Source organism: Prionailurus bengalensis, chromosome B3, assembly GCF_016509475.1.
Source record: "Prionailurus bengalensis isolate Pbe53 chromosome B3, Fcat_Pben_1.1_paternal_pri, whole genome shotgun sequence".
NCBI lineage: Eukaryota > Metazoa > Chordata > Mammalia > Carnivora > Felidae > Prionailurus > Prionailurus bengalensis.
Window position 1 is genome coordinate 139992951 of NC_057355.1, and position 143450 is coordinate 140136400.

Here is a 143450-nt window from a genome sequence, read left to right on the forward strand (position 1 = left end):
GCAGGAGAGGAATAACCAAACCACAGAAGTGCGAAAGAGCCTTGGGGGCCCCCGGGGGGGGCGGTGTCCTGACTGGCTTGCCATGGCTGGAGCACAGGATGTGGAAGGGGGGCCAGGGAAAGGGCAGGTGACTAGGCAGGGCTTCAGATGTCAGATGACGGTGTTTTCCTTTTATCAGGAGCATGCAGAGGAAATGAATGCCTAACTGTACATTTTCGTGGCTTTATATGCAAGACCCTTGGGGGAAGGGGCAGAGCCTGGCTTGTTGCTCACCAGCTGAATCTCGTGTCCTCCTGGGCACACAGCGAACCACATGTCCCAGGCTCCCCTGCGGTTAGGTGACCGTGTGAATTCTGGCCGGGGGGAAAAGGGAAGCAACCTGTGCCACTTCTGGACCTGGCCACGGAAATCGGCCACGCAACCCTGCCTGCTCGCTCCTTTCCCTGACGTGCCCACCAGCCGCAGATGGGATAGTGGGGGGCTCTGAGCCCACACAGAAGGGCCTGGGAGTGTCAATGAATGCACAGAGCCAAGTTCCCCGTGAACCTGTGTGGGGCTGCATTGTGTGGGAAGCCACGGAGATCTGGGAGTTTATAACTTCTAACGGTTGCCAGGGCAGGGTCCCCTACAGACAATCAAGGCCCGCGAAGCCAAGTCTGTGGGACTGAAGAACGGGGGCCAGAGGGAAGGCTGGCCTGGTTAGTAACGCAGCTTGGGACTATGAGAAGGTGTCGGGACTCAGTATGGGAGCCAACCCCATGGCGGGACCCGCTTGCTGCTAGGTGAGGGCGGCTGTGTGGCGAGAAGGTGTGCGGGGAGTCCTAACACAGGATTGAACTAGCAACAAGCCCTTCCGGAGGCAGCAGCTGTCTTCCATTCATTCATTCATTCACTCATTCATTCATTCATTCAGCCAGGGGGAGCCTCTAACACTCCCGGCCCCGGCCTCTGAGCCATCGCCAGTGTGCGGACAGAGGGCGGCGATGGGAGTGGAGGAGTCTCTAGGCGACGTCTGTCCAGAACCCCGAGGCAAGGTGGTTCTGATCACAGCCCTGACGTGGACCCCTCCCTCACCTCCAGAATGACTCAGAGGGCGCTCTCCAGCTGCAAAACTGTGCTCCACTGATTTACCGGTGACGGCCACCTCTGTCCCTCTTCCTTGGGTAGGACTGTGTCGTGGTCTGGTCCCTTTGTGCTCAGGGGCCAGCAGGCTCTCGGTGGATGTGAAATGCAATAATACCCGATTATTTTAGCGGCGTCTGTGTTGGTGCCCACTGGTAGCTCGAGGACACACATATGCACACACACACACACACGCACACACACACACACAGCCCATGGGGTCTGGCAGATGCAATTAGCCTCTGGGTCCTTCAGAATTAGATGCAGGTGGCTAATTGTCCATGCCAGGAGGCAACTGTGGGCACATTAGTCACGTCTCTCCCCCCACTCGGGGCTAATAATGGGTGGGGAATCTGAGGTGGGGGAGGGAGAAAATCCGATGGGGCTCCGTCTCTCCCTTAGCCCTGGGCTCTGATGGGCAGCTTTGGTGGGAGTGCCTGTCCTCTGGGCCCGGGGAGGGTTTCCGGGGCAGGGGAGGGGGAGGGGGACAGCTCTTCTGAGGATGCTCGGGCTCCTCTCCTCCCCTTCTCCGCACCCCCCCCCCGGGCACACTGGAGTCCCCGCATCCCAGTCTACTAATGATGCCAACCCCCTGCTTTTGCGTAGCTTGTTAAGGTTCTCAAAGCCCCTTTGCTGACATCATTGCCTCCAACAGCCCTGCTGGGAGGGGCTGTGGTTCTCACACCTCACTTTCCGGATGAGGAAGTGAAGGTCCACCTGACCATGAGCCCAGGCCTGGGACTCCCGGCCTTTGTCCTTCGTCTCCTTTTTCCCCTTGCCATGGGCAGAGTGGCAGCCCTCCCCCCACCCCACCCCACCCCGCCCCCGGCAGGGGCCAGAGAGAGCTGCTTAGAGCCAAGCAGGTTGGGGAAATTCCTGATGCAAAGTTTACCTCTGCAACTTTTAAACACTTATTTAATGAAGCATCGAGGGTCTTCCCTGTCCAAGACCTGTTCAAGGAGCCCTGGGAGTCTGGAGATGGAGTGGGTGCCATCGCGCCTTCTAAGGAGTTTACGGTCCGGTAGAGAAAATAAGACACGAACATAACATCCATCCTCCCAGCCAGAATGCCTCCCTCGTGATCCTCCTAAACTATGGGGCGACTTTGGTCATTTCTCCTTGTCTCTCTGGGCCTCAGTTTCCCGAGCTGCGAAAGTAGGGTGTTGAGCTTCACCACGTCTCAGGCTCTGACCACTTCTTCCAACGGATTTCCAACAGTGCAACGGAATCAAGAAACACATAATTCCTATGACTGGGGAGGAGGAACCGAGGAAGGGGGTGTACCAGGAAGCGTATCTGATTTGGTTTTGGCAGGTAGGATTTCAGCAGAGGAGAGGGCAGAGCAGGCCTGTATTCTCTAGGCTCTGCTCAAACTTGCTTTTGGTTGCAAATAGTGGAAACCTAACTCTGAGGGCATCAAAAGGAATATATTGGCTAGCATATCGTGGTAGCCTATCTCTAAAAATGCGCTTCTTAGCAAATCAAGCCTCTCGGTACACATGCCTTGTATAGGCGCCTCCCCCTTGAATCTGAGTTGACCCGGAAGCTTGCTTGTAACCTGAAGTGGCAGAAATGATGCTTCCAGGCTTCTGAGACAGAAGTGTTATAGACTCCACCTTCTCTTGGAACGACTCATCCCAAGGGAAGCCAGACATCGTATGAAGTTCAACTCTGCTGAGACCTCCAGGCTGTGAGGAAATCCAAACGAGCCATGTGGAGAGGCAGCATAGAGAGAGATGCCTGGCCAGCCCCCAGGTGGTCCACCTACACTAACCTAGTCAACCAGACGCGTTAGGGAAGATGCCACTTTGCACATTGTTTGACATCTGAATACCACGACGTGAACAACCCCAAGTCGGAACCATCTAGCTGACTCCATGAACCCACGGAACCATGACAACAGTGATACGTTACTGTCTGAAGCCACTCAATTTTGAGATGGTTTGCTATATACAGCAATAGATGACCAGAACACGTATATGATGCAAAAGTCCAAGGAGGTCTATAGGTGTGGCTGGATCCAGAAGCTCAAATAATATTGCCGGATCTTGTTTTTCTCTCTTTTTCATGTTTTGTTGTCTTCTGTACTGGCTTCTTCCCAAACCACCTCTCTCCACTGATATTCCCCAGAACTTCCAGACTTGTATCACCCCTGCTACCAGCAAGACCAGGAACACGCCTGCTCCGTCTCAGTAGGTACACAAAATTCTCAAAATACGTTCCATTAGCCTAGTCACGTGATCTTCCTTCACGTTAAGGGTGCGGAAGGAGTGTTCTCCACCCCTAGAAGCAGGGCTAGGTATCAGTCCGAGCCAAACAATGGCTTCAGCATGGGGTCTTTAAGGGGGCTTTTACCAAAGGGGTTGGGGAAACGGACCCTGGAGAGGCACAAAATAGACACTCATTCCGGTCACCTTGTGTGAGATAACGTAACTTCCCTAAATCTTTGTTTCCTTCTGGTTTTAGCAAAATTCAGGAAATAACCCCTGTCCTGCTCAACCCATCGTGAGGCTCAGGGTTGAGAACCACAAGGTGGGGAGACTGTGAGAGCTGTCCGCGGAAGCCATCTGGAAGAGGCGATCATCAGCGCTCGTGGCAACGTAAGGATACCTTAAAGGCTGAATAAAGCAGGACAAGACGTGGCTCTCCCAAACCCAAATCCTATTTCCAGATCAGTAGGCAGAAGGTTGTGTCCCCAGACACGCTGCTCTGTAGGAGTCCTTTCCCCTGCTTTAATTGGGTCCTGCATTTCCATGCCCTAGCCGAGCCTGGATCATCTAAGGATTTCCTGAAATTGAGATCCCAGCTTGAAGTAGGGGTGAGGTGAAGCACCATTTACTGGAAGGAGGAGTTCAGGTTTTCCCTGAATCTGCAGAGGCACCAGGGACACGGCACAGGAGGCCCCAATCCCGGATGATCCATCTTACTTGAGGGCATATATGTAATTTTCTCTCTGGCCATTGCTATCAAGAGGCCCCGAACGTATCTAAAGAAAAGGGACTTTTCCATTAGTCAAAGGCACAGGGCAAAAACACAAAGCAATATAAAAAATAAAAAAGACTCAACGCTGGAAGTAAGAAAAACAACACTTTTTCTATTGCGAAAGCAATTCAGTTCTTAAAATCTAGTGTGGCACTGACATAGTATCATTCATTCATCCGTTCACTTATTCATTCGCCTAGCCGTCCACCCACCGACCTTTTCACGCAGCTAACTGTGTACCTGGTCATACCCATCCATACCAGCCTGAGTCAGAGAAAAGGTCCAATGCCTGGTAGAGACCTAGAGAGAAATTCTTAGAGCAGAGAAACAGTTAAAATAAGTCAAAATAAAATCGGAGTTGGCTGTGATGCTTATTCTTAATGACACACAAGAAACTATAAACCAGCCAGGCTACATAATTGACCACTGAGGATTTTTTCGCTCTCAGTCAGTTTGAGATGTACCGAATCCAATATCATATCAGTGATTTGATTTGTTAATAATCAAATTGCAAATACCTTTTCATTTGGCTTCAAAAAGCAAACAGCCATTCGGAATAATTTTTATGGGTCTTGGAAAGCAATATAAACTTAAAATATTGTGTTTGCAAGTCCTATCGGCATGACCATATTATAATTTATATTGGCCTATTTTGATGTACAGTGGCATAATGAAACTTTAAAAAATATATTCTGCAAAGCTGCATCTAAGCCCACGCCGGCAGCACAGATTAATGTAAGAACATCATGGGGATTCTTTGCATATTTTCTTAAGGAGATTTCTAGAGCATGATTGTTCCACTCACCAAAACTTTAACTGAAGCAGGGCTTGCCAAGTCTTGCAGAGTTTTGCCTCCTGTCACCTTTGCAGACCCCCGGTCTGCCACCCCTCCTCCTGCTCCCACGCACCCCCACCCCTGCCCTACTGCTTACAGTGTTCCAGACACCTTGCGTATGTTCGTTTCTGTATTCAGCGTCCTATTGCTTCTATGTGGAATGTCCGTCCTCTCTTCCCTGCTTGGGGACTATCTCATAGACATTCTGCAGCTCCTGGCTAAAATGTCATCCCTGCTGGGAACTCTCTCTCGCACTCCCCGCACTTATTACTTCCCTTCTCCCACAGCAATTTGAAGGGGACTCTCTTACAGCACTTGTCACAGTGTGTTATTGTTATATGTTTACACACAGGAGTGTCTCGACCAAGATATGTTCAATTTGAAAGCCCCAATGCCTACCACTGTGGCGCATAATACATGCTCAATAAGTGTTTGTGGAATGGACGGATGGGGGTGTGGATGGATGAATGGGTGGGTGGATGGATTGAAGGCACAGATCCTCCTAGAAGATAATATTTTCTTTGGCTTTGAGAGCATTCAGGCACAGGCTGTAGAGAGCCTTCAGGAACTAGATAGGTTGTCAGACAAACTAATCTGTTGGATTTTTTCCAACCAGAGAGCCCCTGATTTCATTATACTCCTGTAGGGTTTTGTCTCAGCACAGAAATGCAGTGGAGACTGATTTTACTTTCAGAACTTTAGAAAAGAAATCTTTTGTCTCTTGTAATAGATAGATGTGTGAGGTTCCCAATTACAGATGAATGAGAAAGAAGGGAAGGAATAGTATTTACTGAATGCCTACTATATACCAAGCATGGAGTTAGGCATTTTCCAATCATTTTCTCATTTAATCTTCATGACAATCCTATGAAGAAGTGTTATTTTCATTTTGTAAACAAGGCTGCGGGTCCTCACCACTCCAGGGACTATCCAAAATGACCAAACGGAAGAATTCCCCTCAGAAGAATCTCCAGGAAATAACAACAGCTAATGAACTGATCATTTTGTAAACAAGGAACTGAGTCTCCAAATCTTTTGTATTTTAGCCACTTTATTGAAATCTCATACCATTTCTAGTAATTTTTAGCAGGAAAGCAGATAATATTGCCTACACATGATGGAAATTTTAATTTTCCTTTCTAATATTTATTTTTATTTTATTTTTGAGAGAGCGCGCACGCACAAGCTGGGGGGGAGGGGCAGGAGGAGAGAGAGGATCTTAAGCAGGTTCCACACTATGCATAGACCCTATTGGAGGGCCCAATCCCAAGACCCTGGGATCCATGACCCGAGCCAAAAGCGAGAGTCAGATGCTCAACCAATTGGGCCACCCAGGCGGCCCTCTAATATTTATTATTTTATTTTCACCTAATTGCTAGGACATCCAGCAAAATGTTGAACAATAAAGAAGACTGCAGGTATCCTTTCCTTGTTTCTGATTTTAATGGGGAATGCTTTTATGATTCATGATTGGAAATTATGTTTGTCACGATTTATGCATTCACGTACTAGTTAGGGCATTGGCTAAATGGTACAACAAAGAGAGTCTAGAATGCTGTGGCTTAAGTGAGATAGAAGCTAATTTCTCTCTCACATAAGAGTTCACAGCGATAGTCCAGGGCTGGTTTTGCCAGTCTCCTTAGGTAGCTTCCACACGTCCGCCAGTCATTGCCATTTTCCATCCAGCTGGAAGGGGAAAGGGAAGTCAAAGGAAAACTGTTCTCTTTTTAGCAATTGTAGGTATCATTTCCACTCACATCCCATTGGCTCAAACTTTATCACCTGATCACACCCAACTGCAAGGAATGCTGGGAAATGTAGTCTCTGGCTCAGTGGCCTTATTGCCCTGCCAAAACTGGGGGTTGGGTACAATGGGAGGGGAAGAGAGAATGGATGGTGGGGGACTAGCACAATCTTTGCCACCATACTCTTTTATCTACTTAAATAAATCCCCTTCTATTTCTAGCTAACAAGCGGTTTGTTTTATTTTTATTATTATTTTTAAATGTTTTATTTTATTTTTGAGACAGAGAGAGACAGAGCATGAACAGGGGAGGGTCGGAGAGAGAGGGAGACACAGAAGCCCAAGCAGGCTCCAGGCTCTGAGCCATCAGCACAGAGCCCGACGCAGGGTTCAAACTCACAGACCCTGCGTGAGATCATGACCTGAGCCAAAGTTGGAAGCTCAACCGACTGAGCCACCTAGGCGCCCCTGTTTTATTTTTAAATCTAGGCTTAGATACTTGGTTTCACCAGATTATTTTTCAGTAACTTTTGAGGTGACCATATGATTTTCTCCTTTAATCTGTTAGTGTGGTAAACTTCCTAATGTTGAACCACATTTATATTTCTGGCATTTGAATCTACTCAATTGAGTTGCATCATTCTCTTAACAGACCATTGGGCATGTTTTATTAGGATTTGCTCCCATATTTATAAATGATATTGACCTATAGTGTTTATGTGTGCACTATTCTTGTTTTTAGTATCGGGACCATTCCAACTGGAAAGGATGAACAAGGAAATTTTCTGTCCTTTCCCATGCTCAATAACAGAGGATGTAACCTGAAACTCTCTATTTCTTGAAGATTTGGGATAATTTGTTCTTAAAACCACCCGGCATGGTGGGTTTTTTGTTTTTGTTTTCGTTTTTAGAGATAGATCTACAGCTACTTAGCACAGACTGCTGGCTGTCCACAATATCTGTTCTCTCATTTTTCAGTTTTTAGCTGGGTATAAATGCCTGGAATGAGACACCTTTCCCTAGCTTCTCTTGTGCCTGGATGTGACCAGGTACCAAAGTTCAGGTTATGCAAGATTTCAGAGTTCAGGTTGTAAAGGAAGTGATGCTTGTGTGTAACCCCTGGCACATGCCTTTATATGTGGGAGAGCTCCCCTTCCTCCTTCAATGTGATGTCTGGAAGAGACGCCTAGAGGTGAGTCCAGTGACAACAGGCTGACATCAATAAAGCAGAAGGAGCTTGAGTCGATACCTTCGTGCTATGAGAAAGTTGACTTCTCTTTTTAAGCTACTTATTTTGAGGATTATTATTATTATTTTGCTACAACCACTGATCCCACATCTAATTAACATAAGCTACATTTTCAATAACTTATTTTTTTTAAAACAACTCATCTATCTATACTTACGCCTCTTTATTGTGTATTTGTTCTCTTCCCTCCGCTCTCCACCAGCACCTTTCTTGCCTCCTTTGCAAACCTACCAGGCATGCTCCTGCCTCAGGGTAATTGCACTCACCCTTCCCTCTGCCACAATACTCTTCTCCAGGTATCTGCATGTCTTTATCCCCTCCCTCCCCTTGATCTTCTCCCAAACATGCCTTCTCAGTGAGGTCCGACCATCGTCTTTATAACAGCAAACCTACCCAATCTCAGGCTCTGTATCTCTCTTCCATGCTTTTTTCCTCTCTAGAACACTCCTCCTCATCAGACGTTTTTAGATTCACTTGTTTATTAATTTATTGTCTCCTCACGTCCACCAGAGTGCAGCTCCACAATGGCAGGGATCTTTGCTCTGTCCACTCCCTTTTCTAGGGTCTAGAACAGCACCTGGCCTGTCATACCTGCTCTGAAAATTTTCAGTGAGTCGCTGATGAAACCTACATGCCAAAAGAATGTCTGTTTCATCCGTCTCTCCAAGAGCATGGTTTTGTTTTTACGGGCTGTTTTGTTTTCCCCCACCGGTTTCCTTTTTAATTTATTTCTGCTTTTGTGTTTATGAATTTCTTCCTTCTACCATGTTTAGGTTGATTTTCTTGTTCTTCTTACCTCTTCCATTTCCTGAGTTAAATGTTTAGTTCATTTATTTTCAATCTTTCTGCTTTTCACATAGAAATTTGGGGCTATAAGTTTTCCTCTGAGTATTAAGTTGGCTGCAATCCATGGGTTTTCACATGGGCTGTTCTCATTATTGCTCATGTTTGAACAGTTGTTAATTTTGGTTTGCTTTTCTCTTTCACTCAAGAGTTATTAAAAATGGCATTTTAACATTTTGACACAGGTTGACTCTATTTAGCTGCCTTTGTTGCTGTCATTAATTTCTAATATTATTGAATTGTGGTCAGAAATGTGTTTGAGTCATTTCTCCTCTTTAAAAAAAAAAAGACTTTCTATATGGCCTACTGTATGATCAGGTTTTATGAGCATTCCTTGAAGAGAATATGGATTCTCTGCCTGTTGGATTCAAAATTCTGTTTCTCTTATATCAAGCTTATTAATTGTGTTATTTAATTCTTCTACATGTTTCTTTCTTTGTTTGATCCCTTCATTTTTGAGAAATGTATGTTAAAGACAATACGATTTTATAGGAGTAAATTTCCTGCTCTGTTTCAGTCTCTTTTTTTATGCTTATTTATTTTTGAGAGAGAGAGAGAGAGAGAGACAGACAGACAGAGCATGAGTGGGGGCAGAAAGAGAGGGAGACAGAGAATCCCAAGCAGGCTCCAGGCTCTGAGCTGTCAGCACGGAGCCCGACGTGGGGCTTGAACTCATAAACTGTAAGATCATGACCTGAGCTGAAGTCGGATGCTTAACCGACTGAGCCACCCAGGCACCCCTGTTTCTGATTTTTAAACTAAGATTTAAAAATAATGTTGTCAGGAACTAAAATGTCATAACTATTATATTTTCTTGTAAATTACACTTTTTTATTAATATGAAATATTATTTTTGGCTTGTATTCAGTGCAGTCTTACATTAACGTTACCACATGGCCTTCTTTTTTTGACTTGCTACTTAGCTCGTCTTTATTTTATGTCTTTGTGTGTCATTTTTTAGTTGTGCCTCCTATTTTTTTAAAGAGAGAATCTTAATTTTTTTTAATGTTTATTTATTTTTGACAGAGAGAGAGAGACAGAACATGAGCAGGGGAGAGGCAGAGAGAGAGGGAGACACAGAATCCGAAACAGGCTCCAGGCTCTGAGCTGTCAGCACAGAGCCTGACGTGGGGCTCGAACTCACAGGCTGCAAGATCATGACCTGAGCTGAAGTCGGATGCTCAACCGACTGAGCCACCCAGGCGCCCCAGTTGTGCCTCCTATTACTGATAGGTATTTGCATCAAAGCAACTCACTCTGATGGTGTGCCTGGGTGGCTCAGTCGGTTGGGCATCCGACTTTAGCTCAGGTCATGATCTCACTGCTCATGAGTTCGAACCCTGCATCGGGCTCTGTGCTAACAGCTTGGAGCCTGGAGCCTGCTTCAGATTCTGTCTCCATCTCTCCGCCCCTCCCCTGCTCGTGCTTTCTCTCTCTCTCTCTCTCTCTCTCTCTCTCTCTCTCTCTCTCTTTCAAATATAAAGAAAAAAACCTTGAAAAAAGGAACTCACCCTGAGCTTCTGACTTTTAATGTAAGAATTTAATGCATTTACATTTTTTTCCACTGATAGGATTTTATGTTTTCGAATGACCATGCTCCCCTCCCCCTCTTTTCAGACTTTTACTGAAAAAAAATTGAGTTTTCTTTGCTCCATTGCTTTCTCTTTTCTAAGGATTTGGAAGTTACATGTCTCATTCATATTCATTAGCTGTTACCCTTTAATTATCAGCACGTATATTTTAGCATATAGTCCTAGCATCAACTAGAATGGATATTCCCCTGCATAAGATAAGAACTGCTATGGATTTGAGGTGTATCCCTGCAGAGTCTCTTCTGGGCATTTATACGCATGTGGATGTTCTACAAGGTAGAAGTCTAATTATGACAACTGAAGACCCATGCCCTGCATGCTCCCTCTGGAATGTGGATTAAACCCAATATGGTAAGCTATCACTCCCATGACTATGTTATCTTATATGACAAAGGGAGGTTATCAGGGTGGGGTCTAACTCCAGGCAAGGACCAGAGAGCAGCAGAAATGAGTTGGTGTTACCCCCAGTCCATAGACAATAAGGAAAGGGGGCCTTGGACTTATGATCACAAGGAACTGAATTCTGCCAATAACGGGAACAGCTTGGAAGAGGACCTGAGCTCCAGAGAAGCCAGCAGGCCAACACCTTCATTTCAGACACGTGAGACCCTGAGCAGAGAGCCCAGCCACACCATGTGTGACATCTGACCTACAAAGCTAACTTCTTCCTTCCTTCCTTATTCCTTCCTTTCTTCCCTCCCTTCCTTCCCTCCTTCCTTCCTTCCTTCTCCTTCCTATCCCTCCTTCCCACCCTCCTTTTTCCCAGGTCACATTACATTGAGACACCATGCTAGACCCCAGGTTGCTATTAAAATGATCAGAGCTCAGGGAGGGAGGCCGCAGAAGACACCCTTAGGTGCCTGCATTGAATGGTACAAGACAACATCCTCCAACTTCAAAGCAGGTCGGCCTTGACCAACCAGGAATGGAGGGGCAGTGGGGAATGAAGATCCTGGTCAATTCAGTGACCGGCCTTCCTGGGTGTACCCATCCGGTATGGCTACCCTAACAAAGTACCCCACACTGGCGGCTTAAGCCACAGAAATGATGGCTTCCCAGCTCTGCAGGGCAGGAGTCCGAGATTAAGGTGTCATCACCAGGGAGGTCTGGGCTGCCCTGGCCTTGCTGACAGGGGGCTTTCCAGGGTGGGCATTCAATGCTGTGCAAAGCTGTCGCCTCAGTCACACTGCTGACCCATTTGAGCCTCTGTCCTGGACCCCCGGGGATTTACTTTGGAGCGACTTTTTGCCCCCTTCTGTTGATCAAACGCACCGAATGTTATGTTTTTGATAAAGATGCTTCTAGAGAAAAGGTTTGAGTAAGGACACATTCTCTTCAGATCTGAGCTCCCTCCTTTCCTTGTTAACCTCAGCTCTTCAAGTAGCTGGATAAAGGGGGTTCTTCTGCAAGAACAGAACTCTGCGTGGAAACACAAAGTCACTCTTGGAACCATTGTTTGAGGATTTGCCTGGAGCTTCTAATACTCACTGTTGGAGACAAAGACAAAGTCCTGTCTTGACGTGAACAGCTAGGTGTGGGTGAGGGAGAGGGCGGTCACAGCCAGCCCACCTGGAAAAGTCAGAAGTCGAAATGTCACAGTTTTCTCAGACACATGTTGTACTTTTGTGTTATACACGCACAAACTGATATACAGCAAGGGACTAATAAGGAAAATGAGGCAGATTAACATAAAAGCGCGATTCATAATAGGCCTCCATTTCACAATAATGTCTACGCACAAAGGCCCCAGGTTAGAGCATTCATTTTGAATTTGTTACTCAATAAGAATAACACGGACGAGGCTTGAATAATTGAAAATTCCCAATTACAGTTGCGACGAGTGGGGTTTTCCAGCCTCGCGTGAGTGATGTGTGAGACAGTCTCGCTAAACCCAGTCATAACGTGAGAGGGAGATGCTATCCGCCCTACCTTTCTTCCCCCGAACAAAAGCCGTGACGGCTTTGTCAGGCCCCATTTGGAAACACAATATCAATCTTGCCTTATCCATGTTATTGATGGGTTGTGGGTATTCTACTGTAATTATGTCAAAAATGAAATATTTCAAAATGTGATTGGCAGGCTGATTACAATAATGCGTGTGATTAAAGTCAGGGCTTGCTTGTGTAACCAAAGGGAGAATGTCAGTGGCAATTAACTGTATTTTCTTTAAAGTTTGCCAAGATTTCTCTTGTTTTCCATTCCATAACCCACCGAGGCACCTGGCAGTAGGCGTCCTCGGTATTCTTCCTCAGAAGGGCCGATGGGATTGGAGGCAGGGAGAAAAGGACCCCTTAGCTCTTGTCTGTATCAGGCAAGCTTTGACAGCCTCAGGAAGGGGCTAGAACCAGGGACAAAGACCATTCACATTCTCTTTCCATCTCTCTCTCTCTCTCTTTCTCTAGGTCTTCATTTCTGTCTCAGGCTCTCTTGGTGTCCATCTGTCTCTTTTGTTGTCTCTTTTTCCCACCTCTTCAATTCAAAATCCTTGGAAAAGGTGCTTATTGGGTGGGTCAGATGCCCAAATGGCTGCCATTCCGTATGATGCCCCCCCCCCACCTCTCACCCATTGCATCGGTCACAGATGGGTAAACTCGTTGAGTAGGTCCATTGCCAGATGGAAGGCGCAGGTGGTCACAGTGGTCTACATGAGCTGTGCAAACACTCCAAGGCCCCTTGAAGCCTGATGACCCCAGGAATAGGTTGGGCTGAAGTTCAGTTCTGCTCTCATTTCAGTTCAATGAACACCTTCAGAGAACCTACCAGGAGCTGGGCTCTGATCTGGATCCTGTCGAGGTTTAGAGTCCATGCAATACAAATCTTCCCTGTCCCATGGAGCTCATAGGGAATTGTGAAGTCACTCACTGCCCTTCCCCATGCCTCCAGCTGCCTCTCTGCTAACAAGAACCCCTACGTGGAGAAAGGATGCTTGTCTTGGGCCACACCTGGCCATTGGGGGTTTTATCTTTAGATAGAAAAGCCTGAGAGAAGGGCCAGAGTCCTCCAGGTGAACCGTGACAGTGGCACTCATCAAAAGGGCACCTGTTCCCCCAGCCTGAAATCTTAGATGTCCCTTCCTCTCAGAGCCTTCCCCAACTCTCTGGGCCGGGGTAGGTACATCTTCTCTGCACTTTTGCACCGCCATTGTTTTGAACTTAGCACATGGCTCTGGGGTGAGTTTTTCTCTTCGGAAGGCCCTTAAGTGCAGGGAAGAGTCGTGTCTTGGTCATCTCGGTCTATGAGGCCATAGAAAAAGCTGGATGAACGCAACTTTGTTAAACAAATGATCCCTCATATTCGTTTCCTATGGCTGCCATAACCAAGTACCATGCACTGAGCGGCATACAACAACAGAAACTTGTTTTCACACTTCTGGAGGCTGGGAATCCGAGGTCAAGGTGCCTTCAGGGTCATGTTCCCTCTGAAGGCACTACAGAAAGGTGTGTTCCACGCCTCTCTCCTGGCTTCTAGTAGCTCCTTGGCTTCTGGCAGCTTAACTCCACTCTTTACGTGGCACTCTCCGTATGTGTCTGTGTGTCCACATTTCCCCCTTCTGTAAGGACGCCAGTCACAATGGATCAGGGGCCCACCCTGCTCCAGTATGACCTGATCTTAACATAACCAATTACCTCTACAACAACCCTGTTTCTGAAAAAGATCACCTTTCTAGGTACTGGGAGTTAGGACTTTAATATACAAATTTTGGGAAGATGCATTCAACCCGTAACAACCCTTTAGAAAGCTGGTCTCAAGGCTCCTTCTCCGGGACGTAACAGACAGGTTACAAGTTCGCCTTACTTGTGTCCCCACAATACTCCCCAAAACAGATAAACAGCTGTTACATGACAGAGACTCCTGGATGCAGAACCAGAATCAGAGCACAGGTCTCTTAACGGCAGAGCAGGGCCAGGGCCTCCCTAGGAATGGTCTGATGAGGATGCTCTCTGCAGGGTCCTCCCGGACCATGCTTCTCCCTCCTGCAGAGCGGCCTCCCCTCCCCAAGGCCTCCCTCAGCGCTTCCAGCCCAGAAAGCAAAGGGGAAGCTGAGTTTTGCCTTTGGCTACGCTAGGCAGACTTTGAGCCTTGGGAGGAGATGAACGGCCTGAAATTCCCCCAAATGCCTTCCTTGAAGGGAGGTTTTTGCTGGCTTTGCACTGAGGTCTTGGATTCGACCCAGAGACATAACAAATTGCTGCAGAGGTGATCTTGCCGTGGGAATGAAATGCCGACTGACACGGTGTTCTTGCTTCGCTCCCAGAATTGCACTCAATTCTTATCAACAAAACCCACCTGCTGATAATGCCCGCCATATTTACGTCGTGCTCTTTATCAAATGGGCCACTGTCCTTCCACCTTCAGAATTGTGGCCACGAAGTGACTCAGGCTGGAGTAGAGGTCAGAGTGGGAATGCATTATGAAACAGGTGTGTCTGAGAAGCGTGAGAGTGTAGGCGTGCGTGTGTGCGTGCACGCACACGCTACTTCCTGTCTGTCCCCAGGATGTTTTGTACTAGATTTGATGCTTTGAGCTTGTCCAGGGTTCTGTTTATCTGCGGCTGCGCTCAAAGCACCCCAAAATGTAGGGGCCTAAGACAAGAGCCATTTCATCCTATGCACAAATGTGTTAGGAATTGGGGCACAGAGGCCCGCAGGACTGCCGGGCTCTGCTCCTCCAGAGGCTTGGCCACAGCTCAGGCGGCTTGAGAAACTGGAGGCTGCTGGGCCGCTGGACTGGGGCTGCGGTGCTCAGCCTTGGTCCTGGCTGCTGGCTGGGTTCCTTTGATTCTTCACGTTGTGTTTGCTTGGGCTGGATTATCCAAGGGGGCATCTGTACCCGCGTGTCTGATGACTTGGGCTGGGGCGACTGGAACAGCTGGGGTGGCCGGGCATCGTGCTCTCAATACCCAGCTCTCCATGTGGCTACCTTGGGCCTCCTTACGGCATGGTGGTCCCAGGGGAACTGGACAGCCTGTCTCTCAACAGTGTGCGTGTTCCAACACGGCTGAGTGGAATTACCAAGGCTTCTAACGACCTGGACTTAGAATTCACACACTGGCCCTTCTTCCACATTCTGTTGGCCAGCAAGTCACTACGGACAGTCCTGATTCAGGAGGAGGGGGGAATACACTCCACCTCTGGGTCAGAGGATTGATCAAGAATTGCACACCTCCCCCCCACCCCCCGTCTTTAAGCTTCAAAGCACACCCTGCCTGCCGGCCGTCATCCGATGCTGCAGGTGTCTCTCAGAACTATCGTTCCTAACTGCAGAGCTAACCACGTTGTTCCCCTGTCCTCAGCCCTCACGTAGGCGCATGCGCGCACGCGCACACACGCTCAGAAACCTGCCGCCCTTTGGTTCCTCGGAAGGGTTCCGTGGCTCCGTGGCTCCCTGGCCCGCACAGCTCAGTAAATTCTCCCTGGCCTGCCCCCTCCTTACTTTTCTATTCCTCTCCCCTCGCCCCCTATTCTCCATCCTAATTTTATTACTTGTAATTCCTGAAATCTCTTTATCTTCCTTCTGGGCCTTTGCACGCGCTGCCTTTGCAGCATTCCTGCCTCCTTCGACTGTTTCCTCGGGCGGCAACTCATCTTTCAAACAAGCCTTTGCTGACACCCGCCCCACCCCCTCCCACCCCACAAGGTGCACATTTATCTTAGGGGCCTTGTCGCTTTGCATGTAATTATCTGTTCAGGTGTCTGTCTTCCATTTTAGACAATGAGATCCTTGCAGCCAGGAGCTGTATTTTTTGAGGGGGGTGGCTTTGCCTAGGAGAGGGCTTGGGAAGCAGAGCACACACCCCGAGAATAGGGGACACACGCACGAATGAATGCCCTGGGAATAGGCAGATGGAGTGGCCCAAGGGATGGCTTCTGGAATACCTGAATGAAAGCATATGAAGTGTTGGAAGGAAGCTCACAGCTACAAAATAGCTGGAAAATTCCGTTTCAGCTCCTGGAATCTCGGAGCCTGGCTCCCCAAGCATACTCTGCCCTCTGTGAACGCTGTGGACCAGTGAGAGATGTTCTGTGGTGGAATTTGGGGAGCCCCAAGTTAAACAAAAGCATCCCCCCGCTTTGACCTTAGAAGTTCAATATGCTTATGGGGGTGCAAACCTCACAGGAAGTATAGAATGCTGTGTTTCCCAGGTTTCCATCACCCTGGAGGTCTGGTGGGGCCACTGGACTGTGCTGCACTCTCTGGGAAATGTTCCATTGCTGCTCTGCCCTCAACCCCTTTCAGGGAATACTCCTGCCTTTAGCTGCTGACGGCCAGGGAGTGAACCCCACACGTCCCTGGTGCTCAGCTATTGGCAAAAGGGTGGATCAATGACCAAGAGGTGCCGATCGTAATCCTCTTTTCCGTGGTAGGTGCCCGAGATGACGGGTCTCACAAAATCGGGGTTGGAAGTAACCATATGAGTCCATGCACAACATGAGTGATCATAACAGTTCTGTGACATATTCATTTTTTTGTATTAAATATAATTTATTGTCAAATTGGTTTCCATACAACACCCGGTGCTCTTCCCAACAAGTGCTCTCCTCCATGCCCGTCACCCACTTTCCCCTCCCTCCCACCCCCCATCCACCCTCAGTTTATTCTCAGTTTTTAAGAGTCTCTTATGGTTTGCCTCCCTCCCTTTCTGTAACTTTTTTTCTCGTTTCCCTCCCCCATGATCTTCTGTTAAGTTTCTCAAGGTCCACATTTGAGTGAAAACATATGGCATCTGTCTTTCTCTGCCTGATTTATTTCACTCAGCATAATACCCTCCAGTTCCATCCACGTTGCTGCAAATAGTGAGATTTCATGCTTGCTCATTGCCACGTAGTATTCCATTGTGTATATAAACCACATCTTCTTTATCCATTTGTCAGTTGATGGACATTTAGGCTCTTTCTGTCATTTGGCTATTGTTGAAAGTGCTGCTATAAACACTGGGGTACAAGTGCCCCTCTGCATCAGCACTCCTCGATCCTTTGGGTAGATTCCTAGCAGTGCTATTCCTGGGTCATAGGGTAGATCTATTTTTAATTTTTTGAGGCACCTCCACACTGTGACATATTCAAATGCCCCTTTACAACGAGGCAGTGGAGGATTAGAGAAATAAGTCAGTCGGAGAAAGACAAATATCATATGATTTCACTCATATGTGGAATTTAAGAAACAAAACAGATGAATGTAGGGGAAGGGAAGGAAAAATAAGGTAAAAACAGAGAGGGAGACAAACCGTAAGAGACTCTTAAATACAGAGAACAAACTGAGGGTTGCTGGAGGTGGTGGGGGGGGGGTGGGCCAGATGGGGGATGGGCATTAAGAAGGACGCTTGCTGGATGAGCACTGGGTGTTGTATGTGAGTGATGACACACTGAATTCTACTCCTGAATCACTATTACACGATATGTTACCTAACTTGAATTTATTTTTTTTTTAATTAAAAAAATTTTTTTTCAACGTTTATTTACTTTTGGGACAGAGAGAGACAGAGCATGAACAGGGGAGGGGCAGAGAGAGAGGGAGACACAGAATCGGAAACAGGCTCCAGGCTCTGAGCCATCAGCCCAGAGCCTGACATGGGGCTCGAACCCACGGACCGCGAGATCGTGACCTGGCTGAAGTCGGACGCTCAACCGACTGCGCCACCCAGGCGCCCCACCTAACTTGAATTTAAATAAAATTAAAAAAAAAACCCGATTAACTCAAAAAATAAATTATTAGTTCTAACAATGAAAACAAAGAAGGCAGTAGAGGCTTAGAGAAGTGAATGGCCTCTCCAGGGTAAAGCCAAGAGATCGGTGGGCTCTGGGCTCTGAGTGGGGGGTTCTTTCCACTACACCAGTGCTCTCAGTAGGACCCCAATTCCTCAGTTACTGCAGAATTGCATCCACCAGGGACAGGGACCCGCATTCACAGATCACCTATATGTGATCACCTATAGTAACTCGTCACAAGAACACCGGGAGCTGGTATTCCTGAGCTTCTTTTGTAGATGAAGTGACCCAACGGACACACTGGCGGTTAAGGGGACGGGGACTTAAGCTCCATGGGCATTCTGCGTGGCCGGATGTTTTCGCCTGAGGAGGTGGTGCAGAATGCCTTCAGCGTCTGCAAATGGGCGCACGGCAAGCGGGTCTCGCTCGCTAGCTGGTGTCCGGCCTCGCCATGGGATTTGCTTCCAGAGCAGTCTTCTGGGGGCGAGAGGATCAATGGCAAAATGGGTGGATCCAGCAAGGCTTTCGCAATAAAAGCTCTTTATGCCTCTTGTTCAAAGCATTTAAGTGCCTTTTAGATCACAGATTGAACCATCGGCATTATAAAGTGGAGCCTTTTAATACCAAAATACACTTCCAGAGTGAAATTCCATTATGGGAAAAAGCATTTCACGGCACCGGGCTAGATAATAATTCTCTCACGTGTAATAGGATGTATGAAATGTTTGATGATAAACAGAGTTTCTCAGCATTGTAATAAGACGACTCACACAGCCGTGTGTGTGTGTGTGTGTGCGTGTGTGTGCGTGTGTGTGTGTGTGTGTGTGTTGTATACACATAATAAGACACGTCTCATTCCGCATACCAGTTTCTTGGTCTGTAAACAGTGGGAATTGGGCTTGATGGGCTCTGAGGTGCTTCCTCCTGTCTGATCACATGGAAAAGCCACTTTTTCACTCTCAGTTTCCATTTCCTCGTCCTTAAAAGGAAGGCTTTTGTAACAAGAAGTGTAGTTGCAGTGGTGACTTAAAGTGGCTTAGGACAAACAGTGGGGCCTAGGTATTCTTTTAACTACCAACTTTGGAAGTGTTTCCGGTTCAGGCAAGCGTGCGAGGGTTATCTGGACTTGCTTTCCCTGTCTCAGCTCCTCAGACTGACCTTGTGTGCTGTCCCCCCACCCCGCCCTCCCCGGTCACCCCAGGGTCACATCCTCCCAGCAGGCAACACCAGCAGAGGGAGAACTTCTCTCTCCCAATATTTTCTTTCTTTCTTTCTTTCTTTCTTTCTTTCTTTCTTTCTTTTCTTCTTTCTTCTTTCTTTCTTTCTTTCTTTCTTTTTTTCTTTCTCTTTCTTCTTTCTTTTCCTTCTTTCTTTCTTTCTTTCTTCTTTCCTCTCTTTCTTCTTTCTTCTTTCTTCTTTCTTTCTTTCTTTTTTTCTTTCTTTGTCTCTTCTTTCTTTCTTTCTTTCTTCTTTCCTCTCTTTCTTCTTTCTTCTTTCTTTCTTTCTTTTTTTCTTTCTTTGTCTCTTCTTTCTTTCTTTCTTTTTTCTTTCTTTGTCTCTTCTTTCTTTCTTTCTTTCTTTCTTTTTCTTCCTTCCTTTCTTCTTTCTTTCTTTCTTCTTTCCTCTCTTTCTTCTTTCTTTTTTTCTTTCTCTTTCTTCTTTCTTTTCTTTCTTTCTTTCTTTCTTTCTTTCTTTCTTTCTTTCTTTCTTCTTTCTTTCTTTCTCTTTCTTCTTTCTCTTCCTTCCTTCCTTCCTTCCTTCCTTCCTTCTTTCTTTCTTCTTTCCTCTCTTTCTTCTTTCTTTCTTTCTTTCTTTCTTCTTTCCTCTCTTCTTTCTTCTTTCTTTCTTTCTTTCTCTTTCTTCTTTCTTTTCTTTCTTTCTTTCTTTCTTTCTTTCTTTCTTCTTTCCTTTCTTTCTTTCTTCTTTCTTTCTTTCTCTTTCTTCTTTCTTTTCCTTCCTTCCTTCCTCTCTTTCTTCTTTCTTTCTTTCTTTCTTTCTTCTTTCCTCTCTTTCTTCTTTCTTTCTTTTTTTTCTTTCTCTTTCTTCTTTCTTTTCCTTCCTTCCTTCCTTTCTTCTTTCTTTCTTTCCTTCTTTCTTCTTTCCTCTCTTTCTTCTTTCTTCTTTCTTTCTTTCTTTTTTTCTTTCTCTTTCTTCTTTCTTTTCCTTCCTTCCTTCCTTCCTTTCATCTTTCTTTCTTTCCTTCTTTCTTCTTTCCTCTCTTCTTTCTTTCTTTCTTTTTTTCTCTTTCTTCTTTCTTTTCCTTCCTTCCTTCCTTCCTTCCTTCCTTCCTTTCTTCTTTCTTCTTTCTTTCTTTTTTTCTTTCTCTTTCTCCTTTCTTTTCTTTCTTTCTTTCTTTCTTTCTTTCTTCTTTCCTTTCTTTCTTCTTTCTTTCTTTCTCTTTCTTCTTTCTTTTTCTTCCTTCCTTCCTTCCTTCTTTCTTTCTTCTTTCCTCTCTTTCTTCTTCCTTCCTTCCTTCTTTCTTTCTTCTTTCCTCTCTTCTTTCTTCTTTCTTTCTTTCTTTCTCTTTCTTCTTTCTTTTCTTTCTTTCTTTCTTTCTTTCTTTCTTCTTTCCTTTCTTTCTTTCTTCTTTCTTTCTTTCTCTTTCTTCTTTCTTTTCCTTCCTTCCTTCCTCTCTTTCTTCTTTCTTTCTTTCTTTCTTTCTTTCTTTCTTCTTTCCTCTCTTTCTTCTTTCTTCTTTCTTTCTTTTTTTCTTTCTCTTTCTTCTTTCTTTTCCTTCCTTCCTTCCTTTCTTCTTTCTTTCTTTCCTTCTTTCTTCTTTCCTCTCTTTCTTCTTTCTTCTTTCTTTCTTTCTTTTTTTCTTTCTCTTTCTTCTTTCTTTTCCTTCCTTCCTTCCTTCCTTTCATCTTTCTTTCTTTCCTTCTTTCTTCTTTCCTCTCTTCTTTCTTTCTTTCTTTCTTTCTTTCTCTTTCTTCTTTCTTTTCCTTCCTTCCTTCCTTCCTTCCTTCCTTTCTTCTTTCTTCTTTCTTTCTTTTTTTCTTTCTCTTTCTTCTTTCTTTTCCTTCTTTCTTTCTTTCTTTCTTTCTTCTTTCCTTTCTTTCTTCTTTCTTTCTTTCTTTCTTTCTCTTTCTTCTTTCTTTTCCTTCCTTCCTTCCTTTCTTCTTTCTTTCTTTCTTTCTTTCTTTCTTTCTTTCTTTCTTCTTTTCTTTCTTTCTTTCTTTCTTTCTTTCTTTCTTTCTTAATGCTTATTTATTTTTGAGACAGAGAGTGTGGGGAGGGAAGGGCAGAGAGAGAGGGAGACAGAGGATCCAAAGTGGGCTCCGTGCTGACAGCAGAGAGCCCGATGAACTGTGAGAGATCCTGACCCGAGCCAAAGCTGGACGCTTAACTGACCGAACCACCCAGGTGCCCCTCTCCCAATATTTCCAATAAAAGCCCCAGGATTGGATCTCACTGGCTCAGATGGAACCACGCGTCTATCCCCGAACTAGTCACCGTTTTCAGGGTGCTCACTGCCCTGACTGGCCAGACCTGGGTCACAGGCCCACTCCAGGGCAGAAGTGGGAATGGGGTCAGCCCCTCCCAGCTATGAAGTAAACGTTCCAGAGGGTGGTTCCCCCTTGGAACAGAGAGAGGCCGCTCTCAGTGGGAGGGGGAAAGGACGCCAGAGAAAGCAGACACCGGACACGCATTGGGGGGTGTGAATTGGGTCTGGCTACCCCGGAGGCTTGTACAAGCTCTAGAGGCTGATGCACAAGTATGTAGCACTAGAGGCAACAAGGAGATGATCCAATTCAATCTTTTTGCTTTAAGTTGAGGAGACTGGGGCTTGAGGGGAAGAAGTGACTTGCCCAAGGTCACTTGAGTTTTTAGCAGCAGGCCTACCACCAGAACTCGGGTCTCTAACCCTCAGCTCCCTGCTCGTTACTTCTCCTGTCTGAACTATGCAGGGAGGGGGGCCTCGTGGGAAGGGTTCGCCCAACAGAGCCTCTTGGCAGAGTCCATCGAGGCCTTCGCTATTTCGATTCCATTCTGCTGACAGCAACCCTTTGGCATAGGCAGCAAAGGATATTTCGAAGTAGCTGACGCCTTCCGAGTCTCCCTGTGCAGAACCAGCACTCCCGGCTGTGATTTCTGGTTGTGCTTCTTCTTTGCTGTGTACTCTGGGTCAAGTCGCCTGACGTCTCTGGGCCTCAGTTTCTCAATTTGCGAACTTACCCTCCTCCTTACTGCCTCTCTCCCCACACGTGTACCCATGGGATCTCTTGTGTTCTAGAAGAGGGTGGTCTAATACAGTCCGCTACAACCTGGGTTTCCACGAAGGCTTGGGTAACCTCTCTCAGGAAGTGTTCGCATTTTAACAAAGGTGTTTAAAGAATACGGTGACTCTCTAATAATGGGAGTGTTTCTGGGAGAGTGGGATGGCCACATCGCTGGCTTTGGAGAAGACGCAGCTAAGATCAAACCTTGACGCCTCCATGTGTGTGAGCTTGAGCCTCTGACTTAACCCTTTTTTTTGGCCTCTGTTCCTCTCTGGAGAGCAGGGACCTTGTAGAGTGGTGAAACTTGGGCCAGAGCAGCTCCAACCTGGGGAGGATACATAGGAGCAGGAGACATGCCCAACAGCACCTGGGGTCAGTGGGAAATTGTCAGCACAGTCTCTTCTCTTGATTTCCTGAAAGGGCACGATGGCAGTTACATTGGCCATAGCTGTCACGGTGGGTTCAGTAGCATCCTCCCCAAAGATATGTCCACGTCTCAAGCCCTGTACCTGTGAGTATGACCTTATTTGAAAATGGGGTCTTTGCAAATGTAATCAAGTTAGAGATTTCGAGATCATCCTGGATTTAGGGTGGCCCTAGATCCAATGACTGGTGTCCTCAAAACAAAGGGAGAGCGAGATTTTATACACACAGAGAAGGTGGTCATGAAGACAGAGGCAGAGACTGCGGTTATGCAGCCCACAAGCCAAGACATGTCTGGGGCACCAGGAGCTTGTAGAGAGAGGCAGGGAAGGATTCTCCTCTGAAGCCTCTGGAGGGAGCATGACCCTGCTGACACTTTGACTTTGGACTTCTGGCTATTAAGGCTGTGTGAGAATAAATGTCTCTTAAGTCACCAAGTTTGTGGTCACTGTGGCAGCCACAGGAAACTAAACAGCTGCCAATCTGTTCATGATAAAACAGGAACTTTATATAAGTTCTGTAGCGTTGGCTCAAACTGCCTTTCTGACTACAAAAAAAATTTCTTATCTCTGTCTTCCTCTTTCCCCCACCCCTCTCCCCCCAATCTCAGTCTCCCTCCAATCTCAGTCTCCCCCCATCTCAGCATGCCCAATCTTTATGTTCAGTCTGATTACCCATGGAGATTTTCCCTACTGAGCTGATTAATCAAAATACTGAGTCATTCATATTAAGCTTAGAAATTCCTGATCATGCTTAAAAACAGTCAGCAACAGATATGTACAAATAAACCTGGCTACCAACCAGAGTGATTATTGGTGATTTAATTCACTCCAGGATCATAAGGAGGTGTGTGAAATTATATGACAGGAAGGCATTTTTAATCATATGTCTTCACTAATAAAAAATATATTAAGACATTACACACACACAAGCTTTGGTGACTCGGCCATCCCCAACTACTCATTTATTCATTTAATAGATATTTATTGGGCTGTTGTCAGTCATCGTGCAAGCCCTCTGCCCTTATGGACCTTCAGTCTAGTGCCAGAGACGAATTGAATTTGGTGATGAGTGCTTTAGAGGAAGGATGTGGGGTGCTTGGGTTGAGGGTTGAGCATGTGGTTGAGGTTGAGGGCTTGAGTGCTACGGCTGGGCCCTCGGGTTTGAATCCCAGCCCTGCCTACACAAGCTACTGACATGGTGGGGCCTCCAATTCTTAGCTCCCAGGTCCTTAGACCTAGTTTTTCCTCTTAAGTCAGGGTCTTTGGCGGGTTTCGGCAGAGATAGCCTGATACGTTCGTCAAGCTCCGCCAACTTGGTAGGGCTCGAGCTCCTGACTCAGCCTCCCATGTGGTGGGCAGCAGCTGAAATTTCTGTCTGCTCTTTCAGCCTTCCAAACATTCCTCCCTTGGGCTTCTTGGAGTCTTGCTCATGGGGGCGCAGTTCATTAAAGAGCCAAAGATTTCACCGGGGGGGGGGGGTAAACATTGATCTTCCTCTTCTTTCAAGGATCGAATCCCCTTCGGTTTCCACCCCCTTTCGGCCGCCATCCCACGGGAGGCTAACGCGCTATAAACAATTCCACCATTACCAGCGGAACGGTCGGATTCCTTTTTTCAGTCTACACTCACTCCTTCGGTTAGTTCCTCCATTCTCATATATAGCCCCTCCTCATTTCTAACAAGCCAACTATGTGCTGATGACCCCCCCAAGGGATTATCTGCACCCTCTGAAATCTGTGTGGATTTGGACAGAGACAGAGAGAAAAAGGTGTTGAAGATTCAGAAGTTGGAGCCAGAGAAGTGCTAACAAAAGCACAGGGAAAAAAAAAAGTTTTCAGAAAAGGAAACAGGAAACTACCGCAGAGGTGTGTTGCAAGGTCCAAGAGGAGAAAGTGCCTTAAGAAGATGATGGCGGGGGGCGGGGGGCGGGGGGCGGGACACCTGGGTGGCTCAGTTGGTTAAGTGTCCCACTTTGGCTTGGGTCATGATCTCCTGGTTTGTGAGATCAAAGCCCCGCATGGGGCTCTGCACTGACAAGGTGGAACCTGCTTGGGATTCTCTCTCTCTCTCTCTCTCTCTCTGCCCCTCCCCACTCTCAAAATAAATAAATTAAAAAAAAGATGAGAGTGGTGAGAGTGTGTATTACTGTAAGGAGGCCCTGGGCAAGGGTCATTGTAATTATTAACGTGTTCATTAGTGACCATTGTGACAATGCTTTTGGTAGCATGAAGGAGGCTGGAGGGGATCCGAGAGAGGGCCAGGCAGGAGCTGAAGGAACAAAGACATAGATGCAGAGAGAGGGCCACAGCCAAGGAAGGTGTAGCCCATGGAGTGTCACAAGACAAGTACCTTTTTGCAGTTTCTAAAAGCACCAAGCCTCTTTCATTCTTCCGGGCCTTTGCCTACGCCTTTCCCTCTGCCAGGAATGCCCTTCCCATCCCTGTCTGTTTAATTCACATCTACTCTTCCTTCGGAACTTCACTCGAGGGCCCAGCCTCACCTACCGGTCCACTCCCCCTGCTAGAGTAGATACGCTCCTCATTTATTCATTCATTCATTCCTTCGCTCATTCATTCATTCATTTTTATTCTCCTTTATATCCTCCTGCTTACCTCTGGTCACAGCTATTGGAGTTCAGGACTCCAATGAACTAACTCCCATCTCCTTTCCTCTGAAATAAATTGAAATGTAGACATAGAATCCGACGAGTATCAGAATGCCATCTCTACAAGTGGTAAAGCTTCACTGGAGAATGTGGCTTCACCTGTGGACTTGTGGACTTCCTTGAGACTCTGGCCCCTAATCTAAACCTTAGAGCACCCCTCCCCCCGCCCCAAGTCGAGCCATAAGCAGCCAGATGCAATGATATTCTCTGCCCCACACCTGTGAGCCTCCACAGAGAGGCGTTTGCTTCCAGAACCGAGTCAGGAAGGCAGAACCGGTCGGGACTGGAGCTTTCTTACCCCTTGGAGGCAGGAGCAGGCAGATCGGAGAGGAAGGCCCTCCGCGCCATGCCTTAGTTCCCTCTCACAGGCTACCCATCTGACAAGTCACTTCGTATTTGGGGGCAGTGAGTGGAGAGGGCTGAAATTGCTTTCTAATGCCGCTTTCCCTGGGTCGCAGGATGGAATTTTCCTCGTGGGAACTTGAGGGGGGGAACAGCAATCCCCTCTCATAATGTAGCCATCACTGTCCTGTGACTGTCGCTTTGTGTCCATCTGCCCCAGCAGAGCGTGGCCTCTTAGAGACAGCAGTGTTGTCTCGTCTCCCCACCCCCCCATCCTGAGAACGAGCACTGCACCTGGGGCATCGTAGGTGCTCAGTAAACCTTTGTACAACGGTACATGTATAACGTGCGGGTTAAAGAGGTAGGTTTCTCAAAACATCCATTGCAAGTGGATGCAATGTGTCTCAAATCCTCTTAAAGCTGCTTGACAAAGTTTTAAAACACCTGAGGCCTGTTGCTCTGCCCACCTAAGACCAATGACTGTCGGGGGAAAGAAGGATCAAGTTCACAAATTATCCTTTGGCGCGTATTTTAATTCCCAAAGCTAAATGCTGCCTGAGTTAAATCATGCCTTCTGCCTCTATTACAGGTGTTAGCCTGTGAAAATCCTGGCTGAGTTCAGCTCCCCGGTGTGAAATGCAAATCCTGGGGACATTCAAACATACTGGTGAATTGCAGCCCGAGTTCCTTTTACCGACGGTCACGAATGGCGTGCGCTCAAGCCACATCCACAGAGGCAACACAGCAATTGGCTCGTTTGCTTGAAGGGAGTGTAATCCATCAGCTTGCTGGTTATTCATTCTGTCTCACGGCTTTAGCCGGAGCCATTTATGCAGAAATAGAGAAGGAAGGACGTCCACTTATCTAGTTTTAGTGGGCAGTGTGGGGCTATCATAGCTCTGGGGTCAGACCGTCCTGAGCAGGAAGCCCCATTCTGTTACTAACTAGCCACAACCGCTGTCCAAGGTTCTGTTTCTCACGGGCTGGGGAATGTAATCGGACCTGCCCTTCCGGTTGGTTAAAAGGATTAAATAGGTCAATACCCTCTCAAAGCCTCCCCTAACACACGTGCAGCGTATGTCCGTTCGCGTCCCCTTCTGCTGTGTTCCTGGCATCGTGGCAATCTAGCATCTAGCTTGCCTCGAAAGCGCACATCTGGCAGTTTCTCTCCATCAGTCCACACTTTTGGCCTCGCAGAAGTTTCCCTCCAAACAGGGTGACGGACAAAGAAAGGGCGCCTGGCCTGGCGCACAGCCGGGTGGCCGCACCTGCGGGTGCCCGGCGGAGATGGCCCTCGGGAGCGAGCAGGGGGAGCAGACCGGCAGGGTGGGATGGCCCCACGTGCACAGCCGCGCAGGTCTGAAGCTCCAGGCTTTGGTCACATATGCCTGAGGGGCCCTAACAGAACACCGCAGACCGGCTGCAACAGAAGATGTGTATTTTCTCGCAAAGTCCCAAGGCAAAGTGGTGGCAAGACTGCTTTCTTCTGAGGCCTGTCTCCTGGGCTTGGAGGCGACCCGTTCTCCCCATGACGTCACGTGGTTGTCCCTCTGTGCTTGTCTGCCTCCTAATCTCCTCTTCTTTTAAGGACACCAGTCATATTGGGTCAGGGCCCACCCATATGACCTCATTTTAACTTAATCACCTCTTTAAAGACCTATCTTTAATGTTTGTGATACAGAGGCATATTCTAAAATACAGAGGCATATTCTGAGACACAGGGGTTAAGACTTGCACATATGAACTTTGGGGAGACACCATTCTTCCCGTAGCACCGTGGAAGCCGTGGCCAAGGCCCAGGTAGCAGCCCAGAGTCTGGGAGACAAGGCAAGACCCTCTGCCCTGGGGCACAGCAGATGTGTCCCACGTGGGGTTCTAGCCCGTGTGGGGTTCTGTCTGGGATCAGTCTTGGAAGAGACAGGACACACACAGTGCGGTTCTCAGGGACACCTTGGCACCTCAGCCTTTCGCCTCCCTCTTCCTTCTCCCCTTCCTCCGCCCTTAGTGCTGCTCTGCTGAAACTTCCCTGTGCTCTGGCCTTACCTCCAAGGCCTTGACCTTGGACACTTAAGCCCAACCTTTTGAAACTCACAAATCTTCTCTGAATTATATCGCTTCTGCCAGGAATTTCAAAAGTATATTTTAAAATTAAAAAGCTGAGAAGGCGCCTGGGTGGCTCAGTCAGTTAAGTGTCCAACTTCAGCTCAGGTCATGATCTCACAGTTCGTGTGTTCGAGCCCCGCATCGGGCTCCGTGCTGGCAGCTCAGAGCCTGGAGCCTGCTTCAGATTCTGTGTCTCCCTCTGTCTCTGCTCCTGCCCCACTCATGCTGTGGGTAACAAACATTAAAATGAATTTAAAAATTAAATTAAAAGCTGAGAATTGCCATCTCTGTTCTCTGGGCTCTCTTCCTTGTGGCTTTCTTTCTCTGAGGCACAGGACTGGAGTGTCCTTATTGCCTAAGCTGGGGAGAAACCACAGGGTATAGAGAAATTGATGGGAGGAGAGGAGGGTAAAGGAATTCATATAACAAAATGTAGCCCACTGCACTCTGTCTTCTCAAGGAGCCCTGGCCCACTCAGCGTTCTCCTGCAGCTGACCTTGACACTTATCTCGATGACCAGATCCCAGATTTCTGACAGTCAGGGGCCATCTGCCAGTCTACACTGTGAAATTCCACATTCCCTTTGACATACAGGAAGAGTATAATCATAGAGATTGTACAGCTGAATTCAAATCTGCCTCCACCACTTACTGGCTGTAGGACTTTGGGCAAGTTGCCCAAGTTTTCCAAGACTCAATTTTTTTGCCTGTAAAGTAGGCTAATAATGGCACCTACCTCACAGAAGGTAGTCCTGGGAAGACCAAATGAGATGTAGATATAATGTACTTAGGACCATGTCTGACACCCAGTAACTGCTAAAATATTTCAGTTATTATTATTGAAAAATGTTTGCCTATAGATTAATTGACAGGCTATGGGTTTGGTTAAAGCAAGGTGGTGGTGATGGTGATGACGTGTGGAAAAATGGGGAAAATGCCTTCTCCACGCTGTGATTATATTGGGCAACAAGTCTCTCCAATTCTCTTGTGATAGAACGGTTTTGTTTTGCTCAGAGCCCCTTTGAGTCTCATAACAATGCTCACATATAATGCTTCTCGTCCTGGAATCTTGGACATAGTAAACACAATATGAGTTGGAGGGTTGAAAAGAAAACCAACAGTTTTCTTTTGTTTTGGAAGACCCCTCCTTCCTTTCCTAGTCTGCAGCCTGGCAAGAGGATGTGAACATGTATATGTATTTGACCTGAGTCTATGGCTAGCCACTGGCAATCAATGATTGCAGCTGCTTGCAGCTGGGCTCCTGGAGGTGGAGCGATGTGAGAAGTGGACCTCATGATGTTTAGAGGGAGGGAAGTAAGAGAGGGATGAACAGAAGGAGGAAACCAACTTTTACTGAGTGGTCAAGGGGGCAAGAATTTTGTACACACTGTCTCACTTAACAACTACTAGCAGTTACAGGTGAGGGAAGAGGCTCAGTGAGGTTAATAATTTCTACAAGGTCACACAGCAATTAAGTGGCAGAGGGAGGTCCCAAACTCCAGTCTGTCTCATTCACAAAACCCATGCTGCTATCATATTACTACACTGTTCTCTCTCTAAGGACATTTGTCTCCACTTCCAAGAAGTGTGGAGTAGGACAAAGGAGGAATGCTCATGCCCCTGGGAGCTTGGGAGTGTCAGATCCAGTGTGCCATGTGGGAAGTGCAGTGAATAGGAGAGATCATCTGGAGAGAATTCTAATGAGGCAAGTACCAGGTACCCTGGAATTTATTGAAATCCACCAATCATAATGTACCCCATTATTTTCCGTGCTACTGATAAAGAAAGAATGAAATCACTGCCAATCACAATTGGCATTGATTGCAAGACATACCCTGGTTTTAGCGACATTAAAGTGTGAAAAGCTTGCATGTCAGAATCGATACAAGATGTCATTTATCAGAGCCAGCTCCTGCCCTGGATTAAAGTTTAACACAGGACACAATAACCATTCCAGGTATTTTAAGCACAAAGGGATTTAATACAGGGAGTTAGTGCTTTATAAACTCGCTGAAGGGCGGGACTAGCAGTTCTAGCTGGAACTCTGCAGAACTGCCTTGCCAGAGAAGCTGTTTGCTCTGCCACAGTCAAAAAAGGGGAAGGATGAGGAGGCTGCCAACTAGGACTTGTGAGTTAAGATAATGCTGTGACAATTCTAGCCAATTGATGGTATACTCATGGGTAGGGGTTATTGCAGAGAAAGGATACAGATTAAAATTGCCAAGGGAACAAGCAGAGCCCAGGAGGATTCCAAATGTAGAGCTTCTGTGGTCCTCCTCCCGTAAGGTTTAGGACAGTGTTACTTCCCAGTATCCATGTGACAATACCATCAGGATTCCCAACAAGACACCCAAGCCTCAGTGTCCAGAGTTCTTATTGGGGCTCTACCACAAAGGTGTGATTGATTGCCCACATGGCTGATCTCAGTCTCTCGTCCCTCTGGAGGCTGACTGATTCAGTGTGACCCAAAGCACCCACCAGAAATCGCATTGTTGGTTCTTCTGGCATGGCCAATCCCCACCCTAAATCTTATTGTTGGACCATCTGGTGACCCAAGGCTCCCAGGCAAATAGAGACACTCCAATCAAGCATGACATTTCAAGATCTTAGAAATCACCTCCCCCAAACCCAGGTGAAGGTCCTAATTCTTTTTGGGCAAGGTTAGATTCTCTACTACACAAACTCACAACTGTACCTGCCACCCAGGGATCAGGAAGCTGCTTCTGCCACCAGATCGGCTGCCTTCTGACAGTTATGAAATAAGGCACATGGCATTGGAACACTGTGGCAAAAAATCCTAAGACTCCATGACTGTGTTGATGCCTCACTTCTGCTCTCCAAATTCCTTGAGGAATCTCACTGGTGGAGCCTCATTTACATGTAGAGTCCTCAGGGTGTTTGGGAAATGCATGTTTTAGATTTGCAGCCTCTGCAGTAGGAAGGGGCAGTGGAAGATGGTAGAAATGTGTGCTGAGTGTCAGTAGATAATATCTGCCACTCATCTCAAGTAGGCAGAGAGCAACCTATCCACCAGCATCTTCGGCTGAGAGCATTTCACCAGCACGCTGCAAAACAATGCAGTCATTCTTGGAGGTGCACACATTAAATTTTATTGTACCATTAATCTCTCAAAACTCGGGGAAGACAAACAGCAATGGCATCTTGAAAACCAGCTCAGGGGATAGAAACACATGAAATGATGAACGGTTGGTGCACTGCATGGGGAGTGGTGAAACATTCCATCTTCTGAGTTGGTTGAAACCTTGGCTTACAGTCCAGCTGCATCACTTACTAGCTGTGTGACTTTGAGCCAGTTCCTTGCCTTCTCTGAGCTTTAGTTTCCTTGTCTCTGCAGTGGGGGAAAGGGTGTATAATACTAACCTAAAAGATTGTGACGATTTCTTGAAGTTTTGTTTGTAAAGGATTAGCACAATTCCTGGAAAATGCTTAAAACAATGAAGGGAAGCTGTTGCCACCACCTCCATCATCACCACCACCACCATCGGCATCACCATCATCTTCATCATCATCATCTTCATCATTATCACCACCACCATCATCTTCATCATCATCACCATCATCATCTTCTTCATCATCATCTTCATCATTATCACCACGATCATCATCATCATCACCTTCATCATTATCACCACCATCATCTTCTTCTTCATCATCGTCACCATCTTCTTCAACATCTTCATCATTATCACTATCATCATCATCTTCATCATCATCATCATCACCACCACCATTATCTTCATCATCATCACCATCATCTTCATCATCTTCATCATCATCATCACCATCATCTTCATCATCATCACAATCTTCTTCATCATCTTCATCATCATCACCATCTTCTTCATCATCATCACCATCTTCTTCATCTTCATCATCACCATCACCATCATCATCTTCATCATCATCACCATCACCATCATCATCTTCATCATCATCATCACCATCATCATCTTCATCATCATCAGCATCATCATCTTCATCATCATCATCACCATCATCATCTTCATCATCATCATCACCATCATCATCTTCATCATCATCATCGCCATCATCTTCATCATCTTCATCATCACCATCATCTTCATCTTCATCATCATTATCATCAATATCATTTTCAAGATGAAGAAAAGAGGAAGGAGGAGACATTTTCCTAGGCCTTTAAAATTCCATCCACTTCTGACCTCAGAATAATCTATAATCATCAATCACTCTGTCATTACATCTAAAAGGACCTGTCTCTACTATTTTGGGACTCACCAGATTAGTTCAGTAGAGTAACTAGATCAATGTCTGTCCCCTTGTCTATGAAGCCTGGCAGAGCAACTTGCTCTTCTTTCTGTATTCTCACTGCACAGAGTACCCCTGTGCCAGCGGTCAGCCCTTACATTGTTCATCGTCCACTATGAGCAGCTGTAATTGATAGCAGGCTGAGTATGGAATCAAGGAGTTCTATTAGTCACCAGCAGTGACCTTGAACAAATCACTTCATTTCTCTGGGGCTTTGTCTCCTCACCTGGACACTGGGGATCATATTATTCACCTCTCAGGGTTAGTGGGGGTAGTTTTCCCAGCACATAGTAAGTGCTCATAAAGATCATAGCTACTAGAATTTGTAGACATGTCTGGGTTCCCCACTAGATTATAAATTTAGTAAGGACACTGCCTGGCACATGGTAGATGCTCAAAAGTCCTTGCTAAAATAGAAACAATGGCTATGGGCACCTGGAATGAAATAAGGCATCAAAACCAGGGGCAAGGTAGTCAGAAGACTGTTGTACACATTCTACTCTTCCCTACTCTCCCTTTTTCTTCCTCCCAGGAGGTAATATTTCCTTGGATTGTTGTTAGGTTGCCTACATTGAGTAATGACACCCTAGCAGCTTTGTTCTAGCTAGATCAAAGCCCTCTTAGACATTACCTTGTCTCCTTCCCAACAGCCTAAGAAGGCAGAGAACTGGTTGGTCCAGGGTGATTATTCCCATTCTGTGGATGAAAACAACAAGGACTAGGACTCATGAACTGACTGATGAGCAGAACCAGCGAGTGCTGGGCAGCCTGCCAGGGCAATGTTGCCTCTTGGTGATTATTATATTTGTTTGAACTTCACAGACCTTTTCCACCATGGTGTAGCCAATACCAACATTCTCTGTATTCCTCCAAGTGCCCTATTCTATTGTTACTGTGCCTTTGTGCTAGGGTTACCAGAGCTGGGGGGGCTCCTGGAAGTAAAAAAGGGCGATCTGGGGCCTGACTATCTGGCAAATCAATACTGATCCAATGCATAGATTTTTGGCTGGTCTGCCCTTGCTAGAAAGTTGGAAAATTTTTATTCATTGAGCTGAACCCACTCATGGGTCACCCTGCTTTATCTGTGATGTTCTGCTAGCCAGGAATCCCATTAGCTGACTATGATAGCCTCTTGTACTCTACTCCTGAACTGAAAATATTTCTTTATTAGAAGTTTCCTAATGTTCTGGGCCTATGCATAAAGGGGCAGTCAAAACAGTACTTAGTAGATTCAGGGGGCCTGGAATAAGTTAAACTCTTTGAGATATTTTTTTCCTCATTAAGAATTGAAATAATGTACGTGAAAAAGCACAGTGCCTAATACATGATAGAGGCTCCTTAAGCATTAATTAAACCAGAATCCCCAGAGTTCCCAGAGGTTAGCTTATTTATTCCCTGACTCAGAGTAAGTGCTCAGTAAACATTTGTTTGAACTGTAGGTGTTTTTGCATATATGGCAGGGCTATATTCATGGACCTTTCCTGTCTAGTTCAATTCTTTTTAAAATCTTTAAAAAAATATTTATTTATGTTTTGGGGAGAGCACAAGTGGGGGAGGAGGAGCAGACAGAGGGGGATAGAAGATCTGGAGTGGGACCTGTGCTGACAGGTGGACAGTAGCAAGCCCGATGTAGGGCTCGAACTCATGAACTGTGAAAACATGACCTGAGCTGAAGTCGGATGCTCAACAGACTGAGCCACCCAGGTGCCCCCTCTCTACTTCAGTTCTTAAGTTTTAAAACCTGGTCATAGCAATTTCTCACTGGTCAACTTTCTACACATCCCTGATCTTTTTTTTTAATTTTTATGTTTTATTTTATATTTGAGAGAGAGAGAGAGAGAGAGAGAGAGAGAGAGAGAGAGAGAAAGCACAAGCAGGGGAGGGGCAGAGAGACAGAGACAGAATCTGAAGCAGACTCCAGGCTCTGAGCTGTCAGCACAGAGCCTGACGCGGGGCTTGAACTCACGAACCATGAGATCATCACCTGAACCCAAGTCCGATGTTTAATTGGCTGAGCCACCCAGACACCCCTGATCTTAATACCAAGCTATCAACTCATCAAATTCATTGAGAGTCTCCTATGTCCCAGGGGTGTATTCCCATCTACAACATTTCACAGAGACATGCTGTCTCTGTGACGGCAGCTTGGACTGGTCTCCTGCCATGCTCTCCATTGGTAGGACATCTCAGCATGTGTGGACGGTGTGGGAGGTTTGGCAACTGCCTTGGAACACAGCTACATTTAAGTAGCATTTAACAGTAAGCCACCCAACTGAGGGTGATGTAACCATGAGCTCAAGAATAAATATATTCCATTCTCACCTTGGAATCCTCCATGCACTGCTGCTGACTTAATTGTGCTTTAAGGCCAGCCGATTGTCAACCCAGTAGGGACAGTTCTTCCATACACGTATAGTAAGGTTGGGGAAACACAGTCACCATGTGACAGTTAAATCCTGTTCCAAGTCCTCTTTGTGCACGTGTGAGTGCGCGTGCCTGTGTGTGTGCAGAGTGTCTTTTTCTCAATGGATTCTGGACACGTTGTCTTGCTGGCGAATTCCACACCCATGAGACGTGTGAATCATGAGACCTCTTTGCTGACAAATGTTCATCGTGGTGTTATTATTTGCAGATCTGAGGCACAAAGGGAACGAGCTATCTTTGCAAGTTGGAGGGGAGGGCCAGAGAGCAGTGACCTTCAGCTGAGGGACCCAGTTTACTGGAGGTGACCTTGCCAAGAAGGATCCAGGGGAATACCTATCTTCACTAACGACCCTCCTCACCAATACCCGTCTGCCTATGGCTTTGGTGATTTTGAGCTAGAACATTGTTTCAGTCGGCAGTAAGCTTACAGCCCCAGGGGTGATGGAGGCTTAGACAATTTACTGTGAATACAAAGGAAACCATGGCATAAGAGAATTATAGAGGAGACGCTACAGAGGTTGGGTAGACATTGAAGTAGGCTTTGAAAGATAGGATTTAGATGTATGACAATCAGTGGGCAGAATAATATTAATACTATCTACTATTTACTGAGCATCTACTGTGTGAAAAGCACTGTCTATGGATTATTTTATTTAATCCTGACAAACAGCTCGCAAGACTCACAGGGGTTATAACTTGCCTTAGGTCACAAATCTACAAAGTGAAAGAGCTAGGGTTTGCACTCCGGGCTGTTTGCTCTCAGACCCAGGCGAGAGTACACTGAACCACGCTGCCAGGGGACCAGTCTTCCTGGGTGGTGGCGCAGAAGGTGGCAGAAGGCAAGCGCCAGGAGGCAGAGAAGACCCACAGCTAATGGGACTACAGGGCTTCTTTTACATCCAACCCTTTGTCAACACACTTATTTAATAAACAAGTTACTGAGAACAGTGCGAACAATATTTATCTCGGTTTCAACAACGCCGAAGAGCACATCAGCGGATCAGGACCGACTCGAACGCAGGAAACCACCCTTCCCGGAAGCCCAGGAGGGCAGAAGGACCCGGATCGCACAGTGCCTGGGAAAGACTTCATTTCCCAGCATGCAGCGGGAGGGCCGGCCCACAGCTCCCGGCATGCCTGGGGAGGCGGTGCGGGCCACCGCGGGCTCCGCCCTGCTCCGCGGCTGCCCCGCCTCTGCCTCTCGCCCCGAGCCAATGGGAAGGCTCCATACTGCAGGGTGTGACGGGGCCGGCGCCGCAGAGGAGTTGCAAGTCGGCGAAAGCGGCGGGAAGTTCGTACAGTGCAGAAGGCAACGCGTCTACGGCTCGGGGTAGGGAGGCCGCGGGCCGCGAGCGCCGGCGCCGAGTGGGGGGCCGCGGAGGGGCGGTCGGGGGCCGGGCCGGCGCGGGGCGGCCGGGCAGCCGTGACCTCGGGCGGCGCCGCGCGGGCGTCCCTTCCTGCCTGCCTCCCTCAGGCCCAGCCGCCGCCGGGGTTTCCTGCACCTGCCAAGCCGGCCCCCCAGGCCTAGCGGCACGTTCTCGCGCGGCCGGACGTGCCTCGCGTCCTGGGCGCTCCGGGCCCGGTGTCAGGGCCGGGGGTCGCGTGCTAGCAAGGACCGACGAGGTCCTTCTGGCATCGTGAAGTTCACATTCTGGAGAGGAAACACCGAATAAAAAGCAGACACTACAGTTTGCAGACCCTGAAAAGTTCCCTTGAAACGAGGACAGGCGATTGTAGTAGGCCAGAGTGATGGGGGTGAAGGAGGGCATCCAGAGGAGGTGACGTTTGATTTAGGAACTGAGAGTGGAGAAGGAGACTGCCCGCCTCCCCCCCCCCCCCCCCCCAGGATAGCACTCCAGGCCCGGGAACTTTAGGGTGGGGGGCTGTCCCCTTACTAATCTGTCCGTGTCCGGGTGAGGCCCGGTAAGAGCTTGCCCTGGAGGGCATGGTGCCAGGCGGTGGACTCCCTGGGTCGTTTTGTAAGGGATCTTCGTATTCCTCTGACAGTTCCTTCTCTGTTCTCTGTCCCTGGACGCCACAGTGACACCCTTTACTGATGCAACTTTATTCGAGGCAGCGAATAGTTTTTTTCCCAGCGCCGAAATAGTTTGTGGCTCTGGTCTCTAAACTCTTCGGTGATGTAGGTGATTCTACGAACAGCTGCAGAGTCATTGGGTTGGGAGCCCGAGAGAGGGGGACGCTCGATTCCTGTTGAGACCGTCCATGTTTCTAACTTCTTTTCTGTCGAGTCACTCGTTACTGTTTTTCTGTGTATCGACTCTTCCTTTCCCTCCCCCACCTCCCTTTCTTGGAACAATTTGGAAATACCACCCCAGTAGAGGTGGCAGTTTTTGGGAACTGTTTAAGAACCTCATTAATGCTTTTTCTTTCCTCTCCCTCCCTCCCTTCTTCCTCTCCCTCCCTCCCTTCTTCCTCTCCCTCCTTCCCTGCTTCCTTCTCTGTCTCTTTCTTTCTAACTGGAATTGCCTATCTGTTGAGTCCGAATTCACAAGAGGGGGGAAAATGTCACCATTTATTTTTCGGAGATCAGAATCGAGACACCTTTTAATGACACGCTGAGCAAGTCTTTGGGGAGAATGTAGCCTACAATTTTGAAGCCATTTCAGAGGGAAGCAAGGGTTCTTTACACAATCATTTTAGATTATGCTGTTGAAAATGATATGTAGTAATTAGAATTAAATTTCTGGGTAGATAAGGTTATGTTCATTTACCCATAGAAGGGAATGTAACTTAAGTAGTCATTAATAATAGCTTTCTCTGCTGAAACGATCCCAGATGGTATTCACTGTGCACCTACCTCAACATTGCTGATCTGATTGTGTTTTTATTGTTTAAATTTTTTTTTTTTTAACATTTATTTATTTTTGAGACAGAGCATGAACGGGGGAGGGGCAGAGAGAGAGGGAGACACAGAATCGGAAGCAGGCTCCAGGCTCTGAGCCATCAGCCCAGAGCCCGACGCGGGGCTCGAACTCACGGACTGTGAGATCGTGACCTGAGCCGAAGTCAGACGCTCAACCGACTGAGCCACCCAGGCGCCCCCTGATTGTGTTTTTAAACAGTAAAGCAACTTGAATTTAATAACAAAAAAAACTGGTATTAGGTATCACTGTAAATTTAGTACTAATATCGAGTACAGATGTTAGGTTTATAGTGTAATGGCTTCTTCTTATGTTTAGTACTGCAAAAATTATGAGAGGGTGTATGTTAAACAAATGCGGTAATGGAGTAGAGTGTCAAACATAGAATCTGGCATATAGTAAGCTAGTAAGTGCCCAGGAAGTGGTTCTATGCAAAGCTTAGGCTAAGTTTTATTCCAGGATGCAAGTGTATATATAAGAACAGCAGTGCATTCAAAATGTTGACAGACCCTAAAATTTGTTACATAGGTCCCCCTTTTTTTTTTTTGTAGTTGAGAACTAATGTGAGATAATGGTAAATATGTAAGTGAATGCCTTACATGTCTGGAAAAGAAAAAAATAAGATTCTTATTTTGACAACTATATATTTTTGCCCTGACGTTCTCCCAAATAAGATACAGTGTACAACGCATAGAATTTTGATTTGCAAAATAAAATTTTGAAAGGATTTTTGATTTGAAAAAGAAAACTTCCTGGAAATGAGGCAAAGCTTTAACATTTGCCTTCTATCAAATGAAGGATGAGCCCTGAATTTATGCGGATGTGCAGATGCTGGTATCTCCACGGATCAGGCAGCTAACCTAAGGGGAATTAAGTGCTGCCTCTGTGTGTGTGGGTGAGGCTGTCATGAAGATTGGTCTTGGTGGGTTATGAGAATGGGTTGGTAACGGAATAGGACTGGAGGACATTTTTCGGGCTGGTAGGCTATTTTCTGTGTTTGCCGAGGTTATTTTTCAGGGTGAACAGAAACGGACTCCTTTATTCACAGGATACCGCGCCTGACTTGTAGATGTCAGGAAGTGTGCTAGGTACCGTGTGTTCTTGCAGTTGTAGTGTTTGTAGATAAAATTTAGAAAAGACGGAATTTTTAATAAGGGCACAAGATTAATTTAGAAAGGTGATAGAATCCTGACAGAGCACCCGACAGAGTAGGTAGGATATGTTTGTAGTCTAGGATGCGTTTGGCCCCTTTGACCGAAATTCCTGAGAATATGTTCCTGCTTGGCCTTATAAGCGAAGAGGGCTGTGCTCTTTAATCTTTCCCCACTTTGGCTCCTGAATACCCTTAAATACCTGGCATTTTGAAGTTGCTGTTTTGGAGTCATTTCATGCGCTTTCCTAATTGTTCCTGCCCCGCCTCTCCCGATGTTGTCTCACATCTCTGCACTCAAACCAAGCAGTCTGCTACTCTTGTCCTGGGTGACCTATGGGCAGCCCTTTCAGAAAGGAATGCTTTCTGGAGAGCCCAGAGAGGGCTTAGGTGTGCCCCTGCCTCCTACTAAGACTTCGATTTTTAATACTCATCAATAAATACCAATGGCAAGAAACTACCTTATAGTGGCATTCTCCAGTAGATTTATTAAGAATTTTATTAGCCACAGCATCTTGGTTAACTTGGAAAAACACAGTGTGAGTCATATTATTTCTTTAGTCTTCATGTAAATACCTGAATTTTGATGATTCTTTGCAATAACTGCTGTCTCTCTATGGGTTTCTGGCCCATTGGATGGGAACCAGTTCTCTAGGATTCGAAAACTTGGATCCAGTACAAACTGACCGATACTTAGGATGAACATTAAACATGTACACACAGGAAGATGTTTATCAATAAAGTCATATACATTAAGAGGGATGTTGTAGTAGGTGGAGTCATATAATTGCATGGTTATTAGCTGGAGATTTAGGAGTGCTCTGTCATACACTTTTTAAACAAATAGCATACTTTATTGGAAGGACACATTTTCTTATGGACCTCACTATCCAGTTGGTCCCACAAGGGACTGAGAACTGGAAAGTCATTAGGAACAAGGGCAGCACCCCTGTTCCCCACTCTTGGGGGTGTTCTAGTTCTTTCTGTGCATTTATTTCATGTCTTTGCAGACCGGCTGTCGTGCTGCTGTTTGCATGTGGATGCCTGGTCCACAGCTAACTCCTTGTTTCAAGAACCCAAAAGAGACTCCATTATCCATTTAATTGTCAGTTATACTTAAAATTTTTAAAAATCAGGAAGTTAGAAATCTTCTAGCCAAGATAACTATAGCTTTATTTCAGATTAATTGCTTTCTCCAGTTTTGCCAAGTAACAGCTGAACAAATGCCATTGTTTGATGATACTATGTATAAATGCACTGTGATCACATATCACAATACTGAGAGCTGGAAAGTGCTGTTAAACCTTTAGTTTCTGTAAGCTATGTCTGGAATCCATAGAAACAGAAACTTTTATTGTTGGCATTATTGCATCTTTTCACTTCTTATTGCAGTTTACTATATAATAAGGCAACAGATATCAACAAAGAGATCATATCTAAGTATAAATTCTTTATTAGAGATAATAAGAAAAAGTCTTTGGGAATCCAGATAAACGTTTTAAAAACTAGTTTCTTAAAAACTAAGCTCAGGTTATAACATTTAAGAGGCTTAATCTTACTGGTTTTTCAGGCCTTCAGAAAACTTTTGTTTTTATTTTTTACAGTTTGTTTCTTTTGAGAGAAAGAGAGAGAGAGAGAGAGAGAGAGAGAGCATGCACATGAGTGAGTTGGGGACGGGCAGAGAGAGAGAGACTCCCAAGCAGGCTCTGCGGCATTGGTAGTGTGAAGCCTGATGCTGGGCTCGAACTCGTGAACTGTGAGGTCATGACCTGAGCCGAAGTCAGATGCCCAACAGACTGAGCCACCCACGTGCCCCTGTTATTTTTATCTTAGGAGCACGAGCAGTGGAGACGGGTAAGGGGAGAGAGATGCTCAGCACGGAGCCTGAGGTGGGGTTTAATCCCACAACCCAGGGATCATAACCTGAGCCAAACTGCTCAACCGACTGAGCCACCCAGGTACTCCTGTTTCGGCAGTTTCTTAAAGAGCTAAATGGACGCTTAACAGTTGTACTCTTGGGTGTATATGAAAACGTATTCATACAAAGACCTGTACATGAATGTTTGTAACAGCCTTGTTTGTAATAGCCCCAGCCCGAAAACAACCCCATCCATCTTCAGTGGGTAAATATGGTTAAATAAAATGTGGTCTAGCCATATAATGCAACACCATTCATAATAAGGAGGAACAAGATTATCTACATGTAACAATTTGGGTGGGGCTTATGGGCCTGGTACTGAGTGAAAAAAGCCAATCTCAAAGGTCTGTGTGAGGGTATGAAGTTGTTTATATAGCATTATTGAAATGATAAAATTGTAGAAATGGGGACCAGATCAGTGTCTGTGGGGTTAGGGCGGGGGCGGGGGCGGGGGTGGTGTAACTACAAAGGGGTAGGACAGAGGAGTTTCTATGTAGTGACAATTCTGTTTCTTGATGGTTGCACAAATCTTTACAAATGATAAGATGTTCTAGGACTATGCGTACATGCGTAAAAAGGCTGTAAAAACTGAAATGTGAATAAGTAGCTTGATTACTAACATGGTATTGATGGTAAACCAATAATATGGCATTAATATGGTAAATTTCCTAGTTTTGATATAGTACTCTGCTTGTCTACTGTATGGGCTGGACCACATTTCATGTAACCATTAACCCAGTGAAGGACACGTGGATTGTTTCTAGTGTTTGTCTTTGACACACAAAGCTGCTAGGAACGTGCCTGTTCAGGTTTTCTTCTTTTCCTTGATTTGAGTATAGTTGACACACATTCGTTTCAGGTATATCAAGCTGTGTAGCTCCCATCTGCGGATACATCTCTGTTACATTATTGACCGTATTCCTGACCCTGTGCCGTTTATTCCCGTGACTTACTCGTTCCGTGGCCGGAAGCCTGTATTCACGTACAGGTTTTAGTGTGACTAGGAGTTTCTATTCTTATAGGATTAAGTGCCCAGGAGTGTGAACGTTGGGTCATGGGGTTAAGTGTATGTTTCCCTTAAGAAACTGCCAAGGGCCCGTTTTCCATCGCTGTCGTCACTGTGGGAGGTGCGGCTACGCCACCTTCCCGCCGGCGTTTGGCGTTGGCAGTAGTTCTTATGTTAGCCGCGACAGTAGGTGTGCAGGAGGGATCTCGTCATGGCTTCAGTTTGCAGCTCCCTGGTGGCGAGTGGTGAACATTCTTCTATCTTCTTTGGTGACTCGTCTGTTCCTACCTTTTGCCCATTTTGTGGCTGGATTGTGTATTTCCTTCTTGTTGAGTTCAGAGCGTCCTTTGTATATTCTGGATACAAGTGCTTTGCCAGGTACGTGATTTGTAAACATATTCTCTCAGCCTGTGGCTTGTCTTTCCGTCTGTGACACTAGTGTCTTTTGTGGCCCCAAGGTCTTTAATTTGAGGAAGTCCAACTTACTGACATATGGATTGTGTTTTTGGTGTCATGCATGTGTCAGAACTCTAATCCTAGGTCAGAAGGATGCTTACAATTTTATGCCTTACGTTTAGATCTGTGATCCACTTTAGGTTAATTTCGGCACAGGATATGAAGTTTAGGTCTTGTATCTTTTCCTTTTGCCTGTGGATTTCCAACTTTTCCAAAACCGTTTATTGAAAAGACTACCCTTGCTCAGTTGAATCATATTTTAACTTCATAAAAAATCAGTTGGCCACACTGTAAGTTGCATATCAAAATGAAGGTAGGAAGTGAGTGAGCAGTGAAGTGTGAAAATTAATACAGGTTTAGGAAAGTATGATACGGCTTGAGTCTTGAAAAAAATATGTATGGGGCTCCTGGGTGGCTCGGTCGGTTAAGTGTCTGACTTCGGCTCAGGTCATGATCTCATGGTTTGTGGGCTCGAGCCCCACGTCGGGCTCTGTGCTGACAGCTCAGAGCCCGGAGCCTGCTTCGGATTCTGCATCTCCCTCTCTCTCTGCCCCTCCCCTGCTTGTGCTCTGTCTCTCTCTGTCTCAAAAAAAACCCAAAAAACAAAAACAAAACATTAAAAAATAAAAAAAAAAGTATGTATGGATTTGAGAGGAAGTGGGCACATGTTTTAGAGAATGGCATGAGCAAAGGCAAGTCCTAGAAAATTAAGAACTGGCTGTTTCAGGGAGCAGGCGTGTGAAGGGGAGGAGGAGGATAAAGTAAGGCTAGTTGCTTCAGGAGTGTGGAAAGCTCTTGGCTAGATTATAGAGTTCATAAACAGTTTCATTTGCTGCTGCAGGTTCTTGAGCAGGAAAATTATATGATAGAAATGACATTTGGAGAGGTTGTTGTAGGCCCTATGTAGCAGTGACAAGGTTTGCAGGATGAACAGGGTATAACCATGGCCCTAAACTTAGCGCTTCGTGTTACAGATGCCTACTGGAAAGCTCAAAAAATGGTGAAATGTCAGAATATTAAGTCCGTAGTATTTCCTAGAAGAATCATGGTAGATTTCAGACTTTTGCCGCTGTCTTCAGTGATGGACACAGAGAACTCTGCCGGACTTCCAAACTCTTAATGCTACTTTTAGTACACTTTACATGTGGGAAGAAGAGTAGTTTCTTTTCCTTTCTTTTCTTTTTTTAATGTTTATTTATTTATTTTGAGAGAGAGAGTAGAGGGGGGAAGGCACAGAGAGAGGGAGAGAGAGAATCCCAAGCAGGCTCTGCATTGTCAGCATAGGGCCCAAAGCGGTGTTCGAACCCACAGACCGTGAGATCATGACGTGAGCGGAAATCAAGAGTCAGATATGTAACTGACCGAGCGACCCAGGCGCCCCAAGAGGAGTAGTTTCTGTTGACTCATTGTTGATGTTTCTTATCAAGCTTAACGGTCCAAGACATGAGCAACTGAAATGTGAATGCATAAGGAGTTAATAAATTGGTCCAATGAGGCAAGTTAATGGCATTGACTTTATCGTGGCACAGGAGAGACTTGGGTTTTTCAGTCAGTTGTCCTGATGCTTGTATGTGAAGAACTGTGCAGAGAAGGAGGGCCAGCTCTTGAAAATTACTGAGCACCAATGAGGAACAGTGATTCCCATTGCAGCATTAGGGGTTAGGCTTGGGCCAGAATCTGGAAGAACTTCCAGACAAGAAGAGCATTAGATGCTTCATGCAAGTGATCCAAACGATCTGTAAGGACGAAATAGGAACCTGCATGCACTTTGGGAACATCTTGCTTTAGTCAGGGGAAGTGCCAGGGACGGGCCATGTGTCATAATTTATTAACTTGTGACCTAAATTACTCAGTTTTTGTTTTCTTAGCGCCCACTTCATTTCTTGATTTCTTTCTCTTAACAAATTCATACTCCCCCCCCCCGCCCCCCATCTGTGGGAATCTCTTGGTTTCTGCTTTCTTTTGTATATTTAAAAGATTATCGTGGCTACCGATTAGACTTATGTCATTTAAAAAATAATCACCCAACAAACAGAACTTCTTTCATGTCAGACAGACTGCTAAATATCAATGCATTTCTGCTTTCTTACTTAGAACATGGCAGAAGCATGTCATTCCATTTTTTTAAACAAGGAGGACTTCTTGAGCAAGGATTTTCTGCCTAAGAGATCACCATGACGTGTGTTAATCAAAGATTGGCAGCGTGAGAAGCTTTAGCCCAACTGTTTATTTGTCTTCAAAGTACCTTTCCTGTTTGATTGAATTTCTTTGGTCAGATTCTTTTCCACTAGTCTAGATCTTTTTCCCACTGAAATGTTGAGATTGACCAAGAATGTTTCATTTGTGATTGCAACCCTTCAGTATCATTACGGAGTTGTTTTTTTTTTTTTTTTTTTTTTCCCTTCTTCTTCTGCAGAAGAGCAGGCTCTTACAGTGCTATGCAAGCTGCCCATTTAAAACTATCATTGCTTGGCACCTATGCCCTAGTGACAGTTTGACCAACATGTGAGCAGGCACACTGCCATCCTGCCAGATGGGCGTGAGTGTAGGCAGCCAAGAAACCATGTATCTGCATCTAGTGTATTTGTTAAGGGCAGGATTCCCAGTCGGGGATGTTCAAACGTCTGTCCATCCTGAGCTTTCACGCCTATGGATAAAGGGATGTCATCATTAATTTCAGCTTCTGACTGAGATTCCATGGGCATATAAGAGCTTCTTGGCTCTTACAGAAGTAGGCAATTGGGGACAATCAGGATAATTGTTCTCTCCTTCATCACAGGACTACTTCAGATAATCCTTTCCACTTTCTTCTAGGCAGCTAGGTTTGCAGTGAGTACAGACCTGATCAGATATTGTCCCAGTTCTAGAATATGTGCTTATCCATTTGTTTTGTGGAGTACAAAAGCTTTGAAAGTCGTTTAATGTTTGTACTTTGGACCACGATGTATGTAATAGAAGTCAGGTAGATAGATCTGAGTTCAAATATGAACCGCTGCGTGACATTAGGGCAGCCTAATTTTGCCATCACATCAAGTTAAATAATACCTATCTCAGGGTGGCTGTGAGAATGAACTGTGAGATGTGGATCTGAATTACTCAGTATAGTGTCTGGCCCACAGTAAGTGCTCAGTAAACATTTATCATCATCACTGCTATCATTGTTGCTTTAATATACTTGAGGGTATTTTTCTCTGGAGAATTATTGGAAACAGGACATCTTTTTTCAGCTCATCTCCCACCACTTTTGAAAGTCATGTATTGGGGGGCGCCTGGGTGGCTCAGTCGGTTAAGCGTCTGACTTCAGCTCAGGTCATGATCTCACAGTCTGTGAGTTTGAGCTCCCCCGTTGGACTCTGTGCTGACAGCTCAGAGCCTGGAGCCTGTTTCAGATTCTGTGTCTCCCTCTCTCTCTGACCCTCCCCCGTTCATGCTCTGTCTCTCTCTGTCTCAAAAATAAAATAAACGTTAAAACAAAAAAAGAAAGAAAGTCATGTATTGGATATTAGCATATTGTCTGGTCTATAATAGAATGCTTCCAGTGACCGGGAACGCACTACTGCCTGAGCAGGTGGGACTAGTGACATTTTAGAGGGGTCATTCTTGGTTGGGAGAGGGGGTTCTCTGAATTGTAGGATGTTCACCAGCATCCCTGGCTATGAGGACAAAAATCATCCCAGGTTGAGAATCACTGCTGTAGAGACAGCCTATCCTGTTTTTAATAAAGTTTTGACTCTTAGCAAGTTTTTTCTTACATTGAATGGAAGTCGTCTTTATTATTTCTCCTACGCCATTTTCTGTCTTTTGGAGACACTTAGAACAAGCTGAATCTCTCTTCTATATAATGTCCTCTGGAATACTCAGATGGTCATCAGTCTTCTTGACTTCATTAGCTATTCCTTACAAGGCATGATTTCATGTCCTTTTACCACATTGGTGGCTTTCCTTTGATTTAATTCCATTTTCAAGCTGTAGTGTTTAGGATTGAATTAGGATTGTAGTGCTTTGGATGTAGCATTTTTCTTCCATAAGTATAGGGAAGAATAGTGCCTTTCTTCTACATACTGTATTCTTATTATCAGCTCTAATAGCTTTGGTGATTACATCATACACTGCTGTATCTAAGCCTGTTGTGTCTAAGTTTTATCTTTTTCAAACTCAGGCATTAGTTTTGCGGTCCAACATGGGAGCTTGGGCTTATCCTGTTAAATTTCTTTTCGTGGGATTTAGCTAACTGCAATCTTAATTTGTGGTTGACTCTGAACTTTCTGTTAGAACAAGTAGGTGATGATGCCATCAACTGAGATTGAAGATACAGCAGAAATGGCTGTGTGTGTGTGCATGTGTGTGTGCGTGTGTGCAAATGCAGATTGAAAAGAGGATTGAAGATGGAAGCCCGGGGAACCCCAACATTAAGAGGCATCTGGGGAGATGAGAAGGAAAAAAGGAGACCAAGGGAGGGGTGGGCAGAAGGCAGGATGGAAATGAGAGGAGAGTCTCGGAGGCTGGAGTGACTGTGAGAAGTACTGAGGTAGATCCTTGGACATGAACTGAGTAGGACACGGTCTGCTTTCCCTGCTCGTGTGTGTTTGCCCCATCATTTTACTGTTCAGTTAATGGGACTACCTGGTCACTTATGCCTGAAAAACGGTGTCATTTTTCATGTGTCCTTCACATTTTTGTGTCTATTTGAGTTACCAACTTCTACTAATTAAAAAAAAAAAAAAAAGTTTTTTTTTTCCTGAAGTATAATACACATACTGAAAAAGAGCACAAATATTAAGGATCTAGCTCATTGATTTTTTTTTTTTTTAACAAAGTGAACACACTAAAATTACCACCACCAAGAGCAAGACAGTCGCTCTCCCAGCGCTCTAGATGCCCCCCTTGTGCCCCTTTCCAGTAATTACTCCCACCCAGGGTAACCACTATTCTGACTTCTATAACCATAGCTTAGTTTTGCCTGGTAAATGAAATTATACCCTATATATTATGCCTTATACATTAGTCCTTTTTACCAAGCTTTCTAAATTTAGCATTGTGTCTGAGGTTCATCAAGATTGTTGCATATAGTTTGTTTTTTTAATAGGTCTGTTGTTCTGCTTATCTGTTACTGCATAACACATTAGTTTTGGTTATTAATTACTGTATAACACACTACTCCAGCCTTAGTGGGGTAAAACAGCAACCATTTTATTGGCTCATGGATTTTGTGGGTTAGGAATTTGGTGGGCGTAGCTTGTCCCTGTTCTACAGTGGCTGGGGTTTAGAATCATTTAGAGGATCCTTCACTCACATATATGGTGCCTCGACTGGGATGTCTTTTTTTTTTTTTAATTTTTTTTTTTCAACGTTTATTTATTTTTGGGACAGAGAGAGACAGAGCATGAACGGGGAAGGGACAGAGAGAGAGGGAGACACAGAATCGGAAACAGGCTCCAGGCTCTGAGCCATCAGCCCAGAGCCCGACGCGGGGCTCGAACTCACGGACCGCGAGATCGTGACCTGGCTGAAGTCGGATGCTTAAGCGACTGCGCCACCCAGGCGCCCCTCGACTGGGATGTCTTAAAGACAGTCATCTGGGATTATGGACCACAGCAGGGGACCTAAGTGTAGGATTCTCCACTAGGTCTTGGGTTTTCACAGCATGTTGGCTGGGTTCCCAGAAGATGCTTCCAGAGAATGACTTATCCTTGAAAGTCACATAATGTCACTTCTGCTATACTGTTGGTTGAAATAGATACGAGCCTGCCTGAATTCAAGAGTAGGGAACATTGACCTCACGTCTTTCTGGAGAGGTGTCAAAATTTGTGACTATTTCTAAAAACCATCACAAATTATATACCACAATTTTATCGTAAATGGATTTGAGTAGTGTCTACTTTGGAGCAGTTACGACTAATGCTGTTGTAATCATTCTTGTTCATATCTTTTGGTTCACATATATATTCATTTTAGTTGAGTATACATATGAGAGCAGAATTGTTGGTCAGAGCGTGTGTGTCGGCAGCTTTGATAGATAGATGGTGCCAGTTTTCCAAAGTGGTTGTACCATTTTATACCCTCAGCTAACAAGGTGTGTGAGATCTAGTTGCTCTGCAGTCTTGCCTCTACTTGGACTGTCAGTTAAACATTTAGAATTTTGAGAGGGCACCTGGATGGCTTAGTTGGTTGAGTGTCCAACTTTGGCTCAGGTCATGATCTCACGGCTCATGAGTGTGAGCCCTGCATCGGGCTCTGTGCTGACGGCTTAGAGCCTGGAGTCCGCTTCATATTCTGTGTCTCCCTCTCTTTGCCCCTCCCCTGCTTGCACACTGTCTCTCTTTCTCAAACGTAAATGACCATTAAAAAAAAAATTAAAAAAAAAACCATTTGGAATTTTCTTTAACCATTCCGTGGTTGTGTACAAGTTATCAGTGTGATTTTAATTGGCATTTCCTTGATAAATGATTTGAACATCTTTTCATACACTTGTTAGTTATTTGATTATCCCATGTAGCAGAGTGCCTGTTCAAGTCTTTTGCCCATTTTTGACAAATTGGGTTGTTTTCTTCTTATTGGAATATTGGAGTCTGTATATATTCTGGATATGAATCCTGTGTGCAGTATATGAATTGTAAAAATCTCTTCTTGTCCTGTGACGTGCCATTTCACTCTTGTAATGTGTCTTTTGATGAACTGAAATTCTAAATTTTAATTACATCTTACCAATATTTTCATTTATGATTAGTGTCTTTTGTGACCTGTTTAAGAAGCTTTTGCTACTCCACGGTCATGAAGATTGGTTTTTACGTTGTCTTCTACTGGCTTTATTATTTTACCTTTCATAATTAGGTCTGAGTCTCCAGAAATTGATTTTTGTGTGCTGTGAGGTAGAGAGGTCAAGATTCTGCTTCCGTATATGGTTATCCATACGGAATACAGGATATGGTTATCCATATCCACCCCATATATGGTTATCCATACAAGTAGTAGAGGATAGCATTGGGTGAGGTGAACACAAGCTGGGAGTTAGGGTTCCTGTATATCCAGCCTTAACCTATTTTTCATGAACCTTCTGAACTTGGGCTTGTTATTAAACCCTCTGGCCTCAGCTTCATCTGTAAAAGGAAGGACTTGAATGAACTGTGTTTTGATTTTCAGTCTGACTGTGGTTTGTTAGATCATTCTATCTAGTGTTACAGTTTTATTTAGGCTTGTTAGACTCTTCTTAGATCTGGATTCTAAGGTAGTCATTATATGTCTCAGCTTTATGCTCTCACCAGTTATGATGAGCATGCTATTTAGATCTTCATCTAAGCTACTGATGAAAGGTAGATTTTTTTTTTTTTTTTTAATCACATTGGCAAGTCACTGCCCAAACTTGGTCTTCTGATCTTCTTGGTATGCTTTGTCCCCTGCCAGGAACTCATTATTGTTTTAGTAAGCCATGGTTCAGGACACCAGTTCCATTTTTGAAAGCCATTTGCATATATTATTCCTTGCGTTTGTCCCTTACTGCGGTTGCCTACTTGAACTTCTGAGTCACAGATACAGTGTAGAGTTTCATGAATCGGCAGAAGTCGTTCATGACCAGTGAGTTCTAATCTCGACAGAGTCTCCTTGCATCTTGCAGATGTGCTCCAGGAAAGTGGTATACCTTTCAATATCAGGTTTACGCACCTATAATTGTGCCCTAAGTAGAGTCGTCAGGAACCACCCAGATGACATAACAGGAAATCTGTCGTTTGCTGGTTCCTTTGTGTTCTTAGAGGCCTGCTTTAGGGTGACCTCTAGCCTTCTTTCAGAAGGTATAGTTTTGTTTCCATGGAACACTGTAACTCTCGTATAGCTATTGTTCCTTCCTTTATTATCCTTGATCCCACATTTTTCTTCTCATTGACTTTTTTTTATTAACTTTTTTTTGAGTTTACTTATTTATTTTGAGAGAGACAGCATGCGTGCACGTGCACGCTCTCAGGGGAGGAGCAAAGAGAGGGGGAGAGAATCCCAAGCAGTCTCTGCCGCCAGTGCAGAGCCCGATGCTGGGCTCGAACTCACGAACCGCGAGATCATGACCTGAACCGAAATCAAGAGTCGGACGCTTAACCTCCCCCTTGTCGTTAACTTTTTAAGACGCCTTTATTGAGATCTGGTTCAGATATCGGATTCACTCATTTCAGGAGCATTGTTCAGTGGTTTTCAGCATCTCCACAGGATTGCAGCTGTCACCATAATCTGACCGTACAATGTTTTCATCGGCCTTAAAGCAAAGCTCCCACCCATGAGCAGTCGCTGTCCTTTCTCTCTTCACCCCCCACAGCCCTAAGAAACCTCTAGTCTGCTTTTGTCTCTATAAATTGACCTATTCGGGAAATCTTACCTAATGGGGATTGTAAAATATGGGCTCTTTTGTAACAGGCTTCTTTCACCCGGTATGGTGTGTTCAAGGTCCGTCCATGTTGTAGCAGGCATCAGTGTTTCCTTTCTTCCTGTTGCTGAATGATACCCTGTTGTATGGATAGCCCACATTTGTGTATCCATTCATCTGTTGAAGGACATCGGAGTTGTTTCCATATTTTGACTATTGTGAACAATACTGCTGTGAACATTTATGTACGAGTTTTTGTGTGAACGTATGCTTTTATTGCTCTTAAGTATGTACCTATGAGTAGAATTGCTGTGTCGTAAGGTAACTCGCCGTTTAACTTTTTGAAGAACTGCCCAATTATTTTCCAGAGTTGGATGCACCATTTTACATTTTCACTAGCGTGGGATGAGAGTTCACAGTCTCCAGGTCCTCCAGATCCTCACCAGTACTCGCTGTTGTTTTTTTTTGTTTGTTTGTCCCTTAGGGACTGTGAAGTGGTGTCGCATTGTACTTTCGATTTTTATTTCCCTAATGACTAATGCGGTCAAGCACTTTCTTGTGCTGTTGGCCATTTCTCCATCGGTTTTGGTGAAAGGTCTTCCTAAATCCTTTGCCCATTTTTAAATTGGGTTGTCTTTTTATTATTTAGAGTTCATTAGCCTCTTAACGTTCAGTTTCATTTATTTTCAAGCAGCAACATTTTTGGCCCTGGTCTTCTCTCCTTTGTTTTTCTTTCATTTTTGTTTGGGGGACCATTCATCCTTTCTTGTAGTTAGGCGAAGGGGTTAAGAGGGTTTTCAGGCCTTTTGCGTTCTCTTGGCAACAGCTTCCCTTGGCAACCTACGTATGGAATACCTTAGGCTGGAAAATGCACATCTCCTGATCATCGGGATAGATCCTTTATAGTTCATACTGGTTCTAAAATGAGGCAGGCTTCTTTCCCCAGAAATCGGTAGGTGAAAACACCTGCCTGAGATTTTAATCCCAGTCATTTTACAGGTGAGGAAAAAAGACCTGGATAAGTTGGAGCACGTCCACGTTCACAGCAGGTAGACCTGGTTCATGGCTTTAAATCAGCCCGTTCTAAGAAAAATCTGTTGGTTTCTCGTCAAGTGACAGATTCACGTTAGGCCTGGGATACCAGGGTTAGACAGGGTCGCTAAGTTCCAGATTCTCACAAAATATGTCAAAAGAGAGTGACATATATGCAATTAATGGTAATATAGTGTCACAGTGCTGTGAAATGTGGGCAAAGTTGTAGAGTCTAGTGCTGTTAACACCACTCAGTGTTGAAATTTTCACTTGACTTTCCTTTGCATTGTAGGCAAAATTAGATTTCTGAGTAGTTGATTTTGTCTAGACCATTTAGTAAGGAATGGTAACACTGCCGTCATTCACATGCTGAGATTGCAGAAGAAACTAACTTCAGAATGTTTGGGGTTTTATACGGCACCTGAAGATAGTCTCATCAAGTACACGGTTTTTATACGTAATTATTAACTATTTTTTCAGATATCCTGCAGTGGCTTATTATATCATTTTCCCCTAAATTTGTATCAATATTTTACACTAGAAAAGACAGTTAAAACCTTCTTTATGGAGATCTTTACATCAGTGACTTATTTCTTTTTTTGTCCTTTTGGTCTTTGGAAGTCATTCTTTTTATTCGACAGTTAGGCTGTGTATTTATAGTAACGTGTGAATATATTTCTGTTTTATCTTTAATGCTGTTTTTTAAAAATGTTTATTTATTTTGAGAGACAGAGCTTGCGTGAGCGCGTGTGTTCACGCGAGTGATGGAGGGACAGAGGGAGAGGGAGACGGAGAATCCCACACAGGCTCCATGAGTATCAGTGCAGAGCCTGACATGGGGACCTGAGTCGAAATCAAGAGTCAGATGCGTAACCAACTGAGCCACCCAGGTGTCCCTTTAATACTGTTTTAATGGCATTTGTGATAGTATTATATTGTAGTATTAAAGCAAATATTTTACCACCTTAAGACTTCTTGTTTCACAAATGATTGGTTATGCAGTATGTGCTCTCTTTTAATGCTTGTAGTAAATAACAACAAGGCATTTATTTTTGCGGAAACTGTATTTTCCATACATGTCTTTTGAATCTTGGTCCTGCTAACTTAACTGGTTGCGAAAGCCATGGCCAAATGGTTCAACTTGCCTTATTCCTGGTTTTGTTATATGAAGTCAATATGATGCCACCTAGGTTTTATGGGTATTCTTAGAGTTAGAGATAATGTGTTTAAATTAGCCAACATAGAGCCTGCCATTAGTACTACTAATGACTGTAGTACACTTCTGCTATATGTTAGTTCATTCATGTATAAGAGCTGTTACTAATGCTTGATTTATTCTTCCTGGTATGGATTCAGTCGCATACATTTGTACTCATTTAGGATTATTTGGGCAAAAATAAGTGATTACATTCATGTTAAGAAGTTCACGTCAATATTTGCTTTCATTTAATAGTCTTTCAGACTGTATTGCTCTTTAAAGGCTGACCTAGTCTTTACAGCAAAACGTAAAGGTACGGTCTTGTCTGCAGAGGTGGGCATTCAGAGTTCCTTTTCTTCATGGTCCACTGCTGTGCTCTTAACATGAGGCGATTGCTTGGGTGGATCCTCCTGTTAAAGGAAGGGAGTGCAGGTGGATTCCAAAGTTACAACACTGGAAAGAGCTACTTGGTATTTTATCTAATACAAGCTCTTTTATTATTCATCAAGAATTCTTTAAAAATGTTTTAACTGAAAACTAACATGCACACAATAAGAAATCTAGACAACATAAGAGGATAAAGGATGGCAACTAAACCTCCTATCACAAAGGTAACTTTTGCTACTAATTGATTATATACTGTACCAGTGATATGCTATATATACACATGTACTTCGTTGCACAACTCCCCGAGGGTGCTGATCATATTTATGCAAGCATATGTAGCATACGTTTTTCACTTAACTATATTTTGGAGACTGTTCCATAGTGATGTATATGGGTTTATCTCTTTTTTTTAAATTGCATATGACTTCATTCTGTGGATATGCTGTCATTATTTCCCTTCTGATGTAAATTAGGCATGTCTCTAGTCTTTTGTTATTGTATTTTGTGGCAGTGAATATCCATGTACAAGTTAACCTTAAAACAAGTTATTCTACTAGCAAAAATGGATTCATTCAGGAATTACGGCATTGTAATTTGGGACGAGCAAACTGTGGCAAAACCAGAGGCTAGTCCGACAAACAAAGGAGAGGAACGTTATTTTACGAAGAAAGAGGAAGTTGGGAGAGATTGTTTGAGAAAGAGTCTGTTGGAAAGAAGCAAGAGTTGAGGGTGATGAGGTTTCTCACCGGCTGAGCTGCAGGGGTGATCTATTTCTTGTGGGAGATGCAGTGTATTTCTTTCCCTCTTGGGGCCTGTAATTGATGACTCTTTTCTGTTGGCCCTTCTTCTGCCGGGTCTGTCATTGACACCTGTTCCTGTGAATGATGTTGGGTGGTATGGCTCCTCCTTCTGTCCCCCTACTCCACTTTAGTGAGGTTTTCTCTCGGTTGATTGTCACCTACATTTGACAGGATGTGAGTATACCTATAGGACAAATTGCTAGAAGTGGACTTACTCAGCCGTAGGGCGTGTGCATTTACAATTTTGGTAGCTAATGCTAAACTGATGGGCCTTTTTTTTCGTATTCTTACCAACCCAGTGCATTTTCTAACTCTTTGAGTTTGGATAATCTGGTAGCTTAAAAATGCGATTTTCATTATACATAAAGTGTCACTGTAGTTTCACTTTGCATTTTGTTGATAAATGAAGCTGGGCCTATATGCTGTGATCTGCAGGATGTAGTGTCAGTGAAAGAAATCATGGCGACGAACAGGGTATATAATCTTTTACCTATTAACCTCAGAAGCCAGTGATGTAGATAAATGTATTTTATTTGTTTACAAGAGAAAAAAGGAAGGGAAAACTAAAAACTAACAAAAGCAGCCACACGGAGGGAAAGGCGTGGAAGGGGCAGAGATGGAAGGTAGACTTCTGAGCACTCCCCGTGTGGTTTGGTTTTGGGGTGCGGATGTTTTACAAAACCGTGAACACTCAGAAGAGAAGAAATGTGTGTCAGTTAAACACTCAGGTTAGTGTCTGGAACTAAGAATTTTAACACACGAGAATAGAGACAAAGAAAGTCAAAGAAGTTAAGCGAAAAACCATGTAATCCCAAATTTGGACAGGAAATATCAGTATAAACCTGTGATGCGTTTTCTCTCTCAAAAGAATTCTAGCTTTGTTCACTCAGAGGACCTGGAAATAATGACAACCAGGGGCCAGTCAATATTCTAGAGCTCAGATTTTGGTCCCTGATCCATTCCCACTAAAAGGAGACAGGCTCTCTGCAGAAGGGATTGATTTTAGGTTTGGGGCAAGAAAATGTGCATGAGGACCCCGGAGCATTTTGTGTTAGAAAGCAGGGAAAATATCCCAGACTGTTGGGGTTGTTTCAGAAGGGCACACAACTCGAAGGGCTTCCAGGGTTTAGCACGGGGTTTAGCACAGGCCCAGGCTTCAGAAGCTGGCCTGATGTTCACAGGCCATGTTGTTCTCCAGTTAAATGTGAGCAGTTTTACAGAATACCTCAGACGGGGTTTCATGCAGGTTATGATAAAACGGAACCAAGCACAAAGCCAAGGTCTCTGTGCCATCCACAAAATACTAACCAGAAGGAGTGATGGCCGCTTTTTCACCGGTTACAGCCTCATCTTCATTCTAAGTCTCCCCTCCCTGAGATAAGATTTATTGAAATACCCATGCATAGAATGACATCCAATTTAGGGAAACTCCTGCTTCCTGAGACCCTCCCCCAAATTACCCAATCAAAGCCGAAATCCCATAGTAGATTGTTTTTAACATTCTTAGAGACACCCTAGTGCTCCGTGTGGAATGTGCTCTCCTGGCTGGTTTAACTGTAGATGTGTTTCTGGGGTTCTTTCACTGAGGGGCACTGACACCAGATGGTAGAACAATTTGTGCAACAACAGTAACAAAAAATACAGGAAACACATTCAGTGATACTAAAGGGCCGCAATCAGCAAAATTTCACAAAATGGGAAATTTTACAAGACAGACGACTAGGGAAGTAAAAGAGAGGGGTGGCATTTGTCCTTTAAAAGATTCAAAGACACATCAGCCAGAGGCAGCAGCTAAAAAATCAGCTGTAAGGTGATATTTCTTTTCTTTTCTTTTTTTTTTTAATGTTTGTTTATTTTGAGAGAGAGTGTGAGCAGGGGAGGGGCAGAGAGAGAGAGGGAAAGAGAGAATCTCAAGCAGGCTCCGTGCTGTCAGCACGGAGCCCGATGTGAGGCTCGAACTCACAAACCCCAAGATCATGACCTGAGCAGAAACCGAGTCAGACGCTTAACTGACTGAGCCACCCAGGCACCCCATAAGGAGATATTTCTCGAGACAATTGGGGAGTTTTGAACAGTTCTTACTAGAAGATATTAAGGGATGGTTATTAATTTTGTTAGATGTGATGATGGTATTTAAGTGACTGTATTTTTTTTTTTTAATGTTTATTTTTGAGACAGAGAGAGACAGAGCATGAACGGGGGAGGGGCAGAGAGAGAGGGAGACACAGAATCGGAAGCAGGCTCCAGGCTCTGGGCCATCAGCCCAGAGCACAAACCGTGAGATCGTGACCTGAGCTGAAGTCGGACGCTCAACCGACTGAGCCACCCAGGCGCCCCTAAGTGACTGTATTTTTAAAAGTACCTGTTAGAAAAATTTGCACATGGGGGCACCTGGGTGGCTCAGTCGGTTAAGCGTCCGACTTCAGCTCAGGTCATGATCTCACGGTCCGTGAGTTCGAGCCCCGCGTCGGGCTCTGGGCTGATGGCTCAGAGCCTGGAGCCTGCTTCAGATTCTGTGTCTCCCTCTCTCTCTGCCCCTCCCCTGCTCATGCTCTGTCTCTCTCTGTCTCAAAAATAAATAAAAACATTAAAAAAAAAAAAAAAAGAAAAATTTGCACATGAAATGATCGGATGTGTGGGGTTTGCTTTAAAACCGTCTAGAGGGGCGAGTGGATTGGGGATACAGAAGAGGCAGGTTGGCTGTGTGTTGATAATTGTTGGACAGGGTGACATGGACGTGGGAGTTCATTTTACCACTTTTCTACTTTGTACATATCTGGAAATTTCCCTGATATAAGAAGAGTGTTTCTGAAAGCCTTTTGTCTTTCTTTTCTGTGAATTTCTGTCTCCAGAAATTCGCAATGTGTCCATTTTTCTGTTGGGCTTTCGTGTTGTTTTTTTTTTTTTTCTCTTAGGAATCTTTAAATACTGAGAAAATTAGCCTCTTGTCATGTTTTGTAGATGGTTTTCATTTGTCTTTTGGGTTTATGTTCTCTTTAACCTGTGGAGAGTTTTAAATTTTGTCAAATGTATCAGTTTTCTTTATGGCTTGACTTTTCTTTTGTTGTCTAGGAAAACCTGGTCTCCGAGCTTTAAAAAGAATTTTTCTCTTATGTTTCCATGAAGAATTTTTTTAATGACTGTAGTACACTTCTGCTATACTTCGGTCATCCTAAATTCCTTTCGGTGTATTTAGAGATTTTTCTCCCCTTGAGCCCTGCCGCAAGAATACATAAGGAACAATGTTGTTCGGTTGCTAGCCTGTGTAGATTTAAACCTGAACACGCAGACAATTAACTGTAAACAAAGCCTGGTAGTTAATTTTGCCCCCCAGTAGAACTATTGGGAAATCTATCCAAAATTGCCAAAATATGCTAAATGTTGTATAAACATATTAACAGTATAGTTCAACATTCCCAATTTTAGAACAGTTTTAGTGTGTGCTTTACATAGAGAAGCATTCCTTTTGGCTCCTTTCGGAGGGTGACCTCCCTTTGAAGTTAGCATCTCCAGGCTTTTCCCCTCTTAGATGCTGTACCTGCAGAGCAGGAAGTTTCCAGTGTGTGCTGTCTGTAGGACGAATGAATGTTACTGTAATGTCTTCACGGTTGGTTCCTGGAGACCTGTTAGGACTCCAGGGATGGATCGATCTTCTAACCATCACAACTGAAGTCAGAAAGAGAGGTGCCCCGCGAGACCTCACAGGATCCTTCCTCTTTGTGGGGAAGTGGTTGCGGTGAGGCGTCCTGGTTTTATGTTTGAGATCGGACCATACTGTGTATTCTCAGTTGAAACATTAATTCCGCAATCAGTGCTTCTCCTTTAGAACTTTTAGAAATCCTTTAAAGGAAATAAAAATCGAGGAAGTGCACTTGATACTGTATTTTGAACAGTTTATTCACTCTACCAAAAAATGTCACAGTGGAACATTAATCAGTTTCCCAGTACAAGTAAAAAACATTCTGACCTGGAAGAAATTGTTTTCTTCTCCGAAGATACCCACTTTCTTTTTCAGACTTGGAAGCGTGAGTCTTCACCTAGTTCTTTCCAGCGTAGGTGTGAAAACCTGACTAGCGTGACAATTGCTTCCAGAGATTGTGTCGCAGCTGAGTTTAGCTTCATGTTCTTCAGGAGTAATCCTGTGATTTTATAGGGTCATTATCTCTGGGAGTTTACTTCGTATATGCTCATGGATTGTTGTGGTATCCTTGACTCGTGTTTTGTCGATGTCACTACAGATACCATACAGCTGTGAATGTTTTCCCTACTTTTATTCATATGCCTGGTTCTCAGAGTGAGACCAGGGGACTACTTGATTGGGTGTCCCTAATAGGAACTCACAGTTAAGCTTCCTGTGTCGCAGGTTTTTACATTAAATGGTATTGGTAATAAGTATATTTTTATTCTACGGATATCCTTACAGTTCAGTCTCAACAATAGGATTTGCGGGGACGGAAGAAGTATGTATATGAAGACCCTTGGTATTATCGGGAAGAGGCTCTATAAATTCAACATGCTGTATTTTATTTTTCAGATGATCTCTTAGCAGTAATCAAATGCATTAATCAACTTGTGATTAGCTGGCTCATTTGTAAGAGAATTGTCTTTAAATATATTGCTTTCAGATTGTTCCTGATGTAATTTAGCAAAAGAGGTGATGAAGTTCTTTGTTGACCGATTATCTCTTGTTTGATTTTATTCTTTGACTTACTGTAGTTTGGCAGGAAGCCATTTACACCAAAACATGTAATTACTTTTTAATCCCAAATAAGTTTGAAATGTAAATGAGAGATTTTCATCTGGGATACAATGGGATGGGAAAAGGATGTTTTTTCAGGAGGGAGACTCTTCTTGAATCATTCATTCACTAATTCATATTAAAATTTTTTAAATGTTTATTTTTGAAAGAGAGAGAGAGAGAGAGACCGAGTGTGAGCGGGGGAGGGGTACAGGGAGCAGGAGACAGAATCCGAAGCAGGCTCCAGGCTCTGAGCTGTCAGCACAGAGCCTGACGTGGGGCTCGAACCCACAAACCGTGAGATCATGACCTGAGCTGAAGTCGGACGCTTAACCGACTGAGCCACCCAGGCGCCCCTCACTAGTTTATATTTTTACCCAACTTCTGAAACGAATGAGCAGGAGCTTTTATTGAAATCCTCTAATACAATAGAGTTGTATGTAACAGAGCCAGTCCGTTGGAAATGAATGACTTAGTGAAGAAGGGGAGGTTGTGCGAGTACATCTGGATCGGTGGTCCAGTCTGGGCATCCTCTGCTCTGTGCGACCTTTCTACGTGCAGACGCCGGGGCTCTTGTGGAGGAGGGCCTTTCTGGTTTCAGAGTTCCGCTGGTAATAACCACTGTAGCCAGGACTGAGAACGACCGCCTCGGACGATGGGTGCTTACGCAGTTGAGTTTGTAATTTCGCTCTGAACTGCTAGCGCTCCTGGAAGAGAAGAGAAAACAGGAATTTCAGGAATTTCAGACTCTTAATGTCTTCAAAACTACCTCCAGAAGAGGCGCTTTTTCCTTACCCGGCTACTGAGTTTGATTCTGTAGATGTCTACAACTGCTCACTGTGTGTAATAAATAGTTTTATCAGAGGATTCAGAAACAGCCTTTACCTGGAGGACTTTTTATTGATCCTCGTTTGAAGCTGATGATATAAAAATCCTGAGTGTGCGATGGTGCTTCTCTGTGAAGCGAAGTGCAGCCGCTTGAGGCCCGAGGTTGCCATTTAATCCATGTGCATTGCCAGCCCCGAGCACTGTTGCTGGCACAAGTCTTGGAGGTGTTTTATAAATGCCTGTGGAATAAAGGAGCTCAAATATTTAATATTCTGGTGAACTAAATTGTTGTAAAGATAGAGCTTAGAAAAATCTAGAGTAAGAGATGATTAGCATGTTTCCTAGGCCATCTGTCACTCATATCGATTGTTTCTGCTTGGCACTGAAGACTTGTTTTGGGGGGGAGGGTGGCTTGTGTAAAGTTGAAAAAAATCTAAAAAGGATCCTAGGTCATTCTGCACCCCTGTGTTTGGTGGCTGGAAGTCAGTGTGGGGTTTAACAGATCGACATTCGTATTATTGAGTAAGGAGTAATGCAGTCATCGGTTCTTCCCATAACACCACTGCAGTACGCGGTAGTTCTGCTTCCCCTCCTGCAGTCTGTCTCATGCATTAACCAGAGTGATCCTTTGAGGACGTCAGTCAGAGCATGCCGCTTCTCTGCGCGGAACCTTCCCAGAATTTCCCATCTCACTGAGAGTTAAAGTAGGTGTCCTGACAGTGGCCTGTGTGTTGGGTGCGATCACCACCCCAGGCCCTTTCACGTCTCTGACATCAGCTCGTGCTTTCCCCCAGCTGATTCTTCTCCAGCTGCCCCCACCTCCTCGCTGCTCTGAGAGCGAGCTGGACATATTCTTGGCCCTAGGGCCTTTGCACTTGCCGCCCCCTCAGGGTGGGGTGCTCTTCCTCGAGATGACCACGTGGCCAGCCGCCCTCCCTGTAGGGCGGGTTCAGCTCTAGACCTCCGCAACCAAGTGAATATTACGATAAAGGAAGTCAAGCAAATGTTTTGGTTTCCTAGTGCAAATATAAAAGTTATGTTTACGCTCTTCTGTAGTCTGTTCAACGTGCAATATAGCGTTACATCTGAGAGAACAGTCTGTATACCTTAGTTAAAAAATTTTTTATTGCTAAAAACGCTAACAATCGTCTGAGCTTTCAGTGAGTCGTAACCACTGATCACAGATAACCATAATAGATCTAATAATGATGGAGAAAGCTTGAAACAGTGTGAAAATCTCCAAAAACTATAGAGACACAAAGTGAGCAAATGCCGTTGGAAAAATGGCACCGGTAGATTTGTGCTGCAGAAACTTGCCACAAACCTTGAGTTTGGTAAAACAACACAGTATCTGTGAAGCGCAATAAAGCAACGCACAATAGAAGGAGATGGGCCTGTAATTAGCACCTATAAGAGGACCTTTGCAATAATCCCACTTGTAATGCTTTTCCAGTTGTGTGTGTGTGTGTGTGTGTCCATAATCACCAAGAATATGTTAGTATTATACTGTCTGTTTTACCTGTTGGGTCCATACACTCTCTTCATTCTTTTTTTAATCGTGTGTGTGTGGGGGGGAGTAACAACATAAAATGACAAAATACACCACCCCAGCCATTTTTTAGTGTACAGTTCATTAGCCTTAGGTATTTGCGTTGTGGTGTAACCAGTCTCCAGAACTCTTTTTATCTTGCAGGTTTGAAACTATACCCGTTAGACAGCAGCTCGCCTTCTCCTCCTCCCCTCAGCCCTGGCAACCATTCTGTTTTCTGTTTCTGTGAATTTGACTGCAGTAGATACCTCATGTAGCGGATACATATTTGTCGATACATACAACATTTGTCTTTCTGTGACTAGCTTATTTCACTCAGCATGTCTTCAAGATTCATCCATACTGTAGCATGTCAGAATTCTCTTTCTCTTTTTTTTTTATAAATTAAAAATGTTTGTTTATTTTTAAGAGAGAGAGATAGACAGCAGGGGAGGGGCAGAGAGAGAGAGGGAGACAGAGAATCCCAAGCAGGCTCCGCAGCTGTCAGCGCAGAGCCCGACGTGGGGCTCGAACTCACAAACCGCGAGACTGTGACCTGAGCCAAAACCAGGAGTCAGACGCTTAGCTGGCGGAGCCCCCCAGCGTCCCAGAGTTTCCTCTCCTTGTAAGGCTGAGTCCTACTGCATTGTCTCTACAAGCCACCTCTTGTTCATCCACTCCTCTGCCCAGGGACCCTTGGGTTGCTTCTGCCTCTTGACTGTTGTGCGCAGTGTTGCCGTGAACCTGGCGTGCGACTGTCTGTCTGAGACTGCACACTCTTCTCTTGAGATCCATAGGCCGACGGGAAAAGCATAGCAATCAGTTCTGGTTTTGTGTACGCCCCCAACTTAATTTCAGAGCTCTTAATTTTGTTTCTAAGATCTTAATTTTATTTAGCAGCATGTTTTTTCTTTTATGTAATTTACTCGCACTTTGTAAAATTTGTATTTTGGCGTAAGCTGGGGAAGCGTAGGCGGGCCCCTTTTTTAACATGGTTCACTCCTGGAAAACCGTACGTCAAAAAGCAGACCAGACTCCCTGAGAAAACAAGCCGTGACTCCTCACGGTTACATTTCCCAAATTATCTAGAGAGCGAACGGCCTAAACTGTGGCAGGAACATCAGGATGGTGTTGCATTGCAGCGGCAAAGGAAGAGAATGTTTCCAGAAGGAAGGAATGAACACCAGTGTCGCGCTCTCCCGAGCAGGCCCATGAGAGGGTGCGCGTCATCTGGACTCAGTGCCCTTAGCAAGAGTGGTGGGAGGTGGCTCCTGAAGGTGGCGTGTGGACGGGGCGGGAAGCAGGTGTGGCGCCAGGGAGGAGAAAGGCGAGGTCAGTACGCGCACGGTCACTGAGACATATTGAGACATTTGCGTGAAAGGAAGAAGAAAGTTAGATTAACGGTGGAAGGGGACTAATTCATAGTGAAAGTCCTAAGAAGGCTGGAGGGGATGGGCCCCAGGCCGGGCCGAAGGACCCTCTGTTGGGTAGGGGAGGAGAGCTTCCCTGACTTGTGATAGGAGGGATGGAGGGATGGGAAGGCTGGATGGATGCAGAGGTGGGCGTGACGTCCCTGCGGGCGGTTCCTAGGTTTGGGTCTTAGAAGGATAAGAGAATTCCCACTCGAAGCTTCAGTTTCCTCTCTGGACTAGGGGCGGAGGTCATCTGTGGAGACGTACGCATGAAGAAGGGGAATTACGGTTCCCGGGAGAATAAACAGGGTTCGACCTTGTCATTGTGGAGACGGGGAAGAGACTCGAGTTGCCGGGCTTTTAGAAGGAGGGCAGTGTCCGCTGCATTTGAGTGATGTGTATTAAGCACAAAGTTAGACATCAGATACTCGAGGGGGGAAGAAACCCTTTTTGATGTTTATATTATATGTACACATTCCTTGAATTCCTACCTAAGTGGTGTGTTGCAAGACAGTTCTTGCACCCAGGGAGCTTATCAACGTACGGAACATTTATTACATAAAATAAGAGGTGAGGACAGTCCTGAAACCTCAGAGACCAGATCTGACTGAAGAAGAGAGAGATCTTGGGGTTCGAGAAAGATTTCAGTGCTTGTCCACGGGGGAGGGCTTGAAAAAGCTGTACACGGCAAAGAGCGGAGATAAGAATCCTCAGGTACCATGTTAATGGGATGGTGAACAGTCCAGTTTGCTCAGAATTCACCGTGAGTCACTGTGCCTCCGTGCCGTTTAAAAACACACCAGGGAAGGGGCGCCTGGGTGGCTCAGTCGGTTGAGCGTCCGACTCTGGCTCAGGTCATGATCTCGCGGTCCGTGAGTTCGAGTCCCGCGTCGGGCTCTGTGCTGACAGCTCAGAGCCTGGAGCCCGCTTCGGATTCTGTGTCTCCCTCTCTCTGCCCCTTCCCCGCTCATGCTCTCTCTCTGTCTCTCAAAAATGAATAAACGTTTAAAAAAAATGTTTTTTAAACATACCAGAGAAGCGCAGGATTTAAAGACAATTTCCTAAAAATATGTGACCCCCCCTCAGAGGAACTTACACACATAATGTCTATTTTAGGGAAAATTTATGACTAGCCGTCCAGTATATAACAGGGTTTATTACTGCACTATAATTTCCCAGTTTGGGTATGATGAATTTGGAGAGCTCATTAAGTATAAGTGGTGTCTCTCGATCCAGTCAAGCTTTCTTCTGTCTTCAGCAGGAGACTGGAAAAAAACGATTCCAAATTTGAATCCAGGACTTGAAAAGTATCAGTGGTCTAAATACAGTACCATATTGTGATAAATATAGCTGTTGAAATTAAAAAAAGTCTCTTCGCAAAACTTTGTTTTAATATTCACAGCAGAACTTTTTTGGGAATGTTATCTGAGAAACAGGACCATTTTCTTATCAGAGCTGACTATTAATTAGGGTATTGTTTCAGATATAAAAGTTGATCTGCCACTGAAATTCTATTTGAATATGTATAGTTCCAAGCTTGCTTTGTGTATTTAATAACTTTAGTACCATAATTACTCTGTTTACAATTAAATTTTGGTGAATATGCTAATACGGACTGTGGCAGTGAGTGATTTCAGCAAAGGGCAGTGCTGATTTGCATCTTGATGTGCTTTTCCACTCGCATCTGTATCGCATTTACTATCACTGGGGAAAGAGATGTTCAGATTATGTAACGGGTTATATGACGGCAAAGTTTTCCTTTTCTTTGCCTCTTCCCCATAAGCTACCATAGTAGTGGATTCGCCGTGCTCCTGGTGGGCAGAAGCGACATAGGAAGGTTTAATCTGGTGGAAGTTCGCGCCTTCCAATGTATTCTTTAATAGAAACCTGATGTAGGTATTGGTTTCGTTATTGGAAGAAACCTATAATGTATTAAAGCGATTGTTGAACTGAAATTAGTGTTTTAAATTCTTTAGGAAAGTCACTGAGTTACCGAGGCAAATGCTTATGGGTGTAACACTTCGTTTTTGAGCAGGGGCTTCTGGTTTTCAATAGTTCTCCTCTCTTCTTTTGAGAAATCACTTAAAAAGGAACAAGGAGATTGACCAACGCCCATCTCCTACTGTCTGAAACCAGGAGACTTCTGTAACGCTGACCCAGAAAGTAAGGGGGGTGGCCAGATGCCGTCAAGATCAAACGGCTGTGCTGGGACGTGGAAAGGGGACACTCCGGGGGCCGAGACACAGATCTTAGACCACGCCGCCAGAGTAGGGTTCTCCAGAGTGGGGGCCACAGCCAGTAAGCCTTTGTTTGGGGGAACAGGAATGGGTGACGACAGCAACTTCGTGTGGAACAGAAGAACAACTTCATGTGAACTTCTGTTGTCCTTCATTGACCCCGGCTGTGTGGTGGGTTTACGTTCCTCGAACCCTGCGGATCTCCGTAATGTGCATGAGGGACCGAGGAGAAGAAGCTGGATAACCATTTGGAAACTTCCAGAATTCTTAACCTCTGATTGTATCTTATACCAGTGTAAGTGTAGACAAAGCAAAGTTGTATCAGCAAATGACGAAGCCGTAAAATAACTAAAAGAAGGCCTGGGAGATGTTTGACAAGAGTCACTGGAAGGGGTCTTTCCAAGGATTCCATCAAGTCCAAAAGCTAAAAATACACAATATCAAAGGGCAGATGGGGAAGATTATTTGCAGTTTCAAGAGTCTATTTCTCTACTAGAGAATGTATAACAAGTGCCTGTAAATAAAAAAGCAAAAGGCAACTGATAGCTCACAGGAAACCAGGTGCAGATTTGACTTAGGAGTGCAGGGGTGTGTGTGTGTGTCTGATGGGACAAGCTCATAGAGTGTGAAGAGATTGTCAGTTTCAGTCTCTTGGTGATTGTTAACTACAGGAACAGTAATTTTTTTAGTGCTTAAAAACAAAATAGTTCACAATACGGAAGACCTTATTAAGCAGACAGATACAGACTCCATGAATTCTAAGGTACTGTTAGAACCTCCCCCGACGTCATAAATTAGAACCCCCGGCCCCATCCTCACCACAACTTTCTTATGCTTCCAAAAGTAACTTCTGTCTTTTGTGGCGATCATTTCCTTTTCTTTATAGTTTTGTCACGCACATGTGCATCCCTAAACACTGCAGTTTAGATTGGCCTGATTTTGTTTTGTTTCAGGTACTATGTTGTTTTACGTCTCTTTGCATCTGGTTCTCTTCTCCCCCATCTCTCCTTTTTCTACCCTTACCAGTTGCAGAAATGGGATTATATGGACCTTAGGGTTTCCCACCCTTGGGATTTTGCTGATTGCAATCCTGTGCTATAGCTTATCATGTTCTTCTGTTCTTTTCATATCCTGTGAATTGGTAGGCTTGATCAGATTCAGGGTCTATTTTTTCTTTTTCTTTTTTGGCAACATTACTTCATGGGTATGAGCATGTTCTTTTATCAGGAGGAGTATAATATGTCTGGACATCTCTCATATTTTGATGTTAGTAGCTATCAGGGCTCAGTGTCTGGATCCATTAATTCATTAGAAGGTGGAAAGGGTGCTAACCTAAAACCATTCTTATTCATTTATTAGCTGAAAATTTTCCATAAGGAGAAATTTCTCTTCATTTAATATTTGGTTACCCTGTGGTAACCAAATTCATGTAACAATTCATGTTTGTGAATTGTGGTAACAATTCATGTAAGTAAGAAAAGATAAATGCTTTATTCTTTTCATTCATTCATTCCTTTCTTTTTTTTAAAAAAAATTTTTGGAACCACCTTTCAAAATTATGTGGTTTCCTATTATTCTCTAGAGGTGACCACTTAGGTTTTCTTACTATTATAAACTCTTGGATTTACCCATTTTATTTGTTTTAATCCATAGCGGTTATTATCTTTATTGACTCAAACTGGCCCATCTTTAGTCAGTGGGAGCATCTCAGTTGGCTCCTTAGACATATCTGACATAACCCCAGTCATCTTTGAGAGATTCCTTGACACCTACAAATGACAAGGTGTCCCAAGTGCGCCTTGTACACTTGTAGCTTCAGACCCGGAACCAGCCATTTCCTCAATGGACCTGGTTTCTTTTAGATGGAACAGTATTTCAAGAATACAATTTATGCACTAGAGATAATCACTACTACTGGTTTGGTTATTTTTTTCGAAGCTTTTTTTGCGAATAAGGCTAGCAAACACAAAAGGGTGTGTGTGTGTGTGTGTGTGTGTGTGTGTGTGTGTGTGTGTGTGTGTTTTGCAGAAGATAAAATAACTTCTGAATTACAAATATTTCCCAGTAAAGCATTTTAAGCCTTACCTCTTCTTTCATCTGCATCCCCTTTCTTTCAATTTGAATCTTGATTTTTAAGGATACAAGGGGATGATCATTAAAATATCACGTAATTACTCATTTTCATTATGCCACAGCTGTATACAGTAACCTTAGTTAACGAAACCAAGTAGCACTTGTGTAATGGTTTCTGGAAAGTTGTTTTCTTTTTTGCGTATGTTCTCCCCCTTTTTTTTTTTTTTTTTTTTACAGTTGTGCCCTACTTACTTTGTCAGGACACGTGCCCATTATATACTCTGTGCTGTCCTGATCGCCCTTGGCGACTCAGTTCTACAAATAAATATATGTAAATACATAAATAAATACCCGCTTCCCGCTCGCCATGTTTCTTCATGCATTTTGGATATCTAAGGCTTGTTCTGCCGTGGGTTCTGACTCCCTTTTTCCATGTGGAGAACACTTTGGTCTTTGTACTTGAAATTTAACTGAGCATAAAATCTTCCGTTTGTGTTGTCTTTGTCTTAAGTTTGTTACTTTCTCTTTTTTCCCTGGCACAAGTGTTGCTGTCAAAGTGAGGACAGCCTGATTTATTTTCCTTACAAAAGATCTGTTTTCGGCCTGGATGCTCAAGGAATATTTGCTCTCACCACGGAGTTTGGTAATTTTTTACTAGGCTGTGTCTGGGCGTGGGTCATGCTGAGCTGATTTCTCCTGTGGACTGTGTGTGCTGAAACCTTTTTTTTTTTTTTGTAGATTCACTTTTTTTTTTTTTAAGTTCAGCGAACTCTTAAGTGTCTTTAGTATTCTATTCCTTTGCTTTGATTCTCTTTGTGGTATGTTCGTTGTCTTTTTCTATGTTCTGAATTTATGATTTTCTCCTGAAATGTTTCTCTTTTTCACGCTTTTTTATTTTTATTTATTTTTTATTTTTTTAAAGTTCATTTTGAGAGAGACAGAGACAGAGACAGAGACAGAGACAGCAAGCGAGCACACGTGCATGTGGGGAGGGGTAGAAAGTCAGGGAGGGAGTCCCAAGCAGGCCCCACGCTCAGTGTGGATCCTGACACCAGGCTGGATCCCACGGCCACGAGATGACGTCCTGAGCAGGTATCAGGAGTTGGGGACTTAACTGGCTGAACCACCCAGGTGCCCCCACCCTTTGCAATTTTTAAAGTTTGTTCCTTTTCACTGGCCTATTTCTGTTAAGTCACTGTGTTTAAATTGCATTCAGTTTGATGTTCCTTCTAGTTTAGTTTTCATTTTGGAAATGATTGTGACTTTTTAGTTTCCTTCTATCTCTTGGTTTCTGAGTTTTTCTAGTTCTGATCTTAGTCTTTATATATATATAAATGTTTAAGCTTCTTTTGAAATATTGGTTCATAGCTCTCAAGTTTTTGGCAGGCACGCTTTCTGTATTTTTCTGAAGGGTTTTTTTTTTTTTTTTTTTTTTAATTTTTGAGTTTGCATGGGACTGGGCCTTGATCCTCTTTTTGGTTGCTGAGTTTCATAAGCAATTTTTCTTTTATGTGCAATTAGTTCTAGATGGTGTAAATCGGGTCGACTTCCTGTCATCCTTTACAGCCTCCTTTTCTTTTTTGTTTTTTATTTTGTTTCGGGGTTTTTTTGGTGTCACGTTCCGAACCATGGAGGCGAACTTACACATCTACTTTGATTTGAACCTTCCTTGCCCTTTCTCTGTATTATCTTCACGATGCTCAGTTTGGATTCCATTGCTACCAGTTTTTCCTCCACCTGAGGGAGAGTTCTGGCTGGTTGGTCCTTCGAGCCGTGGAAGCCGGCCTGCCCCAGCCCTCCCGGGGAGCCCCCGCCGCTCGCCCGCTGCTGGAGTGTGCACAGCCCTTCCCGGCCGTGGCTGCTATTCCCGCGTTGTCTCCGTGCTTCTGAGAAGTACCTGCTGGTAACCTGGGGATTCTCAGATTCGTCAGACACACCACTGCACTTCTGCCGCTTCCCTGCCAGCTGCTGGTGGCTCGTGGGCCATCCCGCTGTCTGCGGCCTCTTCACCCACTCCCATTTCGGGGTTTTGTGGAGGTGGGGGATGTTGTCACCCGCTCTTGTTGGAGATGCTGTCCCTGGGGTTTGAGGCTTGCTCTCCAGTTGTCCTGGTTGGGTTTTCTGGGGAAATTTCGGGAGATGAGACCGGTGAGCTGGCGGTCCCGCCCCCTTCAGTAGCAGTGAACCTTTGGACGTGGCGGTTTTGTACAGACATCAAGAGGCCGGCCGTGACGGCCTCCGCTCTGTGCGACGGCTTTTCGGGAGGAAGGAAAAGTCAGTCCAGACTGTGCCAGTGATCACATTTAGGCTGTGGGAATAAAACTGAGAGTAAAAGCTAACCACATACTTCGGAGGAAAAACGCTTTTTGTTGACCACCGTTTCTATTGAGTAGAAGGTGAGCTAGAATATTTCATTTGAAATATGGTCACTTTTGGAAAGGAATTCCAGAAAGACACAAAAGATAGTCTAGTTACTGTCTTGAGTTCCAGAAAGAGGAAAAGATTTTTTTTTTTAACTCATTTTCAACTGTCTTGACTCCTCTAAGGACATCGTCAAATAGATTATGCTGATGATTTGATACAGTTGGGTAAATTTAGAAGGCATCCCTCGTAGTGTTTGGTAGAACTGTCTGTCGTGGTTGTTCCTTGTACTCAGCTACAACCATAGCTGTAAAAGTCACCTTGTGTATTGAGTCTGGCTGTCAGGGTTTACACTGAAACTCATTCAGGGAGATTTTACAATGATTAAAAATATGCATCAAGAGAACTGCTTGAGAGGAAGACATAATTGCCACCTTCATTTATTCTGAAGATATTTTGTTAACTTAGAGAAGATTCAGACGATGAAGAAGGGTTGGTGTTCTATAGGAAGAATTTTAAAAATCCCCCATAAGTTCATAAAGAGTACTTGCATCTATGGAGTTTATGCCTGTGGAGGGATAGAGGGTGGATATTTGCTAAAATATCCCCGTCTGATATCGTGTGTATGGATTTGGACTGCCTGGGCTCTAGACCGAGCCACCTTTTGCGAATTGTCCTCTCTTAACAGACTTCGTTCACGTCAACAGCCGTTTCAGGTGCTGCGGACCACCCCATAAACTCTTACTGCCCTCTTTGTGGTCTCTGATAGTTTCAAGGAACTATAGCCTCCTAAAGAGTATTCGTTTTACGTCTTTTTCAATTCGTACTTGTAGAGCTGAGAATTTGGCCCCCCGCCCCCCGCCCCTTCCCCGCCTGGGTTCTTTCTCTCAGTGAGGTAAGCTGCATATGAGGGCACTTAAAGCCCAGAGAGAGGTGACTTGATCACGGTCACCCATCCTGCTGGTGTCATAGCTACACTGGAATCTGGGCCTTTGATCCCAGCCCTGGGCCGTTTTCACAGTAACACTGCTTTCCCTGAATGTTACGTTCAGCGTGTCCGTGAGTGAGAAGGGTGAATTGAGGGTCACCGCCAGAAGGGACAGTGGTGACAAGGGAAGCATGCAATGCTGGCTGTCACCAAACAGCCCCAGTCCCCTTGTCACTCCTTCACTGCTGGTTTTGTACTTGGGGGCCGTGCTGCTGAGGCTTTGGGGCCCCGTCGGTCCTCAGGGCAGATTTCTGCTGCTCTCCCGCTTCCTAGGTCTCCAGCCTTGGATGCGCTGCCACACTTGGCCGAGCCTTCGTTTCCTCGTCTGTGAAATGGGGACGAGAACGTAAGCCTCACAGCGTTGTGAGTGTGGCTGGCTGGGGGCCCACGTGTAAAGCGTCGCCTGTCGTGTCGTAAATGCGCTTCCTCCTTTGAAAAGCACCTGTGGAGCCCAGAGCTTTCCTTCGTGGAAAATGTTTCAGCACTTCTAGGATTATAACTCTGAACGTCGCTTTCTTTTATATTATAGTGAAGATGCCTCGAGTAAAAGTGGCTCAGGCTGGAAGACAGGGCCCCACAAAGAGACAACTTGCCGAACACTTTGCAGCTGGGGAGATCATCACTGACATGACGAAGAAGGAGTGGAAACTAGGATCCCCCATCGGCCAGGGCGGCTTCGGTTGTATATATCTTGGTGAGTGTACGACTGCTGCTGAATGTTTATTTTTGAGAGACGGAGTGCAAGTTGGGGGGGGGAGGGGAGGGGTAGAGAGAGAGAGAGAGGGACCGAGGTTGTGAAGCCGGCTCTGCGCTGACAGCCGCGGGCCCGATGCAGGGCTCGAACTCACGAACCACAAGGTCATGGCCTGAGCCGAAGTCGGACACTCAGCCGACCGAGCCCCCCCAGGTGCCCCGGTGTAGGACTACTTCTAATTGCCCGTCCAGAGATTTACATCTTTCTTATTGAAGGAGTTTCTAAGTTAGGAGCTTTTCACAGGTTGTTCCTAACGATTTCTAGATTCAACTTAAGACTGTATGGTTAGGCAACTGCATCTCTGACACAGGAGTGGAAAGGAAAGTTGATTTAATCACAGTAGAAAAAGAGGGTAGCGTATCTGTAATATTGTGCTTTAGATTTTTAAGATATTTTCTATAGTCTCAATCTCTTCCGATACCCGGAGAAAGCCCTGGCCACCTTCCTTTCTGTACCTCCATTCAGTTAGGATCGATTCCCTTTATTTTGGCTTAATTTGGAGATTTTTAGATCTTTAACAGGTGTGGATTTGGTTTTTCTTTCTATACAACTCTAGTAGGCATCCTAATGGAATTGGGAGAATGTGTTATTAATGAGCAAACTTACTCTGAAATTTGGGGAGACCCATGTGGAACCCTGAGATTCTACAGGTGAACTAAATTGTTGATATAAAAAAATATTTTACCTGATTGCTTCTAGAGCTGACTGCTTCACCTAGAATATTAGTAGTGATACAGTTAGAGTTCATGTTTCTTTTGGTACTTCTTTCTAACTTTTCCGTGATATGTTCTCACTCCATCTCTACTCTCAATTTAGTTAACTGTTTACTTAATTATATAGTTTCTGCCCCGAGGTTTATAACATTTTATTTTCAGTAGTGGAACCCTTTTTTCTTTCAAGCAGCATCTTACTCAAGATACTAACATTAGATACTAGGTTCGTGTTAGTCATGGAAACTTGTTGGCACTGAGATTCTCAGGTCCCACCCCTGGCCTAGGAATCTGAATCAGACACTGTAGGGAGAGGGCCCAGCGGTGCGACCGAACAAGTGCCCCGGGGGATTCAGATGCAGGCTGACACTTGAGAGCCCCTTGGCAGGGATCAAGAGCTCTCACTCAGGAGGGTCCGACTCCGACTCCTCCAGGACCAGTGGGGGTGTCGGGTTAGCTGCCGCCTCTTAGAGGTGTGTTCGTGACACAGCTTGAAACCCAGTGCTCTACTGTGCGTGTAAATACGATTCCTCTAGGTCAGCGGTGCCTCAGGTGCCGATTCTTTCGTTTTGTTCAGAGCCAGAGCCCGTCCCGGTAAACTAGGCTGTCTGTTCAGGTGAGAACCCTCGTAAACCGTGCAAGGTTAGTAGCCATGCTGGCCAGGTATGTAGGTTTTGACCTTGTGGTTTAGAGGTGGCGCATGGTACGAGCCGTCTATACCGCAGACCGCGGGCACCCAGGACAGCTCACGTGAGGACTGGCAGCTGGAAGCAAGGAGGCTCTTCGTTCTGCCTTGGTTAACTTGCTTTGTAACCTTTGGCGCATTTGCAGCTTGGGTTGCGTTTGTGCTGTTTTATTTGTATTTGTATTTATCGTTGGAAAGTGCCATCTGATAGTGAGTAGTTTTAATAGCCAGTGATTTCTGCAGTAAAACCGTGCTTTTGTAAAGCTGAGCTGATCAATGTGGATTTGCTTTAATATCGCTGCCTCCAGTTTCTCTCTCTGGGCCCACTGATACACAGAAGCAGCCGTGTTCAGGATCCACAGCAATTTCTGCTAATGAATTCAAAAGATTGCTTTTGGATTTTCTTGGGTATTTTCTGTGGCATTTGCTCGCGTCTGCCTTTCCTTCTCACAGAGATGGTTTCCCTTGTGTTTCACGGTGACGCTTCCCTCGTGGTGTCCTTGCTGCCTCTTCGGAGGTGCTTGGTCGTTCTTGGAAGACTTCTGTGCTCCCCAGCTTTCCCTTCTTGGCTCACTTGCCATTCTGTGTGTTCTCTCTGAGTGACCTCTTCCGTTTCACGGCTGCCGTTACTGTCTTTTCACTGTCGATGTCCACATGTTTTGTCTGGAGCCTAGGACTCGATCTCCCAAGTGCAGGCCCGCAGCCGGTGGCCTTCAGGGCTCTCTCCTTGGACGTCGCACAGGCGCTCTCGTGACTAGGAGAGGATTAGCTCACGCCAGGCACTGGGAAGGCCTTCTCAAGTGTTCCTTCACCACTGTCCCTGGTACTTCGTCTAGTCCTGTTGCTTTACCTGTGGGGCTTTCTCTCTCCATGTTTGCCGACCCTGCCTTAGTGCAGGTCATTTTCAGGTCTTGTTTGGATTCTTGCCACGGCAGTGACGTTTCTCTGTTCAGTCTTGCCCCCTGCATCCCATTGTTCACATCGTGGCTTGAGCGATCTAAACTAGTTAAATTCTGTAATGGCTCGCCCTGGCCCTGGGGACAAAGTGCCAGATTTTTGAGAATGGCATACAAGATCCTTCCTATAGTCTGGTCCCTGTGTAACGTTTATCTTCGTCCCTTTTATTTTCTCAGAATCTGTGCCTTGGCCATCATGCTGCCCTTTGCCCCTCGATCTCTGTACGTGATGCTTTTTCTTCATTTTTCCAAAGCTGGGTTTAGAGCAGGTACCGTCTGTGTATATTTGCTTTGCGTTAACCTTTTTTCTTTTTCCGTTTTAATTTTTTGTTTTTGAGAGAGAGAGCCGGGAGGGGCAGACAGAGAGGGAGACAGAGAATCCCAAGCAGGCTCCGCACTATCAGCACGGAGCCCGACGTGGGGTTCGAACCACGAACTGTGAGATCATGACCTGAGCCGAAATCAGGAGTCGGATGCTTCACTGACAGAGCCACCCAGGCGCCCCAACCCTCTCTTACTGCTTTCCGTGCTGTGTTGAAACCATTTTTCTTTCTCGGCAATGGGAGATCCCTTCTTACCGTACTCTTTGTGCGTGGCAGATTTTGTAGCACGTGATGTTCACATGAGTTGTTGAGCTGCCTTTTCCCCCCTTTCCTCACTTGAATTGTGCAGCATGACTGGGATACTATCCTTGTTTTAATATTTTGTATACTGCATGCTTATCTAAAAAACAACAACAACCTGATTTCTGTCACTAACTCAGTATCTGAGTGATGTATCTTGGAGCTCCCACTCTCCGTCCGCCCACGTTAGCCGTTCTTGTGACTCAGTGTTCCTTCTTCAGTGTGAAGCACCTTAGCTGCAGCCTCTTCAAAATACTGCCGTTTCCCAGCTGATTGGCAGTTTCTTGATTTCCTTTTCCTTCCCTCCTTCATCTCATCACCTTCTAACGTGAGAATGCCTTAGGGCTCAGTCCTGGGGTCTCCTCCTTTCTCTGTCCTCACTCATTCCCTAGGGGTCTTCTGGGCTCCTGGTTTTAAGTGAGTGGTATTTCCGTGTTGACGACTCTCAAATTCATTTCTCGAACTTGGACCTTTCTTGTGAACTCAAGACTTGTCGATCAACTGCCTATTTAACAATTGAACTTGGACGTCTCGTGAGCATCTGAGACTTCAGGCAGCCTGGAGCACCAGCTCTTCCTGCGGTTTTCTCTGTCTTAGTAAGGAGCAACTTCCTCTTTGCAGTTACTCAGGCTCAAAACTTGGAGGCCTCCTTACCTCCTTTCCCGCCCTTGTCCTCTCTATCCAGTTCACCAACAGATCCGGTCGGCTCTTCTCTGAAAACGCCCACAGTCAGACCACTTCGAGGCACTTGGTCGGCTGCCACCCTGGCTCAGGCCTCTGCCGTCTCTCGCCTGGAGCGTCGTGACAGCCCGGCCGACCTCCCTGCCTCTGCCCTTGCCCTGTGCACGCCGTTGTCCGCCAGGCAGCCTGAAGAATTCTTAAGGGATCAAAGTCTGGTCTTGCCATCCTCTTCCCGGCACCTTCCAGCGGCTCTCCAGCTCAGTCGCAGCGACAGCTTTATGTCACCTGTCATGCTGGTGTTTGTTCCCTGCTGCGTTTCTGATCGGTCCCCTGTTCCTTTCCACCTCACTTAATTTTTTCCAGCTACTTTGGCCTCCTGGCTTTCCTCAGACTCGTCGGAGACTTTCCACGTCAGGGCCTTTGTGCTGGTTTGCCTGGAATGTTCTTCCCCAGATATTTGCGTGGCTTATTCCCTCACTGCCTCAGACCACTGCTCCAGTGACACCCTGTCAGGGAGGTTTCTCCCGGTACCTTGCAACGTTTGTCTGCCTTCCGTTCCTGCCTCATTTTCCCTCTGTAACACTTACACCATCAAGCGTACTTGGTATTTTAATAGTTGTTGGTGTCCTACCGCTGAAACGTCAGCTTCACAAGAGGAGCGATTACTTCCTTCTGTTCATTACCGAATCGCTTTCCTAGACACTGGCATATAGGAGGTCCTTGGTAGAAATGTCTGTTTAATGAATGTGGGCAGCCTGACACTCCTGACGCAGTATTCCAGGGCACCTGTGCTGCTCTCTTTGCAGGAAATGAAATGGCAGCCACATTAAGATTATTGCGGATGGCAGCTCAGAGTTCTAGTGCCAACATCCTGGCTGTTGGTTTAGAGGAGTTTTGTTTTGTTATTTTTCCCCCCAAAACTAGTGGTTTTTGGAATTTTAGCTCCTCTTCCTTTTTTCTTTCTTTTCTTTTTTTTTTTTTTTTTAATGCTCCTTCTTAAAAGGATTCCCTGGTTTGTATATTTAAGAAATGTTATCAGTTACCGTCCTCTTGGAAATTCACAGCCTACATTAGCATATCAAAGGCCATGAGTACTTTCGAATTAAAGAAATCTTTAACTCAGAGTTTTCCATACTTAATTGATGATCATTTTGAAGATACCAGCAATTATAAGAGGCATTTCAATTTCAGACATGTTAACTCATGAAAAAAAAGTCTTCAAATTGATGAGATATACTGTAATGATAATCCTGAGACACATATTTGGGAACTGAAATTTATTCTATCAAGGAGTTGTAGATATCCAGACCCAAATATTAACAAAGGGTTAGTTAACAGGCTAATTAAAATGATGCTACTTCTCGTTCTGATATTACGTATGTCACTTTTTCAAACAGCTGATCTGAATTCTTCGAGATCTGTGGGCAGTGACGCACCCTGTGTTGTAAAAGTGGTAAGAAAAGATTTTAGCTGCTTTTCTTCTTTGTTGAATGGGTACAGCATTTACTTTGTAAAACATCCTTTTTGATAACTAGAATTAATTGAACCGTAAGGCACTATATTTTTAACAGTGCTTAATAAATATTTAACAAGACACAAAAGTAGCTTTATAATTTGCAATAATTTGCGTTCAAACGTCTCTTTCCCCTCTTTGGGATTAGAGCGATACTGGTATTTGGTGGAAAATGAATGGAAGCATGGAGGCATACAGACATGGAATAAAAATACGCAGCTCATTCTATTTCAGCTATGTTTGCAATAGTTGAGATGCTTTATTTATATCATATAAGACTAGTAGTTTAATGAAATTTTACCGTATTTTATCTTGCATTTGCTTGTCAGCTTCCACTTGGTCAGTTTTTGCTTTTCCCAGGTTTCTCCCCTTCCCCTTCCATTTTTGTAAGTTATATTATTTATATAATTGTGATCACTTGGGACTTTGTTTTTGCCAAACTGATGTTGAAATTGGTTTGTAACGAGGAGAGGTTGACGGCATCTTATCTGGTATAAGCATACTTTGCATGGCCGGGTCCACTTATATATTGGTGCGCTAAAGAGCATTTTAGCTACTATTTTTTATTAGGAATATATTATGCATCTTTCTGCTTACAAAGTTACAGTTGTAACTCCTCTTAGAGTTTTTTAATCCGTGTGAAGAACATGTCTTTGTTAAATAATGGAAGAGATAACAGGGTCTGTTATTTAGGCAAATCACCCACATAAGTTCCCCACCCCTACTTTTTTTCTAGAGGCTATAGAACTCAGAATTATCCTGAAGATTTGTGTTTGGTGTGTTTTATTTTACTTTCTTTTCAGTGAAGAGTAGATTTGATCTCTTGTGAATTAACTCTTTTGGACCTGAATTGTTTTAGTGATTGTTTTTAACACTTTTTTATTCAGGCGTAGTTTTTACAAGGAAAGCCATAGATACTAAATAATTTGAATACTTTTGACAAGTGCATATACCTGTGTAACTCTCACCCTTCTCAAAATAATACAATATTTCCATCACCCCAAAAAGATTTCTCGTGTCCTTTTCTGGTCAGACCCCTACTTCCTGTACCCTTTGAGGTAACCACTTCTCTGAGATTTTGGTTGTGTGTGTGTGTGTGTGTGTGTGTGTTTTACTTTTGCTGTGGATAAGTTATTATTGTCTGGAAGGTCACAGAAATGATACTGTACTCTATATACTGTTTTGTTTCTGACATTATGCTCAGCATAATGTTTAATATTGCTTATTCATGTTGTTGGTAGTTCCTTGTTGAGTCTTACTGCTCAGAATATTATATTATGTGAACATATTACAGCTTTTTTTTTTCCTTTCCATTTCTTGTTGATAGACATTTGGATTGTTTCCAGTTTTAGGCCATTATGAATAAAGCTTCTCTGAAGATTTTTGTACAAGGTTTTTTATTTCTCTTGGATAAATACCTAGAAGGAGAATCGCTGGTTTACAGGGAAGGTGCATATTCACATTTATAAGACGGATTTTCCAAAGTGGTTCTGCCATCTGACACGTCCACCAGCCACGCGTGAGAGTTCCGGTCGCTCCCGCGTCCTCCTCCGGGTGTGTGCTTGTCGGGTCGGTGGGTTTGCAGCCGTGATACGTGTCTTCGAGTTTTACTAGGTGGCAGATTTTGATCACTTTTTCTAAGTAATTGTGCTTCCTGGGCATTCGGAGTGCCTCTTCGGTCTTCCCTTTTTTTTTTTTAATATCTAGGTGGTTTTGCGTTTTGTGATTGAGCAGTAAGAGAGTTGTTCTGGGCACAAGTCTCCTTCCAGATGTATGTGTTGTAAATATTTTCTCCCGGGTTGTAGTTTGCCTGTTTATTTTGTGAATGCTTTCTCTGCATCGGCTGAGATGGATCCCAGGCTTTTTCGCCCTCGTTCTGTTAATGTGGCAGTGATATCGATTGGTCGTTTGAGCGGAGGACTATTATTCTTAACGTACACTCCACTTAGTTATGACATGTCACGCTTTTTACATAATGCTGGAATCGATTTGCTGATATTTTGTGAAGGGTTTTTATGTCTGTGTTCATGAGGGATGTTGGTCTTTAATTTTGTTCTAATATTTCTGGATTTTAAAAACGTCCAATCTCCTGGTTTGGTTTTGGCGGCGGGGTCATCGGCCTCCTGGCCCCTCGGAACCCCGAGTTGCCCCCTTTTTACTCTGGTGCCTCCGTGAAGAAAGCTGGGGCTGCCTGGGGCTCGTTCTGTTTGTTTCCCGTCTTTTAGAGGTACTACCCGTTCTGCCTAGTGTCTGAAAATAGTAACTCCCTCTTCTGTCCAGTGTGTTAGTGATACTTGTTGACCGGGGGCAGCTAACTGGGTCCCGGTTCCTCGGTCCTGCCCGGAGTGCAGGTAAGGTCGACAGCTTCAAGTGTGTGTCCTGCCATTTCCCTTTTCTTCAAGCCCTTTCGTTTTGGATTTTTCTCCTGCTTTCGTGCATTCACGTTCCTTTTGAAATACTCAGTGTGCTGCTGTAGCAGAGGAGCGAACGTTCTTACTTTTTTTTTTTTTTTTTTTTTAATTTTTTTTTTCAATGTTTATCCATTTTTGGGACAGAGAGAGACAGAGCGTGAATGGGGGAGGGGCAGAGAGAGAGGGAGACACAGAATCGGAAACAGGCTCCAGGCTCCGAGCCATCAGCCCAGAGCCGGACGCGGGGCTCGAACTCACAGACCGCGAGACTGTGACCTGGCTGAAGTCGGACGCCTAACCGACTGCGCCACCCAGGCGCCCCTAACGTTCTTACTTTTAAATCGGGTTGTTTGTGTGGAGGTGCAGAATATTATCTGCATTTGTCTCCGACACGACAGGTCAAACTTAAAGTCTGTGGAGAAGACTAGTTTCTTCTTGGGATCTTTACCGAGTTAACATTGTGCGAAGAGGGCAAGTCCACTTAGGACTTCTCCTGATCTTGAGGTTCCAACGCCGTGGTTCCCTGTGACCACTCTGCCGTTGGCCAACGTGCACACAGCGCTCCCCACCTCGTGGAGGCCCGCTGCCGGGGCCGCGTCCTGGGGGTGGGATGGGTGTGTAGACAGGTCTCTCTTCCGTGTAGCCCGACAGCCCTTAGGTTGCGGTTTATTTTAGAATTAGGCTGTTCTGCTCTCTTACGGGCAATTCCAAGCACTTTTAGTTGGTATTCAGTGTCACTTCACTTTCACCACCTGTTTTACTCACAGAGTTATGGCAAAAATGGGTAGGAGCCACATTTCCTAGCTGCTTAATAAGGTGGTAAATTGCTCTATTTCTAAGTTTAAAGCCTTTTGTTATCAAACCTAGTTCAGCATTCTGCATCTCCTATCTCCTAATTTAGTTCTGTTCCCATTAGCCCGTATTACTCCTTCTCTTTGTAATTAGGACAGTGATAAATATTCGACTGATTTCTCTTTTGCATGTAATATCTCCGTAACGTGTTCGGTGTGGTAGTTTGGCTGTGATCCTGGAAGAACGCCACAAACAAAACGGTATTAGTGACTTCCCCTTTCCTCTCTCAGGGAGAGAGAGGGCTTGCTGGTTTCCTCCTGGATACTCGTCTTCTCTGAGCTCCTTCAAACTCTAGAGGCACTCCTTCTGGTTCCCTGTAGTTTGCGGTTTCATAAGCTCACATCCTTCTCAGGCCGCCACTTGGTTTCTCTCTGGCTGGATTTTAAGTTGTCTGATGATAAGGACCTCGTTGCAAACTTGTTTTCTTGGTGTCGTTTTTAAATGCCCGTTTTATTCTTTTGAAAACTTTGTAGCTGTAACTTCCCACCACCTTTTAATTTCTAGATGCCACCCGCCCCTCGTCTGTTTCTTTCTGAGCAGGCCTCTTCACGATTTGCCTTCGCCTGGCGACGTGCTGGGCCGTAGCTCTGGCCACTACTGTTCTGCAACTCTCTTGTTCTCGGAGCTGTATAACATTAAAAATTGAGATGGTTCATCAAACAGAAGCATATAAAATAAGTACCAGATCTTTCCAGTATGAAAATCACCTGTTTATGAACGTTCGCCATTTAAAACATTAGGGGCTGTTAAAAATCATGTTTTCAAAGAACAAGTACCACTCTTTGGGGGAAATTTCATAATTAAGTATTAAAAAAAACAAGATACAATACTACGTGTAGCGTGGAGGCAGTTTTATAAAATGGTCATATATATGTGAAGAAAATATATCAAAGTATTTCCACATTTTCTAAAATAAGCACATATGTTATCTTTGGGAAAAAAAAACCCTCAGCAAATTGTTATTTAAGAAATAATCGAAGGCAAATTGATTTTTAATGTGAAATTAGACGTCATAACGTAATGGCATATCAAGTCAAACAGTGGTTCTCCGCTCTGGTTGTACGGTGTAATCAGAACCTCTGGGTGCAGGGCCCGGTTATTGGTATTTTTAGCAAAGCTCCCCGGGGGATTCTTTTGCGCGTTAAGGTTGAGAACCGCCGGTAGAATCTGGCACACAGCACACCTTAATTATATTCAGTGGCATCCTGTGTGCATACCCCCGTTGACCTTTGTGGGTCCGTTTATGCAGGAGAGGCGGCAGGTACCCTGCGCTTCTGGGAGGGCCTCTGCCTCCGTGCGGAGGACTTGTCAGAAAATGTGGTCCCTGCTAATACGCGGGTCTGCTGTGTGAAAGAGCTTCAAATGGTTAACCCACAGATGTCTTAATTACACGTGGTCTTGAAATGCAGTTAAGACACACATATTCAAGATAGGTGTTCAGGTACATTTTAAATATATTCCCTCTCCTACCCAATGGCCGTTCTGGTTCTGTTTAGGGCCTTATTCCTTACTGACTTACAGGCGCAGCCTTGGAGTTGGGGTGCCGGGTCACCAGCGACGGTGAACTTGTATCCTCTGCCTCTAGATAACCGAGAGACACTGTATTTTATCTCAGGAAAGACGATGTGCAGCGATGAATGGTAAACTGGTAAGACGGTGGGTAGCAAGGAGGAAGAGTTCTCTTTTGTGTTTTCTTATTAACAGACTTTAATAATGAATTCGTTTTCTTTTCCACACCCCCTTCCCGTCGCGTCCAGGAGCTGATGGCAGAACTGAGTGGGAGGCCGGCCTTTTGGGTCTTGTATCCTAACAGTTCTTTATAGCGTGGTCACTTTCCAGGGTGAACTGACATAAAAGCTGTATTTTCGAAGTTCCCTGGCAAGAAGTTTACAGACTGATGTTTCATTTCCCTCACTGACTGTATGAGAAGTGACCTGAATTTCCAGTTCCTATACCATAATTTTTTGGTAGGAAGGGGAAACTTTATACAGCTTCATTTTTAAATGGCAGCCAGTTGCTTTTAGATGGTGCCATTGAAATATATCACATTTTAAGTTTTTTTCTGTTGTCTTCTTCATTTTGACACTTAGAAGTCTTAAAGAAACGTTCAGTGATATTCTAGTTAAAATGTCAGTCCCAATTTCTTTTCTAAATCTTGGCTATTACAGAGTTGGCAAAGTATTTTAGATTTGAAATATGTTAATAAAATTTTAGTTATGAGTTAAGTAAGGTATTTTCTTCAACAGAAATAGCTAGCTTTGGCTGCAGAGTGCAATGCCAAGAAAGTAGCTCCTTTATTTTGTTATAATGGACTCTTATTGGATTAGAAAAAGTATGAAATGAGCTCAAAGAGCCTTCGTTGTAGTGGGGCTTTCCTTATAATAGTCTGATTTATATGGGTTGATTCTTATTATTATAAGTTTAATAAATTATTACCTGAAGGGAAGCTTGAAAATTAAACTTGATATGACATAGGTTGAAACTGAATAACTCAGAATTTTATACTGATGGTAATAAGCCAGGATTTGTCTTAGGAAAACTCCTTTCAAACCTGAATTATATTAATAAGCTGTTCTACAAGTTAGCCTTTGGAGAGGAACTTTACCAGAATTTCTTCTCTCAAATTTCCATTTCTCCCTTCGTTTCTTGCACTGAGTTTGCTGCTCCTGCTGAAGGCCCGTTCTTGGCCGTAGGCTATACGCGTGCACAGGCGTCTGTCCAGCAAGCGCTGAGGCCGAGACACGAGCCACAGGTCACGGCAAAACTTGAGGTACTGAGTCCAAAAGTTCGGGATCTGGACTCGTACCTTGTATGTTGGTTAGTTTCCCCTTCGTAAAAGGTGGCGAGATGCCACATCCTTGTGCACCACTCTGTTCCAAGGCTGGCCTGAAGAGTCTACTTACCTGGAACAAGGCAAGTTTATTTTCGGTGTCTGAGCCAGGTGTTAGTTATATGCTGCGTGTTTGCTGTTGAGCGCTCGCTCATTCTTAACTGGGCCTGGCCTCTCTGCACGTTGGCTAGTCTTCCTAAAGGGGCTTGAACTGGGGATTCCTGAAAGGCTTGGGCCTCATCGTCGTTTCTTCTAGTGTTCTGCTGACCCTTGAACTCCAGCTATACGGGTGTTCTGTCCAAAATAAGTTTCTTCCCATATTTCCTAAAAGAAAAGCGACCCTAAAATTAATTTGGAAAAGTTAGCTTCCTCCTGTGACGTTTTCACTGCTTTAAAAAATTGTTCTCAGATTCTCGATAAACAAGATAATCCCAACAGAAATGATGAAACGTGAAATACTAACCAGTTTTGATTCAGACATAATTTACTATTTAAAAAGTCCACAAAATTGTAAGACCGTTTTTACACTTCTAAAGCTATTTCACAAGGCAAAACTCTCAACAGGCTGGTATTTCTTGTTGGTCCATACTTGTGTGTGTGTGTGTGTGTGTGTGTGTGTGTGTGTGTGTGTATACCCCTTTACAAATAATTTTCACGGTTAATATTCCTTAAAATGTAAAATGAATGTAGCCCAGTGTAGTTGGTGGAACACGATTTACTGAGCCCCATTTTCCTCTTGACTTTGAATTATCACGGGGGAAGTAAATTGTAGGGCTCCTTAGTTTGAAAAACACGGGAATCGGTGTCAGAAAGGAAGGGATGCAGCTAAACGGCCTGTGCTTGCTCGCTCTGGAGTTCCAGAAGATTCTCATTGTGACAAGGTCACAACTAGATACAACTGTGTGAGAAACAGGGAAAAGAGTAGGATTTTGCCCGATTGGTTAAGTCGGGTATTGAAATTTTATTAGATCTCAGAGGCATCTGGTAGCCCCTTGGTGAAACAGTTCACATGGTTGCTGATCATTGCTTTAAGAGAAAGCTTAATAAAGATGAAAATGAGTTTAAAGATTTTTCGTAAACTTCTGCAAAGACTGAGCTGTGTATCTGATTTTGAGCATTTTATCACTGACAAAAGTGTAGCTTGAGAGAAATATAAGACTCATGGCCTCTTAGAATATCTAGAACATTTCGAAGGAGTTTGACTTAAACATAGTTATTACAACCTTAAGTTCACAATTACGTTGGAAAGAAAAATTGGTGTTAGTCCTTTTTGAAGTTTCATTGATGCTAACGACTTAGTCCTTTTTGAAGTTTCTTTGAAAATAACTCCCTGATGTTACCAACTGTTAGCGTCAATTACCCGTTCTCTTTTAAGGAGCCCAGTGACAACGGACCCCTCTTTACTGAACTGAAGTTCTACCAGCGAGCTGCCAAACCAGAGCAAAGTAAGGAGTACAGCACACATCTGCTTACACTCTTAAAATGACCCCTGGTTGTTGTTTTAGGTCCAAACCAGGGCACTGGATCTTATATTTTGATGCCTTGTAATTTTTATTTTTTACTTCATGAATCAATTTCATTTTAATGAGATTTGTAGGAGAGAATTCTGATTTCTTCCTGGGTTTGTTATGATAAGATTTCACCTAAATTGATAATGTAGAATAAAGTTAATAAATGATATGATTTAGGAAATATTGTTAAAAATTGAGATATAATCCTAATTCACGTATTATCACTCAAGGATCTCTCAATCTTTTTGAGTATTTTTTCTAAACTGCAGACAACATAACCTGGGAGGGAGGCAGGATGCTATAATTGTTGAACTTGAAGAGACTGTTAAGGAAGAGAGGGGGACCTCTTCAAGCTTCCCCTCCCCTCCCCTCCCCTCCCCTCCAGCTTGGTATCCCGGTTGAAGACTTTTAGAATGAGGTGAACAACTTCTAGATTGGGTAAAATGTTAGTCTTTCTGGAGCAGAGAGTAAACATTTACATAATTAGAGTTGGTGACCACAACTGCAGTGCTATGGTTTGATTTTCTTTCTTTAAATGCCTCCCGCAGATTTTCAGTTTTTTTCCCCGTGAAAGACAGCGTGCGTGCAGGTGCGCATGCCTGCGCGACCGGGGAGGGGCAGAGGGAGAGAGACGGTTTTGAGCAGGCGCAGACTGGAGCCCGTCGTGGGGGTTGATCTCATGATCATGAGATTATGGCCTGAGCCGAAATCAAGTCAGGTGCTTAACCGACTGGGCCAGCCAGGTGCCCCAGATTTTTCATTTTAAAGATGATGTTTAGAGCAGGATAACAAAATTTGGTGGGTTAATAAAAATGCTTTGATTGTAAGGTACTTGTTATTTGCTGATCATAATGTTCACCTTTTTTTATGGAAAAAGGTGCAATCTTAATGCATGTGTGAGTATGTTCTCTTAATGATTTAAAAAAATACATAAAACAAGTGAAATCACAAGCTTTTTTTTTTTTTTTCCTAACTTGTAGTTCAGAAGTGGATTCGTACCCATAAACTGAAGTACCTGGGTGTTCCTAAGTACTGGGGGTCTGGTCTACATGATAAAAATGGAAAGAGGTAAACATATGCATGTTCTGTTTTTCTTCCCTCTGTTCTAAGCACTTCCTGTTCACTGTTTAGCGAGCACGTGCAGGTACCGCTGGGCCTTCGTCGGGGCTGCGTGGCACACACTTGGCAGAGAGGAACACGGCGAGGGTTTGTGCGGAGCTCTAGCAAGTGCCCGGAACCCGGCCGATGAGTGGGAACCGGGCAGATGAACCCCGTGCGTTTTCTCCCCTGACATGTAAACAAGCAAGCAAGCAAGCAAAAAACTCCGTGCCATTGATGTGACAACAGGGAGCCTTCAGGTTCCGGTTCGGTATTTCGTACTAGATGTCCAGTCTGCTCGCCGCAGCGTCCTCCTCTTTATGAAATTTCAGCCTAGCCGGTGAGAAAAACAAACTCGTGTGAAGCAGTTATAGCAGCCGTGTGCTAAACCATGTGACTCTGATTTGTTCATGTCTCAGGAGTTCCAAGAAGGGAGAGGATGTCAGCACAGCTGAGTTGGAGAAAACCTCCAATTGGGTGCATAATTGACATTTCAGAAATATTTGAGTGAGTGAATGGAACTTCAGAGAGTAAGGCTGGCAGCTTACTGTGGACCTGGGGGTAGGTTGGTAATGGTGCTTTCAGCTACACGCAAAGGGAAGCTTTGACTCCGCTGCCTTCAGTGATCATCAGGAGCCCAGCTGCCTTTATCTTGAACTTGGGCCTGAAGGGGAAGCCCTTGAACTTGTTCTGTATTAATTCTCCATTGTGTGGTCTCAGGGTGGCTGCCCCATTTCTAGGCATCGCATGCAGACACAGCTGCCAAGAGCAGAAGGAGGTATTGCTTGTTGTGTGTTTCGCTTTCATGGTGGGGAAATCTGCCTTTCTCTCATGTTCTCTTGGTCAGGGTTTTATCAGTGCCCATTCTTTTATGTTTTTATGATTTTTTAAATGTTTATTTTTGAGAGAGAGAGGCGGGGAGGCGGGGAGGGGCAGAGAGAGAGGGAGACACAGAATCCCAAGCAGGCTCCAGGCTGTGAGCTGTCAGCACAGAGCCCGACGCGGGGCTCGAACCCACAAACCGCAAGATCATGACCTGGGCTGAAGTTGGGCGCTTAACTGACTGAGCCACCCAGATGTCCCCTATCAGTGCTCGTTCTTAAGCGGGTCACTGGCAAGGGCAGAGTGATCGCCATGATTGGCGGGGTGAAGCACGTGGCCACGTGGAAGAGGATGGAATGCCTGGACCAAATGGGTGCTCTGCTGGGAAGGATGGGGAGGAGAGGTAGTTGTTGGGTGGGCGGCCAGTGCTGAATTTTACTTGGAAGTTCTTATCCTGGGATCCACGTATCTCTTAGGGAGTGTGCGAACTTCCTGAAATGATAGCGTGTTGTTGTATACGGTGTTGCTGGGACAGGTCTCTAGAGTTTTTGTGAAAATTTCTGTAGAAATAGCACGTATAGAGCAAGGATTCTGGAGCCAGTCTGTTGGGTTTCCAAATCTGTGTTTTGCTCCTTAAAATGTGTGTGACTGGTAAGTTATTCCTTGGCCTCCATTTCCTCCCCTGTGAAATTGAATAACAGCTGCCCACTTAATAAGGGTAACATAAAGCAGTTAGAATATATGTTAAAATACTGTGTTAGCTTTTACTCTCAGAGGGGTCTTCATTCCCTTAAACGTCAAGAACTGCTGATGTAGAAAACCGTCGGAGAGCAGGCTGGTGTCTCCAGCAGGAGAGTAACATGAATGGGGTCGAGGGTGGTTTCCGGCCTGCTCTGTGGCACGTGGTGGCCATGGATGTCTAACAAGGAGCAGGGCGAGCGTGTGCAAGGGAGAAAGAGCCTCACCCCGGTAATGAAAACCCGGGTGAGGAGGGAGGAGGAGTGTGGCAGCCTGGCAACCTTCGCCACCTTCTGCAAGGTTGCGTCTACCCCTGAGGAGTCACATGAGCGTAGTTTCTAAGTAACTTGTACAAGGTGAAACCATCAGCGTGCACTTCCCTGGGGACTCGGATAAAATGACACGGGCGGGGCGCCTGGGTGGCGCAGTCGGTTGAGCGTCCGACTTCAGCCAGGTCACGATCTCGCGGTCTGTGAGTTCGAGCCCCGCGTCAGGCTCTGGGCTGATGGCTCAGAGCCTGGAGCCTGCTTCCGATTCTGTGTCTCCCTCTCTCTCTCTGCCCCTCCCCCGTTCATGCTGTCTCTCTCTGTCTTAAAAAAATAAATAAACGTTGAAAAAAAAAAATTTAAAATGACACGGGCGATGGGAATGTCCATTGACGTGTGTAATTTAGAAACAGTGAGGCGGTGAGGGGGGGTTGTTGACAGTGGTCGTGGAGTGGCCTGTGACTAGAGACAGAGATGTGCTCAGAGTGGTGTCTTCATGGGTCTCCTGTGGAATGAAGTTGTATTTTAGCCCTCGTTTAGACGGTCTGCAGAGGTTTGTTGCCCACGTGCTATACTAATTAGTAATTCTATACTAATTACATCACTTATCGTAAAAATGAACGTGTGTGTGTCCCGGTCCCATTCCTCAACTTTCCGAACCCGTGGACAGAGGAAACCAGGAAGTCCCATTACTGTTCCTTCTTTACTAAGTTAGAGGTCACATTGTCCTGGAAAATCTTGCACGAATGAATACATTTTGCCTCTGACTAATCACATGACTTCGGACAAATCACTTTACCTCTGTAGATGTTAATGTATTTATCAAAAGATGCTTAGACAAGATGATCTCCAATTCTCTTCCACTTCAAAAGTGGATAGAATCCCGATTTTTTTTTTTTTTTTTGTAATTTTGTCCTGTTGTCTTTTAATGTTAGCTTTCCTTCTCTGTTGAACTGGACATGTGGTATACGTCATAGGCTTCTCAGCTAAAAATAAGTGGGATTTTTGGGTACCACTGACATTTATTTATTTGGATATGTTTCACGTAGAGGTCAAAGCGTGGCTCCCCCCTTTCCTGGAGGACAGATTACCAGGCATCAGTTTTCTCCTGCTGTAAAATGGGGCGAATAGGAGCCCGTGCCTCACGAGGGTGACGTTAGGTTGGCACGCACTGGTCCATCTGAAGTACTTAGAATAGTGCCTTGCTCAGACCAGGCTTCCGTGAGCGCCGGCCGTCGTTGGGATGGTCATCGTTCATCTTATTCCCATTGGAAGGTACGTTGTGAGTGTGGTCTTGGTTTGTATTGATTTAACCGGACGAGGCAGAATCGGGAGACTTCATGAAGGTAAAAGCTGACCCTTAGAGCACAAGGTGCACTGTGTTACTGGAGCAGGGTGTTGCGCCCACAGTGGGCACACACGAAGTGTCACTGGGGGCTGTTGAATGTTAGAATTCGAGTGCCAGAAAAGACCTTGGGAAGCCTGAGGCCCCACTCTCGTTTGACGCCGTGGGAATCGGGGCTTGGAGAGGTCGTGTGGCCTGGCCAGGGTGACACGGTGGGGTTTGTGGCAAAGCCAGAAATCTCCTCATTTCCCCCGGGCAGTGGTTCTTCCCTGAGTCTCGTCCTTTGGATATTTAATGTACAGCCCTTTAACGCCATTTATGCCGTTTTATTGAATTTAGCCGTTGTTATGGTGTCTCCTGACAGTCTTGATTTTAGTAGGAAGTTAGTTGCTAAAATGTGCCCTGAAAATAGAGAAAAACACGATAGTCACAGGCAAGAAGCTGTTATCTAGAAGTATAAGGTAACTTTAGTAGGAGAAAAATCAGTGATCTTACTGAGTCTTACTCAGATTGCTTTATCTTCACTGTGAATGAGTCTGCTGGACTCTGTCTGTGGGCTATAGACACTATTGCAGGGAATAGTGTCTTCGGGAAGCTTACTGGCTGAGACAGGAGGAGGCCTTCAAGGTGAAAGGCAGACGGCGAAGCGCTCCCCACTCTGGAGATTTCTAGCTGGAAGAAATTGTTTCAAATGTTTTTCTTTCTTTCCTTCGTTTGCCTCTCTTCCCTCTTCATTCTGCTTCCTCACCGAACGTTGCCTTGAAGAAATTACTCTGAAAGGAGGATAGGTTTCCCGGAGTTCCGTTTCATTCATTGACTTTCCCTGTTTGTCTTCAGTTACAGGTTTATGATAATGGATCGCTTTGGGAGTGACCTTCAGAAAATATACGAAGCAAATGCCAAAAGGTTTTCTCGGAAAACTGTCTTGCAGCTGAGCTTAAGAATTGTATGTGAGCTACACTCCTTGTTTTGATCCCGTAAAGGCTAGTTGTGTTGAAGCCCGGTCCTCTGCTGGTCGGTGTTGGGTACTGCACTAACTTATTCTATACGGTGCTTTCTTAGCTGGATATTCTGGAGTACATTCACGAGCACGAGTATGTACACGGAGACATCAAGGCCTCAAACCTTCTTCTGAGCTACAAGAATCCTGACCAGGTAGCTTTATTAACTTTAATTTCTACTATTTAAAAGCTGTTGTTTGAAAACAGATACGGTTGCTTTGAACTTTTGAACCTGTGCAGAAGTTTTACTTTTTGAAGTAGATATGGTAATAATAATATTTCTTCTTGACACTTTTATCTAGTTAACATTCTACATTTTTGATGCGATTTGTTGGCACTTTATCAAGTTGGCTATTTTGTCCTAAATAGTATTCAGAAGAAGCGCTTGTGATACAAAATGAATTTCAAATAGCTATTTGGGGGTGGAAGCTTAAAATTATATAGTGCACCGATGAATTATGTTTGCCTGTCTGCTTTGTCATTTTTTTTATTTCCTTTGTTCAAGAAATCCATCAAATGTAAGTGTTCTGTTACTTGGAAAATTTGGTCTTTAACATGTTGATTATTCAAATCAATTGGTTTACAGAAATATCTTAGCTGTCTAAATTTGTATGCCCTTAGTGTTTGGAATTCAAATGTGCATTTTTTTAGTTTCTTACAATTCACTTTGTAATTTTTACTTTTTAAGGAAAAGAGAAAAGCTAGTGTTATTGTACCTTTATTTGGATCAGTTTGGCTGCAGTAGAGGGCTTTACGTGGTTTTCCCGAAGCCGTTGCCACGATTTCGGTTAAAGTGAGGTTTAGTTGGCACGACATCGTTGGGCCACTGCACATCATCTGTCCCGTGTGTGTTCTCGCGTCTTCCCGATAGCGTGTGAGCAAGGACTAGATATTTTCCGTGTGTGTATGTTGATACTCCACTGTATTCTTTTTCTCGGACCTGTCTTTAACTTCCCCTTGCTTAATTTTTCCGTTTTCCTTGGCCTTCCCTTTATCTTCTACCGTCTCAGGTATTTGATCCCGTCCCCCGTCTCCGTGACGGTGGCGGTCAGGGATCTCTACACGTATAACAGAGGGAAGTCGCCACGCCGTAGCATGCTGTTGGGGAACTCTTCCGGGCGATCACAGGATTCCCAGACGTCTTGTGTTAGATGTTTTAAAAAGGTTAAAAGCAAGCAAGCAAACAAAACATCGCTGAGAACCTGAACCATAAGGGTTCCATTAATTGAAGTGAACTGGATTTGTACAGTGTAATAAATAAAAGTGCGGCTTATTTCAGTTTGCAGTTAACTAAAATATGCTGCCTTTTGTTTATAGGAAAATATTTTTGCACTTCTGTTATCCTTCGGGCATATGCTTTGGATGGGATTCTTTTTCTGGTGTTAGATGTATGTGCTAGATCCGTCCCCATATTTTTACTTCAGTTTCCCCTTGTGATCAAATGCCTACGTTTGGGAGCCACTTACCCACAATTAAAGATATGATATGTGGCTGTGGAGTAGCAGAGAGCCGAATGTACTGGCTTTGTATGCTCATCAGACCCACGTGTACGTGCCCACAGAGAGGTGCACTGTAATATTAAAATTTGGTTTTAATTGTGAAACTTGACTTTAATATGTAATATTTAAATGCAGATAAGAGCTTCATCTAAAAGTTCTTCAGGTCATTATTGTACTCTGAAATGTTTTTATGAAATGAATTGATATTTGATTATTTTGTAAGTGAAGGAGCAGAGATATAGAAGATCGTTACCGCACCGAGTGTCATCTAAGTCAGTCTTAGACCTGGTGTGGGGCAGTTGTATTGCAGCAAAAGGTTCGATGGTTTCCTCTGTGCTCAGTTCTGTGTTAGACCAAGTGTAAGAAAAGGTGTAAAATGTATAAGCTTTGCTCACGTCGAGGAGACAGGGTTAATTACAAGGATAACATACTTATCCAAAAGTGTGTATAACGTGGGCTCCTGTTCTCTGGACTATAATGACACGGTCATTTCACGTTTTTCTTGAAGTAAAAAGTCCCTCAGAATTAAGTATTTGCTGATGTTAGCCTATTGGCTCCTGCTTGTTTGGGGCGCAGTGGTGTGGCCTTGTGGATGAATCCAGTGACAGAATTTTGTCTCTGGGCCACAAAGGAGTGTGTGTGCAATCATTTTGGCTTTGACTTTTCTTGGTGCTCGGATGTTTATAGGTGTACTTGGTAGATTATGGCCTTGCTTACCGGTATTGCCCGGAAGGAATTCACAAAGAATACAAAGAAGACCCCAAAAGATGTCACGATGGCACGATCGAATTCACCAGCATCGATGCGCACAACGGCGTGGGTATGTCGGCAGCGCTTGACCAAGAAATACACCGCCAGCATTTTGGTTGAACTCCTGCGTGGTTCTTAATTTTGCATAAATAAGTAGATAAAATAAATAAGACCCCAAGGGGCAAGGTGGGGTGGGGGAAGACCCGGGAGGAGGCTGGTCTCCTGCAGTTGTGTAACTGGGCCACCCGTGTCTTCCCCCGTTTTCCTTCTGTCCTTCAAAAACACCTCAGCTTTAGCAGCGAAGGTGGTTCCGTCAGCTCGGTGACGGTTTCTTTTTAAAAATTTTTTTTTTCAACGTTTATTTATTTTTGGGACAGAGAGAGACAGAGCATGAACGGGGGAGGGGCAGAGAGAGAGGGAGACACAGAATCGGAAACAGGCTCCAGGCTCTGAGCCATCAGCCCAGAGCCCGACGCGGGGCTCGAACTCACGGACCGCGAGATGGTGACCTGGCTGAAGTCGGACGCTTAACCCACTGTGCCACCCAGGCGCCCCTCGGTGACGGTTTCTTTTTGGTTTTATTTAGCTTAGTCGAATGTGGGGTGTTCCCCCCCGCCCCCTGCTGCCTAAACATCTGTAAGTTCCTCGTGCAGCCACAACTTTGTAGCAGGCAAGCTTTACTTTGTCACTTGCGAAGTTGGCCTGTTTCTACGGCGGGCATTTCTTCTTTCCGCGCCCAGCACTGGGGAGGAGCTGAAACCCCCCGGTTCTCTGGGCCCCTTCATATACAGCAGTTTTAAGACCTTCAAGTTTTCCAAGGGCAGTATTAGGTGTGTCACCGCTTTATAATTTATTTCCTAGACTAGCAGTCTCAGCTTGAAATTCTAGAGTTTGCCAGTTTGGATTTCAAAGTAAATTGCTAGCTGGAGGTAAATTATTTCTCTCGTACTGCCCAATAGTTATTTAGTATTTTATTAAATGCAGTGATAAGTTTTGATGAAAAACAAGACTGTACAATTGACTGTTTTACCTTACTGCTTTATATACATTTGAAATCATACATTAAAGTTATTTTGGTATACTTAACCTGCTGCTTCTTTTGTATTTGTAGCCCCATCAAGACGTGGTGATTTGGAAATACTGGGTTATTGCATGATCCAGTGGCTTAGTGGCCATCTTCCTTGGGAGGATAATTTGAAAGATCCTAACTATGTTAGAGATTCCAAAATTAGGTAAAGGAAAACTTAAATTATTTTGGGTAAAATCATGATAAGGTAGATGTATTTAAGTCAGGATTTCTCAATGGAAACTATAGTTTTAACTGATACTAATGTGGAAATGAGAAAGTACTTGCTAAATATTAAGGGTCTTTGGTGTTTTGTTCAGTTTGTTTTAGAAGAATGTCTGTAAGCATATTTAGGATGTAACACAGTGCTGCTTAATGTGCTATTTACTGTTATCAAATATTAATAAGTTTCCATGGCATACAGCTTCCAACAATGACTCATTCTTTAATTTTTAACAGATACCGAGAAAATATTGCAGGTTTGATGGACAAATGTTTTCCTGAGAAAAATAAGCCAGGTAGGAAAAGACTTCTTAAATGTTCATGGGGGTTTTGTTTTCTGGGAGGAAGAGCCGTGATGTCCACGGAAGATGCTGTGATGTAAAAGCTTAGGCATTTTCTGAGTGTAGCCATTGTGCTGGGGCCTCTTGTCATCCCGGACACGGCAGTTCCCTTTCCAAAGGTGGGCTGAGTGGGTACCTGAGCTTGCTTACATTATTATTCAGTGCTTTCAGGAAAGGAGCCAAATTTCATTGATGAATTCAACTGGTTGTTTTTTTGTTTTGTTTTGTTTTTTAATTGAGGCCTTAGTGTATGCCGGGGACCATTCTAGGCACTAGGGATATACCAGTGAACAAAATAACTAAAAATTCCTGTCTTCATGAAGCTAATGCTGTAGTTGGGAGAGAGAGACAGTAAACACAAGAGTGTATTTTACAGTAGATTATATGGTTAGTACTATGGGGGAAGAGAGAAAGCAGGGAATAGAATTGGTAGGTGTGGGGTCAGGGTGGGGAATCGAGTTGGGGAGGAGGGTTGAAATTTTAAATGCAGTGCTCAGAGTGGCCTTACTAAGCAGGTGACATCTGAGCAGTCTGAGATGGGGAGGTTGCTAGAGGAAGCCCAGGGAAGGGTTGTAGGCAGAAGGAACAGAAGTACCTGCTGTACTTGAGGAATGCATTCTTTTAGGCCATCAGGAGGCCTTTGCCTTTCACTGTGAGCAAGAGTGTAGGGTTTAGAGTAGAAGAATGCCATCAGTGTCTGTCTTTACGGGAAATCTGTCTAGCTCCTGTTCTGAGCATAGACAGCTAAGGGGGCAAGGCAGGCCTCGGCTGGAGCAGGCTGAGGCTGGGTGATTGCCACAGGAATCCAAGCAGGGGAAGGGGCAGTGGGAGAGAGGCGGTCACTTTGCATATACTTAGATGTCTTTAGATGTCTTTTCAAGTCTTCACTCAGTTGTCTCCTTTCCAGGGAAGTCTACCCTGACCTCAGGCTATTTAAAATTGCAGTCTTACCAGCCACACAAGAAATGGAATGTTATAGGCTTCTCGGAGTCCCTCCTTGTGCATCCTACCAGTCACGAGCCCCTCTCTGGCCTAATAAATAACTAGCCTAACTTCCAACCCCAAAGATTTACTTTCGAGCTGTATAAAAATGGAGTCATAGAGCGAACAACATGGGTAAAAATCCCTGCCCTCATGAAATTAACTTGTATCTCTGGTAGAGTCGTTTCTTTGACTCAGTATTGTATTTGTGAAATTCGTTCCCATTGTTGCATGGGTTTTTTTTCTTTTAATGTTTTTACTTACTTTTTTTTTTTTCAACGTTTATTTATTTTTGAGACAGAGAGAGACAGAGCATGAATGGGGGAGGAGCAGAGAGAGAGGGAGACACAGAATCGGAAATAGGCTCCAGGCTCTGAGCCATCAGCCCAGAGCCTGACGCGGGGCTCGAACTCACGGACCGCGAGATCGTGACCTGGCTGAAGTCGGACGCTTAACCGACTGCACCACCCAGGCTCCCCTTTACTTACTTTTTAACTTTATTGACAAATATAATTGTATACATTTAAAGTGTAGAGTGTGGTGATTTGATATACATTTATATTGTAGAATGATTAACAAGATCAAAGATAATTAACACTTCCATCACCTCAGTTAACTGTGTGTGTGTCTCTGTGTATGGTAAGACTGCTCAAGATCTGCTCTCAGCCACTTTCCAGTCTATGGTACCAATTCTTATTTTTTTTAAGTGTATTTTATTTTATTTTATTTTATTTTATTTTATTTTATTTTATTATTTTATTTTTTGAGAGAGAGAGAGAGAGAGAATGAGAGAGGGAGGGAGACAGAGCATGATCGGGGGAGGGACAGAGAGAGAGGGAGACAGAGACTCTGAAGCGGGTTCCAGGCTCTGAGCTGTCAGCACAGAGCCCGATGCAGGGCTCAGACTCATGAACCGTGAGATCGTGACCTGAGCCGAAGTCAGACACTCAACCGACTGAGCCACACAGGCGCCCCTATGGTATCAGTTGTTAACTACAGTCACCATGCTGTGCATTAGATCCTCCCGGGGCCCCGTTGTCGCACGGGAAACAGTGATCTGTTCTTTCTCATCTCTAACAGAATTGTTGTATTTATATGCCACCATTTATCTGTTCTAATGTTGGATTATTTCCAGTTTTTTGGTAGTTATAGATTGCCAGTTACACATAAAGTTTTTTTTCCATCTGTAATTGATTATTGTGCATTATATGAGGAGAGGCCAGGTTTCTTCCCCACCCTGTGTTTGTAAACAGTTGACCCAGTAGCTTTTCTTGATAAAACCACTCTTACCCTATGGTGCTGCCTTTGTCTTAAATCAACTGGATCTGTGGATGTTTCTGGACTCCCTTCTTTTTATTAGTCTTTGGTCTATTCTTGGGCCATACTGTCATAATTACTCTATCTGGCCTTGAGTCTTGATTATCTGGTGGTTTAAGTCCTCCAGCACTACTGTTCTTTAAACTTGACTCTGGTGTTTTGCTATCCTTGACCTTTTGTGTACATTTTAGAATCACCTTGTCAATTCCACACACATCCCCTCCCTTTCCAGTTTGCTGGAATTTTGAGTGGTATGGCATTGACTCTATAGATTAACTGACATCTTTTTACTATTGGATCTTCCGGTCCACAGATGTGGTATATCCTCCACTTAATTTCGTCCGACTTAATTTATCTCACTGTTTTATAATTTTCTCTGCAAAAATCTCACCCACCTTCACTGTATATGTTGCTAGGTATTTGACAGCTTTATATGCCGTTGTAAGTGATCAGTTTTTTAAAAATCTTATTTTTCCAATTGTTCGTTGCTAGTATATAGAAATCGATTTTTTTTTATATTTACCTTGTATCCTGTGACCCTGATAAATTTACCTATTAGTCCCACTAGGTTTTTTTTTTTAGATTCCTTAGGATTTTCTGCATACGCTGTTGTGTTTGTGAATAAACCATTCCACTCTTTATGCCTGTTTCTTTTCTTGCCTTCGTGTCCTGACTGAAAGCATACATGGCTATTATACTGAACAGGAGTCGTGAACATGCTTCACATTTTCCCCTCTCGGAAGGAAAGATTTCCCTGTGTGACCATGCCCAGTGAGGTTTGCCGTAGGTTTGCCAGAGACCCCCTTTGTCAGATTAAGAAAGTTGAAGGGAGGGATTTTCACTTCGCTTTTCCTCACGTATCCCGAGTATCTAGAATTGTGCCTGCCGCATAGTGAATGCCAGTCAGTACTCAGATGATGAATGAAGGTGTGTGTGTGTATGTGTGTGTAGCACTGTCAAGATCTCTTGGTTTTCTGGGTGTGGGGTGTGGGGAGAGGTTTTTGTCCCGAGGAGCTGGAAGGATGGCATTCTCAGTAACGGGAGTGGGGGCGGGCGGGGGACGGCGGCGGAGCAGGCTTAGCGGCAGATCAGGAGTTTGGGTTTGGATCTGTTGGGATTGGAGAGGACAGGTAGGGGTCCAGGAGCCAGCGTGTGAGGCAGCGGGCGCACAAGCTCCCTGGAGGGCGCTGGAAGGGAGAGGCTGGGGAGCGTCGAGTCCGTCGCCTCAGGATGGATTTCTGGTGCCGAGAAGTGTTGATCCTGACTAGTAAGATTTCTTTCTGGGCGTGCGCTTCTGCCTCAGTGCACAGGAAGCCTTTCGTCACTCAGAAGCTGGTTTTTCTCTTTGATGGGAAACTAGGCCTTGCTTCCCTCTCCTTTCTTCAGCTTGTTCTTGGTACGTTTGGTTTCTCACGTACGCAGACAAAGCATGCAGCTGTCTTCTGTGGGACTGATGGCTTCCATGGCAAAAGATACTGGCCGTGATATTCCTGATCTTTAGGTACATGTTACTTCATCATCTGTTCAAGGCCCTTTCCTCTTCTGTTTTTGTAGCTTTAAGACGACGGCGGTTGTTTCCGTGCACGTTTAGATTTTAGTATGTCTTTTATCTTTCGTCCCTTACGATGACAAAAATGTGTTTCACGTTACATCCCAAAATAAGTTTTTTATCTGACTCGCCTGACGATTCCTGACTTCGAAAGCGTACTTTCCATTGAAGAAATGATTGTAAAAAACGTATTTTAACCAGATACCGATACGTGGTCTAATTTTGCTGTAACCGTGAGTTGTTTTCTTAGAAGTGAGAGCTAAGTACGTTGTATTTTGATTGAAAGATTACAGAATAATCGTGTCATTCTTTTAGATGAAATTGCTAAATACATGGAAACAGTGAAATTACTGGACTACGCCGAGAAACCTCTTTATCAGAACTTGCGAGACACTCTTCTGCAAGGACTGAGGGCCATAGGCAGCAAGGACGATGGCAAGCTGGACCTCAGCCTTGTGGAGAACGGAGGCCTGAGAGCAAAAACAGTAACAAAGGTGAATTTTGTTATAAGTGATCCTTTGGCTTCCTGTGATGATAATTGCAGCAAATACTAATTTTCGGAAAGTAAATGAGTAAAGAAAATTGTAACAGACTGCTCGGCAATTAAATATTTATCACCATCATATAAGGTGATATAAGACAGAAAAATATGTAGAGGGTTGTAGAAAAATGAATGGTTGTTTCTTTATCCCGTGGCAAGTTCGTAAATTCCTAGCAAGATTCTGATTTGGGATACTGATGTCTGGCAGGGGGATTTGAATGGGGCACTCAGCCCGTGGTTTGGGGGGTTTTGACCTCCCAGGCCACCTGGCAGGGTTGCTCTGGGCTCTTAGCTCTTCCTCGTTTGTTGGTGTGGTCACAGCGCACCATTTGAAAGTCGGGGTTTGAAAATTACTATTTGAAAACTAGTGTTTGAAAGTTTCCTGGTTTGCTGGTGGGGAGTGTTCACCATTTGTTTTGTTTTTTGTTTTTTGTTTTTTTTAATAATTTTTTCATGTTTATTTATTTTTGAAAGAGAGAGAGAGAGCAGGGGAGGGGCAGAGAGAGAGGGAGACACAGAATCCGAAGCAGGCTGCAGGCTCCGAGCCGTCAGCACGGAGCCCGACGCGGGGCTCGAACTCGTGAACCATGAGATCATGACCTGAGCCAAAGTCGGCCGCTTAACTGACTGAGCCACCCAGGTGCCCCCACCATTTGAACATTATTTTGTTGTTTACAGAAATGTCGTCATGTAAAGCGATGTATCTTCATATAAGGAGGTTTAATTTTTCGGAGAGCGATATTAACAATGGGCTTGATGGGTGAACTTTTGCGCTGGCATGTAAATAACTCCTGGTATCACTTTAAAATTTTAGATTTGACAGGTATACGTCAACTTCTGGGTTATTTTTAATAATTAAATTATTGACTAGTTTAGTGATTTCCCTTAGAGTCTGAAATTATTGAATAAAATGCATTAGCTGCTTTTAAATAGAAAAGGGAAAGTACTTTTAGCCGAAAAATATTTTTTTGTAGCGTTGCCTGTTTTTACTGTCGTTGACTGTAAATTCCAGTACATTCCTTTCTTATTCCAAACTGTGAGAAAAAGGGTTTACATAAGGAGCACCATCTTAAAAGAGTTTTGTAATTCTTTTTAACTTCTAAAGGAGATAAGAATTTTGAAATTGTATCATGAATTTGACGCTTTTGGCAAACATTAGGTCTCTTTGTAGTCTCACCACAGGATCCGAAATTATGCGCTGCATCTACGTACACTTGTCTTTTCCTTTTGGAAGTTTTGTCTTAATGGCATCGCCCCATTTTTGTGGTCAGCCAGCGTGCGGAAAGCCACGTCCAGCTTTGCAGTGCAGGGGATAAAATGGCGGCCCGAGTGGAATTGTTCAGTAAGGCCGCAGATTTGGACTTTGCACGTGCCTGCCAAGGCCAGACTTTCTGTGTGGCAATATTCGTAGCCAGCGTCTGTGGTGTTTTCCTCTAAATTTTTGCCGATTGGGAACTTAAAGATCGATTGTGGTGAGACCTAGTCCAGTGCCACAGCCCCTTACTCTGCAGGGCGCCGTTGCTGGGACTTCCGTGCTGGAGAAAACGTGGTTTCTGCAGCTTGGCTGACTTCATAACCCAGTAGGTCAGTGCTCTGCAGAACCAGGGTCTGTGACGGCACAGTCCTCATGTGTCCTTGGGTAGTTCAGAAGGCTGGAGATTTCCCTCTGGGCCAACCCCTATCTGCAGAAAGAAAGCTTCGTTTAGAGGGCAAAAATGAGTATCAAGGGAGTTACTAGATTTCCCACTCTATTAGTTTCCTGCTTTTTCCCTCCTTCCCTCATAGCTGACTGACACAGGGCTATTCTTTGTGTTAAAAAGAAGTTATTAACAGTTAAGATTAGGTGAGATCATGAAACACTTTGATAGCCATGTTACTGTAGGTGAGTTGTTAACTTTGTTGGCCTTTTGTCTTTTTTTGTAACGTGGAAGAGTTGGTCCAGACTGTTTTTTTTTTTTTTTTTTTTTTTTTTTTTTTTTTTTTTTTTTTTTAAGCCCGAGAACGTTTTCTTCAAATAAATTGTAAATAGCCCACATCTAGAGCAGATAAGGGCAGAGCTGCACTGACTGGCAAGTTTTCCTTTGACAAATTAATGGTCCATCTCTTTTTTAGCAAAGGGTATATAATCAAGATGTCATTATTTTGCTCCGGCTACTAGGAAGCTCAGAGCTAATTATGATGCTCAATCATAGAAATTATGTTTAACCTTGTAATTAGTATATATTTTTTTCCTTTCCCTTTGTCGTAATCTCTTAAAACTTTTTTTAAAGTATATGTTCTTTGTATTTATGACACTCAACTCTCTTTCGGAAAGGGAGAGGTTTAATCAATTCAGTGTATATTTCTCTGTTCCCAAGACTTGTCCATTATGGCAGAAACCTACGAGAATTGATCTGCAGCAGAATGAAGCAAGGTCTCTATCCTTTTTTTTATAATCGTGCTTGGTTGTGGTGCAGCACATTTGGAAACTAGAGTGAAGTATGAATTTACCCACTTGAAAATGTTTTCAGCCTCAGTAGCCAGAGAGTTTTATTTAAAGCACAGGATTTGGGGATAACCTACAGCCGAAGCTGAAAAAAACTAAGTACCGCTCTACCTTTAGGAAGTACACAGCCAAAGATTTTCCTTGTTGATTAGAACTGAACACTTGAGAACCGGGCAATAGTTCCAGCAGTTATTGGATTCATTGTGTTCTCTTAAACCAACATTCAGCGATATAAAAGTCTAATTTATGCGCCTGGTCTAGGCTAGGTCCCTGGGGCTATAAAGACCAATAGCATGTGGTTCCATCCTTAAAGAATTCCTCCCTGTCCCATCTGGGTTCAGAACAGCTTAATTTACTGGAAGGAACTCAGCAAGTTAAAAGGAAGGTAATGCCTCCACTAGCTATTTTCTTGCACGGCCTTGATTAAGTTGCTTGCCCAAGCCAACAACAGGGCTGCTCGTCAGAATTTCTTGAGTCTCATCCCTGGAGATTCAGTGAGTAGGCCTAGCGTGTGGCCCTGCAATTTGTAGACAGTATATACTCTTGTTTCCTGTGAATGATGTGTACGTAGCCTTCTTTCCACTCCCATGTATTCTAGTTTTTTTTTTTTTAAGTTATATTATGCTAGTTGGCCTTTCTAGAGTTTCTCTGAAAAACCATTAACCATGGTGAAATGAATCCCTGCTGGCACTCAGCCTGGAACATGGTGCAAAGAGTTGAGTAAGGGTAAAGGCTTTCCGCTCTGGTGGCCACCTTCCTGTCTCTTGAGGTGACTGCCCCCCACGTAGTATTAAATTTATACCACGTAGCCCGTAGTTTCAGTCAGATCGCCCCAGATAAACCCTCTGAATTTGGTGAACGTCTGTCTAGCTGGTTGAGCATGCTACGTAGTAGAAAGTGTATTTTCTTTACATAAATTTAGGTTGTTGAAGTTGATACATTTCTTTGTGTTTCACTTGGTGGTTTAGCCACAGTTCTCTAGGTCAGCGGATTCGGTGTTGACTAATGATTCTTTTCCTTAGCTGCTTGAGCTCTGTAGTTTAATCTTGTCTTACTTGTCTGGATTTTGTCAAGTAGCTTTTTTTCGCCCTATATTTTTAAGTGAGATCGTGATGTATGTACAGAAAAATGACACAAATAAGTGTGGAATTTGAACTTTACAAAGTGAACATATACATTTAAACATCCCCCATATCGAGGTCTGGATCATTACTTGAACCCCAGAAACCTCTCTCATGCCTTCCTCTCAGCCATTATTCCTTCATTAAGAGTAACCAGGGGGCACCTGGGTGGCTCATTCGGTTGAGCGGCCGACTTCAGCTCAGGTCACGATCTCACAGTTCATGAGTTCGAGCCCCGCGTCAGGGTCTGTCTGTGCTGACGGCTCGGAGCCTGGAGCCTGTTTTGGATTCTGTGTCTGCCCCTCTCTCTGTTCCCCCCCCACTCGCACTCTGTCTCTCTCAAAAATAAATACAGGTTAACAAATTAAAAAAAAAAAAAAAAGTAACCAGTATTTTGACTTACAACACCATACATTGCTTTTGCCCTTTAAGGAAAATTTGCAGTAACGGCACCATACGACATGTACCCTTTTGTGTCGATCATATCATTGTATGTCTGAATTTCCATGCTGTTGCATGCAACCGGAGTCGTTCATTTTTCGTTACTGTGTACTGAGCGCTGCATTATATGACTGCATCATAATTCATTTATCCCTTCTAGTGATGGACGCGTGCACTGTTTCCGGTTTCTGGCACTTGCAAGAATGCCGGTTAAGAACATTCTTTTAGCTTCTTTTGGGAAGCCAATACATTGATTTCCGGCGGGGCATATACATAGTGGAGTTACGGGGTAGAGGGCTTACTTAACGTGTAGCTTCAGCGCTGATGCCAGGCAGTTTCCCACAGCAACTGTCCACTTGATGCTCCCCACCAGCAGCCTGTGAGAGGCTGCTCACCAGCACTCACCAACACTATTTGTTGCCTTGTATTTAATTTTATCTATTTTGGTAGATGTGTGCTGGTATTTCTCTGTGGTTTTAATTTAATCTCCTTGAGAGTATTGATTTGGAACACCTTTTCCTATGCCCGTCAGTCTCCATTGTCCTTTTGCTGTGAGGTGCATTTCAAATCTTTTGTCCATGAAAAAGTGGCGGGGGGGGGGGGAGGTGATTGTCAGCTTTCTTTTGATTTGCCAGACCTGCCTACTTCATATATATGCAGTCTGTGTATTACACATTTTTTGTTTGTTCGTTTGTTTGTTTTTTACGATTGGTAGTGTATGTTTTCATTCTGTCACTATGGTATCTCTTGATGGCCGAAGTCCTTCGTTTTAATGAAGCCTAATTTATCAGTCTTTTTGTTTATGGTTAGTACTTTTTGTATTCTGTTTTGGGAACATTTTGTCTACCAAGATCATGAAGATATTCGGTCATTGTCAAGAAATTTTATCTTTTGCCTTTAGGTCTACGATTTACCAGCAGCTGATTTTGTGCGTGGTATGAGTCCATGTTTATTTACCTCCTGTGGATTATTCGTTGATTTGAACCATTTATTGAAGACTATAATGTCCCCACAGCATGTAGCAGGCTTTCAAACCATATGTGTTTGGGTCTGCACATCTGTGTTTTGATCCTGTTCTATACCATTGGCCTACTTATCTTTGCCTGGCCACACTGTTTGAACTACTGGCTTCGTAATGGTATCTGATGGTGTAAGCCCTCCAACTTTGTTCTTCTCCTTGTCTTAGCTATTCTTGGTGCCTTGGCTTTACATAAATTTTATAATCCGTTTAGTAATTTTTACAAAAATGCTTCTGGGATTTTGATTGAGAATGTGTTGACCCTATCACTTTGGGAACAGTTGACATCTTCACAATATTCCTTTCTGTTCCATGAATATGGTATACCCTGTATTGTAAAGGGACTTTCTCTGCCTGCAGCTCATACTTGGGGAGGACCTGGAGAGCCGAGCTCAGCTGGTACAGTGGGCCAAATCATCTGTCCTCAGTAGTTGTTCCATTCTCTTCCTAGCCAGAAGAGGCAAACATTTGGTAAAATCTAAATTCACAGTGAGAGAAGCCTCATTGGGGGTTCTTCTCCATGGCTTTTGCTCTCATTTACTTGTTTTCTCTTTAGTCATCTATGTTGGTAAATCATGTTTATTGTTGAAAATAATTTGTCCTGAATGACTGTGCTTGTTCTGCCCTCTTTCTCCAGGCTTCTTCTCAGCCAGGGGAGAAACAGACTTGCGTGTCCAGCTTTTGATGAGGCACTGTGGGAGTAGGGAAGGTCTCTTTTGGGGCTGTTCCAGTCTTCCTTTCCAAGCTTCCTATTTATATTTTGTAAATTGGACGTCAGTGTCAAAAGATTCCTGAATGGTGTTCCCTCATGATCTTTCTCCAGTGTGGTTCAGCGTTGGGTAGGAGCCTCATGTTGCTTTCTAGAAGTGTCTGACTGTTCTTGGCCACCACTTCCCAAAGATTATGGTGTGAGGCACTGTCACTGTCCGCTGCTGAAATAGTTCTTAACTGTCCTTTGTGTTCATTTCTTTAGAGTTTGGGTGGAAGGAGGTTGAAATATTGTCCGTCAAACATCCCTCCCCCCCTTATTTTTAAACACTTATGTGTTTAAAACATCTATTTTTCAACGTTTATTTATTTTTTGGGACAGAGAGAGACAGAGCATGAACGGGGGAGGGGTAGAGAGAGAGGGAGACACAGAATCTGAAACAGGCTCCAGGCTCCGAGCCATCAGCCCAGAGCCCGACGCGGGGCTCGAACTCCCGGACCGCGAGATCGTGACCTGGCTGAAGTCGGACGCTTAACCGACTGCGCCACCCAGGCGCCCCTAAAACATCTATTTTTAACGTGTGTGTGTGAACGTTTCAAGATAACCCGAATCTATGTCCTCCCCCCACAAGAGTAAACCAAGCGTGTTTTGCTCTCAGCTCCTTGCAGACCGTCTCCCATGTTACGGTCACAGGAGATTTTAGTTTTTGGTTTTTTGTTTGTTTCTGTACACTGTGTGTCATTAGTTCATTTTCAGCCGATAACAGGGAATCCTTCATTCCTCATGGGAAATCCTATATTGAAACATTTTCTTTTGTTAAACCCAGTCCCCCAGACCTGATAAAATCAGCAAAATTTACTGGAGTTGTACTTCCTCTTCCTGCGTCCAGAGTAGATAACTAAACATGGAGACAGGACACATAAATGGAAGCAAATAACAACAACGAATAAAATGAAGTCATGTTGTGGTAGGGCCCCCTCCCTAAGGAGAGGGGGAAAAAAACCCCGAAAACAAAAACCTCAAGGCATCCTGGCTATACGCGTACGTGACAACATCCCTCACGACCTTGTAACGTGAGACCGCCCCATCAGACTGCATGTTTGTGTGTTGCTGTGTGTGAGAGACAAAAAAGTGGAAGTGTGTGAAAATCTACACCTCGTGGCGCTCGGGGCTCAGTTCTTCAGGTTCGAACCCACCCGAGCGGGGCCAGCGCAAGTAAAGTTGCTTCCTGGAAAGCATCGCCGCGGTGTCACGACTCTCTGTGCGAGGATCCTGCTGCAGTGCACGTGTCCCATTTATGTACGGATTGATCCTTCATAGAATGGCATTCCGCGCGCGGGGGGTCGCGTTGGACTTGAGACAACTTACAGACCTACAGTGATTTGATAGGACTTCCATACGTACGGTTTTAGAAATTTCGCTTGCGTGTGCTTAATGGTTTTCTAAAAGCCGAAATTAGTCTTTTGCTTTCATCTGTTTGTTCGCATGTCTTTTTCAACCTGAGAGCGAAGCCTGTTAACAGTTGCGGGCACACAGTAGGTGCTCAGTCGATGTGTGGCGGGTTCTCTGCCCCCAGTAACACGGAGGCCGGAGTTACTGCAGAAGGAAATGGTGACGTTCGCGATTCTTGTGACAGCCTTCATCACTGGAACTCTTTCAAAACAATAAATCACTTTAATGCATTCTAGCAGAATAGCTTTAGATTATTCTTCAAATGAATCTGCCCCTCTTTTTAAGTCCCTTACTCGCTTCCTGACCCACTTCTTTTCTTTTCATTTCTTCTTTTTCCAATTACGTCTGACCTTTTCCTGCTTTTCCTCAAAATACATCTGTACTTGCTTGATGTCCACTTCAACGTGACACAGTTTGCAAAGGGTTTGGAGTACGATAGGAAGTCAGCTCTTTATCGTCACAGCGCTAGGTGGACGGTTGCCGGACAGGTGCAGACCTGCACATCTGTCCACGTACAGTGCCACGCGGGGCTCACCGAGAGCGCGCAGGTGAAGAGCGCTGGGCTTCGCCAGGCGCACCGCTCCGTGGGCTTGACCCCTTTAGGAAGGGACACGTCAGTGTGGAGGCAAAGCAACCGGGAGTTGCCGCCTCCTGCCCAGGGTGAGCGGGGCGGCACAGCTCCGAGATGGAAACCCTGTAAAAACAAAGAGCTCCGAGTTCTGGTCTTTCCCCACCCCCAGCTGGGAAACACCCCACAGTTCCCTTGGCCTTGTGCCCTCCCCAGCCTCAGTGTTTTGTCTGCATCGTGAATTTTAACTGAAGCCCCCGGTCCCGTCGCGTCTGCTTCACCTTCGCAGAAGATCCATTCGGTCTTTTTTAGTTACTGTTGAGTAACAGCCTGTTTTTCTGGTTGCTGTTAACGTATGGAGGAGTAATTTATAAACTGTGTCTATCCGCATGGTGACTTTAGGTGGCCTTCACCAAATGAACAAAGTAAGATGGACTGATTAGTACAGTCACCTGTTTGTATTTAGAATTCTTTGTTCATTGACACATGCACGGTTCCAAAGGCTGTATATGCTAAGTCTCTATAATAAACATGTGTGATTTTTGTAATGAGGGGGAAAAACCAGCCACAGGCCTGGCACCTCCTCTCCTTTGCCATAGCCAGACATCTGATTGGCTTTTCCCAGAGGCTGTTGAAAGGGTCTAGAGGTGATCTTTTGGTCTCTGACCTGGGAAGCAGAGAATGAACAGGTCTTTGGTTTTTGCCTCAGAAGATTTTGATTCTTTGTCCCGTTAAAACAGCTTTAAGTCTCTGGTCTCTAGTCAGTGTTTAGACTATTAGTAAATTATCAGTCCAAATGCATCTAGCTGATTTGTCTCCCTGTTTCTAAGCTGGAAGTGAGAAGCTGCTAATTAACTAAATTTTAGCCTAGCATATCTGAACGCTTCAAAAATACAATGTGTAACACATACGCGAATGCCCTTTGAAATAAACCTAATTTTCTGCAGATATTTTAGCTGTGCTGAATTAAAAGACAACTCCGTTCTGAGTTTATAAGTTATTCTTGTGTGTCGTACAATATTTTGATTTCGTTTATAAATGCAAAGGCACTTTGTGGGACCTGGTGTGGAATATGACAGAATCAGAGATCAGGGTGGTGCCTTTGTGAAGCCGTTTTCTGTTCAAAGAGAACCAAAATACACACTATCTGAAGCCCAGGATGTTGACAAATAATGAAATGAAGCATTTGGAGACAGTCGGGAGAAAGAAGCTGCCAGTGAATTGTTTGGAATTTTACTCGTCGTCTTGTAGAAATAACACACTAACTTACATGCTATTAAACTGGAAGGGTTTTTGTTTGTTTGTTTGTGTGGTTTTTTTTTTTTTTTTTTTTAAATTGGTCTTTTCCTGTAGACCATTGGTCCTTTCTGTCAAAACTAAATACGTTCTCAGAAAAGTTGGGCTGGAGATACCCACCTGAGATTCAGTGTTCTACCTACTGCATGATGCTTACAACACGGGTGGTTTGTTTTTGCTTGAATACTGGCTGATTTTCATTCCTGTGTCATTTACCTGCATGGAGATTAAGGAAGCTCTTTTTTTTTTTTTTTTTTTTTTTATTAAATAAGCTTGAAAACAAGATGAACACACTAGGTTCTTTAGAATGTATTGGATAGCCCCCTTTGTAATGAGCATTTAAAAAACTGCCCCCTCAAGATCGGAAGATGCATTCTTTCCCGTATGGAAAGCAATATAGTAGTGAAATATTCCTCCTTAATTTTGGTCCGAACGAACAAAAGTGTCTGTGTTTATTCCTGCCTAATGCATCACAAATCTGCTGACATGCTAACCTTGGAGTCTTGGCTGGCGTTAATCAGGCCTGTGCACCGGCAGGAAAGATGTACCTAATGCACTCCATCAGTGCAGTTTGCATATGGAAGTTCTCACAGGGGAGCTGCCCTGTGCCAGCTGAGGGTTACCTGCCCACTGCAGTTATTGTATGTAATTATCGAACCAATCTGTTCAGCCCAGCAGGGTTTAGATGGTAATCATGAAGCAACACTTTGGAAAAGAAAGATGTAAGGCACTCTCCCCTTCTCTCATCAGTTATATGAAGTTACAGCCACTCTCACAGCTATTTTTGAGAGGCAATACCTCCCTATACAGATCTGCTAAATGAACGCCTCTTCAAGTTTCTTAAGGTGCCGTCAAGTTCTTTTTGTGCACGTGAAGCGTTTGCTTTAGGAACGTGGTGGGTATATCTGAGTCCCGATCTTTCCACGGCCACCTTAAGAATGTTTTGAAACAGTGGGATTGTTCGTAATACGTGCGTAACAACAGTTCTGACCATTTCGGGGTTTTAAGATCATGTAGTTTGAGTCGAGTCGAGCTTTTCCCGTGTCGTTCCCTGTGGAACGGAACCCGCGGTTGCCATCAGGCGAGAGAGCAGAGTGCAGAATGGCCTGCGGCAAGGGAAATGCTCAGGTGAAGTTTAACTTCACGTGAATTGTTACAAAATACAAGCCGGGACATTCCGACGCGTTGTGAATCTGAAATCGGGGGCAAATGAGAGGATTTCCTAAAGGAAATCCAGGCAACCGAGGGAAGCTTTGAGTAGTCATTTGGGTTTTAACACATTTAAATTGGGATAAAGGGATACGAGAAATACAAAGTTGTAAAGTTATTACTAAGGTCTTCCATTTGTAGACGTGTTGAGTAATTTAAAAACTTCACACAGGACTGAACTAGTTAGAAAAGTGATCGAAAACACTAAAAAGAAATTGAATGAACACTTGGGAAGACGGGCCGGTGGCAGAATACGAGCCTTAACTTTCTAGTAACCCTCAACTAGAAAAATAAATAGAAAGTTGGAAAGGCCCGAGGGAAGGGTAGAAAAGCCAACCTGCTTTTGAGGTTTTAGGAGAGCCGTGTACTTCCTCTTCAGACTCCTCCTTTACAGGTGGGTTCACGCCCCCCTAACCTTTTAATAAAAAGTGTGCCAAAAGAATACATTTACTGGAAGTTTGTCATTAAAGTAGACTTTTACCACCGATTTGTAGGATATGACCAGTGATCCATACTATGTGGACAAGGTGTGGATTTTCCCACTGATCAGGTAGAGAGATTACCCCCTGCTCCCCCACCGCAGACACAACACACACTGTGAAACGGGGAGAATAAGTATCGTTGGCCCGAGTGGTGAGACCCGTTTTGTTAAACGCTTTGCTTTAGGAGAGAGTTTCCGTATAATCGATCCCGATGGTGAGGCTTTCAGTGGTAAATGATTCTGAAGAAGCGTACAAAGTTAGAGGTGGCCGTAACAAATCAGCTCACATTTAGACTAAGTGTATCCTTGAAGATTCTCTTCATCCCACTGGCTGCCGTCCCCAGCCCCTTCCCTTAGGGGCGGCCACCACCCTGACATTGTGAACGGTCTTCGGCTTGTTTTGATATGCCCACACCTGGGTAGATTCGCATATATGGTGGTTTTATGGTGGGTTCGTGTGTTTACTGCTTTGACCGTCAGACCACATCTCTCTTTCTCTCTCTCTCTCTTAAAAAATCTTTACACGTAAGAAGCGAAAGAAAGGAATCGAGAGCACAGAATCCAGTGTTGAAGATATGGAATGCTCAGATACACAGACAGAAGAGGCCACACAAACCCGTAAGTGGAACGGTCTTGCCTGTTAGCTTTCTCCTTATGTAAACACAGATTTCATTTCCTTCCACTCAATAAGAGGTTCACCTACGGTCGTAACATTTTGGTTGTCTAATAAAATACTGTGCAAGAAGAGCTCGTGTTTGTAGAGTGTGGTCACAGTGTCCTCTGTACATACACCGGATTTTTTGCCGTCCATCGTGATCATGAAGTCGGGGCGGGAGGTGCTCTCATTTTGCATCTAGGGAGCCCACGACACGGAGCATTCAAGTGCCGGAGCCAGAACTCTCTCTTCCGTTTCCGCACATTGATCTACGGAACGGGGCGAGCGGACTGTCGGGACCGGGCGAGGAGTTCCCGGGCTTACCGTAGCTGCCACGCCCCACTTGCCTGAGCCGTCCGAGCGCTCCCAGCAAAGTGTGCCAACTCCTCGTTTCTCTGGACAAGCTGGGACGCAAGGAGTTAGAGCCTCGGGTCGTCACCTTTCGAAGCTCTTGAAGCAAAAAGCAAAGTCTACGATCATTTCCGGGGTGGCTTGTAGGCTGGTGCCGAAGGCTCCCGCAGTGCGGGCGGTGCCAGCGCTGGGGTTAGGAAGGTGGCGCCTGCCAAGGGCGCAGCGAGGGCGGGCTGCGGTGTGGGCGGCTTCGAAAACGGCGCACCTGTGGGTGGCTCAGGAAAAGGGGCACCTGGTCCAGGTTTCACAAGAGGGGATTTGTTGGACTCGGTGAAGAAATTCAGTGCTGGAGTGGTACCATTTTTTCCTTTTTCCAGACTTCTATCTCTCTGCCTTTCGTTGGTCCTGAAACAACGTTTCTGGATTTCTAATAAAGGCTTTTTTTTTTTTTTTTTCTTTTTTGGTAAAAGTTGTGTTAAAGCACAAGTGGCCCATTGAGTCCAGCCAGGGATGTGTCCCACCTTCCCTTTGAGAGTGTCACCTGTGTATGTTCGTGGACGGCAAACACTCGACTTTCAAAGAGAATCCTTTTCGCTCCGATTCTGTTAAGATAGTCTTTATTATGTAGTATTTATTGAGCGAACATCCTTAGGTTTATCTGAATTTACCCCAGAGAATACTGGGAGCATCCAGAGAGGGAGGACAGAACCTCACCCTGGAGGCTAAAGGTTTTGAAGAAGTTCCTCTCTCTTTTCTGCAGCCACTTCCATTTCCTCATTTCCACCCTCCCCACCTCCCGTCTTGTCCGTGTTTTATTAGGAGGTGAGGAGCCCCGAGGAGCCGTGCGTGGAAGCCTGTCTCAGCCAGAGACTAGCAGCAGCCATGACAGTGGGGGGGGGGGGGAGATTAAGGAGCATTTATAAAGATAGAACAATATTCTTAAACAAAAATCCCTTAAATTTCAAAACGGGCAATATGAGCTGAGCAAAGGGCCTACGCTGTCACAGTAAGGTTGGTGCCCGTTTAGACCAAAGCGGACTCAGTTGTGCGTGGAGAAGACTCGGGCCCCTCTTGACTGCCTGCGGGTTGTTCGTGACCTGAACGTGGCTTAATGAGATACAGAAGTGATTTTAAATTCGCCTGTACCCGGGAACAATGTTTTTTATACCTAAAATTTTTGATTTAAAGTCCTTAGAAGAGTGTGGACCCCATTGCAAATTTAAGGAGAACAATCCAGATTTTTTTGTTTTGATTTTAAAAAAAGAGATAAAGAATAATCAGATTCTCCTTTATTCCTATAAACTCTGCGTTGCTTAATGCTTAAGCTTAATGTTTAAATGCTCTTTCTCTTCTCATTGCAATTCATCTTTTCCCCGAAAGTATAGGGCTAGGTAAGGTATTTTACTGTCTAAATACTCACAAATGAGAGAAATACTACCTGAGATGGTAAAATGTTATTGCTTCTGGCAAAAAAAAAACCCAAAAAAACAAAAACAAGCGTTCATGAAAATATATATTTCATCATTTTAAAGTAACTTGAAGAAGGAGGCACATTATTATGTTTGGATTTTGTTTTAAAGAAATATATAATACAATTCGGTGACTTCTGGTGTTTTAGAGCTTTTAAGATTTTGTGTCATAAATGTGTTTCAAGAATGGTTACCTCAAACAGCAGCTTTAGAAATGTCAGTTTCTTCATTAACAATTTTATTTTCAAACACAATTTATAGTTTACAATATGGTAAGAGATTTCTCTCACTGTGCGATCTTTCAGGATGCTGTGCCTGGCAGAGTGGGAGCAACTTTCCTTTAATATCTATTTAGACCGTTTTAAAAACGTGTATAATTTTCTTGATACACCTAAACTCATTTTGACTAGTTGGGGGTCTATTGTGTAAGAACACATTCTGAAAGCTTTCAAAATGTGTATTGTGTGGGTTTTCTCAAAGAAAGAGAGGGGGTGATGGGGTGGTTTTCAAGAAGAACAGAGGCCTCTAATCCTTTTATTTTTATGCAAGGCATAATTTTTACCAATTGAGAAAATTTGGTTATTTGCTGCAAGTAATTTTTCCCCCCACAAAATGATAACCCTTAAAAAGCCATGCATATTCTGGCATTTCAAAACCATGCCAGTATTTCAGAATTGTACTAAAAATTAGTTAATGTAGCCATGATATTTATGGCTGGTGTGCTTTGTCCCTCCCGTTCATGAAAGGACAGTACTCCACAGTCTCTTCTCTTGTTAGTAGTATTTGTGAAGTGCCTCGAGTTTTAGTCCATTCTTGACGAAGCCGAGGCAAGCAGGATTTATGTTTACCTCTCGAGTATCTGTGATATAGTTAAAAAAAGGGGGGGGGGATATTTTAAGGCAAAGAAGCCCCCCACTTGTTTCTTACTTCTGCATTAGTAAAATCATAGAAGAGTACCCAAACTTGTATTTTTTCATTTTCCACATATTAAATTTTATGCATTAGTCTTACAGCTGGACCTTTTACCAGTGGGAATATATTATGAAAATGGGTATATTTTTAAAAGAGATGAGGAGAGGAAAAATACTGTTTCTGCCACAATCAGAATTGATCGTTAGGGAAAATACTGAATTCATACATGCAGCAAAGACGCCATGTTGCAGAATCCTGATTATATAACAAATTCCAGGTGGTGGTAGTGTTTCTAGTTGCAGTGGAAAATTTTAAATCTACATTGAAGGGAATCAGCAGCAGTGGTATTTAAGAGTCAGGTGACAGATTAGGATGTTAATGAGAATAATACTCCTTGAACATCGTAATAACTATTTTTAAGTGTCCTCTGTAACATGACGATAGATTCCAAAATTTATTGAAAAGTAGACGTACTACAGTACTGGTTATTGACCTTGCCTTTGTGATGTCCCATTATGCCAGCGTCTCCCTGTCACAACAGTCTTCGTTTCTGTGCAAAATTAATCTCAAAATTCTTGAATAGAAAATGAAAAATCTACCGTGGGATAGTTTTTATATACCAGAAGAGTTGAAGAAAAAGCTTACAAGTTTAAGCCAGCCATATAGTCTAAGTATTAACAGTGGCAGGAAAAAAAAAAGATATTCACGTAAATTTGAAGTTTGCTCTAATTGAAGTGTATGGCGATTAAATAAAAACTGGCACTTGGAAAAGTGAAAAAACACTGGTCTTTAAATGGATCTTCCACATAAGTAACTGAACAAAAAAACCTTTAGAAATTGTTTAATAGAAGACGTGTGGTAAATACCTTGTCCTCGATTCAAAGGGTGTTTTGTACGTTTCAGAAAAGAAGCTATTGATCTGTTGCTGACTGCATTCATTGATTAATTATGGGCGACCCGCCGCCCCTCAGCCGGTGCCGCTGCTCGTTTCCTGGCAGAGGGAGGCGCGAGCCAGTGGGAAGGCACTTGGTTTGCCGGGTACTGGGCAGCCGGGATCAGGTTTAGACGCACCCTTCCCACTGCTGTGCTCTCCTTGGAGCTGGAGTGGGGGTGCTAGGTGGGAACCGAGCCTCCTCGGTGAGGTGGATTCCCGCAAAGAATTCTGCCTCCGGTAAAGAATCACCGATTTATCCCAGCTCAGGACTAGATGGGTAGGAACTGTCATGAGGTACTTAGACCGGTGTCAGGCCTGAGGCTTCTTTAGAAGGCTGCTCAGTTGGGATCGATTTCATTCCTGGTGGAAAAGCCTTCGGGTTTTGGAATGGCCCAGGCCACTCCTGCCCACAGAGTATGTAGGTAGCAGGCTTTACAGGGCAACACATTGTATCGTTTTACTCTGCTTTTCACAATATGCGTTAGTTCATCGTTGCCAAGAAATGAATGCCTGTCTTGTTGCTTATAGCTTACATTAGCAGTTACCGTATTGTAAATTGCACAATAAAAATTTGGGGGAGAAATATTTCAGTGCCCTTGTAGATTGGATATGTTTTACCAGTGGGAGAGTTCTAATGTACTGGAAGATGTCAGCGTATCTTTTCAAGTATTAAAAAATGGACACAATTTCCTAAGATTTTCAGGCTCTTAACCAGTACCTTTGTATATGACTTTCATCTCCACAAATCATCATAGTCAATTAGAGTTTTAAATATGGAAAAGTATATAAAAATGCATGTATTTCTGATGTTTAGGTTTGGTAAGTTAATGATTTGAATTTCTTTGTTTTTTGTCTTCAAGGTTCGAAAGCCAGGAAGAGAGTCCAGAAGTAAATCAAATGCTGTCAGCTGATTTTTCTTTTCTTCCTTTCGTTTGGCTTTCTCCTCCTTTTCTATTTTCAACGTTTCATTTTCATGGGAGTCTTTTAGGGTAGGGCTAACCATGAAGTACCTATGTCTTTGAAAAATATGAACTTTTTTATTAAATACTTTGTACAATTTATTAAAGGCCAATTTATAAAATTTAAGATCTTTAGGTTATACTCTTGGAGCTATCCCAGGCTGTGTGTGTTTGAGGTTCTGGAGTAGAGAGGAGAAAAACTGCCATGCTGTGTACTTTTCAAATCATTGTACGTTGCCCAGAGTGTGTAAGTGTGCTTAGACAAAGTCCTTACCTTGAAGGAAGTAACAGCCTTAAAATAAAAGTCTCTCTGCGTGATAACAAATACACCATTTGTCGTGGCCGTAAGATTTGGATTGTATTGATTTTGTTCAGTTCCGCGGGCATTTATTGAGCACCTGCTGTATGAAACAAGAGGACCAAAGAAGGGAAAGGGTTATGAAAGCAAAGGTGGGATAGTAAGTAGGCCTGTGAGAGATAAAACACAAACATTTGAAAGTTAGATTCCGTGACAACCAAGTCAGCACGCAAGGTGCACGAGAAGAAAACAGGTGACAAATTGGCAGGTTGGGAGCATGATCACATTTATCGCCTGGCTTCTTTTAAGGAAATCCTGTGAAACAAACAGACACACAGACAAAGCAAGCTTATTCATTCACAGGAGACCATCTTTCTTGTAAGTGTCTTTTTTTGTGGCAAATAATGTCTGCGCAGTAAACCAAGCGTTGAGAGTTGCGGTGATCAGAAATTTTAAGATTTGGACCTTTTGTAGTTGCCTTGGCAATAAAAGCTTGGGACTTAAACATTTATGAACAATTTCAAAGTTTGCTTTGTTGCAGAACTTGGAATTAGACTGTATTTTCTAAAGAGTGGTACACCTCACCACTTAATGGTGCATCCAGTATTTTTAGATGCTGTATAGACATAACTTTTATTTAAATATTTAAGCATTAAACATTTATTTTACTATGTATTCAGAACGTAAGTATAGCACATTAAACTGGTGATTTCTCTATTGCTTAGGACAAGCCAGCCTAAAGTAGGTATTTTTGTTTTAAAAAAAGTGAGTTGATTTGAAGAAAATACTAAATAAATAATAGTACAGGTGGAATTCAGACAGATCCAAATTGTCAGACAGCCCTGAGCAGCTCTGAACCAGCACTGAGATTTGAAAACTTTGGCTCCCTGATGTGGGTGTTCAGTTGTGGCGAGAAGCGTTTATGACTGTAGTGGTCAGATGTTGAGAAACGCAGAACAGATCTGCAGACTTTCCCTTGCAAGTAATCTTTTAAATACCTCCTGAAGTTTCCGAGCTGTGTGTCTTTGCAGAATAGAGAGCTCGATTTTGGGCAGAGCCTCCTCCTGTTTGCTGTGGAATGTCAGATTTTAGTGCTCATCAGTGTTACGGTCCCAAGTTTGTTTGTAACACCTAAATCAACTCTCAAGTTCTGTTTCAAACACATTGACGCTTAAAATAGGATCAAATGTGTGTGGTGTGTTTTTGTGTATATGCCTTAGCCTTTTTCTTCTTTTCCAGAACACAAAAACATAGCAAAACCTGTTGGTTAAATATTAAGAAAACAAATATTTCTTCACATATTGTTTTTAGCAAGTGCTGGCATTTTCTCGAATGTTACTCTGTTGGCAGGGCTTCAGGAATTAAAAACTAGTAGCCATAGTAGCCAGTTGGACCCATCGGCCGCATCTCCTTCTTCTGCTTTCTTCTTTCCTGCCTTACTTTGGTTTTTCTTATGCTCCCTTTATTTATTTGGAAGAAAAAAAAAAGACTGAATAACCTTGTTGTTCTGAGTTTTCCTTTTTTTTTTCTTCTTGCCTCTCTCAATTCTATATTTACCCTTTTTATCTTGTCTCATTTTTCTTTCCTTTCCAACACGTGTTTTGGTGGACTTCACCAGCCTTGGTTCCTTCATAACCCAGCGTCCGTGTTGCGAAAGGTGTTCCCGGCACCGCGTGGTCCTGCCTTTTCTGCCATTTTCCTAGGTTGTTAGTGAGCCGAGAGTTCGACACCTGTGCCAAGTTCTTGTCCCTCACACAGTGGAGGTAGTGTGTGTGCTACGTGTTCTAGAAAGCAACAGATAAATCTTCGATAACCAACTAAGCCCTGAAGTAAAATAGCTTCTAGGTCTTCTTCAGTAGTGATCTCTTTTTTTTTTTTTTTTTTAATGTTTATTTATTTTTAAGACAGAGACAGAGCATGAACGGAGGAAGGTCAGAGAGAGAGGGAGACACAGAATCGGAAGCAGGCTCCAGGCTCTGAGCTGTCAGCACAGAGCCCGATGCGGGGCTCGAGCTCACGGACCGTGAGATCATGACCTGAGCCAAAGTCGGACGCTTAACCGACAGAGCCACCCAGGTGCCCCAGTAGTGATCTCTTAAGACAAATAAAATGCTAATAGGCCAGAGCTATAAAATCCCAACTATTTTTTTGAATTACTAAATTAAATGTGCATATAAAGGCCTGTGTTGCGAAGCAATAAATCAGTGGTAGAAATATAAATAAATTATGTTTTTCATGTGTGTGTGTGTTTATATGTAGTTGAGCGGTATGTGCTTGATTATCCCTTAAAATTCTGTTTTGTTGGCGCTATTCTTGTGATTATGAAAATTTATTAATGATACCTGGTCACTGTAGAAAATTTAGAACACATGGACAAATACTAAACGACAAACCAGCCATACGACTCCCACCCACAGGCAACCACTGTGAATGTCTGGACACATTTTCTTCCAGTCTTTTCTATGCATTTTTATCTTCAAGTAAGTATTGTGCTTCATATAAAACTTCACATATTGCTTTTTAAAGCTCGAATTAAATACTTGCCATGTCATTTCAGATACTTCATGAATATAGTTTTTATGTTTCTATAATATTTTTTCTTGTGGATTTATGACACTTTCCTGATCATTTCCCTAATATTGGACATTTAAGTTGTTTTTAGTATTGAGATATTACTAATTTTTATATTTTGATGAGGTGAATTTTTTAAATTGCTGGTGAGCCTGAGAAATTTTGCTTTTGTAAACTGATCCCTCCGTTTTCTCCCTGGTGTATTTGTTTGTACTGTTTGTATAGCGACAATCTTAAACCCTTCGTTATATTTGTTGCTGACTTTTTCCCGTTTGTTTTTGTTGGGTGGCATTTTTTATTTTTATGAAATTTAACATTTATGGCTTTACTCTTTTGATCCTTTTCATTGTAATTTCTGCCACTGTTTTAAAATATTTCCCATCCTGAATCAGAAATATTTATCATGGATTTTTCCAGGCTTTTTGTTTTAATGCTTCTATATTTTTCAACCTATTGGCATTAATTTTGGTGTTTGCCTGCCAGGAGCTAAGGATCACAATGTAACTTCTTTCCAAATAGCTAACCAGTAGCTTCAGCACCTTCGTCAGATAAACTCTCTTCCCCAGCCTCTCATGCCCTGGTTCGTGATGCCTGTTTTATTATATATTACGTTATTACACCAGGGTCTGTTTCTGGACTGTTGGATTTCATTGATCTGTCCGTCTGTCCTTAGGCCGGCACCACACTGATTTAATTAATGCAGTTTTACTTCTTAATTGTTATTTGTTCCCAAACCACATCAACCGAAATCAGAGTGAAGGAAAAAATTCACACTACAAACATCAAACTCTTGTTCTTTGACTACATTATTTTTTAAGTGCTGTTATCATGCCTACATAATTTTTCATAATTATAACGGTGGCACAGCTAAGGTTTTGTGGGTTTTGGTTTCTTTTGAAGTCCCACAGGTGTTGTGTTCCTCATTTGTTAGGCTCCAATGGTATAAGGAAGACCAGGCACGCTGAAGAATCGGTCCTGGAAAAGGGTCTTTGGATGAATACCGCCTCACACACCGTATCGGTGATTCTGTGCAGGATACCGCTGACCAGGCGGTTTAGGCAACTCTGTTCCTTGGGTGTTATTTTGCAAATAAAATGCATACCATTTCCACTGTACTAATAAGCAGGTGTTATTCATAGAATGGTGAGTGTTCTTGTATTATGGCAGTAGGGTTTTGCGATTTGTGAGTCGTATTCCTGAGTTTTTATAGTTTTGGCTCAAGTTAACCTGTAGAATTTCTGCACTGAACAAATTACGGTCTTATTTGCAAGCCACCATAAATGATCTTTGAAAAACTCTTGACCTCTTTTTCACTTAAAGTGCAGCACTCATTAGAAATCTGAAGTATCAAAAGGATGAATGGAGATGATCTATAGGATAACTTTTGTGCCTGGTCTGCGGAGGCGGGAAGGAGTCCTAAATGCGAGTCCAGAGTTTGGAGGGGGAAGAGAGGGGTCGGTAGTCTGAACCTGTTCTTGCTTTTCTCTAGGTTGTCTTTTCTGCTTCTGATATCTTTCCGAAGCGAGTGAAAAGTGATCACAGTTATGCAAACAAAAACCTGGTAACAGCGAGGCCACTGTTTGTTTAAAAACTGAAAAAAAACCTGCCGCATCCAGTGTTCTTTCTGACCTTGACACAAAAATCTTAGTATAGAAATTCGTGCTGATCCTTTTTGGTATACTTCTCAGATGGGAGTGATGCCCCTACACGCTTTCCCGAACTTTCTTCCTAAGGGTCCAGTATGTGTTAGTACTTAAATGTCAGAGTAAAGCAGCTGACGCATCTGCCATCTGAACACTGGAAAGTTCCAGGGCGGTACATCACAGGGAAAGTTTCTGTTGGGGTTGCCTGGTGAAGAGAGAAGGGAGTAACAGTTCTTGAACTTTTCTAGATAGAGAAATGTGCTTCAAGATCCTTAAGAAGACCTCACCCTCATCCCCGAAGTGGGGGGAAAAAAGCTGTGTTCTTTTGTCTTCATTTATTTCATGAACTCTTCCAGAACATTCTGGTGCTAATGCTTGAGTCCATTGGACTGGAGAAGTATTGTGCATATCCTGATGTAACACTGTAGTTGCAAAGGTATGTGGTCTGGTCCCTGTGCAGTAGCCACCCACCCCAGCCCTTCAGGTTTCTAGCCCGGAAATCCTTGGCGGAGATTTCAAAGCTTACGGCAAAGATCTGTAATTTGCCCTACCCTTTGTAATTTAAGGAAGGATCATTTAGGGATTTCTTAAGATGCACGTGTAGTCGCAGTGATTTGCGTTTTCCGTTTTTTCAGATTCCTAACCAGGTTTCGGAAAGAAGTCATCTGTATATTCCAGGTGCCGTAGCCCCCAATCGGTCTTTGCTAGGCCATGCAAAGTGTTCGGAAAGCAAAGGTGGCTGAAATTACAGGAAAATGGTTTCCAAGGCCCTGCCTGTTCCTGTAGAGGTCAGAGAAACCACAGCCTGCCAAAACACAATTCCAGGTCAAGAATCCAAAACACCTGCTGTTCCCAATGAACTGTATGATGCACGTAGAAAACGTCTGGAAGCGAGGGTCGAGCTAAGTGAACAGCCGTGATAATACCTGGTTGGTCTTTTAGCAGCAGAATTGGGGGGAAATATGAAACTTCTAAAAACGGTGGTTTATTTTTTTTTTTATTTTTTTTTATTTTGGTGTTATTGTTGATATCCCTATTTGAATGTAAAGTCCCTAACAAAAGAAGCAGGCTGCCTTTAGACTGCATTTACTGCTCTTGATGACTCCAGTTGTGTGTAAATATTAGAAAACAGCAGGGTCCTACATTCCAAGAATCACTTGAGCAGTGCCACGAAGACAAGTGTCCTTACTGGTATTGTAGTCATACTCCCAAGCTCTCCCGCTGTTTCTAATCTGTGCGCACAGCCGTGAAAAAACTGGACTGACATTTACAGGCACAGCAGGGAGACACTTGACTAGGGAATGTTAAAGACTCCAGTACCTCCGATTCAAAGTGGCCACCACACATGATAAATCTTCACAGGAGAGCCAGTCTGCACTTCAACCGATGTCATAATGAGGGTATCTGTAATGAAGCAAAGAAGTAGAACGTTTTTTTCCCCTCAGCTCAACTTTTTAGCGGTCAGATATTTATTGTTGTCTTTTTCAGACCTACGTCTGCATCTCCTTCTGTGTAGGTGAAGGATCTTTTCCTTTTCGAGCCGTGCTTTTTGGGAGGGCTCTTTCCCTCTCCGTCCCCCGGCCTCCGTGCCTGCTCGGTGTAGACCGGAGCGTTCCTCGGCGCAATAGCACTTGCCCATCAACTGTGAATAAAAATAAAATTTCCCGGGATCTGCTGTAACGGGGCCGTAAAAGAGGGTCAGTTGCTTTCTGACTCGAGTTTGACAGACTTTACTCCGTGTTCTGTCCCAGTGAGCTGCCAGATTTGTGTGCCATAATACCAGTAATGCAATTAGGTTTGCTGCACATTGTCTGGTTGACTTCTCAGTTAAGAGTTTCTTTCCCTATGGGAATAAGACTAGACAGACTGTCATTTGCTATTACTAATTCTGCTTAGCATTATCACTGGAGCTTTTTTTGTAATTAGCTATCTTAGTTGGCTCTTAAATTTTAATAGCCAATTGAAGCTACGTTTTAGCCAAGTTCCATATCTAAATTGCATTCAGTCCATTAACAAAGTTGGTTAAAAGGCTATTAGAACAGAAGCCAGTGTATGGCGGTTCGCACTCCCGTCTTTGTGGCCCCGGCAACGCCAGCCTCCCCCGAGTTCTCCAAAGGAACTCACTCTCCTTGAGCGAAGTTACACGCAAGCTGGACCGAACTTCCAGGTGACGAGAAATGAACGCTGACAAGATTTTTGTTACATTAACGTATTCAGAGATGTCACCGCTTACACCCGGTTCCCTTTTCTGAGGGTTCTTCTGGGGTTGGGATTTATTTGGTTGGTAGCGGCAGAGAGGGGGGAAGAAAGGGGCATCTAGTATATTCCAACTTAAAACTGACGGTTTTTGAAAGCGAATAATTGAAGTGATGTTTTTCTCCATTTCAGCTGATCAAAATTATTAGCAAAACCATCTGAGGCACCTTCTGGTAGAATTGTAGTCTTGCTGGGTTTAGTTTGTAAAACATTCTGCCAGGCATTAAAAAAAAAAAAAAGAAAAGAAAAAATGTAGCCGAGCCAGCACATAGGCTCCCGGCGCCCGGTGCCTAATTGACAGTCCCCATTGTTACTATTTTTAAGTTCGGAAGACCAGTTCTAACACTAACACCCCCGCCCTTTGCAAATTAGTTTACCACGATTTTCGTTTCTCCATTGATTCTTCCTCCTTCCAGATTGGGGCAGTGGGTCTGTTTTCCATGTTCAAAGATACTTAATTTCAGAAATCTGTATATAATTTGTGAAGCAGGCTGTCAAAAGGAATTGGACTGGTACAGGGCGTGTTCAGTTGACATTTCATCCCTGAATCCCGAAGATGTGGGGAGAAACCAGCAGGCCCATGAGTCTGTCACCTTGACTCAGCCAAGTGCGGAGGAAGCGCTTCCCCGCCCCCACACCGCCCGTGCGGCCACTGTCCTGTTTTGAAATGAACAGGTCGTTTTTCTGCTTCAAAAGCATTTATTAAAAAAAAAAACAAAACCCCAAAGAGTGGCTCTGTTTCCCTATTCGGAAGATGTTGGGAATTGCGGTTTAACCTTAGAACTTTAGGGGCGCCTGGGTGGCGCCGTCGGTTAAGCGTCCGACTTCAGCCAGGTCACGATCTCGCGGTCCGCGAGTTCGAGCCCCGCGTCGGGCTCTGGGCTGATGGCTCGGGGCCTGGAGCCTGTTTCCGATTCTGTGTCTCCCTCTCTCTCTGCCCCTCCCCCGTTCATGCTCTGTCTCTCTCTGTCCCAAAAATAAATAAACGTTGGAAAAAAAAAAAATTAAAAAAAAAAAAAAGAACTTTAAAGCGGTGAGTGGGTTGGAATACTTCCCATTTCCCCGCATCTGGCCACTCTCACTGGCTTTCTCCGACACCCTCAGAACTGCTGTCAACCTTCAGCTCTGATGGTGCTGTCGTCCCTGCCGAAGGCCACCTGGCAGACTGATTCTAGCGAAGCCCAGCCGCTCCTTAGACTTGCGTTGCCGTGTGAAATGTGTCTGGTAGCCCACGCTCGCTCAAGGCCTTTTGTCCTGATTTGCTTTTTCAGCCTTTGGCTCTGTGGCTGAGGCACCATCAGTGAAAGTGCCCTCGTTGACAAAGAGGTGAAAAGCTTCACTCGTCTTAGCAAAGGACCAGAAATGCTGGGAGGCCCTCTCTGGTGATTTTGTTCTCTCCCAGAAACTGATGGAAGAGGGCAAGAGAGGCCATTTTATCCAGTGTTCAATTATAGGAAGTTAGCATACTGTTAAAAATGTACATGGAACTCATTGGCCTTTAATAAAAATGGAACTGGCTTTGAAGATGAGGTCACCAACTCTCCAAAAGGTCAGAGTCTGCTGGCCTCTTCCACAGAAGACTGAAGGCAGGGCCAGCTCTCCCGTGGCTTTTCAGGGAGCCCTCTCGCTATTGATGGGTGAACTCTGTGGGCTTTAAGTGAATGTCTGCAGTGTATGTTAGACCTCACCCGCCCGAACATCATTTTAAGCTAATTGTTAGCAAATACTCACTTTTTGAACAGGTAATGCACGTACGTGGCACATGATACAGAAACCAAAAGGGATAAAGTAAAAAGGTGAAGTCTTAAATTGACCATCACGGGCCTCCAGGGGATCTAGATAGAAAATAATCCCGTTTGGGGCCCCTGGGGCTCTCGGTTGGTTGAGCATCTGACTTCCGCTCAGGTGGTGATCGTCTGTGAGTTCGAGCCCCACATCGGGCTCTGTGCTGACAGCTCGGAGCCTGGAGCCTGCTTCGGATTCTGTGTCCCCCTCTCTCTCTGCCCCTCCCCTGTTCACCCTCTGTCTCTCAAAAATGAACATTAAAAAATTTTTTAAAGAAAAGAATTCTGTTTTATTTGTTGCATTAAAAGCTGTGAAGCTGTGAAAGAGGGTTGTCTGGGTGGCTCTGTTAAGTGTCTGACTCTTGATTTCGGCTCAGGTCATGATGTCACAGTCGTGAGAGCCAGCCCTGCTTTGGTCTCCACAGTGGAGCCTGCTTGAGATTCTCTCTCCCTCTCTGCTGCTCCCCCACTCGTGCACGTGCACGTGCACATCTGCTCTCTCAAATTAAAAAAAATTAACAATCTATAACAGAAAAATTAAGACCCTTTCTTTCCCCCCGGTGCCAGTTTCCCTTCCCCAGAAGTAATAGCTGTTATGGGTTTGGATAGCTTTCCAAAGCCACAGTCTGCATATCTGTGTGTGTTTGGCGGGGAGGGGGCGTCGAGAGAGGTGAGGTTGGGGAGATGGAAAGTTCTTGCATTTTCTGCATTGCAGTTCATTGGATAAAGCCTCTAGTCAAAGTATGGGGCCAAATGCCAGATTTGAAAAAAAATTTTTTTTAATTTGTTTTGAGAGCGCCAGCTTGAGGCCGGGAGGGGCAGAGAGAGGGAGAGAAAATCCGAAGAATCGTGCTTGTAGCGTCGGCCGTGATGTGGAGTTCAAACTCACAAACCATGAGATCATGACCTGAGAAATGCAGAGTCAGACAAACATAACCCGCTCAGCCACCCAGGCGCCCGCAATGCCAGATTTTAACGTAACTGCTCGTGATGTGAGGGGCTCTCTCGTCTCATTCAGTCTCAGTTTTACATGGTCACTTTTGAAGATCTCTCAATGATCCATCAACAGAAGTGAGCGGCTTCGCTTGTTCACGCTGGAGACCTGTAGCTCTGGCTCTGGAGCCCGGCATGGTCCTCGGGCACAGGTCTGCACAGCCCCATCTGTACACACGATGGCCTTCCTGGTCCCCTTCTCCCCCACCCTGGGGCTTCCTCTCTGCATCTCCTGTGTGGGGTCACCCCTTTCCTGGTCCAGTGTAATCCTCTTGCTTGCTGGTGGAGTACATCCTCCATTAGTTGCTTGAGAAAGAAGATGTGTGGGAGGTAATTGTTTTGAAATAAACGTCTTTGTTCTACCCTTCCTCTCGCATAGTTTGACTCCTACAGAATTACAGCTTGGAAATAATTTTCTTTCGATATGTTGAAGGCATCACTCTGATGACTTCTAGGTTCCGAGATTGCCGTTGAGCACACTTGTCTGCCCTCTGTTTCTGGAACTTCTGTTGTTCAGATGTTGGGACTCACGGGCTGATCTCAGTCCTTTTTCCTTCTCCCTTGCCTGCCCCCACCCCCCCCACCCCCCCACCCCCCCACCTACTTTGTCTGTTTTGTCTTTTCTCCCCTCTACTTTCTGGGAGATTTCTTCAATATCTTCTTCTAGGCTTCTGGTTTTTAAATTTTTCTGCTATCATGTTTTTAATTTCCGGGAGCTCTTTGTTCTCCTCATGTCTTTTATTTGAAGTGTCATCCTGGTCTTAGTTCGTGGATGTGGCATCTTCTGTGTCTGAGGATTTTAATTAAAATATTTGGAAGCTTTCTTGTCCCTACATAGTCTCTCTTTCTCCAAGTTACATTCCCACTCCTGTCTGTTTGTTTTGGTCTTTGCCTTTCATTTGAGATGTTTTCCCCAAATGTCTGGTGTTTCTTGGTTAGCTGTTCATACATAAGCCACTGAAAGGTGATTGGGAGTTCTGAGTCTGTGTGATGGGGAGAGGTTTGGAGCGGCCATTGCCATTTTTTGGCTTCCCTGTTGCATGGGCTGTTTTTAAAAGAATCCCATCTCTTAACCTGGGATCTTCAGAAAGCTGAGCCGGAGATAAAGGCTTGCGTGCAGGTGGTTTATTTGTAAATGTCCTGGGGAGAGGAGTGGGAAAGGAGGGAGCACATTTACAGGGATGCATCATCAAGTTGGCTGTGAACTAAGGGCGACTGGCACCTAAATCTTGCAGGACCTTCTGAATAACCAGTGAAATGCATCTCACAGCCTTTCCTTGGGTCCTCACTTTCCCACAATTCTGAGTTGCATATGTGGAATGCCCACTGTTCCTGGCAGACATTCCACGCAAATCCCAGAGATGGAAATAAGGGGCTGTCAGGTTATGCTCGGAGCTGGTGGAAGCCTGTGCAGAGTCTGTCACTGCAGCTTGGGCTGGAACGAGTGGGTTTGAAGTGATGCCCAAGAGGTAACCCCACAGGCTGCTGTGTCATTATTTTAGTCTTTCCTCTCGGACTGGTCAGTTTCCCTAGAGAAGATGCGTCCTGTCCCTTGCCCGGAGGGTTGAATTGTGAAGAGAGCCCGATTGTCCTGTCTCAGGCTGCTGTCACAAAAACCCAGTAGACTTGAGTGGCCTATGAACAATAGAAATTTACTTCTCATAGTTCTGGAGGCTGGAAGTCCAAGATCAGAGTGCTAGCGCAGTCAGGTTCTGTTGAGGACCCTCTTCTGGGTTGTCGACTGCTGGCTTCTTGTATACTCACATAGTGGAGAGCAGGGTGGGGGTGGGGTGGTTAATAAGCTCTCTCCTGACTCTTCCACTAATCCAGTTCATGAGGGCCCACCCTTGACTTCATTTAGCCCTGATTTCCTCCCACGAGCCCCACCTCCTAGCACCATCACGTTGGGTGTTGTGTGATGCATTTCACTGGGTTAATTAGAAGGTCCTGCAACATTTGTATACCAGGTAGGGTTCAACACGGATATGGGGGGACACAAATACTCCGTCCTTAACACCTTTCTGATGTATTGATTTTTGCCTTGTATGGATTGTGCTGTTGGTGTTAAGCCTAAGAACTAGGCCCTAGATTGAAAAGATGGTCTATTTTTCCTAAGAGTTTTATGGTTTCGTGTTTTGTGTGTTCATCTGTCATCCATTTTGTTAATTTTTGTATAAGGCCTGACTTTTACACTTGATCTTAGCCAAACAGCTAAGTGATGATAAGGCCTGACTTTTAAGTCAAGGTTCAATTTTTTTTTTCTTTTCTTTTTTTTTTCCCTAGAGACGTCCAGTTGTTCCAGGACAAGTTTGTAAAATGGCTACCTTTTTTCCATTGAGTTCCTTTTGCACTTTTGTCAAAGATTAGTTGGACGTATTTATAGGTGCGTCCGTTTCTGGATCTTCTGTTCAGTTGATCTGTACGTCCATCCTTTTGCAGAAGCATGCTGTTGATTTCTTGCAGCTGTATATAAGCCTTCATGTTAGAGTGATTCTTCCCACCTTGGCCTTTAAAAAGTTTTATAATTTTGAGAAAGAGAGCGAGTCGGGGAGGGCAGAGAGAGAGAGAGAGAGAGAGAGAGAGAGAATCCCAAGGAGGCTCTGTGCTGTCAGCATATAGCCCAATGCGGGGCTTGAGCCCACACACTGAGATCGTGACCTGAGCAGAAACCAAGAGTCAGACGCTTAACCAGCTGAGCCACCCAGGCACTCCATGTCCTTCTTTTTTTGAAGACTGTTTTAGTTATAGAACTTTTGCCTTTCTATATAAATTCTAGAATAAACTCATTTCTATCCTCAAAAATAACTTGGTGGAATTTTGATAGAAATCACAGTAAAACTACAGATCAACTTGGGAGAATTGCCATCTTTGACATATCCAGTCTTCTGATCTATGAACATAGTATGTCTCTCCGTTTACTTAGGTCTTCTTTGATTTTTTTCATCAGTATTTTGTAAGCTCCAGAATGCAGATCCTCTGCTTATTTTGTTAAGTGTATAACTATTTTTCCTTCTTGAAGCAATTGTAATTGGTGTTGTGTTTTTAATTTTGGTTTCCACGTGTTCATGGTTAGTATAAAAAAATGCAATTAAATGTATGTGTTGATCTTGAATCTTGGGGCATTGATGAACTCCCTATCAATTTTAACACTCAAGTACTGAGTTCCTGTTATGATAGAAATCCTCATTCTTTTCTCTCTTCCATCCTCTCAATACAACTACATATTTTTACACAAATTGGTATTCAGTGTTTACATTATTTTGACCAGGTAGGTGTTGTTTATTTCAATATACTGTGGTACTTCCTTTTCTTGTAAAACTTTGTTTCTCCTGGAATTAAAAGGGACCTCACTGATTTTGTTTTATTATTTTAAGACTTTTCTACATAGTTCTGATTCTTTATAGTTATTCCATCAGATCCATTATAATACCTATCACTAGCTTTTTTCTTTTCTATGCTCAGTCATATCAGAAAATCTATCAATTTTCCTTTTTTAAATTGGAGACTCCCTATTGAATGTCGGTGAGTCCTGGGCTCCCAGAGCTCCCCTCACCATCCCACTGGGTCCTCTTTACCACTTTGCTGTATTTTGTCTCCTGTTCTTATTTCTGTAGCTGCTTTTCTTGATTTTTTCTCTTGCTTCCCACTAATATATCCTCCAGAAGCTTTCTTAAAAACATACATGGGAGGCTATTAACTTTTTAATCCTTGCATTTCTGAAAATGTCATCTTTTTTTTTTTTTTAAGCTTATTTTATTTTGAGAGAGAGAGAGCAATCATGGGAGGGGGCAGAGAGAGAGAATCCCAAGCAGGCACCACAGTGCAAGCATGGAGCCCTACATGAGTCTTGAACCCACAAGCTGTGAGGTCATGACCTGAGCTGAAATCAAGAGTCAGATGCTTAACTGACTGAGCCATCCAGGTGCCCCTGAAAATGTCTACCTTCCCATCTGATAGATAGTTTGGCTAGGTATAGAAACCTAGGTTGAAAATTCTTTACCTTCAGATTTTTGTAGTGTTGCACCACAGTCTTCTAGCATTTAATGTTGATGAGGGGAAGTCTCATGCATTCTGATTACCTTGACTCTCTGAAGCTCTTAGGATCTTCTCTTTATCCTTACCTTGGCAAGGCTTCTTGTCACTTGTACTGGGAACTCAATTATTTGTCAGATACCGAACACTTCCTTAGTCCCAGGCACTGTCCTAAACCCTGGAGATTCTGTAGTGAATAAGATAGACAAGATTTTCACCTTTATGGAGCTTATAATCCAGTGTGTGTGGGGGGGTGGGGGGGGTGGGGGGTGGGAAGATAAGAAATAGGAAAATAACCCAATAATTTCAGATAATGACAAATACAATGAAGAATACACAACAGAAAAATGACTTTGGAGGATGTCTGGCCCAGGGAAGAATCTCTGTGAAGAGGCAGTGTTGGAGCTGAGGCCTGGAGGGCAAGGAGGAACCCACGAGGGGAAGAGATTTCCAGGTGGAGGCATAAACAAGCGTAGAGGTCCTGCGCTCAGTAGGTTTGAGGAGCAGGGAGTGGAGTGTGGCTGGAGAAAGGTGGACAGAGGAAGCGGGGGTGGCGGGGGCAGGGGGCAGTGAAGTCCTAGAATTCCACAGAAGCCGTATTTCGCCTTCAGGGCTGGGGAAGGGAGGTAGGGTTCCATCCTGTTTGCAGTGAGAAGCCCTAGGAAAGTTACAAGCAGAGAAGTAACAGGCTCCACTTTTCCCTGTTTAAGACCACCCCAGCTGCTCTGGGAGGACAGGCCAGAGAGGAACAAGCGTGGAAGCAGGTGGCCACTGAAGAGGCTTGGGCTTTGACGTGGCTCAGTGGCCCTTTCAGACCAGAGGACTTTATTTCTCATTCTGGGGAAATGTTCTTGCCTTGTATCTTTGTTTCCTCCTTTCTGATTACTCTGTTTCTGAACCTCTTAGCAGTTATTTTCTTAGGCCTCTGTTTTATTTTTCTAGTTTTTGTTCTTTTTTTTTTTTTTTTTTTTGAGAAGTTTCCTTTGTTTTAGCCTTCAGCATGCTGAGAGATGTTTTTAAATTTTTTAGAGCTGCTAGGCTGTGCTGAGTGGGGAAGGAAAAGTAAGGTCCCCATGAGCACCCTTGCTTCTAGCCCTGCCCCTCTTTCCACCGCCCCCCCCCCCCCCCCCAGGAATCCGGGGTCAAGCCCTCTGCTCCCCTAGGTCAGTTCCCACCCTCCATCCTCTCTTCAAGTTCACTTACTTAACAATTGCTTATTAGGTACCCGCATATCTTTTCCAATGAAAGGATGAGCAGAACTATTTATGTGTTAATTTGTTTCAGTTTTCCCAGTGGAGGACAATTTTTCTTAAGGGATGCTCTGAGCTGAAGAGAAGTATGGAGCTGGAAGGAATACCCTTCAGATGAATCCAGGTGCCCACTGACCTGTTGCCCCCGCAGCGAGCAGTTAGAATGTACATGATGTTCGGTGGAGAAACTGTTGGTGATCTTTTGAGTAATGGAGAAAGTGAAAAACGTCGGAGACCTGGGATGGGCAGAGCTTCAAATGTCAACGTCCTACCGTCTTCTGGATTTAGCCATTCAAATTGATGATGCTAACGCAGTCTTTGTCTTTTCTTGTTTTAGAGTTTTCTTTGCCTTTTGTCCCTCCTTCCCTCTCTTCCTTCTATATTTACTTTGCTAGCATTTAGGAGGAATAAAAAATACAAAACTTTATTTTAGCAAGGAAGAGGGAGGGTGCTAGAAAAAGCACGGAACTGTAGACGCTCTTTTGTCAGAGTTGTAGCTGGCTGACGGAGCTCACCTAGAGGAGCCCCCACTGCCCTGCTCTGTTCTCATTCCTTCCCTGCACGTGTTACTTGTTTTATGTAAAGACAAAAATCTGCTTATCACGTTTACAGACGACATAATGTACTAGGACTAGCAATTTCCACCTTGGATGATACCAAGAGTCAGAAGAGTCTGCCCAGTCGTTTTGATGGCTGATTAGCCTCCCTCAGCTGCCTGTGAGCATCTTGTGTTGGTCTTTGTAGCCGCAATACTAAGCACAGCGTCTGGCACCTGGTTGATGTGGGCTAGGCATTTGTCGGATGAATGGTTAGAAGACAGGAGAATTGGGAAGTGAAATTAATTTGCCAAGCATTTATACGAAGGGAAAAAATATCACTTACCCAAGAACAGGATGAAGGAGACAAGGCCCAGGAGCAGACCCTGGGGAAGGGCGCGGGGCTTGGGTTGCAGGGCTGGGCTAGGTCAGCAGAAGGGGGTGGCCGCGTGGAGGCTGCCGTATGACTCACTGCTCTGCACGCAGTAGAGCACATCCTGGTGCCCCGCCTCTGCCTGGACCTGGACAAATCGAGGGGCTTCCAGGTGAGGGTGGGAGGGATGGACAGTGGTTAAGGAGCCACGTCACATGAAGAAACGCTGGAAAAACCGGGACCATTTAGTCTGGAGAAGAAGACAGAAGTGGTCATTGGAGTGTGGTGGAGAAGGTCTGTGTCTGCAAATACTTGAAAATCTGTCCTATGGAAGAAGAGTAAGACTTTGCTGAGTCACCAGAGAAGCAGAACCAGCCCTAAAGAGGCGGAAGTTAAAGGGAGCTGGCCCAAGGCAGAGGTGACTGAGAGCTACGTAGATCCACGTAGAGCCAACAACCCTAGGAGGCTTCCATTTAAGACTGCTAAATCTACTGTTGTGGGGATTCTTCTTATTAGACCCTCCACCCTGAAATTGTAAATATAAGGACATACTAATATTAACTCACTTTTATTGAGTGTTTACTACGTCCTAGGCGTCGTGCTCTATGTGTATGCATTATCCCATTTAATCTTCGTAATGACCCTGTCACCAGGGTGCTATGATTTTCCTTGCGGGAATCTGATGCTTAGAGAGGTCAAGGGATGCCCAAAGTCACAGTTACGAGATGTACAATGGGATATGAGCTAAACTTTGTGCGGGTCCAGAGAGCCACGCCGTTTGCTGCTATCTGCTGTGGCCGCAATCTCTGTGAGTAACCTGATACTCAGCCATTGCAACCTGGCCCTGCACCCCTGAGTGTTTGCAGTCCTGCTTCTGTCAGCGTGGGATAGGTCATCCTAGAATCCCAGGGGCTTAAAAAATCACAGCGATTTGTCCTTCCCCAGGTTTTAGGACCCCGGCTGCCCTGGAAAAAAAGAAGTGGAAATACTTGGTGACCAACAGAGGCTTTCGCGTAGGACAACAACAAGTTAAAAATGGCAATGAATTATTGCCATGACCTAAAGGGCATCAATGTTCAGTAACGAGACTTCGCTTGTAGCTTAAGGAGGGCGATCTTCTAGTTTTATCGTTACAAATGGGCTGTGAGGACTTTTTCACTCAGCAGCTCCCTGGGTGCAAGCCTTGGGGGCCGAAGCGTAGGCCATGAGAGCGGAAATGTAGAAACTTGTATCTGTACCCCCCCCCCACCCTTTCTTCTGCCATTCGGTCCAGAAACACAAGAGGAAACCAGGCATTCTTCATCTACAGCCAACAGCAAGTCTTGTCCTGCTCAGTTTCCGATTTCTGTCGCTCTCCCTCCCCCTTCCTTCCCACCTCACCTTCTCAGGTATGGCATTGTCCTGTGCTCTTGTTTGGACACTAAGGCACCTCATTCCAGCAATAAACCAACTTGTGAAAGGGCAGAGGTTCGAATCTTGACTCAGGTTCCGCGCCTCCCCCCCCTGTCCCCGCCCTTCTCAGAAGAGTGCGGAGAAGGTGGGCCCTGGCAGGAAGTACTCATGGGGCAGTAACTGAGGTCAGTGAGGGGACGTTCCAGGTGGCCCAAGCTGCATTCAATGCATGTGGTCTATGAGGGTGGGGGGACTTTTTCCTCTGTCTTTTCCCCACTGCTCAGTGAGTCCTCCAAAATTGAGGATGTTTCAAAGCTGGGAAGTTCAATTTCAAGTCCTTAGAGTGTTGCCGTACTCCCGTCTCCTCTCACGCACGGGCCTCGTCCGGCAGCTACAGGGATTCAGATTGTGTGGGGATCGGATTGGTCAGGGAAGACAGCTGACCATGATGCACATCTGTGACACAAAATAGCACTGGCTGACACCGCTTTGAGTGGAGTCTCAGATTTCTCTTACTCTTTGCAATTTCTGAAAGTTTGCTAAGATTCGGGTTGCTAGGTAAATCACAGTTCAAACGTGAATTTCGGATAAACAACAAATAATTCTGTAGTATAAATATGCCCAAATATTGCCTGGGACGTGCTTATCCTAAAAAAAAAAAAAAATTATTATTTATCTGAAATCCAAATGTCACCGGGTGTCCTGTTCCCGATCGCTAAACCCCTTGCCCCAAAACGCAAGTGCTGCTGAGTTTTAAATAATAAGGGACGGCTCAGGAAAGCACATCGCCAACACGCTCCGCGGAAGCAGTGTCTCCAGTGCCCTCACGAACGGTGATTAGGGAATTGGGAAGGCGCATGACAGAATGCAAAAGACAAATGGCTTTCATCTGCTTCCAAGAAGGCATGGTTCCGTGGCTTGGGTTACTGGAAATCCTGACGCCCCTTCATGAGGAGAGAGCTGGGGTAGCAAACGCCCGAAGCTGGATGAAGGTAGATGGGCCAGAGCAAATCTTTGTTGTTTTCTTTTAAAGGATATACATTGTTTTCGATGTTTGTTTATTTTTGACAGACAGAGAAAGAGCATGAGCAGGGGAGGGGCAGAGAGAGAGATAAGGGGACACAGCATCCGAAGCAGGCTCTAGGCTCCGAGCTGTCAGCACAGATCCCGACACGGGGCTCGAACCCACAAACCATGAGATTGTGACCTGAGCCAAAGTCGGACACTTAACTGACTGAGCCACCCGGGCGCCCCAGAACGAATCTCTTATGCAGCCAGAGTGTGACATCAAAACCCAAGGCAGACCCTTCCAGGTGTGCTAACCAGCAGCCTAGCGGGTCTAAAGATGTGGTTTAATTTAGCTCATAGAATTCTCCATTGTGTTCCGTTTCGGGCAGCATCAGAGGAGAATAACGTGAGCGGATGCCTTACGTGTGGATGGTTCCCGTGCTGTGTGCCTCTGTGCTAACAGCAGGCCCCGGATGCTTCATCCAATCACCCGACGCAGTTTTGAGCCACCAGGTTCCGGGTGAGTAACGAACCCTGCTGGCGTGGGGACACGGTCTGGGAGCCCTGCACTCATTTGCAAAGAGACTGTCCCAGGCTGGGCACCGGCTTTTGTCCCCTGGCCTCATGTATTCCTTCTGACAACCTGGGACTTGTCCCCATTTTATAGATGAGGACCCTAGGGCTGAGGTCTCGGGCCTTGCTGGGATGGGATACCTTTTCCGTGACCTCACACACACCCTGAGTGCCTACTGTAACGCAGTCCCAGACTCACAGATGTAGGCCAAGCCTCTCACTTGAGGTACAGAAACTAAGGCTTGGTGAGATTAGATGAAATACCTCACATCCCAGGGGTGGAGGCAGGGCCGGCCAGAGGAGGGGCCCCACCTAAGGTCAGCTAGTGCCTTAAATCGGGTCCCCAAGACACAGACCCTGAGATGGAGAGGAATCTTGAGTTAGGATGTTTGCCGAAGCATGCGTGGGCCAGCAGCACGCTGCTCAACGTTTCCTAACAGTTTCCTGGTGGGGAAGAGTCCTGACTTGTGGTTTGCCAACGTCCATGGTGTAAATTCTCCCACCAGGGCTGACCTGCCCCGACAGCCGAGTTGGGGAGAGGCTGCTGCAAGCTGGTGGCCGCAGGTTCCAGGCCTGGGGGGCAGTGAGGGCGACCGGCGGGGTTGGGGGGAGCCGGTCAGCTGCGGTGGAGGCATCACAGAGGGAGGCCCTGCCCCGCAGGGCCGTCCCACACTCAGGTGAAGGGCTGAGCCTGCTCCCACATTAGCCTGCTGCTAGGTTCGGGCGGTGCAGGGGGCTCTGAGGGCGAGGCCGGGTGTGCTTCTTCCTCCACAAGCCCATGGCACAGTACGTGCGGCCCTCGCAAGCTGCAAGCCCGGGTGGCAGTCACGTCTGACTCTCTTCTTGCCCTTTGTTGTCAGGAGACACCTGGCTTCTGGTTCACGCCTGTTTCCCCCACGTTTTTAGGCACCTGGAAGGTGCTTGGCAAACACTGGGCGATAGATAGATGGAGGAACCTGTGATCGAGTGAACGTTCAGTAAGGGTTGGGCAGCTAAATCTCCCGGTCAGCCCAGGTTGCAGGCTCTTGGCTGTGTTCTGTTCTGTGCTGTCGTCTCCTATGTGAAATGTTGTTTCCCTGCCGGGGACTGTGAGCCCCTCGCACTGGACCTTGAGCCCTCAGCTTCTTCTGTGATCCACGGAGCAGCCGGCCTCACTCTCGCTCACCATTAGAAGAGATTGATTGAGTGGCAGAAATAGTGCTTTGGCGTGATCAATGCATTTGATAAGGAGTTTCCCTTGGGTGAATTGACTTTAGGAAAGAGTTCTGGTTGTACATTTCCCTTTGGAAAAAGATGGGGAAGTCAAGAAATTAAGAAAACAGTTAAAAGTTACTGCAAGGTTACGGAATTCGAGTGAATGGAAAGCTCTGGAAGGCATTTGCATGGTACGTTACGTAGGTGGGCATCACAGAGAAGCAGCGTTTGTGGAGGACCTCAGGAGGTCAAGGTCATCTCCTCCCCCGTAGCCATAGACACTCTCTTTCCTGAGTGGACGTGTGGGGTACCCTTGATTCTGTGACTAGGGGTTCCTGGGCTGCATACGACTTGGTCTCTGCTGTGCAATTATTCCTTTCGGACCGAGTTGCCCTTATTGCTGGGTTTGTTTTTCCCCAAGCCATGCAATCACTGTTGCTGGTCTGGTCAACCTTCTACCTGAATAAATGACCAAGAGCCATCCCAGATGACCTCTGGTTTTGTGTGTGTGTGTGTGTGTGTGTGTGTGTGTGTGTGCGCACGCGCGCGCCTGTGCATGCATACGGGGAGGTAGGAGTGCAGAAGCTACCACTTTTGCAGACGTGGGCTTCATGTCTGCCGTTTCTTCTGTGATGGTCAGAGTCGCTTCCTGTGGCCCGTGACTCTGCATTTCTTCAGGACTTCCTCCGAGAGCCTCCCTGCCCTCAGGTGTCTATTCCCCTCCATCTCTCTAGAAATCTCGGTTACCCTGGCTTATGTATCCTCTCTACTACTGGCTGGCTTCTAAAGAAGTATAGACTTACGGCACCGATTCACGGTCATCCCCTGAGGGAGAAAAGAAGGAAGATTCAGTCAGGAAGGTGCTCTAGTTATTGTGCAGAAAAACTAATTAGAAGTAAAGGGCTTGCCACTCCTGGTTCCTGCGGATGCAGTGACTCTTAAAGGAACAGCATGCAGGTCTTGGGATGAGCTGCTCTGTCGAGCCCCGTGTCTTTGCACCCAGAACTGCCTCTGCTCCAAAAGCCTTTTGTCCTCTTTTCCCCTTAACTGATTCCTGTTAATCCTTTAAGAGTCTGGTTTTGTTTCCTCCAGGAAGCCTTCCCTGATCCCACCAACTGGCTTAAAGATCCCTCCTGTTTGAGCTCTATTAAACAGCTATTTTTATTAAAAAAATTTTTTTTTAATGTTTATTTTTGAGAGACAGAGAGAGAGCGTGCACACGCACGCACGTGCACACGAGTCAGGGAGGGGCAGAGAGGGAGACACAGAACCCGAAGCAGGCTCCAGGCTCCAAGCTGTCGGCACAGAGCCCGACACGGGGCTCGAACTCATGAACTTCGAGATCGTGACCTGAGCCGAAGTCGGACGCTCAACCGACTGAGCCACCCAGGCACCCCTCCAAAAGCCATATTTTAATAAAGATTCCCTGAATTAATATATGTATCCTTTGTTTTTCTTTTTTTTTAATTTTTTTCTTTAATGTTGATTCATTTTTGAAAGACAGAGAGAGAGAGAGAGAGAGAGAGAGAGAGAGAGTGCAAGCGGGCGAGGGGCAGAGAGAGAGGGAGACACAGAATCCAAAGCAGGCTCCAGGCCCCGAGCTGTCAGTGCAGAGCCCGACACGGGGCTTGAACTCATGGGCTGCGAGATCATGACCTGAGCCGAAGTCGGACGCTTAACTGACTGAGCCACCCAGGTGCCCCTAAACGGCTATTTTTAGAATTAAATACCTATAGATTGTCTTTTTTCTTAAAAGCGTACAGAAATACTGGAACAATAATTGTCTGCTGACTTAATCCTTAATGCCTAGAACATCAGGGACACCCAACAGGTTAATTTCTAGTGGGATAAATGAATTATGAAGTTATTTTAGGGGAATCGTAATCATATTGCTTCCAAAGGCATTTGAACCTTAAATAATACAGAGCCCGTATTTGCAGAGTTTGGGGCACAGAGAGATTGGATACCAAGCAGTGTGGGAGGACCCGATGGCAGATGTGACGTTCACCCATCTTATTTCAAAACCTGATTGAAATAGACAGAAGTCAACAAAATTTAATTCATTCAAATAACATACTATGTATGTATGCTTCCAAACCTAATGGGTGAAATTTATACCTTTTGAATTTTCATAATGAAATTCAAGGACAAAGAGTAAAAAAAACAATGATTGGTCACATTACTTAAGTATGAAAGGAATACAAAAGATTCTAATATAAGTGACGTTTTCATGCTATTTGTACAGAGATTGCTTTATATGTAGTAATGTGGCGGGGGTGGGAGCTTAAAGAATTTTGCTATTTTCCGTGCAGCTGGAGGAAACCAAGGTCTGATGGGTCTCCCCAGCTCTGAGGTTTGCTCCCCCTCGTGCACAGCCCTGGGGGTTAGCTGCTCAGAGTAATGTATGCTCTTCCATATCTTCCCTGTAATTAGGCAATTTTTATGTACGAGGTGGTTTATAACACGCACACCTACATCATTCTGACCTTTCTTCCGTTTACCTGCAGCGTGTGGCATTTTGGGAAGTGAACTTTTCTCGGTGAGTGACGGCGTCACATTGCTCACCAGCTCCCGTGGAAAGCGGGCAGCCAACTGCCCCGGTCGCCCTCAGGAGCAGGAACCACAGACCCCACCGAGTCGCCTCAATCTGTAATCCCCAGCCCAGAAATGCCAGTCCTTCTGTCGGACGCCCTGTGCGTTCCCGGGGTTTTGTTTTCAATAGTTCACGGCATGTAATTCCGAGAGCCTACGTGGGTGTCGTAGGACCGCTGGTCCTCCTTGAGGTGATGGGTCTGGGCCGGGGGTTCACACAGCAGCCTGGGGGGAGGCGCCCCTGTGCATGGAGACAGGCGCATGAAGCTCTGAAGGAGGAGAACCTTGCGACTAGCAGGCTGGTCTGGAAATGCACGCTTGGTTCCCGTCATCGGTCGGATTCAGAGTCCTGCTCCCTCGGAAAGGCTTTTGCCAGCATTTTTAACGGAAAACGCTTTGCTACCCTCCCTAGCATTGACTGCCTACGAGGTGTGGCTTTTGATTAGTCATCAGAAGTTTTGAAAGAAACATTCCACATTGTTTGTGTCTTAATGAGTATGTGGTCTATCAAAACAAGTGGAGGCTTCTGTATTCCAGATCTCGGGGTTCGCGGTGGGATTGGGGACCGGCCCAAATAGAAGACAGAAGACAGGTGCTGCCTGTGGATACTCAAGTCCTTGGCCTCCGGGCCCCAGCTCCCCTGCCCAGAGTAGCCAGGCCCCTGTCCTGGCAGCTGGCTGGTCAGACAGAGGTTCCTTCCCCTGGCAGGGGTGAAGAGAGTGGCACACGAGGTGCACCTTATCTACAGGAGTGGGTTTCTTGGAACATGCTCAGTGCAGCGACCATCACCAGCCCTTGAGGCCAGATTGGGTGTTTGGAGATGGTTCAGGTGCTCTGGAGGCAGACCTAGCAATGGGACGGGCAGTCGTGCTGAGGGGTCACAGCACTGGGAAATCAAAAACAATGTATGGCTATAAAAACAAAGGCATTTTATGACTTACAAACGGGCTCCGGTGGCAATTCCAAAATAAGAATCCAAATGAGGTTGGAGCAGTGACAGTCCCAATCGAATGAGTGTGTGGCTTCCCCAGGGGACATCATAAAAGGTCCCATGCAGGCTCAGAGGGGGAGGCATTGCCAAGCGGTTAGGTATCCCACAACTACAAAAATGATGGATGTTGAGTCAAGGCCAGGGGCTTGCAGTCAGGCTGCACTCTGCCCTGCCCTCGGCACGGGGTCCTGGAGAGTGTCCTCCTTCCCTGCGACAGGCACTGTTTGCTGCTCAAACTGGGGTGCCTTAGCCCCCCGTCCACCAGGCCGGCTCCTAGACATTCTTCAAGATTCACCTTGACCGTCTCCTCCTCAATCCCCACACAGTTACTCCCATCAATGCCTCATTTCACATTTATGGAAAGGTCTATTATGTAGACTTTCCCGCTGCACGATTACAGTTTGTTTGCTTTTTGCCTCCCTGCACCCCCCCCCCCCCACCGTGAACATCTTAAAGACAAGGGTTGCCATATTTGCGTCTGTATTTCCAATGCTTGGCATATAGTGGATGTGCACTAAAACCTTTGTGGATGACCTCGCCACAACTTTGACGAGCCTGTTTCCTCACTCACCACGTGCCGTTCGAAACCCAAAGGATCTTGCCAAATGAAGAGAAAAGATGTGAGGATTCTGTAATCCTGTGTATGATGGCCATATGCACACATTCATGACACCGTGATTTCTCGACACTGATAATCGTGTCAGCGTATCTCACGGGCTTGTGTTTCTCGAGCACTGATGTGTGGCAGGCACTGTGGGGGGTGCCCTAGATCTGTAGAGCTGGTTCCTCTAATGAAATCCACCTCTAGATCTGACGTGCAACTCGGCCCTGCCAGAAATACTCCCATTTAAGTGCGATATGTAACAAGGAGTATTTGAAAGTCAATTACCAAAAGGATACCACTGCAGAATAAAAAAGAACTAACCGTGGAAAATTAGAAAGCTATGCAGAACAGTCTTTAGTCTCAATTAGCCACATTTCCCCGTCTTCCAGCAGCTGAACTTGGAGTATCATTTGAGCAGAAGCTTGGGCCTGGCGGCCCGCGGCACTCTGTTGCTTCTGATGTCCCCAATTATGCAATAATGGTAATCACCGATCGAGGGCTCGGTTGAGAAATGTCTGTTTCCCCGTGTCTAGAGCTCAGTAATCATGGGGGAGGAGTACGTCTGAGCAGAATTCGTTGATTTCAAATTATTGCTTGAGAAGGCAGCAAGTGCGATCAGACTTTTCCCGCCAGGATTCTGGCGGCGAAGACGTGGGGACCACCACCCTCAGAAGGGTGCCTCGGGGAGAGAGCTCTGACCACCCCCTAAACGGTGCCTGCTCTACGCCTGGCCCTCATCCGCGTCGTCAAAAGTTCAAGGGCCATTTGAGATGGCATTTCTGGCATTAGCTCACTTACCACCGAGAATAGCTGGCTTTCATCACAGGGGGCCGGAAGTGTGATGAAGGGATGGGACAGGCTGGTTTCCCATTTCTCGTACCCAGGAGGGCTTCCGGTCTCCCATCAGATCTGGCCGTTGGCAGAGGCTTTCTACATTCTCTTCAGATGTCTTTAGCGCCTCTGAAAACACAAGAGCAGCAGTAGGTGACAAAAATAGGTACAAATTCTTCTCGCATCAAGAGGTGGGGTCGATTTCTGTGCTCCTTGAAGCTGGGTTGGCAGAGTGGGAGGTTGTGGCCAGTAGGATATCAGCAAATTGCTGGGGGCAGAAACGTGGCAAGCGCTCGCACGCCGGGGCTTCCTTTCTCTTTCTGCTTTTGGGGGTCACTGCGGCAACCACCAAATGCAAACAGGTCTGCGCTGGCCTGCTGGAAGAGGGGGAACACGTGGCCCAGCTACGCCTGTGACCCCAGCTACATCCTGCTAACTACCTGCCGCGTGAGTGAGGTCATTGCCTGCCAGCACGTGCAAGAGTGAGCCCGGCCGCGACCAGAAGAACCTTGTGGCGGAGGTCAGCCCAAACTGCCAGATGATAGAATCACGAATCGGATAAGTGATTGCCATTTTTAAAACAAAACAAATATTCATTTTCGAGAGAGTGAGAGAGAGCGAGCGACCCTGTGTGAGTGGGGGAGGGGCAGAGAGGAGACAGAAGATCCAAAGCAGGCTCTGCGCTGACAGCAGAGAGCCCGATGCGGGGGCTGGGAACTCCTGAACCCGTGAGATCATGACCTTAGCCAGAGTCGGATGCTTAACTAACTGGCTGAGCCAGTCGGGCGCCCCTAAATGATCGTCGTTCTAAGTCACTGATTTTTGTCGGTTTGTTACACAGCGCAAACTAGCTGATACATGCCTAACACTGACGTTGCGAAGGGCACGTGCCGAGCACTGTTGTGAGACACCCCATGCGTGAACTCCTTCCCTCCTGACAAAACCCTATGAAGGAGATCCTACTGTCACCCCATTTTGCACAGGAGGGGGCTGAGGTTAAGTGGCTCTTGCACAGGGTTACACAGCCAGCCTGTTGCGGAGACGGGAGCCATGCCCTGGTGGCCTGGCTCGAGTCTTGGCTCCTAACCGTCGTGCCCCCCCAGTGCTCCCCTGTGGTCGGAGCGCATGGCAGCCGTGCTCAGAGTCTCCAGGGGCCGCTCCAGCGCCTCGGGAGGGAAGCCATTTCAATCCTTGGCGCGGGTCTTGATTTCGCTCATTCAGCAAAGCTTTTACTGGGGCCTGTGCTCTGCAAACGTCCTTCTGGGTGCTGGGGGTGCAGCAGAGAATAAAGCAGGCCGACACCCCACCCTCGTGGAGGCTACAGTCTGCCGGGGGCAGAACAAGAAGTATGTTGGAGGGAGAGAAATGCCAAGGGCGAGTCAAGCTGCCTGACCGCCCTGTAGTTTCGTGGCGGGAGTTGGGACCTCGCCCCCTCACTGGCTGCGAGTCTAGTGGGGGAGCGCCAGGAGAGGAGGTGGGCCGCACTTCCTGTGGGGTGGGCAGGGGGCCTCGTCAGAGCCTTGAACCCAACCCCTGCCCACCCCGGCCTCACCTCTGCCCTCCGAGCTCTCGTCAGAGGGAGGATTGAGGTTCTCCCGGCCTGTTTCGCTTCTGGACAGCCCGTTTTACCCAGGCGGGAATTCGGCCTTGACTTTCTGTAGGGCGTTGTGACAAAGCGGCGAGGGCGGGGGGTTTTAGACTTAGGCCCACCCAGTGAGTTGGAGTCTCTGGGTCTCTGGGACTGGGATCTGGCATCAGGAGAGCTCAGGCAGAGCCGGCCGCGGGGTGGAATGAGATGTGCGAGGCAGGCGCTGGAGGGCACAGTGCTTTCGCCTTTGCCCTGTGCTCTCCACTACGGAAGTGCTCCTCTGCGCCTTGGTGAGCCGCAGCCCTTCCCCTGACCCGCTCAAAGGTCACTTCCGAGAAGCCTCTCTGACTTCCAACCTGTGTATAATTTAACACTAACCCCAGTGTGTCACAACCATCCCTTGGGGCATCCATCACTCGCCCCCCCCCAGCCCCCAGCCTGGGCACACAAGTGTGCCTAGGTGGCTGGGAGGAAGGACGGCCAGGGGCTCAGGCACGGATCCTCAGAGCCTCGCCTGGAGGTCCAGGCAGAGAAGAATGTGGCAAAGGCACTTGTGTCGGTCTGTCCACCGAGCCTGCCCGTGTGGCCGCAGCCCTCCTCGGCCATTCCCCTCTACCCCTGGCGATCGATGCCATCTGACAGCCCTGGGGTTGCAAGGTGTGAGGAGGGATTTGCCTCCTTCTCTGCCAAGTGCACCCCTTACCCTCTCCTTGCCAATGTGCAGCCTTGGGCTCCAAGTCCTTGGAATTCCTTCTGCCTCCCTCTCCTGGCCTGAGCCTTTTGTGGGCGCCCGGGGAAATAGGCAAATTGGGGAAAGACTAAGTTCCGGAGTCTCAGCCTGGTCCTTCCGAGCTCTGTGTCCCCAGGCGAGAGCGCTCCCTCTCTGAGCCTCAGCGTCTGCATCTGTAAAGCAAGGGCAGTCACGCCTGCCTTGGCAGGTGGTTATGAGGTCGAGTGGGTACCGGATGCATGACAGGTACCCAGTAAATGGGAATTCTCCCTCTCCTGGACCCCGCGCTCCATCCCGCTTTCTCAGAGCCTCCTGGGGGTGCTCAGAGCTGAACATGTAATTACATGAGCTAAACAGGTGGCCTCTCTGTTTTCAAGACCCCCTCTCGCTTTTTCACTCTTAATTCGTGTTACATATGTAGCGAGTGCTGCTCCACTTCCTCCCCACTCCTCTCTCTCTTTGTCCTTCCCTCCGCATCGACACCCATTCCCTTAAGTTTAACGAGCATCGTTGCTTTGAGTTACAGAAGCGCTCACGTACGCACACCGTGTCCGAGGCTTCTAGGCATGTAGCTGTCCATGGTGTCTGTACCTCGTTTTTCCCATCATTCCCAGATGGGGACGCCTCAGGGATCCCAACATTGCACGTCTTTGGTTACTTTAACATCTTGTTTTTTAAATTCTTTTTGAAAGGTTTTTTAAAATGTTTATTTTCGAGAGACAGTCACTGAATGGAGGAGGGGCAGAGAGAGAGAGAGGGAGAGAGCATCCCAAGCAGGCTCCACGCTCAGCATATACCTCGACGCGGGGCTCTGGAACCCATGCAGGGCGACTGTAGCTGATGGGGGCTGATGGCCGTGCGTTGTTTTAAGAACCGCCCACAGTGAATGCCGTGGAGCGACATGGTTTGGGGAAAGTGGGCACCATCAACAGCAAGTCCAAAGCTGGTGCGTAATTGCCGGGCCCGGGCAGGAAGGAGAGCTAAGACGACCCTACTCAGTTTGTTTCACTTATGTTTCCCCTGTTCCATGAGCCTAAGAGTGGAAGATGATTTTGAAAAAAGAGCTGTGGCTAAGCAAGTCTGAAAGAGCCCTTTCAATGAGCACAAAAATCCTAAGTGAGAAGGGAGCATTTTGCCATTTGACGAATTGGCTGCGGTTTTCCCTTTCTTAGAAGGATGCAGAAAACAGGTGCTTCTCACAGTGGAATGAGGCTTGGCTTCGGGGAGATGCGGTCTGGCTATGCCCTCATGGGTGTTCCTGGGCCAGCGGGAGAGTTCCTTGGGGGCTCCAGACCCAGAAGGAGGATTGTTGAGTCGTGGAGCATGTAATCTGACCGAGTGGTGTCGCAGCCCGGATCCTTATCGACACGCGGCATGACTCGGCTTTCTGATTTTTGCCCGTCTAATACGTGTAACGCGCTGTCTCTGTTTTGAATAACATTTCTCTGATGACCAGTGCCTTCCAGAATCTCTTCACAAAGGCGTCGGTCCTTTTGGTTTCTTCCTCTGTCGGTTGCCTGTTCTTTCCTTTTGCCCGATTTTCTATGATTAGGTCGGCTCTCTTTCTTATTGATCTCTAGCAGTTTCTTGCACCGTCTAGCTATTAACTCCTTGCAGGCTTGGACATTTCAAATATAGTTTTCCTTTCTGTCCCCAGAGCTCTTTGGAAATGGCAGCACGCCTGGTTAATTATGGGTTCTCACTGTTAGGTGGAAATGATGACATTCAGCTTTCCAAAGGACCATTTGGCCATGACCTGGCCCTTCAGGGCACCTCACCTTCCTCTAAATCAGTTCTCCCAGGACCTGTGTTTTGAGGGGGTGCTCATACCATGCTCACGAGACCCCTTGCAGGTGCAGAGACTGATGCTACTTTGCAGTTACCGCTGTCTGTACCCCTGGGTGTCTCCATTAAGTCAGTAGTATTTTCTGAGCATCTTTGAGTAGAAATTAGGCTCTGGACTTCCAGGCACAAAGAGGGGAGCTTGGGCAAGACAGAGGCATGCAGATCCACGGATAATGATGTGAGAGACTCTGCTCACCACCTGCTCCCAGGGCACAGAGCGGGGTGGAAGGACCAGGAAGGCTTCCTGGAGTAGGCAGAATTGGGATGGTGCCTTGAGGATAGGAGGTATTTCTTGCCTTTCTTCCTACCCAAACTGTAAAGTCCCGGAAACAGTGACCATGTTGGACGATTCTGCTTCTTCTGAACAGCTGTGACTCTCATGTAGAAAGAATGCACTGTCAGGGTGCCTGGGTGGCTCAGTCGGTTAAGCATCCGACTCCGGCTCAGGTCATAATCTTGCGGTTCGTGAGTTTGCACCCTGCACTGGGCTCTGTGCTAACAGCTCAGAGCCTGGAGCCCGCTTCTGATTCTGTGTCTCCCTCTCTCTCTGCCCCCCTACCCCTTACGCGCACTCTCTCTCTCTCAAAAAATAAATAAACGCTAAAAAATTAAAAAAAAAAAAAAGAGAGTGCTGTCCTTCAGAGGTGGCCAAGCACAAGGACAGGAGAGATGGAAAGCCACACACAGCCCTGGGAGAGGACACTGACTCTGCAGAGACAGCACTGAGGCTCACCGGGGCTCTCTGGGCATCAGTGATTTTCCTAGGGTCACTCAGAAAATGACCCTCTGCACCCAACCCCAGACTCTCCCGCGTGCCGAGGCCACCACCCCTGCTGTAACCACTTGCGACTGCTTCCTGGGCCAGAGCAAGCCTTCTCTTCAATGGGGGTGACACCTGGTGCCACGGGTCCAGAAAACCAAACCCCTGTGTACCCTGCGCGTAAGCATGCACGGGCCACAAGCCCCAAAGCTTGGGATGACCACAGAGACTGAGCCTGCGCTGCAGCCCCGTGGGGCCCCATCCTCGTTCGGCAGGTGAGCGGCAAGAACTCGGGACCCAGCGCGTCCTGGCGATGGGCCCAGGGGAAAGAGTTAACCCAATTCTGTTTTGGTTTTCCTTTCCAAGAAGTCAGACACTCTGGAGGTTAGCGTGCATGCTGTCTCCTCATGTAATATCGTAGTAGAGAAACATTCATTCATGTTAAAAAAAAAAAAAAAAAAGAAGACGACGACTTCCAAAAGATACACATTGATAGAAAACACATTGCTGGGAATAAAAAGAAAGTAATGAATAACATTCCACATAATAGTGACTACAAGCAAAATAGTCTTCAGCTGAGGTTA

The 143450-nt window shown here is 45.0% G+C and overlaps 1 protein-coding gene across 4 annotated transcripts; it reads left to right on the forward strand.

The window, feature by feature from the left end:
* The first annotated feature begins 35770 nt into the window (after nt 1-35770).
* VRK1 (VRK serine/threonine kinase 1) lies at nt 35771-113370 on the forward strand. 4 transcript variants are annotated; one of them, XM_043556992.1, is made up of 13 exons: nt 35771-35889; nt 70430-70594; nt 75707-75762; nt 83291-83360; nt 84407-84494; nt 88533-88641; nt 88758-88850; nt 90883-91015; nt 92057-92177; nt 92471-92529; nt 96737-96915; nt 108273-108360; nt 112924-113370. In XM_043556992.1, the coding sequence occupies exons 2-13, from the start codon at nt 70435-70437 to the stop codon at nt 112953-112955; spliced, it is 1188 nt and encodes a 395-aa protein (XP_043412927.1). In that variant the 5' UTR covers nt 35771-35889; nt 70430-70434; the 3' UTR covers nt 112956-113370. The 4 variants fall into 4 exon arrangements, with proteins under 4 accessions (XP_043412927.1, XP_043412928.1, XP_043412926.1 ...); XM_043556993.1 differs by having other exon boundaries at nt 108276-108360; XM_043556991.1 differs by lacking the exon at nt 112924-113370 and adding an exon at nt 109568-110238 and having other exon boundaries at nt 108276-108360.
* Nucleotides 113371-143450: the final 30080 nt, after the last annotated feature.

Coding starts and splice junctions, on each gene's coding strand:
- VRK1 (XM_043556990.1), top strand. CDS start 70,435: ATGCCTCGAGTAAAAGTGGCTCAGGCTGGAAGACAGGGCCCCACAAAG. Junction 88,851..90,882: donor GCTACAAGAATCCTGACCAG/GTAGCTTTATTA, acceptor GGATGTTTATAG/GTGTACTTGGTAGATTATGG. Junction 92,530..96,736: donor TCCTGAGAAAAATAAGCCAG/GTAGGAAAAGAC, acceptor TCATTCTTTTAG/ATGAAATTGCTAAATACATG.